At 40.5% G+C, this 144179-nt stretch overlaps 6 protein-coding genes and 3 non-coding genes across 11 annotated transcripts in view; 4 read left to right on the top strand and 5 right to left on the bottom strand.

The window, feature by feature from the left end:
• STX7 (syntaxin 7) overlaps positions 1–29744 on the bottom strand; it is a 31069-nt gene extending 1325 nt beyond the window's left edge. The window contains exons 1-10 of one of the 2 annotated variants that reach the window (XM_054280347.1): positions 29669–29744; positions 23206–23346; positions 9042–9111; positions 7410–7500; positions 5640–5777; positions 4939–4991; positions 4186–4276; positions 3505–3577; positions 2672–2754; positions 1–84 (exon numbers count right to left, since the gene is read on the bottom strand). The exon at positions 1–84 is cut by the window's left edge and continues 1325 nt beyond it. In XM_054280347.1, coding sequence (XP_054136322.1) covers positions 1–84; positions 2672–2754; positions 3505–3577; positions 4186–4276; positions 4939–4991; positions 5640–5777; positions 7410–7500; positions 9042–9111; positions 23206–23287 — 765 coding nt within the window. In that variant the 5' untranslated portion in view covers positions 23288–23346; positions 29669–29744. Of the gene's footprint in view, positions 85–2671; positions 2755–3504; positions 3578–4185; positions 4277–4938; positions 4992–5639; positions 5778–7409; positions 7501–9041; positions 9112–23205; positions 23347–29356; positions 29374–29668 lie in introns of those variants that run through there. The other variant, XM_054280348.1, reaches the window with a different exon arrangement.
• A 15581-nt stretch (positions 29745–45325) lies between these two features.
• On the bottom strand, positions 45326–46387 carry TAAR1 (trace amine associated receptor 1). The gene has a single exon (XM_054280480.1). It carries the CDS (start codon positions 46325–46327, stop codon positions 45326–45328), a length of 1002 nt encoding a protein of 333 aa, XP_054136455.1. The 5' UTR covers positions 46328–46387.
• Positions 46388–60593: 14206 nt separating this feature from the next.
• On the bottom strand, positions 60594–66411 carry LOC128939122 (pantetheinase-like). Its single transcript, XM_054279903.1, has 7 exons — positions 66199–66411; positions 65976–66106; positions 64724–64916; positions 63832–64123; positions 62291–62664; positions 61964–62134; positions 60594–60713 (listed from the first exon to the last, which is right to left on the bottom strand). Exons 1-7 carry the CDS (start codon positions 66409–66411, stop codon positions 60594–60596), a joined length of 1494 nt encoding a protein of 497 aa, XP_054135878.1.
• Positions 66412–75212: 8801 nt separating this feature from the next.
• Positions 75213–83965, bottom strand: LOC128939121 (pantetheinase-like). Its single transcript, XM_054279902.1, has 7 exons — positions 83876–83965; positions 83653–83783; positions 81731–81923; positions 80001–80292; positions 78464–78837; positions 75838–76008; positions 75213–75458 (listed from the first exon to the last, which is right to left on the bottom strand). Exons 1-7 carry the CDS (start codon positions 83927–83929, stop codon positions 75339–75341), a joined length of 1335 nt encoding a protein of 444 aa, XP_054135877.1. The 5' UTR covers positions 83930–83965; the 3' UTR covers positions 75213–75338.
• Positions 83966–89237: 5272 nt separating this feature from the next.
• SLC18B1 (solute carrier family 18 member B1) lies at positions 89238–106014 on the bottom strand. Its single transcript, XM_054279713.1, has 14 exons — positions 105943–106014; positions 105441–105580; positions 104286–104381; positions 102530–102603; positions 101626–101773; positions 98700–98856; positions 97077–97213; positions 95486–95587; positions 94491–94582; positions 93379–93474; positions 92740–92814; positions 90950–91043; positions 90806–90852; positions 89238–89993 (listed from the first exon to the last, which is right to left on the bottom strand). Exons 1-14 carry the CDS (start codon positions 105977–105979, stop codon positions 89921–89923), a joined length of 1368 nt encoding a protein of 455 aa, XP_054135688.1. The 5' UTR covers positions 105980–106014; the 3' UTR covers positions 89238–89920.
• A 6341-nt stretch (positions 106015–112355) lies between these two features.
• Positions 112356–116186, top strand: RPS12 (ribosomal protein S12). Of its 2 annotated transcripts, XM_054279611.1 has the most exons (6): positions 112376–112410; positions 112550–112601; positions 113018–113134; positions 114809–114911; positions 115373–115474; positions 116092–116186. In XM_054279611.1, exons 2-6 carry the CDS (start codon positions 112588–112590, stop codon positions 116152–116154), a joined length of 399 nt encoding a protein of 132 aa, XP_054135586.1. In that variant the 5' UTR covers positions 112376–112410; positions 112550–112587; the 3' UTR covers positions 116155–116186. The 2 variants fall into 2 exon arrangements, with proteins under 2 accessions (XP_054135587.1, XP_054135586.1); XM_054279612.1 differs by lacking the exon at positions 112550–112601 and having other exon boundaries at positions 112356–112410.
• Positions 113844–113918, top strand: LOC128939580 (small nucleolar RNA SNORD101). Its single transcript, XR_008483229.1, has one exon. It is a non-coding gene; the product is annotated as a small nucleolar RNA SNORD101 (small nucleolar RNA).
• LOC128939581 (small nucleolar RNA SNORD100) lies at positions 115220–115306 on the top strand. The gene has a single exon (XR_008483230.1). It is a non-coding gene; the product is annotated as a small nucleolar RNA SNORD100 (small nucleolar RNA).
• LOC128939585 (small nucleolar RNA SNORA33) lies at positions 115618–115752 on the top strand. Its single transcript, XR_008483234.1, has one exon. It is a non-coding gene; the product is annotated as a small nucleolar RNA SNORA33 (small nucleolar RNA).
• Positions 116187–144179: the final 27993 nt, after the last annotated feature.

The following is a 144179-nucleotide window of genomic DNA, read 5'->3' as shown; positions in this document are numbered from 1 at the left end:
AATTAACCATATGATGACTCCAAGAAGCAATGCTCCAATAGTAAGTATAATAATGAGTATGCACATCTTCTTTCGAGATCTTTGCTGACAAAAGAGAAACAACAAAGTTGATTGAAAACTGTACCACATCAGAAAACTATTCATGGTTTTTGGTCCTACTACTTTGGACCATGGCTTTTATGGTCCTACTACTTGTGCATTCTAACTAAATTGTGTCCTTACATATAAAGATGATCAAGACAGCTAAAGATGTTTAAGGAAAAAAAACCTATCTACATTACTTTATGGCTATATTATTCAACAGAATAATTTCAGTGGTATTTTCTGGTACACATAATAAATTAATTAAAGAAAACACAGTAATGTAATGAATGGATGTAATCAGAACTCCGGGGGAAGTAACATGAGGTGACAGCATAGAGAGGAAAATGGACAATCAGTTGCATAACAGAGAAAGCAGAAATGGTCTGCTAGAAAAAAAAAGACTATTCGTGTATATACAGAAGGGAACAACAGACTAAAATTTTGGGCTGCTGTGTATCCATTCACAGTTATTTTAAAGGTGTTTTTGCCAAGTTTCTTAGGTAGAACTTGCTCTTAAAGAAAACAAACAAACAAAAAAACACAAATGAAGGGGACATGACTAGAGAACCACTTAAATAGATGTCATTACAATAAAGTCCAAGCTATGAGCATGTTGAGAACTTTCACATTTTCCATACAGGTCTATAACTTGAGATACCAAAGCACTCAAGAGCAGTAGCAGTCTTTCATCCTTTACCTGAAGGGTATAGAATCTAAAGGTTTCCTTCAGAGGATGGAAGAAAATTACCAAACGGGTTTCTCAGGCTCTTGCTAGTAGCCAAGGAATAACAACTCTGATCTTGGGATTCTAGGCCATAGTCCCAGAAGTAAAGACAGTCTGTGCTGAATTTGGCAAAAGTTCTTCTGCCTGGGTGGTTTTGATGTTTTGGGTTTTTTTAATTTTTTCTCTCTGAAGAACAACATCTGTGTCAGTTCTTCATAGAAGCTGTCAGTTCTCTGACCAGTAACAGCCAGACCACCACATTTCATAACAATTCTCTTCTTCTAGTTTTATTGTCTCATTGCCACTTCTCCCACCATCAGGCTAAGATTTCTTCATTTCATTGTTTTATTTGCTACAACTCAATCAGGTTGCTGGAGTACCTTCCTCTTCTGTCCATTATCATCTCCTTACACTCACAATCCCTTCCTTCTGCATCCTGCTGACACCCCTCTTACCAAAAATTCAGTGAAGTCAAACATTTCCCCTGTAATACTACTTAGCAAGGCATGGCAAACTTAATTTCAACATACAACTGATCATCCTTCCCACAAGTGCTGAAGCAGCCTGGCTTTGCCCATATTGCTCTGCTGTGTGAATGCACTCCTCATGGCAGAAGAGTGATACAGAGCTCACCCAAGCACAAACAGGAGCTGTAGGAATATCAACAGCCTTGTCCCTCCCAGCATACCTGGGCCTCTAACACTTCCTTGAGAGGGTCAGGCCAGATACAGTAGTTGCTGAAATTTTTCAGCACCTTGGAACAAGGATAAGTTTTCAAGGAAAGGTAAGCAAATCCAAAGCAAACTATACAGTCCTTTCATCCAAACACAGAGCAACTCTGCAGTGTTTGGTGCCTTTTGCAAGACCCACTGAACAGAAGCTTATGAAGTCTTGATAACCTTCCTTTGAGATCAGAAGATCCTTTCCTCCTCAAAATAAATCATGAAGTTTTTCATTTTAAATTTCAACCAATATAAGTGGAAACTTACACCTTCCACTGAAAATTTTGGGTGCTATTATTTTTTTTCCTGAATTTTTAAAGTATCAAAATAGGAGTCATCAAACACACTTAATGTGACAATTAGTCCCACTGAGAATACAGTTCAAGGATGCACCCTCTCCTACTTCTGAAATCAGCAGGCAGTCTTTCAGACATTCTGTCACTCATTTACTGCCCTAGCTACTACTAACACACATAAGAGGATTTTTAAAAAAAAAAGTCTAAGGACTAACTCTAACTTAAAGGGGAAGATTAATTACTAATACGATTATTTCTAATAAGTTCCAAAAATGTTATAAAGAAATGGCATTTAAAGTTATTGAAGGTCTTTTCAAAGAAGTTTGACAGTTTAAAATATGTTTTTAGCATCAAAGTAGGAAATAAAAAAGCTGGATATATACAGCTTCAGGAAGATTTCAGACAGCAAAAATTGGAAATAACTGGCCACATTTTCAGAAAATTTTCCTGCCTATCTTCTCTACTCCTCCAGTGATCTCCAAAGGCTTGCTCTCCCATATACAGGAATCTTTAACTTTTTGAATTATAAAAGTAGGAGTCTGTTTGTGTAAGGCTTTTTTGTTGGTTTGGGGATTTTTGTTTGTTTGTTTTGAGTAAAGGTGTAACTCCCGGTACTCTCATAGAATCTCAGAAGATACTGAAACAGTCTGGCTGGAAGCAGCCTCACAGGAAGCCAAATGCTTTCAGAAGTCACAGACTTATTTCATATTGACCTAGAAATACCACTGTAGTCTAACAAACTTTTAAGTCTCCAAACTTAAGGCAAATTGCTAGGCAAAATCTGAAGTGCATAAGAAAGTGTAAGTCAGGACTACTGGAGGACAGTTTCACACAACTGGCATTACCTGGTAGTTTGCTGCTCTTGACAGCTGCTGGTTTGCTTGCTGCACATGTACATCTGCACTTTCCACATTGGCTTCTATGCTGTCTTTGTTTTGAAAAGAAAGATTGCAAATTTTGATAAGTCATAACCCAGACAAAGGTTTGGAATGCTGAAATACACTTGAGAGCATATAAACAGCTGCCCCAAAATGCTGTTGTCCTCATCAGTATTCATCAGTGTACCTTGTATTATGAAAGCTTGATCCATCCTACACTTATGCCTGAGCTCATTCCAGAACTGCCCAGGCAATAATTGGCTGAATTTATGTCAGGTAACAGCTCTCCTGTTCTGCATGCAAGGCTAAAACTTCGATACCAACCAAGGCAGAAGTTTTTCAGTACTTCTACTTTTTTTTTTTTTTTTCATTTTTAAATTACCTTTTACTTGTCCTCCAACTTGCTACTGACTACTCTCTGCTCAGATTAAAAGAAGTCCTAAGGTTTATGAAACAGAGGCAATGGACCAAACAATACCCAAGAGGCATGATTCTAGTTTGGTGTTCTATCATATTGACACAGAGTGTATTTTTTCCAATTTTATGTACCAACAGTTCTAAAAACTACTTTAGAGACATTTTATACACCAGAAAAATTACATGTTTTAAACTAGATTTTAAGCACTCTTACTGTATTCCCAGTCATCTCAGCCAGTCTACCCATTATTAGGTTCTATCTGATTTGCTTTAGCATTGATAGTGTCATTAAAGGAATTTTTCGAGCAAAGGGAAGTTCTACACTGCAGCTCACCAGAGAAAGTGAATAAAAAAATTTCAGGTAATATTTGAATTGGACTTACCTATTACATCACCTTGTTCATGAATCATCATTCCTAGATCTTTGAAAATTTCATTGATGTCCATAATATCAGCCTGCAAAATTAAATCATTAATGTACATCACACATTTAAGCATCTATGTGCATTATTTAGATAGAAATAGTGTTCTTTCTCCTCCAGGATGTGCATCCATGACTCCTTATACTACAGGATGAAAAAAAAAACCTTAATGTGCTTATTTTAAAAGCTTTTCTCGTACTTCAAGACTGAGTTTATGAAGCCCTTTCAAAAAAGTCCATTTAAAAATGAACATGATGAACAATACATTGAGAAGATGTGTGACAAGAGGTATAATTTTGCTACATTTATGTTCACTGTTTAAAATAGTTCTATATTATGACCATATTGGAAAAAAGATATATCGTATATATCTTTTCTTGCAATCACATAAGCATTCTTATTCCACAGCAGAACCACTGAAGTTAAACACAGTATATCAAAACATGGCTTTCATACAGTAGATTTCAAGTGTACATTTCACATCCTAAGGTAATATTTGCAGTTTTGAAGGAAAAAACCACACCCACAGACAAATCCAAATACTCAAGATTCATGCCACCAATCAATGCTCATGCTCCTTTAAAAATGCTATTTCTTTGCAACATCAAAAACATGTTCTGCTGTAAAACCACTTGTACTTACTTCAAGCTGCCTAATGGAAGATTCCCTCTCCTCAATAAGACGGAGGTCATCTTCTGTAATTTCTTCATCTTGCACTTGTGCTTGTGGCTGACTATCACACAAAAAAAACCAAAACCAAAACCCATGCAGAATTGAACAAACACAATGAGAAATTATTCAGAAGGATAAAACTACAGTTAAATACATAGCACATTTTACATTATCAGTCAATAAAATGTCTGGTTTTACCCTTGTCTGTGCCTGGCTAACAGAAATGGTATAACCATCACAGCTGTGGTGTAGCAGAGCTGCTGGAGCAGTGCTGCACAGAGCAGGGGACTGACTGGAAATTCTAAGTATGAATACAAGGTCAAAGTTCCTTCTGAATTATCAACTGCAGAGTTTACATCTATCTGAGCAACAAAAAAGAATCTGAGACTAAGAAACAGTTCTTGAAGAATATGAAAGTAATGGGAGTTCCCAGTAAACACTGGGGCCTTATCACAAAAGTTTTACTTTATTCAATTTGGAGTCTTGTTCCCTAAGTTTGGGTCCCAGAAAACCCAAATGCAGCTCAGGGGAGCTTAAGGACCTGTCTGCAGCTGAAGAATCAGGAAAAAGGAGGGACATTATGTGAACTGCTTTTTCTCCCCATGTATGCCATCAAAGTATCTTCTTTAGGCTAAACACCAAAAAAATCATGGCCAGCTTGCTTCCCTGCAGGCCATTCATTATTCTGAGCTAGGATAAGGCATATTAAGTGATTCAACCTACCTGTCCCAAGAGACAAGTGTTCCTTCTTTGTAGTTATCTTCTGGAGCCCCACCCTACATGATCAGTGTTTAAAAATATAAATAAAACATTATACCCCTGAAAAGAGCACTGGCAGCATTTCTATAAGGAGTCAATACTGGGAGGTTTCTGGTAAGTCAAACTGAAACATGATTCAACACGTTCTCTCTGATTTTGCTTTATGCATGCATAAGGCTGAAATATGAGCAAAAGCATTCAGCTCAGTAACTGCCTGCTACAAGTACAGAATGTGTATTGGCACAGAGTGAAAAGGCAAAATTGATATACTGACAAGGAAAATCTGAAGCTATTCAGCACTTCTCCACCTTAATACTCCGCTGAAATCTGGCAATTCATTCTTCCCCAAAGGAAAAAATCTGTTGATATGTACAGGTAGAGCAAAAGCATCACAAAATCTACTAGAAGCTTTTGCAAGATTACAGCATGAAACAGGGGCAGTTCATTCCTTTTTGTGACAAAGGAAAGGAAAAAGTAACAGTTGTCCAGGGAGGTTATTACAACTTAATGCATCCTTTATTATAAAATCATATAGCACATGTTCTGCAGCATGTAGACTCAGCTATAAGCTAAGTGGCACTGTGGAGGCAAATCTGTTCTGTGGAGACACAGAACACCACTAACATCAATGTAAAGAATATAGTGGCACATTTTCTGATACTTACAGACACCCTTGAGCTGGCTCTTACTCTGGCTACAAAGTCTTTTTCCTTCTCAGCAGCTTGCCTTTGGAGTCTTTGGAAATTTGTTAGTGCTGTGGTAAACTCTCCCACAAGACGGTCTTTCTGTATTTTTCTTTGACGCTGTAGGAGAAAAAGTTTTACCAAGTCAAATGAGCTCAGGCTTTTCAAGGCTTTACTATTTCCAGTCTGCTAAATACCAAGGCATATATATTCCTTTTTCTTCTGAATTGGTGTAAGGGAAGGCTGTCAACAAAACCATTTGCAATTTCATGGACAAGCCTTCTTTCCTTCTAGGATAACATAACCACACAAATTAAGGCATTTAAAGAAGAAATCAATGTATTTATTTTCATTTAACATCTGGAAATGAGCAGTGATAAGAAAGCTTCTACTTTCCTTATTATCCATTGATTGTAAAATGTTCTGCTTTGTTGTGAAATAATTTGACACCAGGAATGCTAAAATATGCAGAGGTGACTGAATATAGAGGGGAGGAAGGGTGCAGAAAAGTGCAGAGCACTTAATATGTATTTTACATAAATGCTGGAAATACATATTGAACTGAATCCAGCAGTGGGTTCACATACTCCCTTAAATCCTTTAAAACAGATCCAGAAATACTTGTTCTATCCTCTCAGGTTTGTTTTTTTTTTCAAGATGTAGTGAGGGGAAGGGGAATATTGGGCACTCAGGAGAGCCTCCACCGTATTTTCCTAAAAATATATGCATTCATCAACCCTTACAATTTTCTGAAAGGTTGTCATTTGCCATTCATGAATATGTTATTTATGCATTTCATTAAGAAATAGCTTTGATAAAAGGGTAAAATTAACCTGTAAAACATTTCACTGTGAACTTTTCAACTCCAGATAAGCAAACAGAAAAAAACCCAACAAACTAAAGATACTTTGGCTGAACTAGAGATTATATACCAAGATCAAGTTCTAACACTGCTGTTAGAAGTTTACAGCTTGACAGGATGAGCACACATGGATCATGGCCTGCCATTTGAACTCCATGTTTCAAGACCATTCACTTTTCCAAAGGCTCCTTACTAACTACCCGCAGACCAGGCTAGTTGTTTAAGTGACAATAACCTGAATCCATGTTTTCTAGGATCCTGTTGTTCTTCCCTTATTTAAGTGACAGATTTTGCTAGGATTAGAAACCACAGGAGGGCAGACAGGAGTATGCTAACCACAACAGCCACTTCACATGCTTCTGACTGAAAGATTTTACACACACTTCAGAAAGAAGATTGATTTAGTAACAGCTCCTGTCTAGTCCTCTTGAGAAAGGAAAAGCCTGTGACAAGACATAGCATATGCTGATCTGAATGATGCAGAACAGACATACTGTGATAATCAAATTATTCAGACAGTGAGTGAACAGTGTTTAGGCACACAATTCCTTGACTCTGGAAGCAGTCAGAGTGCTGGCAGAGTCAGATACAGCATCACTACAATGGATTACAAAGTGTCCAGCTACCTGAAAAATCAGAAAGGCACAAAACATTGCCTTGATTCCCACTACTTCTGTCACACTACTTCATTCCTGATACATAACAACAAGTTTGGGACAAGTCTGGACAGCAACAAAATATTCTTACATTTTAGTGTATTCCCGCATTGTGCAAATGTGTTGACTAAATAACTAAACAGTGCTTTGAAAATAGGAATAAAGAAATGAAGTGGCTCAAATACTTTACATGAGCCAACATAGTCAAACAAGCCATGCTTTTTGGTTTTATACCTGTTCACTCGTTGCAGGCAAAGATCCAAACTCTTTAATGTATTTGTCAGTTTCTTTGGCAAGTTGGTTGGTGTATTGCTGCTTCTGTTGCCTAAAACCAAATGCAAATTTTTGTTAGAGACCATCAGGTTACTTTGCTGAATTTCACTGATTCTCAAAAAAACCATCAGTACTAAAAGCTTCTCTGAAGCCCACAAGGCCATCTTTATTCTGTTGTTTGCTGTAAAGGCATGAAATCATGGATTCCAGGCAAGACAGGTGTTGAAGAAGGTGTATTCTGCAGTGTGACAACATAATTAATAATTACTCACTTTTTTTTTGCCCTTAGGTTTCCTCTATTTTATTCATGTGCAGTAATACAATTGTAGTCATTATGAATACATAAATATACTTCCGATTTTATCACACAATCCTTTACCAATATTCACTTTTATTTTGTTCTGAAGCAACTCAAATTCTTTACCTGCTTTGATATCTTCCCCATCCAGTCTATATAAAAAGGTTTTATCTGGAAAGCCATTATCAAGCCATCTGCATCAATATTTAAAATAATCAAATAACTCTTGGAAAGGCCAAATATTCAGACAAGTGAAAGACCAATAAAAACTCAAGCAAGTTTACATATATATATAAATTATTCCAATAAGGGTCTGAAGCACGTCCTTAACAACAGTTTCTGCGCTGTTTAGGTGTGAATTTATGCTTAGATCTTGTTGGGTTATTGCATCAACTGTGTATGTATGTTGCTCTTCACCTATTCTCAGTCTCCAGTAGAATATCCCCTGTGGATTGTACCTGGCTAATGTTATGGGCCCTAAACTTGGGCTGTTATGAAGAAATTTGGCCATTCACCAAAATGAACATCACAACTTCGGTCCAACACACACCTCCTCCTACTAGTCAATGGCCACAGCAAAGCATGAAACACACAAAAAATGCCAGGATGAGCACACGTTGCTTACATGCATTTGTGATGCTGAGATTAATGTTGTAAAGAAGTTTAATGAAAGCATCATACTGGTTCATTAGACCATGCAGAAAAGCAGAGAGCAGCTGCAGTCTCTCCTAGAGGCATGTTAGAGAAAGTCCACCTTTAGGTGACTGAACTCCAGCAGAGCATCTGCCTTGGAGTCTGATTTCACTTCTGCTATGTTACTATTTATGTTAGGTATTTATTCTATAATGTCACCCCTTACTGTAGCTTTCATCACTAAAAATGATATTCCCCTTCCTCTCCCAGTATTTCACCTCACAAAAAGCCCATCCCAATATATTCATTACATTGTGACACTTCTACAAGCAGATTGGAAGCATTGACTGGAGTGGAAGGGTGTGGTGGTATGTTTTTGAGCAGTGATACTGCTTTCTGTTTGTGCCACTTTGCTAACAAACAGCACAGGTTTTACAGATGCACTGATAATGCAGGCAATGTGCATGGGCAAATCAGCAGATTCGAGTTTACAGTCTACCCTACTTTATAAAAGCACATCTCAACATCTCAGTTTCAAATCTTTCTCTATGCTCACCTTTCTCAGGGAAATCAAGCACTGCCTAACAGAAACCCACCTCATCACCTAAGAGGAGATTGTTTACAATGCAATGAAATGAAGTGTTATGATGTGAAGTACTCACAGCTGTTGCCTCAAGTCAGGCGTGTCCTGTGGTGTTCCAAGCTGATGGAGGATTCTTTGTATTTCAGCAGCTGTTTGTGAAGAGGAAGAAAAATTTGAATGGGGCAGAAACAATTGCTATTCAGTTTAATGCATTTTTGCTTGACAATTCTAAAGCCATATAAATAAATAGACAGAAATGGATATGCAGGAGTTTTTCAACCTACTACAAAGATTCCATTTGTAAGTCCCAAAACAACTATTGAGTGATTTTTGCCATGTCAAAGACAAAACCTGAGGTTTCTTATGAAGGATAGGAATGTATTAAAATCTTTAGGTAGAAACAGGCAATTTAAAGATTAGTCAATGATTTCATTATAGTAAGTCTAAACAGGGGTTTTATTATATTTTTTAAAATAGCACCATTCTTATTCTGGTTTATTTTATATATGTCATTTTGGAAAACCATATGGAGGACTTCTATAACATCTTACACAAACATTTCAGAATCCATGCATCAATGAAGAGACGTCAATAAAGCATTCATAGGTTAACAGTACATTAAAAAGGAAAGAAAACTGGTGTGTCCAGGTTTAAATTGCAATTTTGAGAATCTTATGTTTTTAAGTCTGGGATACAAACTGCCAGTGATTTTAAACTGTATTTCATGAAACACATTAGTTTTGAATTGCAAGAAGTGACATATTGTCTGAGCCTTATTTTCAGCCTAATATATTTTACTGACTTATGAGAAAGCAAGGAGAAAAATGGACAGAAACTTAAAGGATAGGTAATTTTTCACACTGCAAAATTTAAAGTTTCCCTGTATTTCTGTGCCCCCCACCCCCAGCAGACTGGTTACCACACAGACAGATATGGTACAATATTATGTGGGATCCTCACTTCCTTAGCTCACTATTTTTTTTTCCCTAAGCACAGTTAAAAATGCAGTAAGTGACAACCCTACACAAGGAAGAAAAACATTAAAAAACAGACTACTTTTCTATGCATTATAGAAGTGATCTGTAGGAAACAGAACTACAGGTAAGAAAATAAGCTGAGTTATGTTAACCAGTTAGATAAAACTGCAATTCATTAAAGCATTTTTATTAATAATATTAATTGTATCTTTGCTTCATAACAAATCTCCAGTGAATGTTGTATAGCTGATACTGGATTATCTGAACTGTTTTACAAAACATCCCAATGCTGACAACTGCTATAGCAAATACTTTGTGTGCACACCCACATAATGAGTACATGAAAACAGTAAAGTTAGATTTACATGAGGTACAAAAAATCAAATACTTCAGGCAAGTGTTTTTGAGATAACTAAATGGCATAAACTACTAACAGAAAATTTCTGTGTGGAATAGCACTGTCAGATGGGTTTCATGCAGCTTGTATTTTAACTGAGCTGAAAAACAGCAAAACATGAGTTTGGCTACTAAGGAGCAGCCCTTCCCTGTCCCCTACCTGCTAGCCACGGCAGTGCCCGTCTGCCCGCACTTCTGGGCAGCTGCAGCTGCTCACAAACACTGATTAACACGAGCTCGGGGAAATTAAGCTTCTTTTTTATGGACAGTGCAATGCATTGTTTTAAAATAAGCAAAATGATAACTGGCTAGCGTTATCTTCAAGAATATGGAGTTTTAGTATCTATAAAACTGTACACTAATTATTCTGTATTTGTTCGAAGGCACTCTGCCTTCTGACTGCAGAGCCGAGGAGCTCGGTTACTCGTATGTACTTTGAAAATGGAAAGTAAAAAGAAAACCAAAACAGACAGAAATAAGTCTCGGTGTGTCCTAGCCCCACCTAGAGGTGCATTATTTAACTGCAAGTGAAGAAAATACAGGTTTGTGTTTTAAATAAGAATTCCCCGAAACATGGCCTATACTTAAAATATTTGCATTCCAAGCTAACTGCATATTTATCCGACTTCTAAAGCTGAGCAAAAGTAGATAATTGAGAGAAAATTAAAAGGTAGTACTGCAAAATTGGTCAGATGTACAATTCCAAAGGCAGAGTTCATGGCAGTTCAAGTCTTGTGATTCAAAAATTTAGCATAAAATTCAAACACATTTTATCATGAAGTCTGTAAGTATGCATAAAAATAGTAAATTTCTATTAGGACTTCAAATCACAAGGGGAAAAGTTTGAGAAAAAAAACCTGAAGGACTGAAATAATATCATTTCTAAGGACTGAAGTAATATCATTTTCTATGCTTCCTATAATTCAGTATTTTCCACCTTAACCTTTCCCAATAATGGGTATTACTGAAAAAAAATTATTGTTTATATGAAGTATAGCAAAAAATATTTACATAAGAAAATGAAAATGCTTATTTGAGCAAATAAATAGAAAAAAAGACAGAGCAGAAAAAGTAAATTTTGGCCAATAGCCTTCAGCAGCACTCTGGAAGATGCTTCATAAAAAAGCCAAAAACAAGTTAGTAGGGCCAGCATAACAAAGGAAGTGGAGAAGCTGACTTTCCTGAAATCTTGATTTACAGTGTATGCCTACAGGTTGATGAGTTAAAGAAATCCAGTCTTTGTACTCCTTTGTATTAATATAAATATGCTGGCATGTATACAGACTAAAAATACATTTTTATAGTCTTCTAACTCTTTTGGTTTGGCTTGTTTTTACTGATTTCTCACTGTAGCTACTTCTCATTCAAATATTTGATCTAATATTATAGATATAATCACAAAGCCACCTAAAATATAGACGTTAGGTTTATAGTGATAGTTTCATGAACAAAAATTTTCAACAGGATTAAAGATATTACCATGGGGATCACAGAGGGAAAGGGTCTACTTCCCTCACATGCACACACAGGTCTCACAGAATCTGATTAAAAACAAGACCTAGCTTTGCAACTCCTTAGATCACAGGACAATATCCCTTCCTTTCCTCAAGGGAAAAGCAGGTAGCCTTAGCATCTCCTACTAAAGGTTAGACTGCAGAAATACCTCTGCTTGCTCCTTCCATGGCTCCATGTGTGAAACAAGCAGGGAGAAGAACCAAGCAGGCAATTGAGAGCAAAACTGCTGAAAAACTGTGATTACTCTTTGGAAAACAGAAGTACCTAAATTCCTGATTTCACTGCTGATGGTTGTATTTATAAGGGTACTGCCTCCTTTCTTAATTTAGCCAGCATTTCAGGCCTGTGTAGGGAGTTCAGGCTGGCAGATCACAGCACACAGCATCTGCTCTGGTGCCCTCAGTCCATCAGTAACACTCAAGTGTCCCAGAGAGCCAAAGGCTTAGGCCTAGCTCACATAGCCATAGCACTGCACTGCAAACATACTGGTAACAGTCAGGGACCCAAGATCACAGCACAGCTTTGACAAGTTCCTAGGCTCGTTATGGTTTTCCCTTCCCCAGTTTCCCAATTCTTCAAACATCCCAACGAGTTCCAAAAGACAGGAATAACCTAAGGTCCCTCCTGTCCTGGACGTTACCAATCCTGCCACAGAGACTGACTGGATCTTGTGCATGATTTGAATTCATTTCAGTGCAAAGTCAGACACTGGCTCACGTGAGCACTTAGGCTCCTTGGCATGCATAGGTGGCTGCTGGACTTTGCTCAGGGCACACACCACGTGTGCATGCAGGCGTTCTTTACCAAAGTCACCGGCGCATGGCAACAGCCTGCAAACTCCTGCAGCCACTTCACACTGCACATCAGGGGAGATGTTTGCATAGAATGGAAATCAACAGCTCTGGCAGGGCTCACACTGCACTGGCAGGAACAGCACCTTGCCAGCTGTGGGCTGGCAAATAAGAAAGCAAGTCCACTTTGGAAACTGAGCAGAGCAGGAAGCACAGTATATGACAGCATGCAAGCAAAATGCATTTTTTCCCAAGAAACTGCTGTCTTGCATGCAAAGGAATCCCATTTTTTCACCTGAAAATTAGTCATGTCTTAGAAAGAAGCAGTACCATAACATTAAGAAGACTTTCCATTTGTCTTTGCAGTATTCCTGATCTAGATGTCACAATACACAACTATTAGCTGATAAAAGCTACTCAGCTTCTCTAAGGCTGATCACATGCTCAGAAACAGGTCAGACATGGTTAATGATGAGCCAGAGAAACAAGTAAGACCTAACCTGAATTCCTACAGAGAAAATTATTCAAGAGTCAGCTCATGTTTATTTTTACTAAGCCAAACAGTGGTTCAATTTCTAGTCAGTGGAAGGCTCTTCCTCTAGTTAAGGAGAACATAAAAAGGAAAGTAATAGTCTGATATAAAAGATCTCCTTTTCTCTACAAGAGTCATGGAAGTAGAGATAGTTGGAGTGGAAATATTTACAATGTTTAACAGGTAGGAGTACTTGAGAAACATGTTCCTGACTGATCTGTAATACATACATTTTTTTCATCAATAAAACCATGTTTCACATACTGGATCACACAACTACCCTTGCTTTAGGCTGGCAAGCAAAGAAGAAAACTTCCTTGTATCAGTAATCACTGTACAAGGTGTAACACCACAGCATTGCTGCAGTAGAAAAGGCAAAAAAAATCCCCACCCAAATCCTTCAGTAAAATCCTAATGTTTGAAAGGTAATGGATCAACTAAGAGAATGGAAATGAAGAACAGAGTGGAGGTCACCTACCTTCTCTGGCAGAGCTGAGAAGTGTCCAAGACTGTTACTGATGTTCAACTACAGCATTAGATAAAGGACACTGAGGATGGTCTTACTTTGCAATGTTTACCAGCAACTCCAGCTACAGGAGAGAAGCTTTCTCAAGCTACCCACAATCAGCTATCTTCCTACCTTAAACTCTGTTCTACTTTACATTTAGAAAACCAAACTTTAAAACCCCAAGTGACCATGACCAAGCTTGTTGCAGCTTTATAAATTGGAGAATGACATGTATCAACAACATAATCCTGAGAGTTCTAAAAAATATACCTCAATATAGAAGCACGAAACTGAGGGCAAATATGTTTAATTAGTGCTGCTTATTACCCCACTGCAGTAACTTCACTTCTTACTTGGATCACACAAAACTGCATTATAGCCATCCAGCAGCTGTTTTTTCCTTCAGCTTCCTTCAGCCAGATCCACCACACTGCCCAGTTTCATAAAGCTATGGTCTAATACTTCCACAGGAAAATGTGGCACTCACTGGGTGTGCATGGAAGAAATACCAACAGCAGCACAAGCAACAAACACTGAGGCACTGCAGAGGACAAGAACCAGACAAGCAGGAAGAACAAGAACAATGAAACCTGCCTTACAAAACAGCAAGGACTGGGACCTCACAGGAAGAAAAAGCAGAACAGCTCCTCCTGAATGTTAATTGTAATGGTCCCACCTATGTCACCATCCTATACTTAAAAAGTGACAGACAGGGTTTTAGTAACTGTCTGAGGTTCACAGGGCTAAAACAACAGATATTTAAAGACATTGCTTTTCACTCATTTTCCTTATTCCTAAGCCCAAGGAGAATAAACAGAATCAGCAAAGTGTTCCTTTGTGTACACCTAATGCAACATTTGATAATGTTGCATTTGCTCCATGTGAGCTTTATGCTCCAACTAAGTCTTCATAAGGCAAATAAGCAGTGACTGCAGCACCAGCACAGTCACCTTGCAGAAATGCCTTGTCAAATACCTCACACGCGCTGCGACCGGCTGGGTAACTATGAAGAAATCTCCTACTTCTTTCCAGCTGAGCAAGTGAGTCAACAAACAGCACATCCATTTACAGATTAATTTGTGTGGAATCTAATAAACTTCAGAGTCCCTTCAGAGCAGGTTGTTGGAACAAAAGAATTATTTGTTAAAATTACACCAGTTCAAACTGCTTTTGCCTGGGGACAGCAAACTTCCTCAATTTATTCAAATCCAACTTGAGGTGTTTTCTTTCTGCACTTCAGCTGAGGGTACTTGACTAAAGATGAAGAGATGCTGCAGAAAACATTCCTAGATCAAGGAAAATTGAGACACATTTTACAAGGGCACCTAGTGGTTGGACAAGGAAGATTGGCTTCAGTCTGAAAGAGAACAGGTTTAGGAAAAAAACTCTCTACTGTGAGGGTGATGAGGCACTGGAGGAGGTTGCCCAGAGAAGCTATGGATGCACCATCTCTGGAAACCTTCACAATCAGGCTGAATGGGGCTTTGAGCAATATGATATAGTGTGTAGCATCCCTGCACATGGCTGGGAGTTGAAACTAGATGATCTATAAGGTCCCTTCCAACACAAACCTTTATATGACTCAGTGATTCTGACTTAGGTGCAATATCTTCATGAGATGTAAGTGTTCTGTGTAAGACCCCCTTTAAAGCTATTAATCCAGTTCACTCCCTCAAATTTTACATAAATGCCACAGTGCTGTATTGCTAGCCCTACTTTAAACAAGAGTGACAGTTTCTCAAAGGAATCAAATCCAGGACACCAGTCAAAAGAGACCAGTATACACCAAAAAGCATCCCCAGGAATTCACCTAATTGAAATCAAATATCCAAAAACTTCAGTAATTTGGTTTAAGGTTTAATTTGCTTTATTCTGTCTAACTCAGTATGTAATACTGATTATTCTAAAACAAGAGAGTGCATCAGCACAGAAAAACAGTAAATGATGCATGTGTGGGAAGGAGAAAATAAAATGAGGATAGGCCTAAAGATTGTCCCCTGAGATCTAAGGACCAAAGACTTAGTAGGCTTGGACTAGTGGGAAAACATCCAGTCTTGTAACCTTTTCTTCATATTTTGTTACAACTTCTGGCATTTCTAAATAGAATCATGCCCCAGAGCAACCAGGAACACCAGCAACAATGCCTGAAGTTCAGGATCTGCCCTCATTTTTTTCAGTGCTGTTGTAATTATTTCATTCTAGTGTACTCCCATCTGTAATGGTCTTTCAAGGACAGACTGAAGCGGGGGGATTGAAGTATTGGCTGTTCTTCTAATGTGGGTGTAGAACACACTAAACACACATTGCTAAAGTGCACAATTACTGATCATGCAATCTATTACAGCTCAGCCGAGGTGAAGTCATTAAATCGATCCCTTTATATTCTTATCCTAAAGTATTCCTGGTAACTTCCTGAAACCCAGAAGTTTGAGCATTTCTCTAGAGAATACCAGTAGCTTATTAAATGCTGAAAATGAAGCATAGTTCCGCAGTAAACAGTAACTGCACAAACACCATAACCCAACCCACTTCCATGAAGGAAGTCTGGTTTTTAAGAGGCCAGGTCATTACTGCAGCCACCTCAGGAGCTGACATGGAAAGAGACACAATACACCACAGACCAGTCAACACAAGCAAGTGGCTGCTACTGCAGGGTCACTCACAATCAATCACTGACCTGGGTTTCTTCTAAGCCCTGACAGGTGTCCAGCCCAGCACAGTAGCTTTATAGCAGATTTGATACAGGGCTCTCTGTATCATCAAGCTGCTATGCATTCTCCTGTCCATAAGGAGATAAATCCAACAAAACTGAGCCGCAACAGACATTTTAAGTACCTTAGAGGGATCTGAAATACAATTCTCTAGAGACAGGAAGAAGCATGAGGACTCTGGCCACATCCCTTCTCCTCTGCTGCAAGTGCAGGCTGTTTTGAAAAAGTTATCTTGCCAAGGTGAGTCCATTTATACTTGTTCCATCAACAAAAGCAATAGTTGCAGTAAAATTGTGGATGTCTTCACTGTCCAGCTCGCTCCTTTATAATTGTAATGCAATACAGTGACAGTCAAGGAAAAACTCTCCCTTTTCTGCATATATTGACACAAACTGTGCTGGGGCATACATGGAAGACTCATTTTTTCAATCTATTCTGGTGCTAGCATAAATAAATCCCTGCCCCTCCTGTGTAATGTCAGCCAAGTAAGACAAAGACAAGACGGAACACAAAAATATTGAAAAAACTTCCCAGATTCAGAGACAAATCTGTGAGGCATGCTTTCATAAATGTATATGCTATTTTACATAGAAAAAAAACCTTTAAGAACTGCATGGAAATGATTCAGGTTGAAGATTTCTATTTTGAGAAATAATTTATTTCTACAAGAACTATGAGCTTCATAACTTCACCTCATTGCAAAGACAAGCATTTAGAAAGACTCAAATTAGCTAACTTTCTCCGCAATTCCTCAGCCTTGGAAGAAGTCCACAAAATGAAATGTGTAAGGATATAATGGTTCTTAAAATCCCTAAATAACCAGCCTTTTCCAGGTTTTATAGAAACTTCACTCTCTATCCAAGAAACCTTCTGGACAACAGCAACAATAATAATATAAAAATTGTTTCAGCTGGTATGTTCCCACAAAGTTTAATCTGGTTAACTGCAGCTAATTGGAAATTTCTGACAATACCACTTTTAGAAGCCTCAACAAGCTCTACTGGGAGGCTGTTTTCTTTAGAACCACACCTGTACAAAACCACACTTTTTATATATAGACAAAACAGAATTTTCTTTTCATACAGGCTGTGATTTCAACACCTCAGTGATCTCATTTACTTTTCATGTGCCCATCTGTGTTCTTCTATAGCCAAGAGTAATCACGCAAACCTGCTGGTGTTTCAGACATAGTGACAGATACAGATTTTCGTCAATGTTTTTAGCAGAACATTTTAACTACCTACTAGGCTTAAACCACAACATAAAGGCATCCATTGAAAGTGTTAATATTTTTCAGGGTTTAATCTACATTTATTATTTTCTACAGTCAGCTAAAGTTACAGGCGAAGTCATATGATTGATCAAATTTAACTCCCATCTTAACGACATTCAGTGAGAATAGTAGCTTATACAAAACTTGAGATGCAAGAGAAATTGAATCAAATTGTTGTCACAGGACAGGTATCACATGGCAGAGGGATCTCTGCTGGTTTAAGCTGACCTTCCAGGAATGTGCTCTATATGAATTGATACTTGTGCTGCAGCAAAGGACATCAGCAGAAAGCAGAAGTCCCTATGAGAAAGTATCTCTCAAAGTCAGCCAGACCGCCTCCAACCATATGTGGATTGCGGCTACTGAAATTTATTTGTTTTTATTTTATTTTTATTACCTTGCAGCATGCAGAGAATGTGTTTGTTGAGCTGGGCTGATCTCCAGTGTGAATGAACAAGTCAAATACTTTATTTGTGACCTACCATGCCAATACTGAGCAAGGCTAGATTATGCCATTCTTACTGGCATCTCAACCAATTCTGTACAAAATGCTGACACTACCTGGAGGAGTTGGGGAGTGAAGGAAGGGTTTGGTAGGGAAGGAGTATGAATCCATTACTACAGTTAATGTAGGTTCTTAGGTTCTCTAGCTTGATTAGTGTTTGCAAACAAAAAAAAAAAAAAAAAATAAGTACTTTAAAAGAAGTGTTTTAAAACCCAAAGATGGAGTATATTTTACCAATATCAGGCTTTGTTCTGTGTTTCCAAGCAAAAGACAGCATTCTAAACTGCTTATAAATGGGCAGCTCCAAAGCCCAGCTCAAGATGCCAGTGGAGACTTGATAGTTAGAAATCTAGCCTGCACCATTCTTGCTTTTCATCAGGGACTGCTCCAAGTAACATATTTGGTAGCTACAAATAAAATATTAACTACAAAGCAAAACAAAGGCATACTAGCCTGCTTCCTCAGTGCCCCACACATGGCAGAGTTACTGTATGTGGGGGGAGGAAAAAGCATGGCTGGCTACTTCTTGCAGCGTTCCCGTCAGAGACATGAGTCAAATCTTTCCAGCTGAGCAGAAGAGTCACCTACTCCTCCAACTCCTCTAACTGCATCCTTCCTACATTTATAACTGTGAACTTGTTCCTGTAGAGCAATGCAACTCCCATTTTTCTCTTTCTTGGGAACATCTTTTTAAGTAAAATGCTTTCCCTCTTTTAGCCACACGAAGAGAATCAGTTCTTTAAAACAGAAAATGGTCAGATTTCAAAGAACTGCTCCCCCTCATCTTCAGTTGTGAGAAGTCTGAAAATTGCATATTTTAAAGTCTTTAAATTAGGCTTTTTGTTTGTTTCACTTAATCTATCTTCATCTGTCAACTTGTTGGAAGATCAGATTTATACAATTGTATGCCCTTCCAAAAGAGAGGGAGGGGGAAAAAAAAGAAGAAAAAAAAAAGGAAAAAAACAATCACATGTGTTCATCCTCCCAGGCCTATCCCAGTAAGTTAAATGAACATGGCTAGAAATACAGTTTTGTAAGCAAGCAGAATTTGTTTTGTTACAGAGATATATGTTTTGATAGCTCATCTTGTATCTGTGCATCACACTCATTCCTTGTCTATCCAGTTGCTGTAGACAAGAGGAAATATTTCAAGGAAATATTGAAGGGAAGCATTTAGATTTGTCTCAAGTTTATAGCACTGCCATTAAGCTGACAAATAGGTGAGAGTGCTACCTGTGAAATCCCGTTCTAGAACAACTGCTCCTTCAGTAAACTGATTAAACCACCTTGATAACAGGTTCTCTGTCTGCAAAGGCCAGACAGGTTGGAGCTTTACATCCCACATATATTCTTCCACATATTCTCTCCTCCATATTCTTGTTCTTCATATTGAGAAAGCTAGGGACAAACCTCAACCACCTTTAAACTGCACTGGACTTTTAAAGCATGAAATATAGGTCACCTAGATTTTATAAACAGATATAATATAGGCCTGAAATGAGACTTATAGTTACTTTAGACTAGGATCCAGACAGACCATCAAACCTTAACTACCAGTTGTGTTCTAGTAAGACAGAAATTTAGCAGCTATCCAAGTCTAGCTCATTATACACTTGTTTGGCTTTATAATTTGAATCTGAAGTTCCCTTAGCTGTTTGCAGATCTGCTTCTCATCACTGTTAATACAGACCTGAAACCAAACCAGTGAGACATGGCTTGCAGGCATTGCTGCCCTCACCGAGGTTCAGCACACAACACTGCAGCTAATTTGAGCACATGTGATTCAGACTCCCCAGACTTCAGAGCACTGCTCAGAGTCACATGAAAACTCTAAAACTCCAGGAGTGGGTCTAAGAGCCTCTCTCTCCCCTGCCTGAGGCCCACCACTTTCTCTGGATGTCAAGAGCAGCCTTAAGTTTTGCAACTCCAGCTTCTCAGTGCAACAGTTGTGAAAAAAGTAATAGAGAAATACCCCTCTGACTAGTTCCCTAAATCTCAGCTCAGAGATGTCACTGATAAAACATGAGTTTCAGGCTGAGCAAAGCAACTGTTCTCTAGATGTTAAGTGATGTTATACACATTTATTTCTGCAGAAATGCTGGAAAAGTGAAACAAAGCACATCCTTCTCTACGGAACAGCTGAGGGAAGTTTCTCCACACAGAATGCTCTGGGGCTGGGGATCTCAAACACAGGCACGTGTAAGAGAACTCACAGTACACACAGCAGGATATGCTGCTTCCCATTAGCTAGCTCAATTTCAATCTTCAAGGTCCTCAGAAGTACTCACCAACACCCTCTCCTCCAAAGAAACTCAAAAAGTCCAGTACAGATAGCATTTACTGCAGTAGCTGAACAAAGGTTTGTACAAGGCAGAAGCAATTTATAGCTCTTAACACACCTTCAACAAAACAATCAACGGCATGATTGCATCAACAGATAAAAAAATCTGTTCTTTAAAGTTAAAAGGCTAACCAAGATGTTACCAAACACAAGTGTATGTCCTTCCATTAACTCAAACCAAAAGAATACTATCTTGCAACTGATACAATTACTGAAGCAGTGTGTTAAACCAGCATAGAAAGGAGCTTTCCTAGCCAATCAGTAACAGTGGGCTAGACGAACTAGGAAAGCAATGAGAGTATTAATACAACATAAGCATCCTGCCCATGCATTATGAGTGAGGTACTTAACATATGTATTTTATCTTGAAACAGATCAGTTTTATTACTTGGAAGGTGAAGATGTAGTAATTCAACCTTGAAGAAATGTTAAAGATTGTTGTTCTCACCCATGCTACTTCCTATAAACTCTGGTGTATTACAAAATCTTGGCTGCACAATGTTATCTAATATAGGAAGTTCTGTATTTCCCCAACAAATTAAAGGGCCAGCTTGTAGCTCTAAGGGCGAGTTTCTTTTCGACTAATCTGTATCTCATCTCCATCTCTATAGTAGTATTCCCACCTTGCTTGCAAGAAGTGTAAACTAGTTTTGAGGTACCTCCTGAAATAGCCTGGTGATCTGAAATGAAATTCATTTCCTCTATTAATCTCACACTGAAAACCAGAGTATCTACACATCTCCATCTTCTACACCAAGAAGAATTCAAATGTGTTCACGCCTCTCACAAATGCTTAGCATCTCCAGGCAGAATTGCAAAACCAAGGCAACTGTTTAGATGGAAACCCATGCATTTATGGTTGAGATTCTTGTCTCTCCCCCTTCCTTCCTAACCAAGATGAAAACTGCAGTCTAAGAGACATGTTCAGCATCTCACTAGCACTACAGGTGCCTAAGCTTGCAGGTTTCTTCCATCTGACCTGGAAGTTCCTGCAGCTCCCACACTCCAATAGAAAGCTGCACGGGTATTACACACAGTGGGAAAAAAAGCTAGAAGAGTCCATAAGTCTTTAGAGACCTCAGTTCAGGAAACACATAGGATCCAGACCCTCATAAAAATCTATGGACTGCAAGAGTAACTCAGTGGTTGCAATTCAGTCAGAGCTACACAAGAGCAAGGGATGGAATCCAGCTGTGTCCCTGCCAGGACTAGAAAAGTCTTTGGCTGCTGCTTTTCAGAGCAATGCTCCTGTTTCTGAAGCCATGCAGCAGTGGGGCTTAGAGACATTTGGACTTGGATCTTGGCATGGCAGCAGCACCTATCTATTGCTCAGACTTTAGTCATCTATATTTCAAGATACAAAAGACAGTAGGACTGCAGATAACTCTTCTGGCACATCTCCTATCTATGCATGGGCAGCTTGCTGTTAGCATGCCTTGGGGAAGAGACAGAAGACGGAAGAGAAGGGACGGAAGGGGAAAGATGAGATTAAGGAATCAGTGAGTCCAGCACAAGACAGTTAATTATGTTCAGCAACTTTCATAATACTCCAGTTTCAATCACTGACTTTATGTTTTCATCTGACAGAAAACCCTTTTTTTACATCTTGGAGCTTCAGTGTCTGTCACAGGTGGGCAGCTGCCTCTGGAAGACCAAGTTAGAAGCCATCAGACTGAATGAGTTCACTGCGCAGATTTTAGGAAATAAAGCATGAGGACTTTTACAGAGTTGGTTTGTTAACTTTAGGTTGTGGAAATACCACCCTGAAGTACAGAAACTTTTCAATAAGGCAAAATTGCAATTTTTGTTCTTGTCTGTTGAGATCTTAAGAAATTCTTTCTGAAAGAAAAGAGAAAATGTAACTGAAAAAACAGGAAAAAACCCAGTCTGTGCCACTAATCTCCACTACAAATACCAACTTCTAGAATTTGTCTTCAAAACAAAGATCAAAATTTTAATTAAAACTAACATACTGTCCAGAATTCATTTGAAGTTTTAACATTAAAATACTCATTTCTGCATGCACTCTGCATCCTGCACAACATAAAACACATGTACCAAAAGTAACCACATGTTGTTCATGACTATTTCCCTTCTCATGTACCATATACTTTACAGAGTTTGTCAATCAAGTTGTATTTGCTTTGTATACACACACATTTAAAAAAAATGGAAAATTGTGAAAAAGGGAAAAAGGATTGACAATCCCAGCAGCCTAATTAACCTCTGACTTGAATACCCCAATTAGGTGGCTAAAAAATACTAAGTAGCATGAAACTAAACACTGCTATTTTAAAACTTGCAGAATCTTATTTACATATCTAAGACATACAAGGAACAAGGGGAACTTGCAAGGCCACAACTTCTGTCCCTGCTAAAAAATTCAAGCTTCAGTGAATACTTGATGCAATCCTTGCTCAGCAAACACCTCAACCTACCATCTTAAAGTGTCCTTTAACTGCCAGGACAAAACTGGTGAATACAGTGTGATACTATCTGTACTTGCCATGGCAGATCACTACTAACAATATACATGAAGGAAGGAATGGTCACGCTGTGTGGGGTGCCACAAACCTACCAAATGAGTAGGCAGAGTCAGAGTTAATTCCCATGAATGAATCTGAGACACTCACCCCGAGTGGGGCCACCACCATTAATAAAATTTTACACAGAACATGCACAAATGTAACTTACAGCATTGTGTGATCTTCTGGATGTTAGAAGTTATACGTTGGGCTAGTTGATTAGGATCCCCCAAACCTGGTCCGTACGACATGGCTGAGTAGATCTGCTGTCACAATCATCCACAACAGGAAAATGACAGACAGCCTCTACCTACAGAAAACAATAGTTATGTTTTGGTCATTGGTTTATAAAGGTCTTCATCTTCTTAAACAATACATGGGAGAAGATTAAAGAAAACTCCATATCCTAATATTTACCCTCCCTGAACGCACTGTACTTCAAAGACAGAGTTTATCTTTTGTCAAACTACTTATATATTTTCCCCATTGTAATCAAAGAGTGTAATTTTCATTGTATTTACCATTCCAGTAAAAAAATGATTAATCTGAAACTGCCAAATCCTCTGAAGAATTACATCCCAAACCAATTACATCGTTATTTACACACCATATATCACCCACCCCAACAATAAAATCCAGCATAAGTAACCACCGGAAAAAAAAACTTCAGAAAAAAAGGCAGCAACCAGTTTCCTCCAAACACCAATCATTTGTATCAACTTCAGTTTTAGTTTAACCCAGTGCCACCTAAGTTCTATGAATGCTAATCAGCACTTTATCCTGTTTCAGCTGCTGTATTTGTCAATATGAATTCATTTTTCAACAACTTGGGTATTCAAACACATTTTTAGGGGTGTTTTTCCATCCATACAGATAAAATTTCAGCACAAGCTCATGGGCACATATCCTAAATCAAAATTAACAAGACATAAATTACAATACCTGTGCAAATCAAAATTGGTGGTTTATCTGTTCTGCAGTGAGAATGCAGAATAATCAAGTGCAATACATACAACACAAATCCACAATTTTATCCAGGCTGTGCTTTCCTGCACATCACCTTCACAGGTTGAACATTTTAGCTTCACCACTTCCCCGCATTTCCACTATTCAACCCAAACCATGTGCCTTCCAAACAATGTCCTCTCCTTCTGTCCCATGAGCTTCTGGTTAAGAGACACCACTAAAACTCCGTTTCAGGTATAGAGAAAAAGAAAGCAAATTTACTGTGTGAAAATAAGGAAATGAAAGGACCAACTGATTTGTCAAGTATGACAGCAGCTGTACTACAATTTGCAAACCCAAGTCCTTAAAACCTTTTTTTTAAATACAAACATTTAACAGTGCTTGTTGTCCAATATTTCCTTCTACCTTGGAAATGCCTGTATTAATACAGGCAGCAATACCCTGGCTGTTTTAAAACACAACTGGTTTCACATCTCTGTCATATAAAAGGATCTCTAGCGGAGCCAAGACATGTACTGGTCTTGACATTGTACAACTCACCAAAACTTCACCAGAGATGTAATACAGAGGTCAGGCCCATCCCTGCCATCCTGCAGGTGACATCACCTGTGCTCCATGAAAAAGCTGCTGCTACCATGAAGACAAACTCTGTTTAATTTCAAAATGGCTGCTTCACTATGATCAGGCCCTACTAATGAACAACCTGACTGCAGACGAGGCCACAGGGAGTGTACTTGCACTCTTCTTCTTGCTGCACCATTGCCAGTCATGATAACTGTCTGCAGTGTCGTTTCCTTTGTCTGTACCACATGCAGATTCAAGTTATTTTGACTAAAGTCTGGAGTCAGTCAGCCAGCCAGCCTAAATCCCACTTATCTGGGCCAAGGCTGGAATTACAACCTTTGATTTTTTTTGGAAATTCCAGGCAACATCACACTGAATTTGTATTGCAAGACCAAACCCACGCAATCTTTACAGCAAATAAATGGCTCTATACCTTAGTGTATTGACTAAGTAAGGAAATCTACCAATTCAGTGAAAAATACAATAACAGGCATAAAATCCAAAGAAACCACCTAAAAACTAAATTTGAAAAAGATTTCTCAGAACTGCTGACAGGTTTTTCTAAAAGTTATTATTATTTCTAGATACCGTGGTAGCGTGCTAACTACAATGCTACTGACTAAAAAACTTTTTAGTTAAATATTACAGTTAATGTTAAAAGTTGTTTAACTTTTATGTTTAATGGTAATGTTAAAATGCCATTGCTAAGGAGAAGAGATGGCAAAAGACCAAGCTACCTTGTGTAGAACTAACTGAAACAACATTTCATTATTGGTTTTTCTTCTTTATATTGGTATTCACCTATACCTTTACAATCAAGAGATACGCACTGAATATTTCATCCAAGTCTTGACAAAAGCAGCTACTGCTTTCTTTTGTTTTGTCTTGCAAATTTCTACAGCTAACTGTAAATATCTTTAAAGAAGTTACACTCCACTACACTGACAAGCATACAGATAGTTCAATACGTAAGACAAGAATTTTTCAACTCTCTACGACAGCCAAACACAATAGATAGCAAGATGTTCAGATGACAGAGTACAAAGTCCACAAGATATAGTTCAACTTTTCATCTGCACCTGTAGATCTCTCTAATTGTTGACACAATTCTTTTTATCAACTCTCATACTTAAGAATTGAGACTTATAGCAAATTTGTAGGGTAGCCATGTAAATTCACAGCTAGTTTACTCCAGGCACATTCTTCTGCTAACAGAGCTATTCCTGAGTATTTCAATAATACAGGTTGGTGACAGTAAGTGACTGTCTGGGGAACAGACAGAAGGAGAGGTAAGAGGACAGCCATCAGCTGTCATCACCTCCCAATCTTCACCACATTTTCTCCCTCTAGTTCTCACAGTAACATGGGCCTCTGAACCTGATGAACACCCTTCTTGCACTCCCAACCCCTTCACTTGTGAGTGCTGAGTTACTCAAGCTCCTTTGAAAGCAGAGATAAGCTAAGCCCTTGGAAAGTCAACTGCTGATGACCTAGACAAGGTCAGGGTTTCAACCACCAGGAAAAAATACAAGCATGCACCAAGCACTTCATTCCATCCAGGGTGATAGGAGCATTCATTACGACACTGCATTTCCACAGAAATTACTCCTTTTCCCTTCCACAGCATTTAAGTACTCTGTTGTGATGTATTTGGTATGACTGGCTGCACAACTTACAAAACAGGGAAGTTAAAGGCCTGCTGCAGTTGCAGGAAGTACACTTTGCCTTCAGACTGGAACCGAGCTGCACTTGTGGTAGCCTTCAGTTCCTCTAAAAGTTTCAGTCAGGTGCGAGTTTCTGATTGTACATTTTATTATCTTCTGCTCAACATCACTGCCTCTGAATGGGAGTACACTGAGTGCCAATTCAGCTTTTCAAGCTACTGTAGAAATTCCAAGGAACTGAGTTGACAGGCACAAATTAAATGAAAAATCAGAACATTTTGTTAACACTAACTGAAGCAGGATCTCACTGTACATTGAGGCTTAAAGAACTCAAAGGACTGAAGATATTTTCCATAATTTCTGCATTAACTAGTTCCTAAGTCATTTGGTCACTTCATACCAAAACAAAAAATGAACCTTAGTACCAACATATCTTCTAGACAGGTGTTTATCAGGCATAAGAAAAAATCCACTTTTCCATTGACTATGAATGTAGAGACCAGAAAGTCTCCACATCTAAGCAGCTCCCCAGTGTCATTCCTGAAGCTCCATCAGGACAAAAGGAAGTGATGTGACAAGCACTGCACATGTCAGATTTCACAGCAGTCACACAAATATTTTGCAGACTCCAGTAAGCTACAGTTAATAAGCACCTAATCTATTTTGTATTTTCTCATTTAGATATTCGACGAATTCTCCTTCTCCCAGAAATCTAGCCCAGATACATTAGGATAAGAACCCTTAAGCAACAGTTTGACTGTTTAAACAATACTATAGCATTAGGACCTAGAATGTTTACATGGACACTTAACTTTCAGAAAGCAAAGAGCACACAATGCATTCCATAGAACACTTGAAAATTTAAATCTGATCTGATTTTATGCCCTTAAGTATCCAGAAATAATTCATGGGGCTTTCCTTACAGCATATTCTTTTCCTAAATAAAGGTCACAGTAACAAAGCTTCTCCTAAACAATATGTGGCTTCCTTTATGAACTACCCCTCCCAAAAATAAAAAAGGTCAAAATTCTTCAAGCAGGGTGAAAACACAGCCAAAAGTGATGAACTGCTGAAAAACTTGGGCAAAAATTTCAGCAAGTCACAATGTTTGCTACAGAAAAGATAAGGACCTCCTGCTACAGCACCTGAGGGATTCTCATAACAGACTCTTAGCAACTGAATTAAGAAGATACAGGTGAGCATTAAATCTGTCATTATTTTGCTAAGGGATGAGGGAGGTTTAATTTTTTCCTGGACTGATGTCTCTTTTTCCTTTATACTTCAATATTTAGAGACTGATATTACATTTCCCACTCTCTGCTTTTGCAGCTCCTTGTGCTGAAATCCTGGTCGACAGGCAGGCTGTAGGCCCCCATAATACAAAACCTACCGTGGAGCATAACAAATAAGCAAACAAAGTAGCAGTAAAATTAAATTCTTCTTGCCTTCTTAAAAGAAAAGTTTCCAGATTATTTTTTTATCCTCTACTTTCAGGTAGAAGTCAAACTTAAATCCATGTACAGTAGGAAAAAGCAAAGTTTATTTAAAACTGCATCAACACTAACAGAAGAGATGTCAAAAGGTACTGCCTACCTACTCTGCACAATTCCCATGTTACTGATGCTGAAACCTACCAAAACCAAGCTCGCATCATCTAACAGCTCTGTGTTTGGGGTTTTTTGAAATAATTACTAGACTCTGCCACTGGTCAGTGTTTTTAGTCATTTTTTTCTAAAAATGATTCTGTTGAACAAGATGCAATTTAAAGCAGCGACATTTAAACTGCTCAGCATGAAAAGCTAAATTACAGAAGCCTGAAATTCTACTAGGCCTAACGCATCACCAACGCTAAGCATATATGGATAAAAATTACCACCCTTACAATTGTCTGATTCATCCACACTGATATTTATGATGAACTAGGTGAAGGAAGTGCATAGCTTTCACAAGCCTAAGAGAACATATTAGTGCTTGGCAAAATGCCTTAAGCAAGAGAATTATGTTTCCTAGGAGCACACAAGGCATTTAAAAGCCTCACGATGAAGCAAGGAAAAGGAACACTGGGGACTGGAACTATGGGGAAAGAGAGGGAATGAGAAGTCTGAAAATGGACCTGATGACCATTTCAAAGTGCCCAGTTTCTTGTGCAGCTGGTTGGCAAACAATATCTCACAGGAAAAACAAGATGGATGAGAAGCCCAATATATCTGGTGTGCTGTTTGTTCTTACCCAATTCTCTGTCATGGTAGCTTGTTCACTACCAAGTGAACAGATCAAGCACACCGAGGGAGAAGCTACCTTTGCACAAAATCTGATTGCAATGCATGCCAAGTCTCTCTGAGGCCTACCAGGGTGCCATGGTCTCTTTTCTTCTCCTCTCTCAAGAGTTTCACTTCAGTGTAAGCCACCAAGAAGAGTGCTACCTCATATTCTTCAAAAGACTACAAAAGGAATCATCATGAAGCAAACACAGACACAGTTATAACAATGCCAACACTGAGCACCACTTTCTTCTAATTTTGACATATTTTAACTCTTTTTTTTTTTTGGTCCCCTTTTCCTTCTTTTCCATTAAGAGCAATTGCACAATCCCCAGGCTCCAAGCAGAAGGGCTGCACTGCCGGCAAAGCACAAGGCTGTATAATGGCCCATCAGGAGGGCTCCAATCGCCCTCCTGGCACAGCCCTCTGCCTTTGAGCGGCTCGTGGAGGGGATCACAGCACAGGAGCACATTGCTTCTGACCAAGTACCCTGAGATTTTAACACCGGTCGTTTTCAACTAAGGTGTAGTGCCCTGCGGTGCATGCAAAGCGGAGTGAAACCTTCCACTGCCTTGCTGAGTTTGAAGAAGCCTGAGTTTCCCATGCAGCGCCGAGTGATTCACCAGGAAAACAGCGATAACGCCGGGCGCCAGGCCCGGGCTCACTATTTACACCGGCCACTTTTATAATGTCCCCTCCTCCCGCCGACATGCTCACCTCGGACCTGGACCAGCAAGGGGAGCATTTCCACAAGGAGGGGGTGCCCATCCCACCCCACAGTTCCACACCAGCTGCTATAAAACACCCGCTGTAGGCCCCGACCCCCCCCCCCCCGAGAGCATCGCCAAGCCCAAAGCCCTGGTACCGTGGGTGTCACAGGGAAGGGTGCGGGGAAAGGAGCTGCTGCTGACAGGACCGGCCGCGCTCCAACACCGCGCTCCCTTCGCAGCCCCGGCCCCGCCGGCCCCGCCGCCCCCGCCTCGCCCACAGCCGCCCCGCTCGCCCCACAGCCGGGCACGGGGGCGCGGCCCCGGCTCCAGGAGGCCCTTCCCACCGCCCTCCGACAGGCTCCCCGCGCCAGACAGCCCCTTCTCGGCGGGCCGGACACCGCCCGGATCCCCCCTGCCTGCAGCGGGCGGCACCCCCAGCGCCCCAGCGGAGCTCCCGCGGCTCTTACCCGGCCCCGGCGAACCCGCTCCCAGGGGTGCGGCTGGGGGCGGTGGCGGTGCAGGGCGTGGAGGGGCGGGCAGGCCCCGGCCCGGCCCGCCCCGCCGTGACGGGGGAGGCGGGAGGAGGCGCGGCCCCGCCCGGGCGGCTGCGAGCGGGGCCGGGCGGTCCCTGAGGGGCGGCCCCGCCCGGGCCTGCGGGGGGACCCTGCTGCTGACAGGCCCCGGGGGCTGCCCAGGGGAACAGGGCCACCCCGGCAGCCGCAGCCCTATGCGACTGGAAAAAGTGAGGGTGAAGGGTGGAGAGAGTGTCTTTCAGGGTGTTGCAAGGTTGCTGTTGTATCAGGAAGCAAGGCGAAAACATGGGCAAGGATACAATATTATAGTGAAAAATACGACGTTACTTTGTTAATAGCCTGCTTTGCCCGCCCTGCCTTCCGCTTCCGTCATTTCTTCTCTAAAGGGGAATGGACAGTTCAAAGAGAGTGCGTGGTAAATTGTAGATCTCTTTAAAGGTGCCTTTGAATGCAGAGGTACACAATATACAGTTGGGATCAGGGGCAAGCGATGCCAGGAGCGGGAAAAATGAAGGATGCATTCACACGGGCTGCCGGCACCGGGCTCGGGAGGACAAGGAGGATGCGATAGCCAAGCACCCGGGCTCCTCCCGGCCCAGCTACCTGAGAAGTGACAGGCTGCCTGCACAGCATTGGAGGCATTTCTGCATCCTCCCCACTCCGTCAAAGGCACAATGACAGGGCCAGACGCTCCCCAGAGCCCCGGGGCTGAGCTGCTTCGTCTGCAGGATAGCCCCGTGCTCATTAAACAGCACAGAGCAAACAGCCCGCAGACCCGATTGCTGGGAATGCCGCCTCCTCCACATAGCCCAGCCTCACCTGAGGAAGAGCTGCAGGAACTGGGAACTGCAAGCTTAATTCTGCTTCATCACAGATCTTGGTCGTTGCTAAGATTTAGAAATAGCTGAAGCAGTAAAAAAACATACTAGGCATCCTAACCCAATAATAACAGAGAAGTCTAATAAACTGCAAACACAATGGAGTGTTAAGTTAAAGGCCTGAAATAGGCAAGACTACCCTTTACCTTACATGGCTGGCTCTTGCTGGGTCTCAAAACATGCTGAGAGACAACATAGTCTGCGAGACTTGCATGCCCATATAGAGTTCTGACGTTAATAGATGGTTGGAAGTGTCATTTTATCCCTTTCATGAATTGAAGTTACTAAGGAGAAAAGCCATTCTGATATGTCTTTTTGCTGCAGGAATGCGATATACATAGGCAATCTATTTTTACCAGGCTATTTTATTAGTGATGATTTTAGCTTTGCCACATGTGCGGGTGTTTCCCCCAAAATCCCACTAGATGGTGCACTAATGAGAGTATAATGCACATTCCTTCCAAATTAAGGGCCTGCCTAGATTATTATTTCTGTCATATAAACTCCATTGATTGACCCAGTCACTCCTGCTTTATAAAACTTCAGCAGAGATCACTGTCAGTTTTCCTCCAGAAAACAGTACATCTTTTACTTTATGATTTCAAAAATGCATTTCCCCTTAAAATGTGGCCCTTCATCAGTGAGAATACTTTTCCTGCAGGTCACCATTCGGGTACTTTTTTTGTTTTAGGCTTAGAGGTAAGACCTAGTCATTGCTGATCAATGTTCGTTCTCATCCTACAGAAACAAGGTATCCAAATGCTTTCCTAGTGAAGCTGTGTACTTTATGAAGAAAATCCTGCTCCTCACCTACTGTTAGCTCACATCATAAGCATCCACATTTTACTGCTAAATATCTCAAAGTCATTATTATTTAAAGAACCAGTTGAAGAATAATATAAAAGCCTGAGAGGGAAAAAATGGATTATAAAATAAGCTTTTCAATGAAATGTCTGTATATAAAAATACCTAAATAGCCTTTGCAATAGAATCATAAAATAATTATGAATATACAGTACTAGACTATTGATCATATTTATTGATCAGAACTGCTAAGAGTATGGTATGCCCTCTGAATATTTTTGTTAACTCCTATAGAAAAGCCATTGACTGGGAGAACATGTCCTGTTTTACCCTTTTAAATAAAACAAAAAGATTCCCTCAGTTTCCTATTCTAGCAATGGTGCACAGACAGGGGCTGTAAAGAAGCCACACTTTAGTGTTATCAGAGATGCTGATGCATTTGTGCCCCTAAATGCATTTCATTGGCTTGTCTCTAGGGCTCTCACACCAGCATTTCCTGGGGATTGAATTAGGAATCATCATTCACCTACCTTTCCTGTTCTTGTGGAACATAATCAGATTTCAAATGACTGAATTAAATGGGGAAATGTTGAGCCCCTGCTATGCACAGTCACTGCATACCATGGAAGATGCTCTGGATATTTACTGACTGAAGGTCAGAGTGTTTGCTATTTATATTCTTGTCATGTGTGTAAAACGAAAATGCAAGCATGTCCTGTTTGGGGATCCATGCCCAGTATAATGTCTGAAAGAGATGAAAGTTAAGCCACACCACCATGGTGTGATTTGGAAAAAGCACACCTTCTTCCTAGCCCAGTATCCAACTCAGAACCCACCTTCCTGACTGTATTTCTGCCTCCCACCTCCTGCTCCTGCCCTGGCCCTAATGAGCAGGCACACAGGCCCGGCAGCGTGGGTGGCACCAGCTCCAGGGCCACCAGTGACGCAGAGATGAGGCACTCATTTCCATGCAGCTCCCAGGGCTGGCACAATGCATGGTGAAATGAAGGGGAGCAGCCCAGCCCTGGCCTCGTGTTCCTGATGAGTGTCCTCTTCCCAAGGTAGGACCAGTGCCTGAGCAGTGCGTAATTTACTGTACAGGCCAATTTCATTCTCTGCTATCACATCTCACTCGCACACCTCTAGATTTACACAGGAAGAGTAATGTTTTCAGTATTTGGCAAAGAGTCTGGCAGAGCTTCCCAGACAGTTATTACTGATGCATTCCACCATCAGCAAGAATTCCTGTTATTATCGTTGTCATCTCTGCTAATTTAATCAAAATATCCACTCCAGAACCTGAAATGAGATTAAGTTCCTATTATACCCAGGCCTATACATAACTACAATGGATGATGGTTTCCAGCTTGAACAGATTTATGGGTTAATTATACTGTAGAATGACCTGTAAAACCTCTTTATTGAAAAAAAAAAAAAAAAGAAAAGAAAAGCAATGACAATTTCATTCACCATTTGCGTGTTATTTAGGCTGGCACTTGCTCTCCAGCAACAGTAATTAACATAGTAGCATATGTTTTAAATAAACAGAGAATTCTATACCCAATATTGATCATGTTTTCTTTAAAAAAAGAAAAAAATCACTACCCACTTATTTTCAAATCTTTCTTTGCCTAACAGTTTAACTTTCAAAGACATGTTATACTTTCATCTGCAGTAGTGAAATGAGCTGACATTAATATTTCAAAGCCCAATGTTTAATTAAATAGTACCTGAAAATACACAATTTCTCTAACTTCAGACAGACCATTTTGAAAGAATTACCATTTATAAAAGGCATAAAATGAAACAGCATTGCTTTGTTCAGATAGAGAAATACAACCCTACAGAAGAAAAAATATTAAAAATTAAAGAATCTATGGACTGCAAGTTCAGCAACCATCTCTGATAGAATCTGATAGACCTTCATTTGGAAAATGAGGTCACTGTTAAGCAACCAATATTCATTATTTTACAGCTCGTCATCATCTTTGTCCTCCTCTTCATTTTCAATTCATAATTACCTTAATTGCTTTCAGGAACCATACGAAATAAAAAAAGAAACTCATACAAAGTAATCCTGACAGAACTTGGTAAACCAAACAGATATCAAAGGTAGGGCTACACATGGCAGAACTACAAAGGTTAGGAAAATGTTGTTTAATGATATTTCCAAAATGTAGTGTCAGAAAATCAGGAAATCTTGGCTAGAATTTGAGCAGTATTTCCTCCTCACTTACCTGCTGTGCCATTGCTACTGTACGCATCAGTACTCTGGGTCCTGCTTTTTCCCTTCTCCATCCATTCCATTCCAGCCTGCAGTTTAGCCAAAAAGGAGATCTAGCAACAATAACAAGATATTATGGCACAATTCTCACATAGCAGCATAGATGGTGGTCACCCACAAAGGGACTAAATCTTGTCCACTTCCACAGAAGAAAACTATAAAAGCAGATTATGCAAAGGGACTCAAAAAAAAAATAAAAATAGAGTGATTAATTGACTGCATTCACGGCATATACGCTCTATAATCTGTTGAGGACTGGTAGAAAATATCTCAAAAACTGATTAGCAACTTTGTGAACACTCCCTTTCTCTATAGCCTTGGCTGCAGTGAGTTCAAAGCAAAAGATGTCCATGTAAGTTATTAAAGGTGTCAATGTTGTTTAGTTGCCCACAGGACATGACTCAGTTTGAGGCTTGCAGATTTCTGCACAGCTAAATGTCAAAACTTCTGTTAAATGCCTTGCTTAAACCTGATGCCCCTCAGAAAAGCATCTTGTGCCATTTCAGATGCCCAGATGTGTCTCCCCTAGCTCTCAGCTACTGTGTAGGCATCTCAGGTTCCCTACTACACCTATGTGACATTTGGCAAATTATTCATAATTTCTGAATAGCCACTGACCACTAGAACTGGAATTTAAACAGCCATTCCAACTGTAGCTATAATCAGGACTTAGATACTTACCAGAATTATAAACACCTACTTATAAATTTAAGAGTCTTAGTCTCAAAACTCATCCCACAGTCTAGGTCTTCCAGTGTGTGCCACAGCTTTCCTATGTATTTCTGTGGCAATTTGGCACCAGAACTTTTACAAGAATTCTATTCTGCCCTTCACTCTTCAGCCTGATCCTGTGAGTTTGGTAACCTTATAGAAAATCTGCAACTACAGGCAGTATGGGACAGGTTTTTACGTTCTGCTACAGCATGAACAGACAGAGGAACAGTAGAAGCAGCTTTGGCTTCTGTTCCAAGAAACAATGAATCTTAATCTGGCAAAATGGGGGGACATCAGACAGTCGGAGAATGGAGTAAGATTGAATTACACTCCGACTCCAAGCACAAGGCCTCCTATAAGTCACAGTTTAAACCCACCAAAATTTTGTTATTACTCTCTATTCAGGAAATCCCAAAAATATCACATAGGCCCTCTTTCTCATCTCCTTCCTCCAGATATTTGCTCTAATTTCAGATGCTTTGAATACCAATATTTTTTATCTGACCAGAGTCCTAACCTTATGGACAATACCAAAAAGGATTTGAAATTAACAGATGTCAGAACAGATTACATCATTTCAAAGTTGTAACTAACGAAGAAAGCAAACTGTTCTTGACATTAAAAAAATAATAATGATTAGATAAAACAGAGGGAAAAAAGTTTTACCATTTATTTTATTGCACATATTAAAATATGTAGCAGCTACAACAATCACTGTATTGCACTGATGTCCTACAGAATATCTACAGTGCCGTTCCTTTTTCTAGTTCTTACATAAGTAGGACCTGCCTGATTCAATTGCCTGCTGCATGTTGTGAAAAATTTACCACTTTTCAACAGGCTGTCAGGCATCTGCTGGTCTCTTGCTGTTAGCTGCATGCTTCCTACAGTTGTTTTTTTCTTCTGGTGTTTGTACTTTCCCCCCTCTTTTCTCATCTGATCATGAAAAAAGAGACCAGGTCACAATTAAGAGAAGGGTCAAATAATGACAATTCACATCTTTATAATTTGGAACAAGTAGAGATTTTTATCACGTATTAACTTACAATGTTAAGAATACTATCACAAAATTTAAAAATGCCTATCATACTGTTCCTTCTCTTCCTTCTTCAGACAAAATTTCTGGGTTCTATCTCAAACTGAACTTTTGCTGAATGTGCTATGCAGCCCAGCTATCCACAGGATAACCCCAAAAAAATAGGATGAGTGAGTTATCTGATATGGTTCAATCTGCAGTGAAGTCATGCATAGACAATGTCCTTTTTCTTATTGAAACTGCTGCACATAACCTCTAAAATCTAAATACCTCCAAGAAACATCTGAATCTCAGTTTCTTAAAATAGAAGAAGACAATTTCAGAGGATTATTGATTTTCTAAAAGGGCCATCATCAGTGCCCCTTTGCTGTGAAAATTTTTCCTTACAGCTACCAAAAGAGCCAATCTGGGATCTTTAAATTGAATATAACAGTTTGAGAAAGCTATGGGCTTATTAAAATGACCTACACAGAGCTAGAACACTCATATATCAAATCATCCATCACATGTATTACAGTCCATAGTGCTGGCTTTTGCTCTCCCTTAGTGGTGAGTAGTGACTACCTCTGAAGAAGCTGGTTGAGTGTTTTATCATTAATGCAGAGTGGTGGGAATGTGTGTAGAGTAAATACTCCCTCAGTTCCTTTTAAGATCCTGCTAGGTGTAGCACACCCCATCCCCCAGACAGGGAGTCTCCATAGGATATGGTGTGTCATTTCATATTTCTTGTACAAATGTAAAGGTTTGACCTTAAGCTTTGCAGCTGGAAAATTCTAGTCTAAAGCACTTGCAATAAATTCTTCCCCTTGCTGCATCCTATTTCTATGTAACTTTTGCTTTTATGTTTTCCTGGTTTTAGTTATATTGATCTGTTTTCTATCTATTGGACTGCTCATGTAGGACACACCTATATGACCTTTAGAAGCAGTACCTCTGTAAGCAACTTAAACCATGTTAAAAGTGAATATGGAGAGAAAAGAAATCACTGCTTTCTCCAACTGTAATATCTTTGTCCAAATTAGTCAGCTGTAGAGAAGGATTTTTAAAAAGGACAATTTAGTTCAGAAAGTCAATAAAAAGAAGATATTTGTCTCTTATCTTTGAAATTAACAACTCGTATATAGAAAAGAACTGAATACTTGAATGTGACAGTCTTTGGGTCAATGCAGAAGACCTGCAGTTCCCTCAGAACAATTAATTAATAACAGATGTTAAAACTAATCCCTAAACTGCACAAGAGTTCTGCAGGTACAACCAACACAACCCTTCTCCAGAGTTTCCAATTCCCTTTGCTGTTGTTTGCAGCGAGCAAAGCACAAGTCATCTGGGAATAATCTAACCAAAACAACCAAGATGTTGCCAGGACTTGTTAATTCACATTTCAGAAGAAAAATTAGAAACTTCGGCTATTTTAAGCTGATAGAAAAGGAAGGGAGAGGGGTGGGTAAGGTGGTGTGCTTCGCAGCACAGGCAGAACAAAATAAATGAAGAATTAATGTACTGAAATACAAGTCACCGATTAGTCCAGCCTGTGGAAAGCACCAAATGGCCTTCAACCACCTGAATGTGGCCCATCTAAAGCTGCCTTTTCCCACTGAGCAATATATTAGTGGTAGAAAAAGGGATGAGGTGGCTGAACTGGCCTGGGCAAAGGGTAGGAGAGAGCCAGGCAGGTCAAAGCAGATCCCCACAACCCCCATATTCTGCTGGTTCCAGGCCCCGCTCTGACCTGCAGCCAGACTGCTGGTCCCAGGCTGTGCAGGTACCACTCACTACCTGCAATTTCCACCAAAGGAAGCAGAAACAGCCAATAGCATTGCCTGCAATCCCTTCCTTGCTTGTCCAGTGGTGAATCTGTGGGATTAGAGGTCATGTTCTGGTCCAGGACTTCTTCATAGACTTTAAACATAATTTTCAAACTCTGTAGAAACATATTTTCTTCCTTTCTGAGTGTGCATGTTGCACGGCTAGTCATGTTGCTTGAATGAAATACTGATTTCTGCTAAATTGTCACAGTGAGAAATAAAAATCACTGCCACTATTATTATGGGCTGATAAAAAAAATTATTGGCCCATAAAATTAGAAAAGGCAGATATACCAGAATGTTTTGCATCACCAAATAGTGTCATCTTCCATCTGTACTCACACACTAAAATAGCTGCATAGCAGCACCCAGCCATCCCTGTGTGTCCTATCTGTGGGAAAGGGGTGCAGTGCAGTGACCACAGGGGAGACATAGCTGAAGCTTTGCCCATGCAATCTTTGACAAATATTATATGGTTTTTATTTATATTTCATTTATTCCCTCACTGAAAAATCTAACCTTTAATTTCCCTGAGGGAATGTGTCTACCTTCCTAAATGATAATTTATTTTCATAAGGAATGCAGTGTAGCACATGGAAAGGCAGGCAGCTTTACCAAAAGTAGGCCATCATACTGTAAATCAACTCACATTTAAAATATTTTTCAGCTACAGAATGAAAATTATTTTTATAAAAGCAGGCTGAGATTGGTTTACCATGTCTGCAGTCCTGTGAGTAGGTAAGTTTCAGGTGGAAAAAGTTACAGCTCTGTTCTTATCCCCTAGCTCATTTGCAAAGATTGGTGTAACTAGGGTGGTAATTTTCAGACAATGATATCTAAATAACTACCTCCTGTGATTTAAGCATGAGTGCTTCCACTGATTCATGGATACAAAGGCTCTCCAGCATCTTGACTGTGTAACTTGTGACAGTGTACACACAGCAGAGAAGCTGGATAATGTATCCTGTACATGTTTCAGTGTGCTGGGTCATTTCCCAGAATCTGGCACAACATTTCTTAAGTTGTTGTATTGTCTTGCTGGATCTAAGTCCACTCATAAGTTATCTGTTACTATACGTGACAGTAAATGCAAATACTGAAAAGATAAAGAAATCTAGATAAATTTCTGAAAGGAATTCCAGGAGTTGCTAATTAATTTATAAAGAACAGGACAGGAAGGCAGTAGAGTACATGGAAAATAGTAGTCTGAGGATTGTAAGTGCAGTGACTATTTTCAAAGTGTTTTTTAACCAAATGATAAAGCATAAATTATAGACCAGCAGGCAAAGCTGAAATAATCCATCCAGAAGGTGTCATTGCACAAATCCTTAGGTGCTGAGAATTTAGTTTCAACTATTGAAAAAAATAATTCAACTATTGAAGAAAGGTAATTAAGAGCAATGACAAAAAACGACCATTGAACCAACAACAACAGCAAGAAAGCCAAACCAGAACTGTATAAACCAGCTAGTATTTAACCCTGAGAAAACCAAGCTGAAGGCTAACAAGAATAAAATTGAAAAGCTATCTAAGAAAATTACTTCTTTCACAGGGATGGTCATTTTGGTGATCTATGGAAATGGGTGGAAGATGGTATAATTAGAGTCAAGAGTGAGAAATCCAAGAGGAAAGTGAGGTGCTAACACACAACTGCATCACAACATGTGCAGCGTTTGTAGGAGGGAGCCCCAAGGTACTGGCATGATTTCATGGAGCTGGCTGTGCTGTGGGCCACAGTGTGACACTGGGGAAATGTCAGTTTTGGCCATGGAACAGACCAGAATTCACTCTCTTGCTGGGAGAGTGAATTTCTAGAGATGATGGATGGAAGCACTCACAGACATATTTCCCACTGTTTTGGACAGGATGGTTTCACATCTGTACATGCATGTAGCGCAGGGCAAAGCCCACTCTTTGCATTTCTAGGCCTGAAATCTTAACAAAGTCAGACCAATACTACACCAGCTGTGAGCTCCAGAGCCTGGATGAAGTCATGATTTGGCAACTTGAGGTATTCAACAAAGTATTGCAACGCAGTCAGTCCTGAGGAAAAAAAAAGATTAAAAACATACTTATACATTGAAGAAAAAGATCTATTGGGGAAAGTGTTCTAGGGAAAAAGATGTTCTTTAGTACACAATCCTTTCTTTAAGTCTTTTTTTCTCCATTCTGCATTTTGGTGGAAATGCATAATTAAAAATAAAAGTGAAAATATTCCTCCTTTCTTACAGGAAAAACTGGGAAGTTCTTGGTTTATATACAGCTAAAAAGATTCAAGACTGTCTTTTGGGAAACTGCACATCCTTTCTAATGCTGTAATGCTTCAGCTCTGTTGCTGCTGCAGCCATTAAGGCTGACACACAACTGATCCGGAAGAAAGACAATTTGATTAGGTTCTGTAAACAGAACAAGAAATAAATTACTGTAATATATTACTGTTATAGCTGTAATATATTACTCTTACAGCTGTATATGCCCATTTGTCAGGAATTTCTTGGAACAGTTACTCTCATTTACCCAATTTTCACTAAAGCTGATTAAAACGTTGCAGTTTTTTTTTTGTTAAAAACGTTGTAGCTGAAAAAGAGATGCTATTAAGCACTAATTTACCTGATCTTATCTGACTTCTTTGGCATATTTTAGTTTTGAGTAGAAAAATTAATGCCTGTAAACAAAAATTCTGATTTAAATTTTGAAGAATTAATTTTGAAACTTTATGCTAAAAGATCAACACAGAGCTTGCAAAAATAAAACCAATTTATTTCTCGAAGTTTTTAGATGGTGTTTTTGCAACTCAAGGATTTAGCTGGGCTTTTTTTGGTTGGTTTTTTTTTTTTTTTTTACCCCTGTTTTAATATAGTGTGTTGCTGACACTCTGTTAAAGCTGTTTTTGCGTGTGGACTCCACAAGAGGGTAGGAAATCCTTCCTCAATGTTTAGGCTGTGACAGAAAAGATTAAAAGAACAAAATGGAGTTTAACTATTCTGACCACAAGCAGGCACTGCAGAAATACCTGCAAGTTCCTGATCTGCAAATCATTTGAGGGTAAAAATATAGCACTTTTCTGAATAAAAATCACTGTCTTTGAAGAGAACTCTGAATGTTGCTGTTTGAGGCATTGTAACAGGGAGGCTGAGTGCAGATTTCCTGAGTTGGATACTCTTAACCACATCTGGCTGTCCTGTATGTTCAAACTTGGATGTACCAAAAAGGAAAAGGACCATGAAAGTGCTCCTAGACTGAGGCCCTTGCCTGGATGTGGAAGCTTGAACTTCCTCCTGAAACCAGAATTGTCCTTCCTCTGAGGGCAACGTCAACTCCTGCTGGAATCAAGACATCGTAACCATTCTGGCTGATTCCCTGAGGAATAAGAACACTGTCTGTATTTGATGTAGACCAGAATTCATGCTGAAACAGTCCACTGTGTAGTGTGGAAAAATAGATTATTGTATGATAATGTTTTTTAAGGAAAAAAACCCCCACACTCCCCTAAAAAACGCACTGAAACAAAACAAAAAAAAATGACACAGACGCTTTTGTTCCCCTGTGTACCAGCAAGTATGGTCCACAGGAAAAAAAAATCCCTTTTATTCTGATGCACTAGGTTTTGTGCCAAGCAGTGGGGTATTTTTTAGCAGCAAGTTTAGCACCAGCATTAAGCTTAACAGCAGGGAGAAAAACATGGCATGCCACAAAGTCACTCGAGAGCCAAATTACACCATCTGATAGATCTGTAAGAGCCCTTGGCCAGAAGAAGTACTAAAGACCTACTGACAGGTTGCAAGTTGTTTAGCAAAACTAGCTAATGCTCTTTAACATCCAAGGGCATACACAGAACACACAGAAGGACCTGACACACTGAAACCTCACAGACAGGTCAATATTATTCCCTGTAGATGTGCTGTCTAGGACAAAAGTTGTCACTGTAGGAAATGTAATGTACTGTGTTGACTCTGAATTATTAATGCTGTATGTTAATGAAGTAATTTTATCATTACTTAAATGTCTCCAATTGCATTGTGTGTCACCAGCTAGACATTTAATACTTACAAGAGCTTTCAGAAATACCTAAATGTTTCTTTAGAGGCTTAGACACCTAACATTTATGTCGCACATGCAACAAACAGAAGGGATAATAATTTTTTGATAATAACAACGGCTCTTTCTTTGTCAATCAGACCAGTCATTTCATCATAGAAGTTAATAAACTTTAGTCTTTGTCTAATGAAAACAGATTAGTCAAAAAGTGCTTGCAGGCAGACATAGTTTTTTTCTGAATTAAGTCTTCAAGTGCAATGTGTGGAAGTAGCATCACAGATAATGAAGATGATCAGAAAATCTGCAGAAATAGAATTTTATAGAATATTGTGTCTAATGTTTGACTGCATCCAGTATTTTTTCCCTTGTTGAATGGATATTAATGCATTGTAGAGGACAGAGAGTGCACAGTGTGCACTGCCTAGATGAGTTAATGATTTAAGAAAAACCATACACTTAGCAATATTTACACATTTTGACAGCTCATTTTTTCTGCTTGAAGACTGCACTAACATATTTTTTTATCTAGGAGTTTAAAATACTCCATTTTGGAGTGACTCTTTCCTTTCTGAGGTTTCTGTAAGGGTCCTGCTTGGACAGTTGGTGCTTCTCCTCTTTTTCCATCCTCTTTTCCCATCCTCCTGCCTCTATTATCTGAGGGACCATAAGACTTTGACACAGGAGGCACCACCATCCATGAGGTGCTACATCAAAACTTGAGGCACTAAGGCAGGATTCAGGCAGCAGTTCAGGACTCTGAAAGTTGCTGTCAGTTTTGTACAAAGCACGGAAAAAAGGTGACATTGCAAATGGTCCTCAATTGTCCTACTGGTGACAAAAGGAACAGATGAAAGCTTACTAGTGAAACAGAGCCTTTCTGGAATAATTGCTTTGCACAAGTTTTCGGGGAAGTTAAAATATTTGAAATCACCCACAGGGGAATAATTTGTTTTGCAAAAGGTAGCTATCTAGAAAGTGTTTAACAAGGTCACTAATTAAATGTGTTGATAGGGAATTTGACAATACCCTTTGCACTTCATTTGCATTATGATTCTTTGAGATTGCAGTAAGGTGTATTCTGCTTCACCAGACCTAACTCATAATCTGATTTGGACAACAGCATCAGGTATTTTTTGTATGCTTTCCTAATTTATTCATGTTTTCACTTCAAGTAGAGTCCCTGTGGCCTCATTAACACATCTAATTTGCACATCATCTCCCCGCTGGGAAATTCCTTGGGACCTCATTACAGTTACTGCGCCAGACAAGGCTCTCTGTAAATAGAATGCAAGGAGGCTCTTTGGGAAAGTGCCACCTTTAGGTAAGAGGACACCAGAGGAAAAAGGTATTTCTGAAATTTTCTGAGTTGGGCCATGCACAAAGCTGGCTTATATTTCAGTTTATTAAGAACAAAGAAGACACCCTTCTAGGGATAGGTGAAGCATACCAGCAATCTGTATGTGGAAACAACTTCTTCTGCAGAGAATAAATATTGGTGACACCTTGGCTAGACTGGCTTGCTCAGAGAGTTTTTCATCGGTACACTGAAAACTTCTTTTACTATTTCCCCTTACACTAAATAGATTATGGTGGTCTTACGCAGCCACAATGTTTTGATGCCCTCTTTACTGGTTTTGGCTGGGAAAGGGTTAATTTTCTTTTTAGTTGTTTGTGTGGTGTTGTGATGACAGCAGTTGTGATTTGTAATGAAAGCAGTGTTGATAATACATACACAATCCTCATTTAAGCTAAGACTGAGCAGTGCTTACGCAATATTAAAGCCTTCTCTTTGAGTAGCCTTGGGGTGCAAAACAGATTGGGAGGGGACATCTGAACCCAGCTGACCACAGAGATACTCCACACCATATGATGTGCTCAGCAACAAAAACCTTGGGGGAAGAAGGAGGAACTGGGGTGTTGGGAGTTACAGAGTTTTTTCCACAAATAACCATTACATGAAGTGGAGCCCTGCTTTCCTCGAAATGACTGAAGATCTGCTTTGTGGTCGGGAAGTAGTGATAAATTCCTGAATTTGCTTTACTTGCATGCATGGCTTTTTCTCTGCCTATTAGACTGGCTTTATCAGAAATTTTTCTCACTTCAGGAATGTGGCTCTAGTTTCTATGGGTTTATTAAGAAATAGCTTTGCAGTAGGGTCCAGGCACTGTCTGCAGGGACATGCTCTATTTGAGCTACAGTCTGTCCTGCAAGCAAGTTGAGATCCTACTCATTCATAAACTCCTCCTGCAACCAGAAAACAATGTCTGAGAGATACCACAACAAGTTACGAAAAGAAAATTACCAACTGTGAGCTCTGGTACAGCTGGCATTGTCTGGAAACACAGTAATATTTCCAGATTTTCAGGGAGATAGGGTTATAAGGAAGAAAGGGTAAGAAACAGCTTCATTAACTTCTTGAAGGGACTGCATTAACTTGTGTTGATCTTACTAAACATACTTTAAAATGCCTTAGATTGCATTTGTCATAGAGGATCTATCTTTCCTTCAATCTAAATTATGACCAGTCAAAAGGAGGTATCACCTAGCAGCACTTCTGAAATTGTTACTTCAAGAGAGATCAAAGTGTCCAAGTGATCACACATTTTATTTCAGAAAGTAACACTGTGAGGGTGAGAATGTTAACTACAACAGGGCCAGACTCTCTGGAGATGAAGAAAATAATTACCCATTATTTATCAGAAAGAGATTTTTAAAAATTTTATCTTGATTTATTTTTGTGAGATTAAGTATTAAAGTAGTCATATTGTCATTAGTAAGGATCCATAGTAGAAGTGCTGATGTGGTGTACATTTCATTGTTCTTTTTTACGTCATTTTTAGGAGGGCAAACTTTACAAGATGGCAATGAAACAGTAATATACACAATTTCAGATCCTTATACTTTGCTCTGCTGAAATGTATCATCAATCAACTTTTAATCTTTTCATCATAGAGTGCTTCAGTACTCCATAAAGCCCACAAAACAAAGACAAGATACAGATATGATGCACTTTTACAAGGAACACGAATGGAGGACATACTGCTGAGTATAGCTCTTACTTTAGTACAGTCATCAATTTCTCTCCATGGTCTCTTCTCAGATACTGATCATTTCCTGCCCACTCCCAGTGCTGTTCCTTCATGACTCAGCTGAGTTCAGCCACAGGACATCTTCACAATTCTCTATATGCTTTCCTCGAAAGCTCTTACAGCATTGGCACGAGACAAAATAACATGTCCAAGCTAAAAAAAAGGTCTTTAAGAGGCAACATAGCAAATAATGTTTTACATTTAAACAATCACTAGATAGACATCATTTTCTGGCATTCTTGGGTGCAATGGAACTTTTTTTGCAATTGCTTTTCACTTCAAACTTCATATTTTTTCTTGTCTTTGATCTTGTTAAACATGCTTTGATCTCATTAAGCAGCAAAGCCTTTAAGTGGCAAACTCATAAGTGACAAGTACTTTTTGAAATGGAAACAGAAAGAGCAGCACCTTTCTCTGTCTCACCTTCCCTCCATGGAGTGTGTGGGTATGGCTGGTTATTGACTTGTTTTGGGCTCTGCACACATATGGAAGGGGAAGGACAAAACTTAGGGAGCTTTGGGTTATTAGCCAAAGATGCCAAGAAATCCAAAGGAAAAGGTTTCTCTGCTCTTTCTAGAGAAGAACACAAATGAATGCAAATATTATAATATAAACATACCTTATTCAAGAAATTAATCTGTTGTGTCAGACAATTTTTTTAATTATGAATGTCAGGGATATAAACTGCTGTAAGTTTTTTTAAATGGAACTCTTGCTCTTCTGTGCATTGCAAATAAATAGATATAATCAAAACACCACCAAAAAAACCCAATCGGTAATGAAAGAATATGTAAAGCACAGTGGTTGCTTATCTGCTTGAACTATATTTGGTAAATAGGCAAACAAATTTTGGAAGGAATTTCCTTCCTTCACAGCTCTTACATCTGGGAGTTCAGCCTCCAGGCAAAAGTTCAAAGCCATGAATCCAACCATTTAAAACACATTAGTCTGAGAACAAATGAGTCCTGGAAGAGTCCTGTTGAAAAACTTTTCCTAACAGAATAATCTTCAATGCCCTGCGAAACCACAAGTAAAAAAATGCATAAACAACTGGGTTAAGTGTAGAATTTAAATAGCCAAACCAAACCAAAGCATCAATGAGAACAGGAGGAATCACATAATTCATAAATGGATTGGTAGCTGTAAAGAAGAAGAATGGAGTCCAGCAGATGAGAAACACTCCCATTATGATGCCTAAAGTCTTAGCAGCTTTCCTTTCTCTGCAGAATGAAATGTGGTGCTTCATTTCAAATCGCATTTTTTTTCTGCTAATTGCATTGATGGATCTTGCCTGCTTCTTGGCTACAGAGTATATTTTCCTATAGATGCACAGCATAACAAATCCAGGGATGTAAAAAGACACTATGGAGGCCACAATACCTGAAGTTTCACTAAAAAGGAGAAAGCATCCTCCTGCACAGTGGACATGATTATAAATCTTTTCTGCCCCTCTCAAGTTTAGGTCTAGAAAGATCATCCCAAAAGCAAAAGCAGCAGGGACCATCCAGCTTATACACACCATGACCACGATGACAAAAGTATTTATCTTTGATTTGTATCTTAAAGGGTCACACACAGCATAGTAACGGTCAATGGATATGAAGGAGAGATGGAATATAGAAGCTGTGCTCAGCATAATGTCCATGCTCGAGTGGATCTTGCAGAAGAACTCCCCAAAATACCAGCAGTGCTCAACAGAGCGCACCATGCTGCAAGGCATGACGAAGAATCCCAGCAGGAAGTCCACTGTAGCCATTGAAAGTATCAGGAAATTTGTAGGCGTGTGGAGCTGCTTGAAATGTGATATTGAGATGATAACTGTCAGATTCCCAACCACTGTGGCCAGAATAATGCAAACCATGAAGATGTACATGGAAATACGGATGCTGTTTGACCAGCTGCTCCTTATGCAAGAGCCATTTATGGATTCACAGCACAATTGCATCCTTACTGGGGTCTCAAATCCACGTAGCTATGTAGCACAGGTACTGTTTTTCCCAATTCTAAGGTACGTTTACAACAGATTTTCTACTTTCTAGATGGGAAGAGCTGCAGAGAGGGAAATAAAAAGGGCATTGTAAACATCTTCATTTGGTTGGATGTGTAGGAAATTCACATTTCATTAGTTATGAAGGATAAAATTATTTTCTAATTACATTTAGCACAATGACACTTTTATCATCTGGCTTCCCTGGAAATGGGAATCTCCTTAGATAAAATAAACTGCATAATGGCTTGTCCTCACACCAGGACAGCAGTGACTCTGAGGGGCCTGCACTGGGCAATGCCTTGTCCAGTGGGCAGATGAGAAGCCCTTTTCAATATTTCCTGTTTCTGTTTTCAGTCCTAGTCTGCTTCATCAATATCAGCTGGAGTACTGTATCTCCTCTTTGCTCTTGAAGATCAGTAATTTTAAATTCTGAAGCTCCCTCAACTTCTTTTTGGATATAGAAGTCTAAAACCTACAAGTCTAAAACAGAAGATGAGGAGTCCATGTGTGACCTCTCCTCCAGCCCTGCCCTGATAGTGATGACTGGACAGATTAAGTTTTACTGGAAAATCCTTGCAGGCTCTAGCTGTAAGTAGAGATGCAAGCAAAAGATCTCAGAAAAGAAAAAAGCTTTTCTGCCCTTTTGCTGACAAAATAAAATGGAAGAATCTGACTAATCTAAAACATTATCTGCTGTATAAGCAAATTTTTTTTCTGTTGAGCTCTAGTTTTTTTCAATGCTAGGAGTTTAGCACTACTATGATTATTGATTATATTAATCTGTTTTTTAGCTAAGGCACAAACATGGAGAGAAGCATTTTCAGAACACAGGTTTAGTTTGCATCCGTGGACACAAACACCACTGTCCTCTTGTGTAGGCAGTAGCATGTCCCTTTTGCAAATCACTCTTCTTGTGAAAACTTTTAATGAAAGTATTTAAGCACTTGGCAAGCAATATTTATTTTTGAAAAATCTGTATTTCTTTTAAATAATAGAAAGATAGCATTATTGTGAAAAATAGAGATCATTAGCCTATGTTGTTCAGTAGCACTATCATTACGGTATAAAATGGTTTTCAGAAAAATACTGACATCGCAATTCAGCCAGTACTGATTTTAACCACTTGCTTTGGGATTTAGTTGCTGCTGGTTATTCTGGATATCTCATAATAAAAAAAAAATTCTTTCCCATATTAAACCAAATGTTATTAAAAGCACACCATGGCACTGGAAATGGAATGAACATAGGCAAAAAACAATAGCTAGCAAGAACTTGACAGCTATAGCTAGCAAACAGCCTGTGTTATACAGAGGGATTTTGCAAGTAGGGCCAGGCAGTGGCACCCAAGTGCCAGGGATAAGGTTCACTCAAAGTCACTCTCAGGAGTGGGGAACATATGGAATGTGAGTGTATTTATGCACTGTTTGGGGTGGTTTTCATTTCCCTTTTTTTCTGCCTACTAATATTTAACATCATCTCTGCTCCTTTTCACCTCAATTTAATTATCACTTCATATACCTTTTCCTTCCATTTTTGTCAGTCTCTTCATGTTTCTTTTCCTGCCTGTCATTCCTTCTTTCAGCATGTTTACACCCAAGGCCAGATGAATATTTATTGACTCAAATTTTCAATTTTCACAGTAGAAAGAATTAAACACCAATTTAACTGTATCTACTGGGCATCATTGTAAAGGATTTAAGCCAAATAAGATTGTAAGTGTGTCACACAGATTTTGAACTTCCTTTGCTCTGTAGAAAAGTACAAATAAATTAAATTAAATTAACTGATTTCGGTAAAACATTCTATGAAGCCAATCAAAAATAATTAACATACTTTCTCTAGTTTGCCTTTAAGATTTACAAGATTGACAATTTCTCTGTGTTTCCTGATAGATAAACTTTTTAGCCTAAAGAAATATTATCTGCCCTGAAAACAAGTTTTCTTAAACCAAAAAAAAAAAAAAGAAAAAAACAAAAACCAAAACGGGGATTTTTTTAAAATTTATTTTTTAATAAAAGAAAGTAGAAACTCCAGCCAAAGGATGGAGAAAACTGAGGTCAAGTGTGTGGCTTTGCACTACACGGAAACTAATTAAATCAAAATACGTGTGGCAAACTGTTCAAGTGAGCTGAATTCTGAAGAAGTTTTCAAGAAGAAAGCAGAATTCTTTCCTTCCATGTATAGTCACAAAGGTTAAAATGTAATAAAACCGAAATACAAAGAAACATGCTCTTAAAAACCTCTTCTCTTACCTTTGTCACTTCATGCTGGGTAGAAGTCTGCTCTTGACACTCATTTGTTTTCTGCTGGTTGAGCAGCACTTCTTCCTTTTAAGGACCATCTCAGAAGGCAGCTGATCCTCTTCACCACCATTACAGTTCTGGGTAACACAAATTTTGAGAGAACAGGATTTTAACCCACAGCTGGAGGAGCCTGCAGAAACCCCTGTGTGTTTCTGGGGCGTGCTGGTGTGGTGAGCAGCGTTCTGGGCCGCTTGACTCAGTAGCAGCTGTTGATGTGAACAGTAGCTCAAACTGTTTATTTTGTCACCCACATAGAGAACAAAATTGTGGCTGTAGCTCTCATACTGGTTTAATGGGCCTTATTTATGGGTAAATGGAATTTATTTGAAGTATGTTTAGGTGTTTGATTAAATGTTACAGTCATATTGTGAGTGTACAGTATTATATAAGAAAAGAACAAAAGACACTATGTAGTCTACCTCCTGTAAGCTTTTAAAATATAGCAAAATACGTAAGTATAGATTGGTTACAGAAGCATGTAAGATTTCCTTGAAAAGGTATAATGTAGACAGAGTGACACGTTGTGTATCTACCAGCCCAGCTATGATTACTGAACAAACAGGTTTAATCTATCAGCTCACCAGCTAACAGCTATTTGCAAGAGACAACTATTGAAAATGTGTTTTAAGTAAACACCTTCTATTAGCTGTACCAGAGTCACGGATGAGAAGCATCAATTGTTTGCTCCACAAAGGACCATGCAGCCTTTTAAAACAGTGATACTGCTGAATGTAAAAACGTGTTATTGAGATGACCATCAGCTAAAGCCCAGCTAAGCTGGATGCCTCAAGGGCATATACTAGATGGGTTAAGATACTGCTCCTTGCAAATTCTTTTGATGACCTGGGTTAGCTACCTTATTATGTTATGTGCAGAAAATCAGAATGGGTACATACAACTCAGTTTTTTTGTTTGGTTTTTTTTTTTGAGGCTGCTCTCATACATAGACTGAGATTTTGCACTACAAGGTCCTCTTTGCTATAAAAAGAGAGTTTGACAACTAAAAACATGCAGAAACAATGATCAGGCTGAGAGAGAAATCACTGGAGAGTGTTGAGAGGATACATTGAGGAGAGGAGTCAGGTCCAATTCTTCAGATCTGGGTATGGTGCTTGTGAGGTCCCCAGGACACGGTGAGAGATGAGAATCTGACTCTAAGTTCTCAGAAGGCTGATTTATTATTTTATGATATTATATTATACTAAAGAATGCCATATTAAAACTATACTAAAGAAAGATAAAGGATACATCAGAAGGCTTCACAAGAATGATAAAGAAAAACCCGTGACTCTTCAGAGCCTCGACACAGCTGGACCATGATTGGTCATTAAGAAAAAACAATTCACATGGAACCAATCAAGCATTCACCTGTTGGTAAACAATATCCAAGCCACATTCCAAAGCAGCAAACACAGGAGCAGCAATCAGATAATTATTGTTTTCATTCCTCTCTGAGGCTTCTTAGCTTCCCAGGAAAAAATCCTGGGCAAAGAGGATTTTTCAGAAAATATCGTGGTGACAGCTGGGGAAAAGTAAAAAAGACATATTAGGCCCCAAATACTGGTCTGTGAAAAAGACCTTCATCCTCCTGAGATGCTCTGTGCTGCCTCAGAGCCAGGCACTTCTCTTAGAGGAGTGAAGACTTGGGCCTTGGTCACTACTGTCTTGCCACAAATGCATTTTATAGGAAGATAAAATTTAGAGGAACAAACCCATTTTACATGACTCTGTACAGCTCGTTATCCCAAAGAAGTCTGGCAGCCAGTTCATTATGGACACTCAGTCCAAGGCCATCCATGCATGCACACAGGGCTCTCCCACCACGCTCTGTGCCTTGAGTAACACAGGGACAAAACTCAAGGGCATTTTCTGGAATGGCAGCTCTGCTTCAAGTGTTTTTTCCAGAGGCAGCTCCCTGGCAGCAGCCTGCAAACCTCTCGGGGAACTCCTGGGGCTGGGGAGCCTTCCCCTGCCCTGAGCAGGAGTGCCCTGCTGCAGAGGGGCAGGCAGCAGCCAGCCATGGAGGGTTGTCACCATGACATTTTCTGAAAAATCCCTTTGCCAGGATTTTTCTCCTGAGAAGCTGAGAAGACTCAGAAAAGAAATGCAAACAATAATCACCTGATTTCTTGGAATGTGGTCTGGAGGTTGCATCTTTGATTGGTTCCATGTGAATTGTTTTTACTTAATGACCAGTCCTAGTCCAGCTGTGTCAGACTCTCTGCTCAGTCACGAGTTTTTATTATTCATTCTCGTCTAGCCTTCTGATGTCTCCTTTCTCTTTCTTTAGTATAGTTTTAGAATATAATATAATGTAATGTAATGTAATGTAATGTAATGTAATGTAATGTAATGTAATATAATATAATATAATATAATATATCAGCTTTCTGAGAACTTGGAGTCAATTCTGATCTCTCACCTCGTCCTGGGGACCCTCACAACATCATAACAATTGGTGACCCCAGGAGAGTGATACCCCAACAGAGGGTGGGTTTTGCTTTGCCTCCTCCTGTGCCCAGGCTGTGTGTCTGGTCAGGGAGCCCTTCCCTCCATCTCCTGGCTTGCAATAAAATTGCACTGCAAGACCCACACGCCTCGGAAAGGAGTGAACCACACATCTAGGGGGAGCTGTGAGCATGGGAACAGTGATATTTAATGGTGTGTTGGCTGAAATGAACGTAAAGCAGGAGGTTTTGGTATATCAAGATAATTAAGTAATTAAGCAGGCCAAATTGTCAACTAATTTAGAGTGAGAAGGAACACTGTAGTAACAAGCTTCCACTCTCTTGGTGCAGACGTTTCAAACAGGCATTTTCTTGTGCTTTAATGCTGATGTGGAAAAAATATTCCAAATATTCATGTCATGAAAAAATTCATGTCATGAAAATATTCTCAGACTTGCTCCTTAAAATATCAAAGAGAAACATGCCAAACTCTGTTTTTGTGAGAACTCAAAGCACTTACAAATTGCCAGTGTTTAGCAGTCTTTTGAATCTGTAGTGTAGTAAAGCAGCTATACATCTAAATTCAAAGTAAAAACTTGTCTACAAAATTGTTGCTGTGGCTATTTTTTTCTAAAGAAAAGTTATATTTCTGCAATAAGTAGCTTTCAGAATTATCGAAAGCCAAGAAAGAGAGATGTCACAATGTTTAGCATACTGTGGGTGATCTACTCTCCTTGTTTGTTTGTCTTTAAAACATAAAGTAATTAAAATGGAAAACAGCACAGAAGGTAATGGAAATAGCACTTTTTTCAGACATTAAAACTAAAATATTTGAAAAATGTGTTGAAAAGTTATCTTGCCCTTCTTAAATAAAACTGTGGAAGGAACACTGGAAGTCGGAAAGAACAGAAAAGGACTTGAAAATGAGAACTGTTACTGTGAAAAAAATGTCAGGAAAGCACTGGTTTCTACTGTGATTCATTTAGCTTTCATTTCTGTGATCAATCAGCAGAAAGTTTCTGATTTTCACACAGTTCATTTTAAAAACTGTTTCTCTGTCAGGTGAACCATGGAGGCTGTAAGATGACCCTATGGCTGAAGAGAAGTTTTGAAAGTGTATAACTCCACTCATCTTGTATGAATTTCTTAGGAAAAAAGAAAGAGCACAATAAAAGAAAAAAAATCTTCCTAAGTTTCCATTTTCATGCTTGAAATCTAGGAGGAAATGCTCAAATTCCCAATAAGCAAGTACAAAATAATTATTTCTTTCTAGGGGTTAAACAAGAAGATCTTGCAACTACTAATCTGAATGCTTCTTCTGCAAACCTGGTGCAGTTCCACTGAAGGCAGTCTGAAATTTGTACCAGAGGAATTTGGACAATAGACGAGATGATTGAGCTGTAAACATTTTCCCACGGTTCCTATTCCTAGCTTTCAGTAGAAAACATCATTTTTCCTTGTCAAGTAAAGCCAGCTGTTTATACAGAGTAAAGCAATGTTTGTGCTCTTTCTGCAAGTATAGTGCTTAGGCTAAGGACTATAAATCCAAACTCCAACATAAATGCAAATCTCTGAAATGCACGGAGGAGTAAGAGATTCCAAGAAAATAATGTTTTAATAGCAAAGCAAAACACATCCATCCAAATCCAAGAAACTATCTCTGCACAGGGTGAGGAGTTCTACATATTTGGTAGTCTCAGTAAGTAATGCCATAACGTGGTCCATTTTCCTCACTCTGCAGCAAAAGCTTCTCTCAGGGCTCCCGAGGGCAGGAGCAGCCCCTTGCCTCTCACTCCAGCAGGGCAAGTGAATCCTTGCAGCTGCTGCACAGGGCAAAGGCACAGTGGGGCAGGTCCCTTGTGCCTTGCCAGTGCTTCTCTGCACCCATCAATCCAAAAGGAACAAACTGCAGCTACCGACTGTAACTGCTTTGTTGGTATTTGCTGGCCTCTGAGCACCACCTCCAAAACGAAGGCAAACACAGAGGAGGGAGGCACTGAACAGCGAAAAGGTACAATCCCATTCTGCATCCTTATGTCTCTCTAATAACTTCACAGAAAGGAAAGAGCCTTGCTCTGAATTCATAGCTGTGTATGAAAAGAGCTTTGCCCCCAGCTATGTTTTTCTTTCAGCCATTGGGAATGAGTGGCTTTTTAAATCATACTTTAAATCATATTTACTGCTGTTTGTGCTATTGCTGCTTACTACAGAAAGAACTGTGCAGAATAATAACCATTATCTTCAGTGCTACCTGTAAGAGATTCATCTTTGAAAGAAAATTACATCCCAGACTAGCAAATCAGCAGCTCACCGTATTCCAGACTGCATGCCTCGGAGATGATACGGCACAGGAGTCACTTCCTCATCACCAACCAGCACAGGCTGCAGATACAGCCTGGAACTGACTCATCCCACACCAGTTCTCCCAACTAAGTGGCTGCATGCTTGGTCTGACTGGTTCACAGCCTGCTGGGAAAATCTCATCAACAGGATGACGTAAACCTTAAATGTCCAGAAAAGATAAACATGTAATAGTAGCTTGTGCCACTAGCATATGCAAAGATGAATCAATTTGAAGCAAGCTAAAGCCAGGCTTCTTTCATGAAAAGAAGCATGCAACATGAAGGAAATGTTTATTGTGGTCAAGGAACACACATGAGATGGAGCTAATAGCACTGAATGGTTTTTAAGATTGTTCAATATTTCACTTACTCCTTTCAGTTTTGTGTGATGTTGACAAACTTTAACACTTTCAGTTATCTTAAAACATTTGATTTGCCTATCCCAGAGTGCATAATTCCCAAAAGCTCCAAGCACAATACTTTGACAGTGTCTGACAACAAGACTGATTAAAAGATATTGTTTCCTTCTAATGAAAATTTTGCTAGCTGTTTATTTATGATGATCAGGTCTTTATAGGATATGCTTTGTAGCAGGGACTTAAGAGCTGCTGCTTTCCTATTTACATACTTTTACCATACCAGAGAACTATACCTGCAGCTCCATGACAGCATCCCCCATCCTCAAACAATAATTTTAGTGTTGCTGTGGAACCCAAGAAGGAACATCCTTCCAGGAAAAAAAGTAACCCCAGAGAAAAGAACTGACTCACCTTGGGGCAGTTTGTGCGTGTCGTTTGGTGGGCTGCATTGGTGGAGAGCCAGGTCTTTCAGCTCCTGCTCCCCAGAGGTTTCTCTGAGCCTGTAGCAGGACCTGTGGGGCTCAGGCTGTAACTTTTCCCTTGGATATTTAGAGTTGGGATAAGCTTGGGACTTAGGAAAGTATGGCACTGGCAAGGGGGCACAAAGCATGTAAGGCTGAACAAGAAGGACAACTGACGGTGAAAGTCTTGAAATGTCATATTCTGGTCTGGAAGTGTGTCTACTCTACTGGAAGCCACTGAGAGCTAAAATTGCTAATAAAGACTTAGATGTCAATAAATTATGTCCTCTAGCTTGCCTTCTCATGGACTGTTCTCTGTTTTTTTCACAAATGCTGGACTTGACTACAGTAGAGACATGCTATTTTCCCAGAAATATTGAATCTGTTTCTAGTAGTCCATTTGCAAGCCCAACAGGCTGCAGATGCCAGTGCTAATGCACTATGGGCCATTTTTAAGGGGGCAACATTCCAGGGCCGTTTCTGCAGCCATTTCCTGCTGCAGGAAGCAGTGATGCTGCGCACGAACATCAGTGGTATAATGGCACTGCAGAAACAGCAACCCAACTGGTGCAGAAATTGCCAGTGCCAGAGGCTGTACCCTTTCTTGCTGAACCTTTGCTCAGGAAGACATGCCTGAGCAGCGCATTTTTTTCACCAGAAAAGCTTTATTTATTTTGTGCTTTGTTTATAGTAGGTGCTGTATATCAGTTGAATACCAGGTCACTGAAGGGTGCACTGAAGTCAATTTGAACTTGATTTATGAGTTGCCAATGAGTTTTTACTGACTAGCTAGCTCCTGCCAATACACAAGACACTTAGAGGCAACAGATGGCAACAGGAGGTTCAACTGTTTAAACATTCCTCAATCATCTTGAGAATGTCCTTGTTCATGCAGGTGAGGACTGGTGAAGAGAAAGCATCTCTCTCTTCTCCTCCCTTCCTTTTTCACCCCATGTAGTCCATTTTGTTCTTATCTGCAATTTTCCCTTCTACTTGCAAATGTTTGTAAGTCATGAAGATCTAATGATGAGCCTTGGTAAATCAAGGAGTAATACAGGTCACATCCTTCATGACAGAAGGGACAACAATCTATAAGAAAAGGCTCAGCAGAAAACAACTGGCATTGTAAGACTCCCTTGGCAAAATACAGGAGTGGTTACATTAGGTGTTACACGACCCTTAAGTGCAAGAGGTTTCTGTTTTTGATTAGTCTAATGCTGAGCTTGGAAAAACTCCTGCAAACAGAGGTTAATGTTAACATGAATAAACAACTGAAAGGCCTAGTGTAACACTAAAGATAGTCTCATAAACTCTTCAACAAAATAAATGTTTAAGTCTGTTTCTAGGTAATGATGATGGATTAAACTTAAGCTTTTATATATACACAATCCTCATACATACAGCCATCTGATACTCTTAAGGTCCAGCTAATTTACACTAGTTATGAAAAGACCACACATATTTTTTTACTCACACCTGCCAAAAGTTTTCTGTCTTTCAGCCTAGCTACCAGGAAGTACCCCATGATTTATTAATGGCCATGTTTTTACAGTTTGCTCTTCCGTCCTGTAAATCAGTGTCACATATATTTGATTTCTTCTTAGACAAGAATAATTCTTTTTAAAAAAATGTTCCCATGAATGAATTACAATGTATTTTCACCATTTGTTTATGGTAGTTGTTGCAGCCAACTTGGCATAAGAACACCTCTGAAAAAATTGGAGAAGACAACCACTTAACAAGAAGGGGATGGGAAGAAAATAAAGGTTTGTACATTTTTTTTTTTTGATCCATTTTTGTACACTTTGTAAGCTGGGTGATAAACTAAGGTACTGGGAATGTCACAGGATCAGTGCACCTAACTTTTGTCAGGATGGGAGCTATATCAGTCACTGTCTTTGAACTCTTTGGGGCAATGTTGATGACTTCCGACCACAACAAAACCCAGTCAAGTTCTGTGAGACCCTCCACACAGAGGGAACTGAAAAAACCACAGATTTTGGCTGAGTTCAAAGCTAAATGTAGAATAGCTCTGTTTCTGCAGATGCACAATCAGTAGATGCAAACTGAATGTAACCACCACTGATTTTAGTGATAGTATAGCAATCTCACTGCCCCCATTTGACTTTATTGGACCTCAATGAAAAGAGCATTAAGTCAAGATTTCTGGCTCCTAGTGGAGACAAAATGAAAGGAAAGGAGAGCTTTAGGTGTTATATAGCAGCACTTAGCTAGCACAAGAATAAATGCTATATGGAAAACTTAGAAAGGTCTTTAAAAAGCATGGGAGAGTGTATCCTAAAAAGTCTGTAAGTAACATGGCAATGGCATTGGCCTAGAGTTCACTGTTCTTTGTTTGTTCAACTTAATGGCACCTGTCTGTCAGTACTATATTTTGTCTAGGAATTTCATAAATGTTGCAGAATAAAGGTTAGATTTTTCCAAACTCATCCATAAGTTTGACAAGAAAGTCTTGCCTGAACTGCCTCTCTCTCCCCCCAACAAAGATTTTTCCTCAGAGACCCCTAAAGCTAGAACTGAATAGACCTTTTTCAGTTTACAAAAATCAATCTCAGATGGCTGAAAAACACATCAAGGTGAATTGCAAAATAGGAAAAAAATCTTAAAAAAAACTGACCTTAATGTTTCCATGTATTTGACTTTGGTAAGTTCAAGTGTGTCTCATACTCCTGCGCTCATTTAGAAGTAAATGTTCAAAATTGCTGTTACAAAAGTTATCACTTATCTTGAAGACTATCTCAAAGGTATTCAAACTATATTTTTTAGTTTTATGTTATTATGTTTTGCAGTACATAAGCTGGGTGACCAACTGTAATCAAATATTTATTCTCCCACTTTTCTGAAAGGGGATTTCCTAAAGATTGACTGTATGTTTCACATTGAAATCTATCCCTGCTTTGTATACTCCTTGTTAATCTTGCATCCTGACACCATCACAGCTCTCAGACTGAGGTTATCAATCAACTTTAACATTAGAAGCAGCAAATGAAGATGGATAGACAAAGTTGAAATAATGCAGTTACAATGCATTTCCTATATTGTACATATTTGCAGTAGAAATTCCCTGCTGCCATGAGAATATCTGAACAGAAAATGGATTCTTTCCCTTAAAGCTTTATAGTAATGAGTGGCTACAATAAATATTTTAATACTTTCACAGCTACTAATTTTTTTTTCCAGACTGAAAGAGAAAATAACAGTGTTGTCAGTATGCAAAGTTTCCCTTTCACCAATCAGCTGTGTCTGATTCACAGATAAACAATACTTGGCAATGTTGCCATGTTCATCTGTGGCTTCAGTAGGAGGTGGTGTTTGTCTACAGTGTTAAAAGGTTAATTTTTGGAAGGTGTACTATAATTATTTCTCTGTTGGGGCTCCATGACACTTCATGGTCCATCAGAAGCCACAGAGAAGCATTCCTGTACTAGCAGTGGTAAACGTTATAATAACTGCTGTTCTCTTTATTGACCTACGCAAGTGATTTCTCTTTCTCACCTTTGTGGCCCTGATGGTGGACATTGGCATTGCAAACACCATCTGGAGAAAGTGGGGTTATAATTCCATTGTTGGTTAATTAGAAATTCTGCAGTTCAAATTCAGGTCATTGTCATTCTGTCTGTCACTCACTATAACTGCACTAATTCAATGTACACAAGAATGGTGTCTCATACTGTCAGTAACTCACCCATGATAATATAAGTTGTTCCGAAACACTTAGCTTTGAATTACTTGGTCTAAAAGTCGCACAAGCTCTGATTGTACCTCAGTATACCATATTATTGAATGCATAACTTGAGGTTATGATGACTTAAATATATGTTTAAGGACATGGCTCTCTTTAAAACTCCAGATTATTAAGAATTTGTTTCCCTATTTTTTCCCAAGGCCTCCTTACTTTAATTCAATATGCAAAATAAAGTACATTAGATTTTACTCAAAGTTTCCCCAAAATTGTTACTAGTTTTACTTAAGGTAGCTGCAAGGTTGGGATCATATTTGTTTAAATGGAGTATTTTTCTACCTTCATCTGAAGCCTTGCATCAATAAAATCTATCATGAACTTGTTTTTCTTTCTGTGTGGTTAGAAAAACTGTGGACAGGTGGGTCTTGTTTGCTCTGGCCAGCATCAAGGTGTAAGGAAGAAATATTGATATATGAAGAGCATGCTTTTCCAGCTCAGAGAGGGATAGGTCTCATTAAGATACCATCTGTAGTAGCTTTTGGGTGGGGTCATTGACGTGAATTACTTATAAATTAATTTGACTTTTCTACTCTGGCAGATCTGTCCCAGAGTCAGTAAATGCTGCTGCTGTTAAAGATAAATGTCATTTGTTGCATCAGGCACTCATTACCTCTCTGCTTCTCTATTCTGAATGTTTCTGTAATTTGCATCATTTGAAATTTCCTTTTATTACAAAACCTCATCTTTTGTTATCTGAACTTTGTCTAGACACTTGTGACCACCAGTCACTGAGGTGAAGATCTGGTTGGCTTTTGCAACCCCTTCAGGGAATCCTCCCCCTAAAGCAGGGTTCATTGCTCTTGTGTATTGAAATGGTGGAGCTATTCTGAGGCTGCTGCAACAGTCCATGCAATTTCATCCTCTGCTTGTCCAAGTTCTTGCTTTGTCATCAGAAATGGAAAAGAGCTTAATAAACTCCTCAGTGGTTTATTGTGTGGCACCCTTGGAACCCTCTCAGGGAGAGGAAAGTTGTGCAGCACATCTCAAAAACTGCAGGTAAGCTGCTCTTCAAATTTGCTTTTAGTGTAATTTTCAAGGAATCCTGGACTTCTGTATTCTGCTAATGGATGAGATATAAGAATCCTTTCCTGATATCCTGGATCAGGAATAGCAGTATTTATTGTATCCTAACTGTGACAAGCTCTGACAACCCAAGACAGTCAGCTCTGCAGGTACCTGGGAAGTACCCAGAACTTGAGAAATGCCAGCAAGCAATATGTGGGAGGTTTTTCCGTTCACTTGTGAGATGCTGAACAAGGAACCAGCAAGCACAACTTAGAGTCCTTGCCTGTTTTGAGTAACTGCTCCCGAGTGGTACAGTTCCCCCATTGAGTGAAAGTTCAAGTGTTTTATTTCCAGGGTGAAAACACTCCCAGAAAGAGCTCCTAAAATTGCACGCTGGGAAGCTGCAGCATGGGTAAAATCAGAAATCATGTGATTTCAACAACTTCTGGATAACATACATAGGTATGCTTGGGGTGGGAAGTCACAGTGTGTTTCCTACATGCCGCATTTAGCACAGCTCAGTGCTAACCTTGGTGCAGGCTCTAAGAATGGCGGTAGATGCAAAGTGCTACAGGATAAGTGTGGAGGCAGGGACCACTCCAAGATATATTGGATGCAAACAAATCTCATTTGCTCCATAACACAATAGGCAGAAATGAGGCCCAGGGCTGCCAAGTTTGAGATCACATTCCTAGAAATCCAAAATAAGGCCCATTTCTTACACTAAAGGGTGAAATGTGTTTCAGGTGCTAAAAGATTGCCTATTTCATATATCTTAACAGTTTTGAAGAAATTATCCATATACCCAGGAGAAGGTGTTGGAGTACTGTGCTGTGTATGATAAGTTGGATGTGAAGTGCCCTGGACGCAACACTCACCTGCCATGTACAAATAGGTGCAAGATCAGTGCGACTGCAGAATTGGATGTGCTTTATCTTATCTTTAGCCAGACCTACCACCTGGATGGGTTGTGGAGGACCACTTTCTCTAAAATTGCACCTAAGATAATTTCAAATCTGGTTTGCTCTTTATTGTACAATGCCTAGGTCAGAATGGGGCCAAGGCTCATTAAGTGTTAAGCAGGCCCTCTTGATTGGGCTGTAAGGCTGAAAAATGCAGAAACTTAATGCTTATACAACCTGAAAAACAGGAAGGGCCAAAAGGGACAGAAAGACTTTCTTGGAGAGAATTTATTCTCCAATAAAATGACAAACAACATTTCATAGATTTTGTTACCAGTCTTCTTTCTACTGCAATTCTATCAATGAATATGAAATCTTGGGTGAAACAAAATTTATGATTAAAAGATTTATGTGGCAGATCCTGCATACTAAAAAATAATTGCACTGGCTCAAGCCCTGTTAAAAAGGCACGCACAGCAAGGTGAACACATCACTTTCTCCCAAATAAGCCCAACTGCCACAGGTGCTGAGCACAAGTGCAATATATTGCAGAACAGGAATCATACAAGGTAACTGCTATGGCTCAGGAGGAAACTCCCCTCCTGTCTCTGGTGAGTGTGTAACCCCTAAGGAGACACTTTACAGGGAAATTCGCAGAGGATGTGGCTGGTCCTTCTCATAAAGCCTTCCAAAAAGTGTCGCTGTTACCAGCGGTTTCGACGTGCCATGCTTGCTTTGCAAACGCCCATCGCGTAGCACCTGGTGGAAAAGGGAAAGAATGGCACTAATGGTCAGCTAACAGAGTAGCAATACTGCATTGTACAGAAAGAATAGGTCTTAGATGCTAAATATTTTGATGCAACACTTCTAAAAACAGTCATGGTAGTAAAAGAAAACAGAATTCTCTCTGGGTCCGCCACAGCCTTGCCATTATAGCCTTCCTACACTTCCTTGGGTCCAGAAATCCTTAAACTTTCCTCTGTCTTTGGAAATAAAGACCATTTTCTCTACCTCATAAGAAGGTGAGAGTGAGAATAACTAATTTGTTAGATTCTCTTTAGTTACTCATACAAGGCAAAAAAGGTTATATGCACATCTAGGACATACTTGAAACATTTTTTGATTTGTAGACCCCAGAACAATTTTCAGATGGAAATTGAGAATGTCAAGCTATTGCCGTACATAGTTTTTCTTATTTCCATTTTATATATCAATTTGAAATCACTGTTCACCAACTGTGAACACCTGTAACAACTTTTTTTGCCCCTGTGACAAAAGCTAAGCATGTATTTAAGAAAATACATCCTATTGTTTTAAAATCAGACCATGATCATATTTTTAGGATACCAATAAATTCTTTGATGTGCCTATTTTTACAGAAGTCTCCTTCAAAAACAAGTATGAAGGGTGAACAATGCTTTTCAATTTCCTATTTTGTAAAAAAATCACCTTTGTTTCCCCTAAAATTTTTCAGGTCTTTCTTGCTGTCTTCATTGTCTCTTGTAAACTGTTAAATACTTCTTCCAAATCAATGAGGATTTCATCTAGCCTATTGCATAAAACTAACCTAAGGTTTATGAATGAAAACATCTTCTAGCAAAAATAAAATGTGAACCGCCAAAAAAAAAATAAACCCCACAAACCCCTAAAAAATCACTTTTAACATTCTTAATCGCATAGAATCTCTGCTCTTAAACATGATACTGCTAAGTAATTTTTCTTGTTTGGACAATTTCTCGGAGTATTTTATTTCTTTTTCTCCTAAAATAACCATTATGAGAAGCCTGTAGAAAACAGCTCACTGAAAGCTGTGGTTTCTTCATTTATGATCTGAAGTGGGAAGGCAGATTTGCTGGATTGATTCAATCCTCCATTTAAACCTGTCCCCTTGGGTGCCAGTCAGAAAAACCAAAGAAAGCAGTTCTTGGATGGGGCTTTGCTGCCAGATCAATTTTCAGCCCCACAGCCTGAGAAACCTTGCCACAAGCAGCTCCAGGGTGTCCCATTACCTTGAACTCCCCAGGGGCCAGCTGCACCCCGCTGTACAGCACTTCTGGGAAGATGTAGCTGGTGCCAAACGTGCCACTGAGGGAGAACATGTCAAACTTGGTCTGAGCCGTCTCCATGGGCTGCCCACATGTGCTCAGGTTTGTGCTGGGGCACTTGAGCAGAGTGCAGATCTGTGGGGAGGAGGAGACAGAAAGGCAAAACATCACTGAGCTTTCAGCAACCACGAGCTGGATTTCGTAGCAAGCAAAGTTCCCAGGATGCAGTAATGGACAAATGTTTTTAGGTGGTTGTTACATGGCCACACTCACCTCTAAACATGCAATTACCTGCCAATGGTATTTTATGAGAGAACCGTGAAGCCCATCAAATGCACCCAGGACATAAACTTCATCTCTTCTCTTGTCTGACATCTGGTAGACCAGATGACAGCAAAGATCTCCTTGGCAAACAGTGTAATTTCCATCCTTGTGCCTGAGTTCTCTGAAAGTGAATATATCCTTCCGGACAGCTCCCGAGAAAGTGTCGTTTTCTTCAGGAAACTTCTCGATGCTCGTGGCATGCAAGCTCCAGTTGACGGCAGGGGGGTAGGTGGGGGAAAGACGGGGGTGTGCACTCAACTCTGCTAGCAGGAGATGTCCCTCCTCGGTGGCACTGTCGTAGTGGTAGGCAGCAGGTCCCTCTGGTGTGAACAGCCCACTGCCTGCCAAGGACACCACCAGCCCCTCGTTAGCCAGCACCACACAGCACAGCTTGGCAGGGGTGCCAGTCACCCTCCACACCACACTGGCATTGCTTTTCAGTGATACTCTGTTCATTCAATACATTACTGAAAGGTTTTGGAATAATTTTAAAGCACCAAAAAGCCGAAATACCCACCCTAGTGTTAAAACTTAGGTTTATTGAAAAATAAATCATAGCTCTCAGAGTGGCATATTTGACAAAGGAGGCAATCATGGGGGTAGCTATGTTTCACTAAAGGACACACAGGGCTGTGGCCTAAACTCAGTCTATTTAGGGCAGGCAAAAATGCTCCTTTTTAGTTTTCACTTTGATTCAGGGAAGAGATGCAGCTATATCCTTTTCTTAGTAAAGAGAAAAAAAAAAGACAGTATGTTGTCATCTTATTGCAAAAGTTCCATAACTTCTTGGTAATTTCTCATGGTCAACTCCTCACAGCACTGACTCCTTCTTTTTCACAGCACAACCAACAAACTCCAACTCCCTTCTCAACCAGCTAACCCTTGTGTAGCACTCGTCTTCTTATTGGACACAGCTGTGGCCTGTTAAGGGCAGGCCTGTTCCTAATCTTTGGTGATTAGCACAGCTGCAACTCCTCAGGGGTGAGATTGCCTTCTGCACTTATTCTCTTACATTCTACCCCCCCACAGCAGTAAATCTATTTTCACAGCAAAGTAAAACATAATATCTCTAAGTCTTCAGCAGCCACAAGAAAAAAGAGTGGAATTCTTCTTTTGGTTTTACACCAATAGGTTCTCTTTTTTTCTCCATTTAACTGTTGATTGAATTTTAAACAGGAAATTCTGCCTCTAGATGAGAGATTGAAAATTTAAGTAAAACTTTTTGCTATTTTCTGAAATAAAATTTCATTTTTTAAGTTATCAAAACTTAATTTCTATTTTTCTACTTTTAGAAATGTCTAATGTGTTAATGTCTGTTTTTTCTATTTTTACCTTTTTCAGAACATTCAACATCCTTTTCCTTGAAGTTGTTTGTTGCATTCAGTACCAAATCACAAAGATCTTTAGTCCAATTGAAACACTGTTTTTCAGAGACTTCACTATGTCTAAAACATTTCTGCCTGCTTCTGAATCTGGGAACAATTTCCCTGTTCCTGAATGCAACTCACCTGTCATTGCCATGGTTGTGTTGTGAGTATTTGCAGAAAGTAAATTAACACCCATGCCCATAGCCCAGGCAGAGTGAAACTCAATTGCAGTCAGAAAGGGCAGGACATTCATCCAAGCTGTTGGGAAGAGCACGGTGTCCACCTGCATCTTGCTCACCAGGACCACAGCAGGCTCATAGAAAAGGATGTCAAAGCAAGTGAAAATGCCAAACTTCCCAAAAGGAGTCTCAAAGGTGACAGCTTCTGGCTCTTTTGGATAATCAAACTGAGTTTCACTTCTAAACAGATTGTACTGCAGGTGAAGAAAATGGCATATTAGAAACTGAAAATAAGGCAAGATTATGAACAGCTTTTGCATCTGAGACAGGCGTTAATGCAGAACTGGGAGTGGAGGTACCTGAGCTGGCTAGCACAGCTGGTTTGTATCCAATCAACTGACCCTCCTGCCCAAAAAATGGGGTGGCTGTGCCCCATCTACCTCCTGACAGCAATGCCCATCCAGTATTAGCTATACTCCAAGACCAAGGGCCAAGATGTCCCCTGAGAAAGCACTGTCTAGGTTGGCCACGAATGTATCAAGGAAAAGCTAATGTTTATTGAGTATGGAAAATTCTGTCACTGTTTTCTTACCATTTACTGTCATAAATGTAGCCTTTAAGTGTTTGGCAGCTGGCATGCACTCTGCAGCTGCAGTGCTCCTGGGAATAATTTGACTGACTGGTCAAGCAATTACTTATTTTTTCTTCGGGCCATAAGATCAACAAATCATCCTGGACTGGTTGTCACTTTATAGTAATGTAAAATTACTGTATAAACTATCTGAAATTGGTGCCAGAGAGCTGAAAAATTCATTGATAATGAATTAGAGGTTGATGCTGAAGCCTTTCCTTACCTTATGGTAGCGAGCCACCAGTTTCCCCTGTGCATCAAAGACAACATCCGTGTTGTAGTGGTACCGACTGTCCCTGGGGCAGCTGGGATGACTGGAGTCACACGGCTTCTTGTCCCCAATATTTGCAACCACATAGATGGAGTTATTTCTGGCCATGCAGCTGAGTCGTTCCTGCACTGGTGCTGGACCAAATCTATTGCATTTTTAGTGAAGGAAAAAAAAAGTCTTATAGAATTTTAAGGGCCCCATGTAAAAGTAATGCATTCAGAATTACTGCACCATTAACTGCACATCCCCAGATGCTGAAAAAGCAATAGATCAAAACATAGGTTTTGTTCATTTTCTTCTCTGTTCATAGCATCATTTTAAAATGCCAGTCTCTTTTATCTTTAAAAAATGGTCTCCCCTGTGTTCTTCTTTCCTGTATCCTTTACAATGTTATTTTCTGTGTGGATAGAATTCCCAGCTAACATGCATACAAAGATGTGAAGAGCTTCACAAAGCAAAGACAAGAATAAATCAGAACAGAGACATAAATCTTAAATTGCCGAAAAAGCAAATTATCAAGCAGCTCTAAGCCGTGATTCAGAAGAAAATTTTAGCCTTTTTTAATAATTGTTGTCTGTATGCCTTTAGTAAAAAGTGGGCACAACATTTACAGAGCTGAGGACTCCTGAAATCTGGCTTCATAAATCCTCAAAAGAGAACATAAAACGTTAGCTTCGGCATGAACTGAGTCTTTTCAGTGTCCCAAGCTGACACACATTGGGACCACCTCTATGTGTAACACAGCAGATGTGCAGGTGGCTGGATTTCCAAAAGATATTTCTTTCAGATCTAGATTAATATTTTGTGCAATTTGGTCTAGAAATCACTCAGCCACCTGAACTGAGGACTGAACCAGCTTGTCTGATCTATGCAGCTACATGATAATAAAATAGCTTCCACTTACAGAAGGTTTTCACAAGTGATCTGAATCGATAAATTTGTACATGTTTTTAAAATAATTATTTTGCCTAAAACATCCTCATTTTTGTCGTTTTGCAAGTAAAACTGTCTCAGTGCTTTTACCTGACATATTCCCACTACCATTTAATTAAGAACTCTTTTTGATGCATCTCATCTCTACAGTACTTGTGAATTTTTATAGATTAAAGAATTATCAGTTCTTAGTAATTTAGTGTCTGCTGCTCAAGACTCCATGAGACAGATAAAAGGTTGAAATCACCTAAACCACTGCAGAAGGAATCACCTTGAGGGGTCAGTGCAGGGAATCCAATCCACCGCTGGATCAGGGATATCCTCCAGGTAGGGGTAGATGGATTCCCTTGTGAATCGCCAGCCATAGATGCCGTCCTCAGGAGTCACAATGATGTGGGCACCCTGTCACAACAGGCTCCGTTTAAAGGGCACCCATCAACAGACAGCCAGGAGGGTCAGCAGGAGCAGGAAACACTGATGGACAGCCCTCGTACCTGCTGGGCAGCTTCCTTGATGGCCCCTTCCAAGACATCCATGTTTCTGTTCATCAGGGCCAAAGCATCGCTGGCAGGGACGGGCTCCTGGGTGTCATGTGGCAGGATGACGGCGTGCTCGTAGACGGCTGCCAGGAAGGTGTCGGAGGCGAGGGCCCGAAGGGCTGCGAGTGCAAACAGCACAGCGGGCAGGAGAGCCTGGGAAGGGAGCATGGCTGCAGCTTCCCAGCTCCTGGGTCAGCATGGGCAATATAAACTGGAGAGAAAGAGGAGGAGTAAAGACTAATAGGTTTGCTTTGGCAATAATCTTCCAGTTTACTCTAATCAGTTGAGTAATCTGAGAGATTTCTGCCAAAAAGTCAAAGAAGCTTTTCTCGGAATCTGATCTTGTTTCCAATATGAAAGATTTTAAACAAAATTAGAACAAAAGGCTAAGAGAGCTTGTCAGAAGCCATGTTAATCTACAAGGGGTTCATTGGAAGGAGCACTTGCACATTTCCTTTGCACATCCCTCTCCACGCTTTTGAACCCATCTCAGGGAAAGCCCAGACTCCCCTGGTTAGGATCCACTACTCCATATCACCTTACTGTATATAGCTGCCATCAGTGGAAACTTCAGCCACAACTGAGGACAGACCACCTGCATGGGGTGCAGTCTTGCTCCAGAGTGCAGACAATTCAGCAATATTTATGAGACATGGTCCTGCCATACCTCCTGCTTTTGTCCAATGGCTTATTACAGTTCAAGTGCGTGCCTTGAGAGCATCCTCCCCACTGGGCTCACACTGCAGTACAAACTATCCCTTGAATTGTGCTGACCTCTCTGCCTAGAGCTAACAGACTTGCTTGTTTTGTGAGAAAGAATTTGACAACACAATTTTTTCTTTACTATGGTCCTTTCAAAAGGAAGGTTTTGTACAATAAGCAACTTGAAATTACTCATGGAAAGCACCATTTTTTCTCATGGAAATAAATTTTTAGCACAGTATTTTGTAAATAGAATATTCCTACTGCAGTTTTAGATGATACCTAGAAAAACCTTAGTTAGGACCTGTAGTACTTTAGTGAGGGTAAAGGAGTATAACCTGACTTGTCATTTACCACTTAGAAGAAATTTTACAAAAACCCCTTCTTCCTCCTTGAAAAATCTTCCTATTCCCTATGTAGTGTCACCCATAAGAATGATCCTTCTCCATCAACACCAAGGCATCTTCAGGAGAAGCCAACACTTCATCAAGTCTATGATTCTAAAATGTCATTGTGCTCACAGATGGCTGCAACATCTGTGTTCAGGGCACAGGGCTCCAGAGCAGATAGCACCAAAAGCACAGCAGAGACACAAGTTTTAGGAAGCCCCATGTCTGGAGCCTGGAAGTCACCCAAGAGGATGTGGCAGGCAGGCAAAGACAGTGGGCTTTAAAAAGAGGAAGTCTTGCACAAAAGCTGGGAATTCCCCAGGGTAGCTACAAGATGACACCTATGTAATCACCCTGTCGGGAAAGACTCAGCATCAAAGACAAGGGAGCTGCCAGCATTGAGCAATTCTGCCTCACAGCAAAACAGGGAAGTGACTGAGAAGCCACCACTGTGCTGCAGCTGAAAAAACGTTACTTACCAGACAGACAAAAAAATCAGGCATAGTATTGCTGTAGTAACACAGTTCAAGCAAGCCTGGGCCCCGAAGGAAAACAGCTTTGGGAAATCTCAGCAGAGATCAGCGTGGACACATTCCTGCCCAAGCTCAAGGGCATGAGGCGCTGGGAGAGGTAGGCCCCAGCATGGGCAATACCTGTGCCACCCCAGCTCAGCACAGCACAGGCTGGAGTAGCAGAGACTTTGAGGGCTGCTATATATCCTAGGGGAAGCTGCTGGGAAGGCTGGTTGTCTGAGCAGAACCATCAGCATACCCACCACTCAATAACAAACCCCAAAGATCTCTGGTCCCCAAAGATCTCTGGTCCCCAAAGATCTCTGTAGGAAGACCGTCGTGAATAGGACACACAATTTCTAGATTTTGCCTATTGCAATGTGCTTTCTTATATCCACAGATCACTCCGGCAGAAATCTTGAAGCTAAAGCTGCATGTGCACAAAAATCACTTGTATCTGGCACCCAAGTTTCTTACCTTCCTTGGTTCTGACTCAGCAGTGAGGTAACGAAAGGGTTTTTTCTGCACTACCCTCGAAGAAGTGTTTATTGTTATTGGTGGTTACACGCAGCCTTGTTTTATACAGAGGGAGTTGGTATGTGGGTGATGGGTGGACTTGCACAGGATTACTTTCTGTATGCTTGACTCACTTCTCACAATAACAGATTTCACAATGATAAGTGTTATGCAATCTCTGTAGCAAAAAGAATTCAGTGTCATTATGGCTTCTGCTAGTCTTCTGTAGGAGAACACTCAACATACCTTAACCAAACCACAATGGCTTGAACAAAATCCTGGATTCAAGATACTCACCACATTCAGGGTTGGGATCCTACACCACCTGCACACATATTTCATTATCCAGAGGACTGGAGTCAGCAGTAAACAAACCTGAAGAAGCCACCTCTCAGTTTTGAGACTGGCCACACACTCCCGCTGACTCCTTTCTGCAAGATGAGACCTTCCCAGGTGCCATAACTTCCCTTAAATCCAGATCCTTTCCCTGGGAGAGAGTTGTGGTATCACCCACCAGGTTCCCTGGGGACAAGTACAGTGTCTGCACTGCGTTTGTATCCATGGGAAGATACCACACTGGATAAACCCTTGCTGGACTGAGATCAGTCTGTGGTCACACAGTAACTGACTCAAACAGTGAACAATGTTTTAAGACAGTGTGGCTTTAGCAGCAATAATGTTGAGCTTCCATGAGTCAGAGCACATTGTCTGGGGCTTTTGATAAACATGTCATTATGTGAGACATGTCACTGTTATGTCACATGTGACTATCTATTTACATTTGGAAACAAAATGGTCATATGGCGCACAGCAGAGGTAATCGGTGCTGGAGTTTGGAGAATATTTGCGCTCCCAGTGTCTCACCAGCTCCAGAACCAGGGATTGAGGACCTTGAGAGCATCATGGCAAAAATCTCGGATGGGTAAAAAAATGGCTAGATGGCACTAAGTTGGGTGGAAGTGTTGATCTGTGTGAGGGTAGGAAGGGTCTACAGAGAGAGCTGGACAGACTTGACCAATGGATAAGGACAATTGCAGGAGGTTCAAGAAGGGGAAGTGCCAGATCCTACACTTGGGTCACAGCAACCCCAAGCAGAGCTACAGGCTGGGAGAGGAGTGGCTCGAGAGCTGTTTGGCAGAAATGGACTTGGGAGTGCTGGCTGACAGCTGGCTCAGTAGGAGCCAGCAGTGTGCCCAGGTGGCCAAGAAGATCAATGCATCTGGGCCTGTATCAATAACAGTGCGGCCAGCAGGAGCAGGGAAGTGATCATCCACTGTATTTAGCACTGGTGAGGCTGCACTTTGGCACTGTGTTTCATTCTGGAACTCTAACAAGGGCATTGAAGTGACGGAGCCTGTCCAGAGAAGGGCAACAAGGCTCCTGAAAGGTCTAGAAAACATGCATTATGAGGACCAGCTGAGTGAGCTGGATTTGTTTAGTCCAGAGAAGAGGAAGCTCACAGGAGACCTCATCACTCTCTACAACTCCCTGAAAGGAGTTTGCTGTGAGGTGAGGGCCAGTCTCTCCTGCTGTGCCTGCAATGAGAGGACTAGAGGTAATGGCCTTAAACTGGGACAGAGGAGATTCAGGTTAGATATTAGAAAAAATTTTTTCACTGTACACGTGGTGAGGCATTGGAATAGGTTGGGCAGGGAGGTGGTTGAGCCCCAGAGATGTTTAAGAGGGGTCTGGATATGGCACTGCATGATGGCTTAATGGTTAAGGAGCTACTGTGGCAATGCCAAGTTTACAGCTGGACTGGATGATCTCAAAGGTCTCTTCCAACCCTGAAAATTCTATGATTCTATGGTGAGACCAGCAATGGTAGCAATGTGGGGAAAAGGAAGGAGAAATTACACAAACAGAGGTCTGACCACTCTTAAGGACACAGCCACAGAACATGCACATCTTTATACACTGATGAGCTGAAAGAAGGTCACTAAGGTCCAGCAGCATCAACAAAACACAGGTCACCGGGGAGAAGAGAAAGCAAAAATGTGAACAGCGCCCTTTCACTGGGACTAGATGGTCTGAAACAGAACTATAAATCCTCAAATTCCTGTAGAAAATTCTTTTGCAGGGCAGCACTACCCATTATTAGCAAGAAGGAGCAAAGGGAAAAGCTTATTTCACAAACATTGGTGTTACATGACCAGAAAGAAACAGAGAAGATGGGAGGCAGGAGCTGCTATGAAATACCAGGTCACTCACTCAGTGATTTGTTTACTGGTTGCAGTAAAAATTCTGTCACTGAATAGCATCCAGCGCAGTCAGGAGGTGTCATCAAGCTGTTTTTCAGAATTGACAACTAGAATAATTTGAGGTTTCAATTCCAAGTTTTATTTCAACAGAGGTTTCATACGAATAATGATTCAAATAATGTTCTGACCAAAAACTGGTGGCACGTTTTGTTTCAGGAGGAGCTCTTTGACTGCAGTCCTCATTCAGCTTCCATGATGCTCTCTGTTGCCCTTTCCTACATGATAGGCACCAATGGCATAAAGGATATAAAACGAAAGCAACAGAAATAGGGGGAAAAAAGGTCTAATAGTGATAAAAGAGCAGACTGGCTAACACAGCACAAGCCATATTCCAGAGACAAAGAAGTATGGAGCATGTGTATAGACCTGCCAGAAATCACATATTTCACTGCTTTATTTACTGGTCCTATAATAATCTGCAATGAAAAAATATGCAATGCTGTTTTAATAAGAATGTATAGTTTGGACTACAATTCAGTCTTTCTGAGGATTAGAAAAATAAAATTCCAACAAACAGAGAAAAACAACTGCTGTTTTGACCAATAAAATATTAGCAATCTTGACATAGAAATAGATTCTTCTCTATACATGGTAGTAATAATAACAACACAATATTTCCACATTGTTGCTAAACAAAACACATTGATGAGTTTTTGCAACTGGAAATGAGAAACATAATTGGGATGGTGGTTGTAGATGATGCTGTATCCCATTTGAATATATATTTGATGTAAGAATAACAGTATACCGTTTCAGTTATGGAAATATCATGGGGAGCCATGTTGGTTGTAGGTCTTGTTTCAGATGATCCCCTTTCGTACAACAAAAAGCATCACAGTAATGACTGATTTAGTTGTTTTTTTTCTTACTTATCAAGCATTCAAGACATGATTGAAAAACATGAAACAAGGAGTTTATTAGAGGAGTATCCATACGAACACATTAAGAGCTCAGAAAAACATGACAAAACAGGAAGAAGGTACATCACAACAAATCTCTCACAGAAACTAATGATTTCATTAAAATGTGTTTAATAGGTCTGACTAATCACTATGAGCAGGTTCACTCTGGCTGCTTTGAGACAGTTTATTCCATTGCTGTCCTGCAGAGGACTTAGCAGGACACAAATCCAGGCTGTCATAAAAACTTCTTCATTCTAGTATCTTCATATTTCTCAATTTCTGTACTATGTCTCAGTACGTGCAGCTTGCTTCTGAGTTTCTCTAGACCACAGAAATTGCATTAGTATCTCAGTGTCATGCATCCCTTGAGTTTATCCCAGTGTCTCTCCCAGTCACTTCTGTTTAGCTGGGCATCACTTTCCAACAGCATTCCAACAGAAAATACGAATCTGGATAGAATTTTTCATCTGAAATAAGGCATGTGAGTAACTCATTGCCTGTCTCTCGCTAGCCTGAAGCAAAAGAGCAGGCTAGTTCACCAAGTACAGTAGCATGCCTGCCTCTCTGCACACCTTTCTGCCCCCATGAACATGCTGTGTATTGAAAGGCCTTCACTTTTAATCTTCAACTCGCTTCAAATCCATTTGTTCCTATGACATTTTCCAGTTCTTGACTTTCTAGTATTTGCACTATTCTCATTTGAAAAAAGCAATCTGAGCAGAGGGAATCAGAGCAGGCTGTGTTCAGCTACAGCAGACTGTCACTGTAGAGCTGGTTCAGAAAATACAGACAGGCTGATGAATGCAAATACCACAGAGTCCTCTCACAGAGTAGTGCTGACCGAGGGTTTCAATCACTAGGAACTTTGATTTTTATCTGGTGATTTTCATCCCTAAGTACTTCTCTACACACATTCCTAGATCCAGCATGCTCATTCAGGAGCCTATAATACAAGCCTTTTAAAGGCTGCAGGAGAGACCTCGGTGATACTTGAACTAATGTAGCTTGGAAGCCTCCCTTTCCTCTCTGCCTCACCTTTTTACCAAACGAAATACAGGCTGAGTCACATGAAGCACAATCAGACATCAGTGTGAAGGAGGAAGTAGCAAATGCTCCCTCGTTTAGCAATAGCGAACACATCAGCCAGAAAGGTGACTGCCCTGCCAGGGCTGAGCAGAAATATTTACAAGTGCAGGGCCAGGGGAATGTCCCGCAGAACTCCAGTCCCACCCACAAGGTGCAGTGGAGTTATCCCTGTTTGCCTCGCTACCAGCAGGCACCGCTCCCTGTGTCCTGCAGGGCTGGGAGCTCGCCCAGGAGCAAGGGACTGACACCAGGTAAACAAACAAATGCACCGAATAAACTGAACAAAACTGCAGTGACCCGGGCTCTCCGTGCCTGTGGACAATGGAAGGGGGCACTTATCTACAGGATCCGCCTATTTTCCACACCTCTCTCCTCCCAGGGAACCCTTCCCACCCCTGTACAGCACCCGTCCCCATCGCTGCCGCCGCCTTATGGTGGGGGTTGTTATAAATGATCAAATCTGTAGTCAAATTTATGAAAAATTTAAAAAAATTTATTAGATCGATAACAAAAAATAGAAATTTCGAAACAAAAAAAGCCCAACCACAGCCAAGACAGCGTCTGCCCCGGGTACAGAAGCTGGGTGACCTAGGGTTCCGGCTGACAGAGAGACTGCGATTCCCTCAGAGGTTCACCCTGAGTGTTTTCAGCAGCCAGCTTATATACAGTTTATTCTGCCTGAGGTAGAGATGACCACATATTTCTCTGTGTCCCTTTGCATGTAAAGTTGGATCCATACATGTTTAGAAACAGACAAAGACGAAGTCCAAACCCAGACGAATGTCGGAGTGCCCCGGCAGAAGGTGCATTCATATGTAGTAGGTGATGCCAACACCTGAGTACCGTAGATTTAATCATATCCAGATGGCAGGTCTTGTGAGCTTTCCTCAGGACATTCCATTCCAGGAAGGTCCAGATGATATCTTCTAAGTTCGTGGTGACACAGGAAACCTCTGATGGCCCAAGCCAGTCCCATTCATACGGTAACCGATCTGGTATTGTCCCAGCGCTGTCCGGGGAGTGGCTATGATGTGCATAACTCTGTCCTTCAGGGCGACTGCAGGCTTAGCTCACGGCCCAGGCCTCCCCTATTCATATGACAACAGGTTTGATATTATTTTTCTCCTTGACCAGGAACTGGTTATAATTTGAATAGAAGGCAGTCCCCGGCCAGAGTAGTTACAAGCATAGGTTTTGGTCCCTCCTAATATTTTATACATGTATATATCTGTTTCTACAGCATGAATTATCTCTACTACATATAACAGGGCTACCTGAGGATTTACTTTGTGAAGCAGGACGCAATGTGATGCTAAATCAGCTTAGCTGTAGAGGGAGTCTGTCGTCAGACGGTGCTCCGGCTTCTTCTCTTGTGCTTAGCGAGAGGAGAGCGTGAGGAAGACAAGCGCGCATTCCGAGGGTTAACGCTGCCTGGAGGAGGCTGTGAAAGGGCGCTCGGCAGCCACGCAATCCCTGCCGAGCGCTGAGCACACGTGAGCAGGAGTCGGGAAGTCAGAAGGCGCTCACTTCTGCCAACAGCACCGAGTCATGTTCCTTGCGCCCTAACAGGACAGCTTTTCCTAGGGCGCGGGGAGGAATTTAAAGATACAGTGCTTTTCCTCCCCAAACAGCAGAGTGTTTCCCATTACTTCCACTACATGGATTGTGGAGGGATCCGGTTTGATACTTGCACAGAATACAATCTTATTTTTAAGACATTCCCTTGTCAAAAAACACCAATGTATTTTGCCTCCTACAAGTCTGTATTTTTTCAATGATGTTGGTCAGATTAAGTATAAACAATGTTTGTACTTCCAAGCAAACCTGCAGAACAAACTACAGAACTGGGCACACATGGAAATCTTAGCTGGGAAACACAAAGTAATCCAGCCCACTTGCCTAAAGCACATTCTGCAGGGCCCACATCCTCACACGTGCCAGCCTGGCCCACCGGCTCCAGCTGTTCCCTCCCCTTACCCAACTCCTGCTGGCACAGTCCCGGCTCTCCCTTGCACCAGTAGGAGCAACCATTCCATGGGAACACAGACATGCCTCTGAGAAATTGCTTCTTTTGAGCCTTTGTGACACAAACACTTGTCAACAATTCTGTGCTAGGGAGGTTTTCCCCATCCTAAAAATGTGGCCAGAAAGATTAGAGTCCTCCAACTGTGAGTTAGGCCATGGTATGATAACACACTGCAGTGTGCTGAGCTGAATAACTGTTTTTTGAAGGAACATATTTTGAGACTATTTTTCATTTTCCAAGGAAGCAACAATTTTCAAAGTTTCTGGTAATCTCTTGTTTACAAAAGTGGCTGTTCAGAAATGGGGTGGGAACAGTGCTGTGGAAATGGCTTTGAATACTCCAACAAAAATTTCAAATAATTAAAAACTGTTTTTTATTGGGGTACAACGCACTTAATCCTACACCAGTAAAGTCAGAGGAATTTATTTTCTGTTGTTCCCAGTGTTTCTATTGTTCACAGGCCAAACCTATGCCAACCAAATCTACCATATAAAAATTCATGCACAACATTCAGCAGAGTATTGATTTTTGCTGCAAAATCAAGTCAATAAATCAAAGTGCAGTAACTATGCCATTAGATAAGGCAACTAGAAAAATAGAATGCCATTTTAATTATGAATATCACTATTAATTACCATTATTTGTGTTTAATTAGTGTTACAGAAAAGAGCAGATGAAAGCTTGAATGATCTGCAGTGAAATCATGCTGAAGCTTGATCCATGGATGGAAGGTCCTTTTCATACCACCTCCCAAAGAGTGTTACACTCAAAACTGGCTTTGACGTCGTATTCCGATTTATCAGACGTCCATCAGCCAGCACCTGGTTATGAAAAAGCAAAATAAGCAGGAGCATCATCAAAGCACTACTACTGTATTGATGACAAAACACAAAATCATATATTCAGTAATGTTGATCTAGTCAAAAGATCTCCAATCTCCTCTCTTGGAGCTGTCAGGAAGGCTGAGAAAAACTACATTTCTGTCTTGAGGGAGATCTGGTTCTAGAGGATTCGGGGGAACAGGGCAGAAGAGAATTGGCAAGGTGGATTAACTATTTGAATACAACCAAGAAAATCAGGGAGAAATAAAGCTGCCTTGAACTGAAGGCAGAGTACAGAGGACTCTGGTAACAGCTAAGTTGCTCTTGTAGTGGCTTTTTGACCACTGATGTCTGACAAATCACAAGGGTGTCCCATTACCTCGAACTCCCCAGGGGCCAGCTGCACCCCGCTGTACAGCACTTCTGGGAAGATGTAGCTGGTGCCAAACGTGCCACTGAGGGAGAACATGTCAAACTTGGTCTGAGCCGTCTCCACGGGCTGCCCACATGTACTCAGGTTTGTGCTGGGGCACTTGAGCAGAGTGCAGATCTGTCGGGAGGAGGAGACAACAAGGTATTTAGCAAGATGGTGCCTTGTGTCATCAAAGCTAATGTGCGTCAGAGCAGGTGATAGTCACAGGATCTTCTTCATAACTCTTGGGTGACTTCTTTTCAGTTGTAGCTTATTTTTTTACCACTTGTTCTGACTGGGTGTATTCCAGAACTTAGTCTCATAATTTTATAAATAAACTTAGTCTTATCATTTTTGAAATAAATTGGTTTTGACATAAGTGCAGCCAGAGCACCTTATTTCATTTCTGAAGCCTGATCCTGTTCCTCCCACAATTCTTTAAATTGCCAATTGTCTTATTTGAAGGTTTTTTCCCCGCAGGTCTTAGTAAGATGAGTTTGTGAATGGAAATTTTAGGCAAACAAAACAAAGTCTTCCACATGGGTACAATGTACAAGTGCACATCCAGGTCCTCTTACTGCTAATTATGTATGTTGCTAATGATACTTCATTAGATGGCCTGGTAGTCCATGGAAGTCTGAATTTGATGTTCCCTGTCCAGATCCTAGTTAATATAGGCCAAGGAGATGAAGTTAGCATCTTTGGTTACAGTTTTGTGTTAGTAGTTGCAGCACATAGAGTAAAGTAGGAATCACAATGTTGTTTCCCTTTGTCATGAGAGTTAATTATCCAGCTGATAAGTGTTTATGGTCTTCATGAGGAAATATGAACTAGGACTAGCATTCCTCTGATTCAGGAATGATTTGAAGGATGTTGTCTGGTTTTGCTGATAGGTGATGGAGTTTTTCTACATGTCTGGTATTGGGGGATAGAAGCATATTTGCAAAAATTCAGAAGTATTATTCATCAGTAAATATGGTTTTGTGTTGAAATGCAAATAAGCAGAGAAATAAGGTGTAAGTTCCGAGGAAATGAAAAAAAAATTGAGGTAAAAAGGAAGAGTAGAAATTCCTGTCTTCTCTAGAACTTTTAATTCTGGCAGAGACTACCTGGCTCACCAAGAACTGCATTTATTCAAGTTACCTTCCTAGTATTAGATGAGCTGTTTGCTGGATAACACCTCCCCTCATATCCCAGAGTCTGTACCAGCTGGTACAAAATAGTGATGCTGACAGATAGAAGTAACTAAAAAAAAAAGTATAATCTGCTTAATCATGACGGCAAAGGATGTTTTTAAATATGGCTTTAAGGAAATTCAACCAGGATGTAGCTCACTGTCTTTCCAAATATTTGATTAAAAGAGAGGAAGAGAGAATATTTCCACTAAAAGTCATAAGCCATTTAAGTGAGCTTCATTGCTATGATTTGGATAATGACAAAAAATTAACATCTCTCTGACCCTAACTTATCAGAGCATCTCATATAGATAGCTATGATCAACTGATTTTTAACAGCATCTCTTTGATGAAAATACAGTGAGACCACATCTGGAGTACTGTGCCCAGGCTCCTCTTCCTTCCAGCACAAGAAAGAAAAGGAGCTACTGGACAGTGTCCGGCTGAGGCCACAAAGATGATTAGGAATGAGGAGCTTCTCTCTTATGAGGAGAGACTGTGAGAGCTGGGCCTGTTAAGTCTAGAGAAGACTGAGAAGTGTCTCATAAATACATACAAATATCTCAAAGGTGTGTGCCAAGAAGATGGTGCCAGGCTCTTTTCAGTGATACCCAGCAACAGGATGAGGAGCAATGGCCATAAAAACACAAGAAGTTTCACCTCAACATAAGGAAGAAGAACTTTTTCACATTTAGGGTGGCAGAGCATCAGGTCAGGCAGCCCAGGGAGTGGGTGGAGATAGAATGTAAGAATCACCAAAGATTAGGAACAGGCCTGCCCTTAACAGGCCACAGCTGTGTCCAATAAGAAGACGAGTGCTACAAAAGGGTGGGTTAGCTGGGTGAAGAGAGAGTTGGAGTGTGTTGGTTGTGCTGTGAAGAAGAAGGAGTCAGTGCTGTGAGGAGATGACTGTGAGAAATCACCCAGAAGGTATGGGACTTCTGCACTACGATAACAAGGAAGGTCTTGGATGCTCCCCTTCTGGAGGCATTCAAAAGCCACCCAGATGTGTTTCTGTGGAATCTGCTTTAGGTGACTTTGCCTTGGTAGAGGAATTGGACTATGTGATCTTCAGATGTCCCTTTCAATCCTAACTATTCTGTGATACAGAGGAGATTCAGAAGACTTACTGCAGATATTCACAGAAGAGAATGTAAATTTAGCCAATATTGCACACCCCCAAAATAGTGAGTGCACTCTGGGCATTTAGAGGAGGTTTAGAGACCTCTCTACTGCATTTGTTGGATTTGAAGGCAAATAGACTTGGAAGTTTTAGCAACTTCTTTCCATTACTAACAAAAGGTGCCGTAGGATCCAGCACAGAAGACAGGCATTGTCTTCCCTTTTTCCACCACAGAGCTGAAGGCTTCTCCCTGTAAATAAGCTTCCTAAAGGAATAGCCCCCTCCAGAGAATTACCTGCAGATAGTACTGTCCTTCAAAAACATGAAGGCCATCAAAAGCACCCAGCACATAAACTTCATCATCTCTTTTCTCTGCCATCTTGTAGCTCAAGTGACAGCAGAGGTCTTTTTGGCAGACAGTGACATTCCCCCCAGGCTTAGTGAGCTCTGTGAAAGTAAAGGGATCTTCAAAGATGATTCCTGTGAATTCATGGCCATTCTGTGAGACTCTTTCAACACTCAAAGCATATGAGTTCCAGCTGACAGCAGGTGGGGAGGCAGGAGAAAGACGAGGGTGTGCATCTAATTCAGCAATGAGGAGGTGACCATCTTCAGTTTTCATGTTGTAGGTGTATGTTCTGGCTCCAGTTGGTGCATAAATTCCACTCCCTGAGGAGAGCACAACAGTCAGTCCAAGAGGAATTTAAAAAATCATGTTGTCCTTCTAGTTGTCTCTACTGATTGCTTATCCACAATTCTACACAGATTACAGTAATTCTAGTCTCATGAAAGATGACAGTTAGCAACTCAGTACACAGAGCTCATGCTTTGGCGAAGAATATAATTTATTCCCTTAGAGAAGGTCTGCTCAATGTAGCCAGAGGATGTTTGGGTCTTTATGTTATGATTATATTTATGGCTTCCTCAGTTCTCTTTTCCCCTGTGTGCAATAGAGTTGATAATTCCTTTTTTCTTGGCTGATTGATGTGAAAGGACCAGCTACTGATTGAGACAATCCAAAACACAACACAGGCAAGTATCACAGGCCTGTCCATGAACAGAAGGAGACAGTAACTGTCCAGCCCCCTTTACACTGGCTGAGAACTCCTCCCCTCATGAGTGATTCACAGCTGACCAGCACCAAGCAACAGAGGGAAATCAAAGGTCTGTCATACCCATCACTGCAGAAGCCTGTCAGGCATTTCAAATGAACAGTCCCAAAACCAGACTGTGGTTACGCAGGTCAGTGAAGATACTGGTCTAATTGAAATATACTATTCCATAACCTGAGCTGTAAAAAAAATCAATGCTACATTCTAAAATGAAAACGTGGACATCTTAGCAGTGTTACTACAACAGGCCTGAACATCCTGAACATGTGTTTTTAATGGTTTTCTGTAATAGTGTTAAATACAGCTATAAAAATAAATATTTCATTTCACAGAATAAATGTAGCCACATATATGGTTTATATTTACAGTTTGAGTATATTTACAGTTTGGAATTCAACCACAGACTTATAAATGGAGATGAAAAGAGCCTTAAAAACCATGAAAATTTCTGTTCAGGCATAAGGGCAGTGACCTACTACTTATTTAGAGCCATTAAAAGGAAAGATAATCCTAAGAAGCTAGGGAAAATAAAACACTACAAGTTTTGGTGTGTCTTTATGAAACCAATAGGAACAGGATTCATCAGCTTTAATATTTGGTGACTAGACTCTTCACCTTCCAGAGAAATACATTATATTCCTCTGCAAAATCACTTCATAGAACGGGGAATAAGAGATTCATGGTTATAAAGATCCTTGCACAGAGTGAAAATGAAGTTACCTGTCATTTCCATGCTGGTGTTGTGAGTATTGGCAGCTAAGACATTGACACCCATGCCCATAGCCCAGGCAGAGTGAAACTCAATTGCAGTCAGAAAGGGCAGGACATTCATCCAAGCTGTTGGGAAGAGCACGGTGTCCACCTGCATCTTGCTCACCAGGACCACAGCAGGCTCATAGAAAAGGATGTCAAAGCAAGTGAAAATGCCAAACTTCCCAAAAGCAGTCTCAAAGGTGACAGCTTCTGGCTCTTTTGGATAATTAAACTGATTTTCTCCTAGAAAGAGATTATACTGTAGGGGAAGGAAAATAGAGAAACCAGTTAGAGGCACACTAACCATGTGTCTTGGATTCATTCCCTAAAGCTGCTCACAATGACTAGAGATAAATTTTGATCTCTGTTGGAAGCCCTCACAGGTAGCAAATCAGGCTAAAATTATATGATCATCATACCCAAAATATGGAATGCATATTGCATACTGCCCTGGTATCTAGCTAGGAAAGCAGCCAGCTGCCTTCAGGTCTGTTGGTGTCACCTGCATAACAATAATCTCTCCACTCTCCCCACCTAGTTTATATTTCTGACAACCCAAATGCAACCAGAGGAGAAATAATAATGTAAAAGAAGTATGGGGGATCTGGTGCCAAGAGACAAAATTGGTGACTTTGGTGTGGAGATGCCCAGAAGCACTGAAGTACAGAGCACCAGCAAGAACCACAAGACAGTATTTGGGATGCTGCAGAGTGAAAAACAAAGGCTGTGCTGATGGGAGAAAGGCAGATGATCTCAGCCAACAGAAAAACTGAAGTTTTTGACATCCTCAGCTTTCCAACATTTACCTTCTTCCTTCACATACATATTTATTAAGAGTCTTTGATAAATGTCCAGGTGGTCTGAAAGTAAATATGGATACCAAGCCAGAAAAGAAGTTAAAGTTTACTTAACTTGTAATTCAGCACCTGGGCCATAGCAGGCTGAGGGACAGACTTGCTTTATCAGTGTTTCATTCACCCAGTTTGCTCACAAATAGATATCTTGGCATCTTTTCTCTAAACAGCCAGATGAAATATTGGGCCCAAAGTGCATTAAATAAACTGACTTCACTCTACCCACACTGCCAGGATATCTAGCACATAATTCATAAACAGCTTTGATGGAACTGGCAGGTAGGCACATAATACTGAAAGAGGAATTTCCATTTGGTGCAAATGACCAATATCCTTATCTCTTTTTACACCCATCTGGCATTTTCACTTGCTTTGCTATGTCGAAACAATTCCCATTGTGCAAAAACTGTGCCAAAACAGCATCAGAAATAAAGGTCCTGCCTCTCTGAAGTCAGACTGCTCACCTACGATGAAATGGACGTGAACACTGAAATCCTGGAACATGAAGTGGTAGTCTGCTGAAAAGCTGGCACTGAAAACTGAAGCTGCTCAAGCAGCAGAATTTACAGTAGTAGCGAGCTAATGAACTGAGGAAGTCAGCCAAAACCATATGCCACTAAATTGCACCAGAACAATCATTTTTCATTCCAGTCTGTTTTGAGAAACATGACAGCAAATGCAAATTTGGCATTGACACTTCATAGCAAGAGAGATATTCTTTTAAATTATAAAGAAAAACAAAACTCTGACAGTGGACAATGACTGGCATCTAATTCTCTTCCCAAACCTAGATATTTTGGAAGTAGGGGAAAATTAATTTCTGTCTCTCCAAGACCACTTTACCTTATGGTAGCGAGCCACCAGTTTCCCCTGTGCATCAAAGACAACATCCGTGTTGTAGTGGTACCGACCGTCCCTGGGGCAGCTGGGATCACTGGAGTCACACGGCTTCTTGTCCCCAATATTTGCAACCACATAGATGGAGTTATTTCTGGCCATGCAGCTGAGTCGTTCCTGCACTGGTGCTGGACCAAATCTAACGTATTTTCAGGAAGGAAAAAACCAAAATTAACAAAACCTGTGCTGTCAGTGGTGTCCATTTCCACAGTACCTGAGGGCACACCAGCAGCATCTCCAACCCTGCAGCCATGGCAGGGTAGGCAGATACACAGAGATGCTGCAGTGCTTCCTCAGATTGCTTCCTGCACCTTGCGGTAGGCCCTGGAGACCTCCCTTTGGCCTCTGCAGGGACATGCCTGCCAGTCTCCTTCAGCACCTGGAACATGCTCTGCAGTAAACAGATAATCCTTGGGCTGGAAAAGGGCAGGAGAGCAATCTCTGGGCAGAGGAAGACACTAGCTTGGTGTCACACAAGCAAATATTTTAGCATCAGGCATGCTGACACCTGAGGGCTGCAGCTCTGGGCCTTTAGCACACTAAGCAGGGTTGAGCTGTGGGATAATGCAGATGATATGGTCAAGGCAATACAGCATTCATTTCCTCCCATAGACAGGCGCACACAAACCTGTAACCATGACATGAAGAGCAGTGGGCTGTTAATTTCAAGACATGACAGTGTCCATGTGCCAGAAACTGGCAGCACCTCTGAAGCATCCATACCAGGCCATAAAGAGAGCAGCCATTCATTCCCCTTTATAGTGTGGCAATGCCTATGGCTTTGCAAGGTGTGCATGGGCCACACAAGGACGACCTCCATGCAAGATACACACACAGCACTAGGAGTAAGGCAAGCCAGACACTGATGGCAAGTGTTATATTCCCAAAAGCTGCTAGTGAAACCTTTGATTTGGAACAGTGAGGAGGCATTCAGATCACCTCTGCTAAGCCTGTATGATGCACCAGAATAAAGACCTGCTTAGACACATTGCCACCCCACACTCCACCTTCAATGAAAGACTGTATACTTTAGCTACTTATATCTCAGCAAAAAGTTGCACATCCCTGCACTGAGTTACTATATCCCCACTGATACATTAACCTGCTCTCATCAAGGAAGTGCAGAAAGCCATGATGAAAAGGGCAGACCACGGCTGTAATTCCATAGCTGAACACGTATTACATGCTGCAGGAGTCTAAAGTCCAGTCCTCAGCTATAGCTTAGTTTGTCACTGCTGAAACATGCTGCTTGAATGACAGATCATGTTCTACAGCACAGAGACTCTAGCAATTTTGACTTTATCTAACCTTAACTGTGGAAAACCAAGATTAAAAATTCCTGGGATTTTATCATTTAGAAGTTTGGACTTTAATTACTGACTTCATCATCTCTTATTATCTGCTCAGAGACTACTTCATGGCTGTCCACAAAAATGATTTGTGTGCTTTTGTTTCAACATGTCATTTGTAAAAGACAAACAAACCAAAAAATCAAAGAAATACTACTGTTAATAATTTACAGTCAGTTCTATTCAAAATAGTGTGGAAAAATTGAAAGCAGAAGAAGAAGCAGGATATATTCTGGCATCAAAAAAAGAGATTTCCTCAACTTTTAGTAACCCAAAATCTGTATATTGTTTGAATTTCTCCTTAAAGTTTCTAATTAAAAAAAAAAATCTTAATGTTTCCCGCATTGAATAGTCATGGACATGGTATATATTTAACCATTTAACTACCTCCATACTCAGTTTTAATTAAAACTTATGTCAGAGTCACTAGCAGTTCTTAGTCATTCAATGTGAGCTGCTTAAGACTCCATGAGACAGATAAAAGGTTGAAATCACCTAAACCACTGCAGAAGGAATCACCTTGAGGGGTCAGTGCAGGGAATCCAGTCCACCGCTGGATCAGGGATATCCTCCAGGTAGGGGTAGATGGATTCCCTTGTGAATCGCCAGCCATAGATGCCGTCCTCAGGAGTCACAATGATGTGGGCACCCTGTCACAACAGGCTCCGTTTAAAGGGCACCCATCAACAGACAGCCAGGAGGGTCAGCAGGAGCAGGAAACACTGATGGACAGCCCTTGTACCTGCTGGGCAGCTTCCTTGATGGCCCCTTCCAAGACATCCATGTTTCTGTTCATCAGGGCCAAAGCATCGCTGGCAGGGACGGGCTCCTGGGTGTCATGTGGCAGGATGACGGCGTGCTCGTAGACAGCTGCCAGGAAGGTGTCGGAGGCGAGGGCCCGAAGGGCTGCGAGTGCAAACAGCACAGCGGGCAGGAGAGCCTGGGAAGGGAGCATGGCTGCAGCTTCCCAGCTCCTGGAGTGCTCTGGACAAACAGTGCAAAAGCAACATGCACAGAAAAGAGAAGGGGGACAAAGTTTACTTTGAAAGGGGGAGGAGCGAACTGCAGGTCTGTTAAAGCATTACCTTGGAACCAAGTGTGAGATATAAGACAGTATTGCAGTACACAGTAAGGATGACACAACTGAACAAACTAAAAATGCTGGGCAATGCCAAGACTAATAGGGCCAGTTAAAAAATAAGTCATTAAAATCATATCTAGAAAGTACAGACCCATTTTTGTTGTTATACTCTTCTCTATCACTGATTACAGCAAGACTTTTTCTGTGTGGACTGAGCTGATACCCAGCTGGATATTGCCACCAGTGGAGCTAGCCTTCTGTGAATTTTGAGTGACAAAACTCAGGGTAAAAAAACTTCTTTATTCTAGTATCTTGGTATTCCTCAATTCCTATGCTATGTCTCAGTATGTACAGGTGGCTTCTGAGTTTCTCTAGACCACAGAAATTACATTAGCATCTCGCTGTTCTTAGATGTCATGCACCCAACAGGCCAGCAACAGAACTGTCCCTTGAGTTTATCCCAGTGTCTCTCCCAGTCACTTCTGTTTAGCTGAACATCACTTTCCAAGAGTATTCCAACAGAAAATACGAATCTGGATAGCATTTTTCATCTGAAATAAGGCATGTGAGTAACTCATTGCCTGTCTCTCGCTAGCCTGAAGCAAAAGAGCAGGCTAGTTCACCAAGTACAGTAGCATGCCTGCCTCTCTGCACACCTTTCTGCCCCCATGAACATGCTGTGTATTGAGAGGCCTTCACTTTTAATCTTCAACTCGCTTCAAATCCATTTGTTCCTATGACATTTTCCAGTTCTTGACTTTCTAGTATTTGCACTATTCTCATTTGAAAAAAGCTATCTGAGCAGAGGGAATCAGAGCAGGCTGTGTTCAGCTACAGCAGACTGTCACTGTAGAGCTGGTTCAGAAAATACAGACAGGCTGATGAATGCAAATACCACAGAGTCCTCTCACAGAGTAGTGCTGACCGAGGGTTTCAATCACTAGGAACTTTGATTTTTATCTGGTGATTTTCATCCCTAAGTACTTCTCTACACACATTCCTAGATCCAGCATGCTCATTCAGGAGCCTATAATACAAGCCTTTTAAAGGCTGCAGGAGAGATCTCAGTGATACTTGAACTAATGTAACTTGGAAGCCTCCCTTTCCTCTCTGCCTCACCTTTTTACCAAACGAAATACAGGCTGAGTCACATGAAGCACAATCAGACATCAGTGTGAAGGAGGAAGTAGCAAATGCTCCCTCGTTTAGCAATAGCGAACACATCAGCCAGAAAGGTGACTGCCCTGCCAGGGCTGAGCAGAAATATTTACAAGTGCAGGGCCAGGGGAATGTCCCGCAGAACTCCAGTCCCACCCACAAGGTGCAGTGGAGTTATCCCTGTTTGCCTCGCTACCAGCAGGCACCGCTCCCTGTGTCCTGCAGGGCTGGGAGCTCGCCCAGGAGCAAGGGACTGACACCAGGTAAACAAACAAATGCACCGAATAAACTGAACAAAACTGCAGTGACCCGGGCTCTCCGTGCCTGTGGACAATGGAAGGGGGCACTTATCTACAGGATCCGCCTATTTTCCACATCTCTCTCCTCCCAGGGCACTCTTCCCACCCCTGTACGGCACCCGTCCCCATCGCTGCCACCGCCTGGTGGTGGGGGCTACCTGAGGATTTACTTTGTGAAGCAGGACGCAATGTGATGCTAAATCAGCTTAGCTGTAGAGGGAGTCTGTCGTCAGACGGTGCTCCGGCTTCTTCTCTTGTGCTTAGCGAGAGGAGAGCGTGAGGAAGACAAGCGCGCATTCCGAGGGTTAACGCTGCCTGGAGGAGGCTGTGAAAGGGCGCTCGGCAGCCACGCAATCCCTGCCGAGCGCTGAGCACACGTGAGCAGGAGTCGGGAAGTCAGAAGGCGCTCACTTCTGCCAACAGCACCGAGTCATGTTCCTTGCGACCCAACAGGACAGCTTTTCCTAGGGCGCGGGGAGGAATTTAAAGATACAGTGCTTTTCCTCCCCAAACAGCAGAGTGTTTCCCATTACTTCCACTACATGGATTGTGGAGGGATCCGGTTTGATACTTGCACAGAATACAATCTTATTTTTAAGACATTCCCTTGTCAAAAAACACCAATGTATTTTGCCTCCTACAAGTCTGTATTTTTTCAATGATGTTGGTCAGATTAAGTATAAACAATGTTTGTACTTCCAAGCAAACCTGCAGAACAAACTACAGAACTGGGCACACATGGAAATCTTAGCTGGGAAACACAAAGTAATCCAGCCCACTTGCCTAAAGCACATTCTGCAGGGCCCACATCCTCACACGTGCCAGCCTGGCCCACCGGCTCCAGCTGTTCCCTCCCCTTACCCAACTCCTGCTGGCACAGTCCCGGCTCTCCCTTGCACCAGTAGGAGCAACCATTCCATGGGAACACAGACATGCCTCTGAGAAATTGCTTCTTTTGAGCCTTTGTGACACAAACACTTGTCAACAATTCTGTGCTAGGGAGGTTTTCCCCATCCTAAAAATGTGGCCAGAAAGATTAGAGTCCTCCAACTGTGAGTTAGGCCATGGTATGATAACACACTGCAGTGTGCTGAGCCGAATAACTGGTTTTTTTGAAGGAACATATTTTTGAGACTACTTTTCCAAGGAAGTTAAAATTTTCAAAGTTTCTGGTAATCTCTTGTTTACAAAAGTGGCTGTTCAAAAATGGGGTGGGAACAGTGCTGTGGAAATGCCGTTGTATACTCCAACAAAAATTTCAAATAATTAAAAACTGTTTTTTATTGGGGTACAACGCACTTAATCCTACACCAGTAAAGTCAGAGGAATTTATTTTCTGTTGTTCCCAGTGTTTCTATTGTTCACAGGCCAAGCCTATGCCAACCAAATTTACCATACAAAAATTCATACACAACATTCCAGCAGAGTATTGATTTTTGCTGCAAAATCAAGTCAATAAATCAACGTGCAGTAACTATGCCATTAGATAAGGCAACTAGAAAAACAGAATGCCATTTTAATTATGAATATCACTATTAATTACCATTATTTATGACTAATTAGTATGACAGAAACGAGCAGATGAAAGCTTGAATGATCTGCAGTGAAATCACGCTGAAGCTTGATCCATGAATGGAGGGTCATTTTCACACCATCTCTTAGGATGTTACACTCAAAACTGGCTTTGATGTCGTATTCCGATTTATCAGACGTCCATCAGCCAGCACCTGGTTATGAAAAAGCAAAATAAGCAGGAGCATCATCAAAGCACTACTACTGTATTGATGACAAAACACAAAATATATTCCGTAATGTTGATCTAGTCAAAAGATCTCCAATCTCAATTGGAACTGTCAGGAAGGCTGAGAAAAACTACATTTCTGTCTTGAGGGAGATCTGGTTCTAGAGGATTTGGGGGAACAGGGCAGAAGAGAATTGGTAAGGTGGACTTACTGTTTGAATACGACCAAGAAAATCACGCAGAAATAAAGCTGCCTTGAACTGAAGATAGAGTACAGAGGTAACAACTGCTAATTCTGGTAACAGCTAAGTTGCTCTTGTAGTGGCTTTTTGACCACTGATGTCTGACAAATCACAAGAATGTCCCATTACCTCGAACTCTCAATTCTGCAATCACACGCACACAAAATCGGTGCTTGACGTCTAGCATCTGCTCAGCAAAAATATACAGTGAAAACAAAGCCTGCAAAGAAAATGTAACACTCTAAGTCTCCAGCCCAGAACTACTATTTGCAGAACTCTCAAGAACATTTCTCAGAGTTAGGGCTCCATCTAGTGGAAAAAATGAAGTTTTACATGGCCAAAATACCAATAAAACACCAGGGTCACAAGATGAAAATAACACTCATAAATTCCCAGTTCTGATTATTTAACAAAGACTAGAGGTGTTGTAGTCAACTTAAGAATTTCCAAATTCTTATATAGCACATTTTTATTTGCTTTTTATCAAGAACTTTGTAAGTTGTCATGCCCTAGGGCTGTTGACATGAATATGCAATGCTTAAAGCTGATGGGAATTTCTGCTCAGGTCAGCTGCACTACAGATACAAATGTTGCCCATGAGAAGGGGGATTAGTTAGAGCACTGTCACATCACCTGTCATATCTAAAGTGGAGTTGTGTGTATTTGCTGAAAGGAAGTTGAGCACCATTCCCAAGGCCCACGCTGAGTGAAACTGGACAGCTGACAACAGTGGAAGGGGTTCACCCAAGCAGGTAGGGACAGAATGGCGTCAATCTGAAATCTGCTCGCCAAGACCACAGCTGGGTCATGGCAGAGTAACTCTTCACAAGTGAAAATACCAAAGTAGCCAAAGGATGTATTGAAAGTCACAAATCCAGGATCCTTGGGTTAATTAAATGGTTTCTCTGTCACAAAAAGGTTGCACTGCTCATGGAAAAGAAAAAAAAAATGAAAAAAGTAAAATATTAGAAAATATCTTGCATCCACCTCCAGTCCCCTCAAGCTCCTTCTCACCTGGCTTATCATCAGCACTGGCATGGTCAGCATTTCCCAGTAAACTGAGGTGTACATTCCTGGTTTCAGTATAGTCTAATGTCTGATACGAAATGGAAAGGAAGCTATTAACAAGATGTTCCATGGGGAAGCCTGCCCTTTAGTACCCTGAAGTTTCACAGCTCATTTGGCTACCACAGCAGTTGTTCTTTCTAGGCCAAAAGAGCTCTGACAGAGAAAGATGTATTTCTTATGTAAAATCCAGGAACTATTCACAGAAGAAACCGACTGGAAGTTGCTAGGACAGACCACTTTTCTTATTTATGGTAAAAAAGTCATGACAGAGAAGCTCTTCTAGAAGCCAGTTATGGGCTCCATGACAAATTAAAAGACTTTTGCCACAACCAAGGTCAAGAAGTCTAGTGTGAGTTTGTCAGGAGCGTCCTTGTCTCAGTTCCCCTTGAATATCTTTAGCTGAGCATCTGGAAGAGGTGAGGAAATGTTGAGTTTTCTTCTCCACAGTATCCCTAGAGTCCTTAGAGATTTGCTGTTGCAGAAGCAATAAGTACAAATATTCTAGCTAGCATTTATTAGCAAAATAAATCTCACAATCACCAAGTGAGTCTTCATATATAATACAAACATGCATTTATCTTTTGTGTATGTATATAAATGTATACACCAGATGCCAAGTCTCCCCCAGGACTGAAGACCAGTTTTTGTTGTGTAGATATGGCAAATTTTCATTATTTTTGCATCTCATTTTCAGGCACTCACAAGATAACACAAGTGCTGGTAGACAAGAAGTATCTTACACTCTTCTTGTCCAAGAGAATGTACAAAACATAGGGAAAAAGTTGCTTTATTGAAAACAATATTGTGCTTGGTCCTTTATAATTTCAAATTCTGTTTTTACAAGATAAAGAATTTCCTTTAAAAAAGTACAGAAAATCATGGTAGCAAATACAGCACGCACAAGAGTGGAAACCAGACATTTGAGAACACATTTTTTCACATACAGTGGTGCACTGTACATGGAACACAATTAAATAGGCTGACAGCTGAGTGTTACTCATCATTTAGAAGAACTTCCAAAAGAAAGGCAGTCAGTGTTTAGTGTTTCAAAACAGTAATGCCTCTACAATTAAACCACAACTGGTTGTTCACTAAGGGATCATGTCCCAGCTCCAGAATAATGAAGCACAGTTAAGGCCAGTCACCTCAATACTAGGTTAAACCACAACAGCAAACAGAGAATTGAAAGTATGCCTGTCTATATTTCATTGCCCATTAGACGAGTCCTTTCTTCATTATCACCAGGAGGATTTTGCAGGCTGGAACTGGAACTGTTCGCATAAGGAAAAGAAAAGAAGAGATAACACAGCTTTTATATTCTCTAGATACTTCTATGTGATATCAACATAATATGCAAAGAAGCACATAACATGCAAAGAACTACATGGATCACTGGGTTCCCTACTACTGCACAGAACCATGCACTGTTCATTCCCATGATCATACAGTGGATCAGACTGAAAGGGACCTTTAAAGGTTAGCTAGTCCAGATACCCTGCCATGGGTAGCAACATCTTAAACTAGACCAGGTTGCTCAGAGCCATGTCCACCCTGGGCCTGAATGTTTCCATGGATGAGGCATCCACTACCTCTCTGGGCAACCTGGTCCAGTGATTCACTACCCTCATTGTAAATTTTTTTTTCTCATATCTAGTCTGAATCTACCTTCTTTTAGTTGTTGGTGAGGACACTAAACAGTACTGGTCCCAAGGCAGACCCCTGAGGGACACGGCTCGTCACTAGTCTGTATCTGGACATTGAGCCATTGACCACTGCTCTCTGCATGTGACCATACAAACAATTCCAGCTCACAGACACCTTCCTGATGGAGGAGCCATCAGAGGGTTTGCTCATTAATGCCATGGTCTTGCTGCTTGTATAGAATAGACATTGCCTGGTTTAGCTGTCCATTTAGGTCAGTAGAGATTTGGAAACCATACAGACAAATTATTTAAGCAATGTTTTTATTGCTCATCTTATCATTCATTATTAGGTTGGTAGTGAGGAAAAAATGCAAGCACAGATTTCAAAGGTTTGCTTTATATGATTGCAAGCAAAATAAAGAATAAATATCTCAGCATACCTTTTCCTTGTTGCCTCAATGATATAAAATATTCCAGTTGCAAGACCCTTTGAGGAAACAGCCAGTTATAATTGTAGTAATTATAACAAACTTATACAATAGCTCATAACTGCAACAGATATTAAAAAATGTGTAATTACTTACACTTAACAGTGGCCATCCTCCTTGGATGGCTGCAGCCCATTCAAAACCTAGTTCTTCATTTAGAAATCCTCCCAGAATTGGACCTACAAATGCCCTGCATCAAATCAAAATCAGGTACTGGCATCCCAAACATAAAGAATAACATACCATATTCTCAGAGAACTGTTTTATTGGGGTTTGTGGCCTTCCTTCAAAGACTCTTACCTTTGACAACAAAGAGATTTTCTTCCACAGACCTAACTTTCCTAAAATGCACAATAAGTATGAATTTGTTGTTGGCCAAGGCCCCAGTAAATCTAATTACCTCCTCATCTGGAAACAGGATCCACATCCAGAAAGCTGAATGCAGTCTTTTTCACTAGAGAGACCCAACTAAGGAACATGCTCTAAGAAAACATCTATGCTGATCAATTCTATCATAAGAGAAATTCAAAGTCGCATCCCTCAAAACAAAAAGTTTCTAAACTTCAAGACAAAGGTGTGATAAATATAAGCAGGTGGGGAGGCACCATGTGACAGACATGCTCACTGAAAGGTTCAGCTGTGTTTAACTGCCCTGCACCTTTATGCCTGTCTAAAAATGCAGGTTATAAAGATTATGCAGCTGCTGTCTCTTTAGAAAGGTCTTACATTATATGGTCTCTCACGACTGAAACTAGAGAGTGTGTAAAACTAGAGAGACTTCCTGGAAGCAAGTTACATTATAACACCAGGCTTGATAGCAGAATAAACCTGTGTCTGTACTAAACCCTATACCAAATAAACAGGACTGCTAGACAGCTAGATCTTGGGGAAAAATGGTGCAAATTTGTGCCACTGAAACATACCTGCAGCCACAGAGGATTACAAGGACAGATAATATCCTGCAAGTGACTACCAATAGGGTCATTCTGTCACTTCCCATTGAGTGACAGCTCTGAAGGGCCACTCAGCCAGTAGCATGTTTCACTTATTTCTGGGATGATGACCCTGACTATATAGAGTTACAGACACATTCTGCTAAGCTATACAAGCATAAAGAATTTCTGTGGCTTAAAAAGAAGATTCTACTTTAGGCTATCTCAGGAAAATGGAAAAAGGAAAACAGAATTAGTCAGAAGCAGACATCTAACTCACTCCACCTGGGTGGTCTTAGTTTTGTAAAAAATTAAAGTCCACATCTCTCTGTATTGAGCATTAGATATTTTAGTGAAAGGAAAAATGACCACAAAAAAGTGCAAGTAAACATCCACTTTAATCACTGCAGTTTTTTGATATGCAGAGCAACATGTTTCAAGAAAGACAAGTTCAGAGGATTGTCAAAACAGAAGTTTTACCTTTTTGGGGGTAAAAAGCTGTAACATGCCTACCATACACCGGTCATGCAAGAAACTTTTGAACCAAGATCAACACAGCGACAGCCAGGTTTCCATGTGGCAGTATGTAGGGGGATAGAATATAAGAAAATAAAGATAGTGTAGAAAGTAATCTTACCCCTAAGGAGTTGCAGCTGGGCCAGTTATCAAAGATTAGGAACAGGCCTGACTTTAAGAGGCCACAGCTGTTACCAATGAGAAGAAGAGTGCTATAAAAGAGTGGGGTGGCTGGTTGAGAAGGGAACTGGAGTCAGTTGGCTATTTTGGGAAGAAGAAAGAGTCAGTGCTTGGAGGAGCTGCCCACGAGAAACACCAAGAAGGTGTGAAACTTTTGTGATAAGGAGACAACAATATGGAACCCCTGCAATAAGATGACAACAGCAGTAGTATGGAACAGCTGAACTCTCGCAGCTTACAAAAAAGGGGTACACTTACCCAAGGGACCACATGGCATTGAAGAGCCCAGACACCAGTCCCAGAAGACTCAGACCTTCTTCAAATCCATTCTCACTGCAGAAAGACAGACCAGTTGGAATAGTACAATACATACTGTGTCTCAGTTTGTAGACTGAAGACACAAACAGACTCCCTATAGACTTTTCCCCCTCCTTTCAATTTGCACACCACATAAATAGTCAACAAGCAGAAGTGTACAGTAGAATTTGTTTACCCAGTACTTTCTTCTTTACTGTCCCTCTGAAGGATTGGAGTCCCATTCTTCATCTGTTTTCTCCCAAGTGAAGATCACACCATCACACCAATTCCCCACGTTTCATATGGCAAGTGTGAAATTGTGACAGGTGGCTTTTTAGAAGCAAAGACTTGTTCCAAAAGGAACATACTAATAAGAGTAAATCAAGGCCCTTCTAGGTCATTACTGAAGTTTGCATTCACAATGACTGGATGCTCAGTCAGAAAAAACTAAGACAATAGAGTAGTGGAAACATTTAAGTGTTACTATCTGCCTTTGCCTCAAAAAGGGGGAAAAAGCCACACTTCATATTCACCCCTGAAAGACAGTTGCATATTCCTAGTGTCAGTAACATGAAAGAAGTGTTGGACTGATTTACTTACTATGCACATTGCAGGATCTCTGGAAACACTGGGATAGCACTCATGCCAAGGGAAAAGCCAATCAAAACCAACACTAGCACAAACATCCACAGCTGACTGAAAGAGAGGCATTTACAAGAAGTTAGCTGCTGAAGAGTCTTTTCAGTAAGGACTCCATTTCACTGAAGGCTGTTGTATCAGCTCTCTCTGACTGATGAGTAAACTATGTGTCTTGAAGTCAATACTAATACTTGAAAAATCCAGTTCTATACTTTAGAAAAAAGACTTTGTAAAAGAATATGAAAAGCTTGTGCTCAAATTATATATTTTCTTATCAAATGCAGTTCATTTTATGACATGCATATAGGGAAGAGTTATACAGATGAGGTTAACTGAGCAATGCCTGTGTGCAAGCACCAGATTTGGTTTGTTGCAGAAGTGAAGGATTCTGAAAATTTTTGATATTTAAAAATTAGCAACCTAGGAGGAGTTCTACGCATTAACAAGCCTATTACTTTAACACAGCATCTAACCTAGGACAAAAGGATTGTGTAGTTGTTTTGTTAATGTAGCAGTGTTTTGCTGTGAATTAACTTGAGAGATATGACATTACAGCATTCTGGTACAACAAACATTGTCTTTGCTACTGAAAACAAAGCTAAAACCTGTCACTTTTCTCAGTAGGATATATACAGAGAGAAGTAAAATCAGTACTGCTGCACAGCCATGCAAATAAACCCTATGGTTTAAAAACATTGATGGAACAGAAAAATCTGGAAAATAAGACAAAATGAGAACTTTGTTTTGCTGAACAGGAAATGCCACAAAACTGTGAGGGAAGGAAAATAAAAAGCAACATTCTTCCTACCATACACATTACGATGAACAAAGTAACACTAAAAAGCAAAAGAAAAGGATCTATTTTATGAAGCTGTAATATCTCCGTTTTCAGATGATTTCACAGCTTCAGTCTCATGCTACAACATCAAAAAACAACCATGTTTCATGGTCAAAAGTGGAAGTTAAAAACCAAATCTGTTTCATGGTCAGAGCTGCTAATTACAGACCTATGGACATACATGACTATGGTTGAAAACATCACATAATGAGACAGGCTCAGGTAGAGGCAGTACCTTTCAATGTGCAGTACAGGAGCAGGTCCCAGCATGAAAAGGCACGCTGCTGTCATTAAGTCTCCAAATATCAGCAGCCACTTCCTGATGTACTGTGTAAGAAAAGGAAAAGCTATGCAATTTTAAATTGGGAATTTGTCATGTACATCAAAAAACAACAAATTCTTGTTTCCTCACTCCAGATGCAATCACTGGCAGCAGTGGCTTAGTACAGAGATTTCAGGATACTGAGCAATGATCCTTCTTGGTTAGCAAAGTATTTTAGGTCTTAGTCTTCTTTAATATAAGAAACACCCTGTATCATTTTACGATGATCTGTAAGTTCCTTCCAACCCAGGCCATTCTAGGATTCTGTGTAATTCTCATGTACAAAGGGCATTACTAGTTTGTGTCAGGAAAAAAGCATCAGAAAACTGTCACTGTCCTTCAGGCATAGTATTCAAAGTGTAGGTTTCCTTGATCAATTAGCACTGGCTGTCAAAAAGGCAGTTTTAGGTGCACCACTGAAAAAGTCTCTTTCTATGGTGCTGTTAAGAGCTAAAGGACGAGCTAAAGAATAGGCAGCCCACTGTGCTGATCTAATTTGAATATTACACTTTTTATGAAATAAAGTCAATACAGCTAACCAGAACATCTTTACTCCTTTTCTCAAAAGTTAATAGAATTAGATGTGGTTAAAAGCATCTGGGAAAACTGGGATATATTTTCCTACTCTCTATTCCTTGAAAAAGATTGTGCTTAGTCCACTAGAAAAGCTCAGCACACTTCAGCTCCTTGTCTAATTTCCTTTACTGACTTGGACATTCTTAAATTACCCTATATCTTGCAAAAGAGACCTCCAACGTGGCAGTAATGGGTGCACGTGCAAGGTCTTGAAAGGCAGATCCCTTTACAAGACCAGGCCCAGATCCTTTGTTTCATCCACTGCTTCCCACCTCTAAGCAAACGCACGGAGTGCTTTAGTCACGCTGCACACACGGCAGGGTAGGACTCACCGGCAGTTTGTCGCTTACGAGTCCAAGGAGAGGAGAAGACAGGGAGTACGAGAGTGCCAAACCAAGGAACACCAAGCCCACATAACCAGCTGGGAGTGTGAACTATGGCAAGGAAGATCAATAAAACAAAAACCAAGACAAACCATATATGCTACATTCACATTCATTAAGGACAATCTAAGAATTATATATAAAGTCAAAATACTGAAATGTGCAATTTAAGTATTTTACTGATACCCTACAGAGGTTTTTCATGTATTTGAAATCATCCACAGAGCTTCAGTTTCATTGCTTTCACCAATACTTTTTAAGCATGGTGGAGTGGTAGAGACACCTGACACAACTGTACTCATATAAAGCCTAAATAATGTCAGGAGGAAACATTATGCTATGTCCCCTACACCAGCACACTGGATTCCAACATTACAATCTGACACACTTGAAAGAAGACACTTCAGATACTGCAATTTCAATGGATTTAGTCTCTACCTCTCAAATCTTTAGCTTTATTTGCATAAGAAAAAATAAGTACTCTATTCATCCATTGTTAATCAGCACATCTTAGAAGTAAGCAGTGCCATAAAACTCAGTTCCAACTTTTCAACCAAAGGATGATTTTTATGGGAAAGAATAAGAGGTTTTTGCTGACACCGAGGCCCACGTTTTCCTAATCCAGACACATATTTCTGCATTGAAACAAAATATGAAATTAATCAAAAGCACCTTAGTTTCTCAAATAAGTGCCTTAACTAAGAGTTAGAAGGTATTCCAAGATGTTTCATATGGTATAGAATCTATAAATATTCACTATTTCCTTGTCATATGCAAATACATGATAATAACTCTAATTTAGTGGTTAGAATACCTGCCAAGAGGGCCACAGCCCTTTCACAGCAAGTATCTGTGAGCATAGAGCAGAGGGAAAGCCGAAGAGCCATAGAAACACACAGAATCTACAGTGGGATAATTTCAAATCCCTCCTGGGAGATGGAATATGTACATTCACATCTCCACCGACCAAAGAACTTAGCATCAAGTCCCCACCACCCTGAACAAGTACTCCAAGTACAGATTAGGCAGACAAAAAGTAGCACAGCCATCTGTGAAACATTACCCCTTGGAAAAACAATTCATAAATAAAGCACTCAAAGACCATTGCTTAATTTTATCTAGGAACAGAATCTTAAAGGGGTTCACATCAAGAGATGTAACACTGCCAGTGGTTGCAGCAGCTCTCAAGAATTTGATTTCAGGAAGGAAGAAAAAATACATCTTTTACAAAAGTAGTTTCTATGCTCTATTCAGAGACAGTACTTTGCAGCTGAAAGACATTTAAGTGGAGAAAGCCCATTTTAAAAGACCTTACACTTCTCATTCTCAAAGTTACCAAGACACAGCAGGAAGAGATGGTGCAATAGATATTGACTTATCAGTACTGTGTAAATCAAGTTATTTGGAATTCATACAACTAACAGTTAACTAAAGCAGTGTTAATTGGATGAAGCTCAATTTTGTTTACGATATTTACATTTAGAGCCAGTTACTCAATATTTATTAACTCAAGACTTCAATGCATGTTAGCAGGACTTACCTTCTTTAAGATAAATAGAGATATTGTGGGATCAAAAAAACCCAAGCATGCACTTAGAGAAAATATAGTGAGACAGAGTATTAGGACTTTTGGCAGAAGAATGAGCTTCCAAAATGATTCCTTCCTAGGAGTTGAATCTGTTTCAATAGAAGAGGGGGGGAAACTGCATTAATTTCAGTGGCATAAGCTCATGATTGATGTTCTTGTTTTAGAAAAGAAATAGTATTTCCCTTTTTTTAGTCTTCTTACTCCTATTGCACAACAGATGAAAGTCAATAGTTGATTATTACGTACTATAGCATTTTTATAGTAAAAACTAAAATTCAATAGATGAAGAAGAAAAGCATACAATTTAGATTCCAGCACTGCAAATCCCCAACTTGAAAAGAACTAAAGCATGTATTACTCCAATTTTGTGAAAAAAGTATTTGCTCCTCTGCTAGCAGTTATACAATGAAATCTTCATGGATATGTCTCAGCTTGATACTTGAATACATATATTAACAATTCATGTCTAATAAAAGAAACATGCTTTGAGAGTAAGATTGCTATTTATCAGTTGAGATCTATCCAAGTTTTTAAACAACTAATTGAACTCCACCATGTTCAATTTGTAGTCCGGGAAACTTTTTTCAGATGTCATGGTTATGTGGGAATTTTAAGTCAGGCCCTATTCCTGATGGTGTTTCTCCTATAATACCTGAATGTGGTCTCAAAGTATACAAAGAACTGAAAGTTCAAGCATTAGCATCCATCAGCTCAGAGCTAACATTTATGTAACATACGTCCAAACTGGCAGTGATATCATGACAATTTCAGAGCTTGGGGAGGTCAGGGGGAAAAGTCAGCTGTAGCAACACATGGTTAATCATTTTAAATTTCTTCTAAAAGCCAATATACTTGAAGTTATTTTCCATGGTTTTCATATTAAAGGATAAAAAAATCAAAATTAAAGAAGCATTTCAAAGTTACTAGCATTTTTTTCTCTAGAAAAGAATATCAGAATTGTGACCTTACAATTATAGTCTTGCATGAGGACTTATCTTGAAGCTAGTTTTCTGTCCAAGCAGGATCATCTAAAATTTAATAAATTTATATGACCTCCAGCACTTCATTAAACCCCTCCTTTATTAACTTTAACATTCTTTCATGTTTATCAGATCCTGCACAAATAAATCCAGATCCAGTACAAATAAACACTTTTTTTTCTCCCTATAATTAGTTTTCCTCTCCACTGTTAACTCCTCAAACATGTTGAGTTCTCCTGTTTTAGGCAAAATCTGTCTCCAGCTTTTCTTTAACTAGCTGCAATGACAAACCTATAGGAAGCAGACAGAGCTGATCCTTTATAAGCCCTAAATCTAAGACAAAAGAAAACAAAAATATATCAGTTCACTTCCACACAAAGTTCCTACTGTTTGCAGAAATTAGCATGAGAATTTGTGTTAATTCCAGGCCATCTCATGAATTTAGGTTATCATTAAACATGAGCCTTATCAAGATGATAAGCTAATTCAAGTGGAGTTTTGCCCTCTGACTTGGATCAGACTCCAGAAGCCAAGAAGACACTTAAGTACATGAGAAGTTAAGGCGAGTGAAGGAAGCAGGCAGAAGGATGCTTACCATATCTTGGCAATATGCACATATTCACAGGCACCAGAGCCAGCACTATGCATCCCAGCGCAATGAAAGGGACCTCGTAACCAAATGATTGATACAAAAAGCCACCCAAAGGTGGGCCCAGCACCAGTCCAAGTCCTGAAAAAATCTCAAGGCTGCCCTAAAGCATGAAAAAGCAAGCAGAAATGAAGTCAGTAAGTTGCGAAAATACAATGCAACAATACAAAGCAAGCTATGTGTCTGAGGAGCAGTACAACATATCCAGGGTAGTGAAAAACAAGACAATGCATTGCCAGGACAAGAGCTAGTAGTGATGTTCACAGGGTGGGATAGCAAAAGGAATTCCACAGTTATGTACCTGGCAGCCATGACCTCTTTTGCTTCTCTACAGGGAACCTGTAGTGGTTCCTGTACAGCATTCACAACTCTGCTGTCACCTAACAGATATCAGTCTTGATGTAAGGCAAATGCTCCAGTAGCAGAAAGCATTCACAGGACACCTCAGGCTGAAGGGATCACCTCTCCCACCTGCCATTACACTCCAGCCTGAGGGAAAGGATCTAAACACACCTACTCAGATGGGTCATTATCTCATGGCATGAAGTATATGTGCAAAGTTAAAGCTTTCTCTCCATAAACAACTGTTTGGACTCACTCCCTAGGGATGGGAAAAAAATAATGAAACTGCAATGGGGACTACTCAGATTGTTTTGGATATAATTTATTAATCTGGTATGTTTTATAAGATACTAATTTGTAAAAGGACAGTAATACAGATACATCTTGTGCTACAATGTCATAGTCACCACTGTCAACAATTGATTAATCAATGCTTAGATCACCAGGAAGAGCTGGTGGTAATAACTGCTTACAGATAAAAGTTTTGACAACTTCCAGAACCCAGAAAGATAACTCCAGGGAAAAATTCTCATCTTTAGTTTTACTGATACAAGTCAGAGTAGTCAAATGTCCTGAAAAGAGTCAGAGTCAGCAAAAGCCAAGTTCTTTATCCTAGGTTAGTCTAAGGTTGTAACCTTTTTCTTTCCTAGCAAAGAAAATAACTAGGTATGGCCATTAACATCACTGTATCTAGATGATGCTTTCACTTTTGTTGCTTACCAGCCATAAAAAACACTTGATTTGTGAGACTTTGGTTCAAATAATTTACATGATTTGGGGCTGTACATCATTTAGCCCTTCTAAGTTAATGAAATGGGGAGGGCATGGGGAAGAAGCTGAGACATTGCAGTAGGACAGATCAGAGGATAAGATAAACCTGATACTGTAAGAGAAGTGAGATTCCTTATGTTCTGAAGTCCACACCTCCTCCCTCCACAGAGGGATCAAGTTGACAAATGCTTAACTTCCCACTCCAACAAGGCTAGTGTGCCTATACTTAATAACTTCCCCATATACCCTCTAGGGTACCCAACAAGTAAAAGGAAGGCTGAAAACTTGTACCAAAATGGGAAGGAGGTGAAAACTGATTTTCACGATCTAGCACTATCAAGGACAACAGAGAGCAAGGCTAAAAAAGCCTCATCCCCTCCTTCAGGCCTCAATTTTACCCTAGGATGCACCTTGCTTAAACAATCAGCTCTTTCTTCTGCCTCCTGCCTCAGAGCTCACAGTAACAAGAGCTCTCCATCATGACCTAAATCTAAATGAATAAATATGAAGAGGTTTTATTCTCAAGCAGAACAGGACACTGGAATTCACAATATGGTAAAGACAAACATTTAGAAGTCATCTGTCTTTTTATAGTACCCTTTCTAGATTTTAAACAAAAGTAGGTACCAAGCTACAGCTGTGTAGCATTTCTGATTTTGGTCTTGAGATGACCTTCACCACCACATATCATTTTCAGCTGCGCATTATGGTTACTGTGCTCTCATAACAGAATTTCTTTTCTTTTTAATTCTGATTATAAAATGGGTAACTAAGTCCCTTTAAGTCAACATTACTTTACTTACCTTTTTAAATTATGTTTTAAAATTTGCAAACAGGAAACCTTAACCTTATTGACTGAACAAATCCAAAACATGATTAAAATATATAAATTGCTCCAATGAAAAGGTCAGCTAATCACTGCTGATATAACTTAGTAGGTTTCTTTCAAGTTATAAGACATATTCGTATAAATATATATTTATAGACGTAATTAAACTGCTTAACAAAAATATTAATAAAAGCAGAAACTTATTTTATTTAATATTCTTAAATAAGTTGTCAACATTTGCTCACTCATTAATATTTAACCCAGTTATTTCTGACAAAATATTTTAGAATTGAAAACCAGAATGTACTGAAGAATAGACACAGAAAACAGTATTTATTAAACACAAAACTTTTCTTTAACACTTTAAAACCCCAACTGAAAAAGGGTAATATCTCTGTTTGAAATGAATTGCTGATGATCAGAAATACTGCCCTCCAGTTTCAAGAAATTCTAGCTCTTATCTTTTCATACATAACTTTTATCAACAGATTAGAAAAATTAAGCCAAAATTGTTTCAGTTTTGCATCTTTCAGTCATTTAAATCAACACCATTTGAATTAATTTATCATTTTTAATCAATTCACGTGGATCCTTACTATCCAGGTAGAAGTAGTCACTAAAAGCTGTACTAGTATGTCATTAGTATTTTGTCTTGATTTTCACTGAAGAGATAACTACTGCCACTAATGGTCATACTTGTGTCTTCAAAGCACAAGTAACTAATATATACTCCTCAATTTATATCTAACCAGAGTTATGCTAAGGTCTGAACTTGTTATAGGATTGATTCTAGATTACAAACAAAACATTACATGATGATTTCAAATAAGACTGCATAGGAGACAACAAATTTTCTCCTGATTTTAGGCTGCCCACTGGCAATTTGTCTTATTGCTGGAACTCAGCTCTAACACTGCTTTCTGAACTTACCAGGACAGTAGCTATATTAGTGGGAAATGCCTTTGCAAGGATTGAGAACGATGCTGTAATTGCTGCTGCAAAGCTTATTGCATCCATTGCTCTTACTAAAAAGCAGAAACCGATGAACATTGGTCCACTTGGCACCTTGTCAAGTATTCTGGAAAAGAAAAATCCCAACAATAAACTGGATCTCTCTCAGGATGGAAGAAGCCATCTACTAAAGGCCGTAGAGCATCATTTCTTGCTCATTAAAAGACACAGTTACAAGACACACAATGCTTTCTATTACCACTTATCTTTGAACCACATCAGTGAAATTATTCAAACTCCACCAAATTATTTCTGGCAGCTTTCTCCTTTTCCCCTTTACTTGGCAGTGAATAGAGCATGAAAACTGTAATCTGTGAAAAACTCAAATGCCACCTTTGTTGCATTCCATAGCTTTTCCAAGCACCTGTGCAAGAAGTCTGATGCAATGTGTTAGAATTAACTAATAAGAGATTCTTTAATTGATAATAAAACATTTATTTTGCTAAAATTAGTGACTTAGCATCTCCACATGACAGGCAAAGCTTCCCATTTAAGCCCAATATTTTTAAGTTAATAATAATTAAAACATTATGCAGAAATAGTTTTCTTATTGCTGCACCTTTGACAGGCTTCTCGCTGTCTGTGAACTATTACTTAAATAGACAGAACCTAGGTCCTCTAATTTCAAAGTAGTAAACAGACTGAAACCTAGTGAAAGGGAGAAGTGCTCATTCTGCTTTACAAGAGGTAATAAAAATTAAAGATGCAAGAAGTTAGATGACCTAAGATGCCCAAGAGTTTCTAATTTTGTGTCCATCTTTTCATATGGATGAAAATGATCAGAAGGTAAATGCAATAAAAACAAGCAACACAAATTACTTACCCAAACAGAATGGTCACACATCCTGAAACAAACATCCCTGACACAAACATGAATTTTGCTCCAATTTGTGAAAGCTGTAAATTAAATACCATTTTTACATGTTAGTATTTCAAGGAAAGATCAAAAATTTCCAATACAAGTTACTGTTAAGAAATCAAAAAATTATGGGAACTTTATAGCCCCTGTAACTAAAAGATTGGGAAACACTGCTTCTGCTGGTGTGCCTTCATTCAATAATGAACCTAAAAATACTCTGAACAGTTAAGTGACTTAACCCAGTTTTAGAAAGGTAAGACAATGCTGCAGTTAACTATCTCACAGCAGCATGCTGCAGCTTCTGCAGAGCAGCAGATTACAGCAGCATTCCTCATTATAAACAAACAGAAAGTTTGTTTCCAAAACCCCCCTGCAGCACTATCACTGACTGAGGCAAGGCCAGCAATACCCATGATGTATGTGGCTAGTGAGAGTCAACGCAAGCTGATTTTTAAGCAAATTTAAGACAACCCTTAACAGCACAAAGCTTGGGCATGGGAAGTATGGTACTTTCAGGCCTCCCCATTAATTACCAGGGAAGGACCCCACCTTTCTTCATTTCAGACTCTCTCACCAGAGTGAAGGGTGACAGGAGGCATCCATAAAGCAAACTCCATCCCGCAACAAAGTACAGCAGAGCTTCTAATTCCACACTGCAACTTCCCCTAAGGACAGTAGGTGTTTCAAGCCCTTCTTTTGTTCAGGCCTGAACAAAGTCCCTGCCTTTCAGCCATTATTACTAAAGCCCATGTTTTGCTGAGTCTCACCCAAACCCTGAGGATCTCTGATTGCTGCACTGTCCAGGTCTGCTGATGCTCACTTCAGCTGTCTGCAGTGAGGACAGCACATTCACTCTCTCCCCTGTAAAGTACCTGGTGAGGCTTGTGCCATAGCTGAATACCACTACAGGCACCAAGACTTGGACTTAGTAATGGCACTTATGTGACACTTTATGAGCCACCTCAGCACCAGACAAAAGCACTCACCACAGGGTCAACAAAGAGGCTGCCCAGTCAAAGACAGAGAGGATTGTGAACTGCTGCTCTGCAGCAGCCCCAGTTTAGGGAATGATCCTGAGCGGCCCTAGCAAACACTGCATAGACAGCAGTGCTGCAGCACATAAACAAACATTTATATAACTTATTTGTGATTTCTTCAACATGAGAAAAATCCTGAATCTGTGGGAAAGCTCAAGTTACAAGAACTGGAGACATTTCTCTCATATTAATATAGAATGAAGTTTAAACTGAGTTAAGCAGCGGAAAATCATAACAGGAGCAAAATGTCAAAAAAAAAAAAAAAGACAACATACCAGAAAAGAAGAAGAGGTGCAGCTAACTAAAGAAAGAAACAAAACAAAATACCTTTAATGTCGCCAAAGGCAAACCGAATATATAAGTGCCACAAATAAAATGGGGGGTAGGAGAAACGAGGTCATAGGAAGCAGAATTGATCTGATTACTCTAAAGCAAACAGAAAAGTTAACTAGAGAAACAAAACAGTTACATGTCTGTTGCCCTATGCTACTCTCAGGAACGACAGAAAAGTACTGACAAGACTTAGATCACACTCAGACTGACTGGTCAGACTCCAGTTACTGCAGACACAAAACTGCAGTAGCACTACTGAAAAGACGTCTCTTTTCTCAGCCTTGCAGAACTGCCTTCATGTACCAACCTGTGTCACCACAGAAAAAAGTTACAGCTTCAATTATACTTACATAATTTCCCAATATTAAAGAAGTCAAGAAATTGACCAAAGCAAAACATCCAAAAATCAGGCCAACAACTGTGTTACTGGCACCTTTTTTTTCTGCCTGCAAAAAAGATCACAACAATGTACAGACTCAGTCAAATTCTTGAGGTGAACAACATTCATGCCTTGCATATTTAAATCTATTTAATTGTCTATTAATGCAGTTAGAAAGCAATTTCTTTTCTCAAAGGCAGTAGGGACTCATAAGGTAACAACACAATTAAAAGACATGTTGCACTTCTAATATGTCATCGAGGGAAAAGCAATGTTAATTTGTCAGTGAATGAACAGGCAGTCAGACTATATAAAGGTGGCTTCAATTGGTGTGCAAGGGCACTAGCTACAGAACTTTGATCCCTTGCATAGTGAGAGGGCAGTAAATGGAGAGATCTGTTATCTTCACTGTGATATGCCACCCCATAACAAGCACCAGACAGTTTTTTACTTATTTAGCTGGCCAAATACACTCACTTGGGCACCAGCAGTACACAGGCATACTTAGAGAAAAATAATATTTCTTTGTAAATACTGGAGACAAAAAGAATATTTCTTTATAAATACTTGGTAACAATTTAGTCATTAGAGAAATGGACTTCTGCTGCAAAGGCACCATGACCATCTTTTTCTTTGTGGTATTCATTCAACATAAGCAGAGATTTTATTTTTTTCCCCTTCCTAGGTCAGGAAGTTAGCACAGTTAATGATGGCCCAGAATGAGTTAACAGAGGAAGCTATAAATAAAAAGTCATTGAGAAGCTAGGACACAGAAATGTAAGTCAGGACATTGGCAGAGTTTAATCTCAGCTCTACAAAACTACTATGCAACACTGAGCAAAAAATTATTTCACTTCTCCAAGAATCCACTTTGACTTCTATCTCATTTCATTAGTTTGCTGTCTCCTCCGCAGTCGTAGGGAAGATTAATCCATGGACAAGATCCAGCTCACCATTTTATGCACTGCAGCTACAGCAGCATCTTGCTATCACTGACTTCCCACAACTCAAAAGTCTTAACTCAGAGCTCACAGCCAGCCATAAATGTTCCAAGGAGGTCAAGATATTTCTAGAAGTTTCAACATGCAAAAAAGTAATGTAGAGAGTAGCTAAATTGTGTGTTTACCTCTGAAGGGAAAAAGGGTCCCAGGATTGAGTAGCACATCATTGAACTGAAATTTATAGAAGCTGCTGCAACTAGTGTATAAAGCTGTTCTCTGGTAAGCCGTCTTGATTCCTCACGAACTGCTTCTGACAGGCCATCATCTAAAAATACCAAATAAAAATTATAACAAATTATTATAAGCTGACAGAGAGGAACAATTTACGAACCAGGTTGGAAAATTAAAACCCACACTAAACTTGTACCCTCCCCGCTCTCAGATCGGAGTCGAGCCGCGCTGCCTTTTACCCCGTGCAGAGCGCAGACCTGGCCGCGGTGCGGGTGCCGGCAGCCGCCCCTCAGGCCGGCCTGGAGGCGCTGGGCTGCGGCCGGAGCTCCCGTCGCGCTCCCGGCCCGGCCCCGCCGAGAGACCCGGCCCGCTCCCCGCTCCCGGCCCGGCCGCAGCCCGCGGGGGAGCCGCTACCCCGGCCCGAGCGGAGGAACGCGGGGAGACCCCGCCTCGCACCTGGGGGCTGCTCGCCGCCCGCCGCCCGGCTGCCCATGGGGCCGCAGCGGCGCCTCCGCCGCACGTGTGGCAGCGCCCGCGGGCTCCGCGAGCACCGGGGCCAGCGCCAGCCCGGCCGCCGGCACTGAGCATGCCCGGCCCGAGGAGCGGCCGCGCCCGGAGCCGCCGCCGGGACTGCCCGCACGGGCCGGGAGAGCGCCGCGCTCGCCGCGGTGCCATGGCAACCTGCCGGCCGCGGGGTGCGCCGCACACCCGACCCGCGGCATGCACACCCGGCCTGCGGCATGCACACCCGACCCGGGGCATGCACACCCGGCCCGGGGCAAGCATACCTGGCCGGGGCATACACACCTGGCCCGGGGCATGCACTCCTGGCCCGGGCATGCACACCCGACCCGGGGCATGCACACCTGGCCCGGGGCACCCACGGTACATTGCTAAGATTGGTAGACCGAGCAAGATCGCCGATTATTACACAGCCTGGCATGTTGCAGGATTTGTTATACAAGGGCTTAACGACAGCGTTGGCGCAAGAATTACTAGCTGTAAACTGGCCAGGAGTAAATTCAAGCTGGAGATGAGGAAGAGGTGGTAGAATCACTGCATTTAGCACAAGGTCCTATCCACAGGGTGAGAAAGTGAGGAAGGAGATGAGGTGTGAGGATAAGTTCCAAACATAGTAAGAGACAGTTGTTCACCTGTTACTTGGGAGAGGAAAACCAGTAATCACATCTTAAAAGAACTATTTTAACTATTTTAAGCTATCAGTATTTCATCTAGTCACCAGTTACAATATTAACATGCTTAGAAAGGACATTTCAGAACAAACTTTGCCATGTACCTAACTTTAGAATCTCACAGTCCACATGACAGGAAAAAGCAGAACTTCTTTCTTACCACAAGATTAGAAAACTTAAAAGCTATTTAGCAGCCACAAAGAAAAGCAGCTACATGTTCCTTTGCTGGAACCTAGTCTGAGAATATATTTTGTGTGGCATGTATTATGGCTGTTGAAAAGTCCCTAGGAATACCTTGAACTTTCCCTGTCTGCTTCCAGAAAAAGACATAACGATAAATCCTTTCCATAGATATTGCCTCTTCAGCAGCTTTACTCCCCTCCATGAAAAAAAAAAGAAAGAAAAAAAAAAAAAAGGAAGAGCACTTGCAAGCCATGATGAGTTCACAAAAGCATAATAACAAAAACATGATATACTCAAAGTATGGCACACACGTAGAGTGAATAAGAGAAACTTATAGAGAAAAAAAAATTGTGGCAAGAGAATAAAACATTCATTTTTGTGGCTGGAGATGCAGTCAATTATCTTCAGGAGATGAAACAATTCTTACTCCAACTACTTGCTCTTTCGAGCCTAGACTCTTTAACTCCACAGCTTCCAACTATTTTCAAACCCCAATCATCCTTACATTACTAATTACACAGGAGTAACCCAACAAAGCCTATAGAGTCAGTTTTCCACAAAGTCAGTGTGCACAGAAGGTTACAGTGTGAGAAGTAGCTGTGATACATGACTCCAATAGTGAAACATGGCTACGAAGGTCCTTGCTTATGCACTGCTCATTATTGCCAAAAGAAACTTGTTAATACAACATGTTGGTTAATTCCTCACATATTCTTAGTAAGCTTTCATTGTGGTTTAACACCAGCCAGCAACTCAGCCCCACACAAACTCTCATTTACTCCCTCCCAGTGGGATCAGGCAAAGAATCAGAAGAGCAGAAGTTAGAAACCCTATGCATTGAGATAAAGACAGTTGAACTGGTGAAGGAAGAGCCATGCATGCAAGCAAAGCAAAACAAGGAATTTCTTCACCAATTCCCATGGGCAGTCAGGTGTTCAGCAATCTCAAGGAAAGCAGGCTCCATCACAGGCAACCATTACTTGGGAAGACAAATACCATCACTCCAAATGTTCCTTACTTTCTTCTTCTTTTCCCAGTTCTGCATATGGTGAGCATGACATCATACAGCATGGGATATCTCTGTGGTAGTTGGGGTCAGCTGTCCTGGCTGAATCCCCTCCCAGCTCCTTGTGTGCATCCCCTGCTTCCTCACTGTTGTAGTGGGCTGAGAAGCAGAAAAGGCCTTGGCTCTGTGCAAGCACTGCTCAGCAGAAACTAAAACATCCCAGCGTTATCAACACTGTTTACAGCACAAATCCAAAACACAGCCCCATGCTAGCTACTCTGATGACAAATAACACTACCCCAGCCAAAACCAGAAGAGCTACAAATACTTGCTAACCTTTGAACTAGGACCTGTTACCAACCTATTAAAACAGTTTATCAAGTCTAACAAATATGTATATATTTTTTCAAAGCATATAAGCCTTTCTTGCTTATGTCACATCTGCAACAACTTTAATGACATGTAGTTTTCCTTTCAGATCCCAAATTGGATGTAGAATTCAAGGCTAAGAGCACTAGTTCTCTATAAATACTAGTCATAGAGTAAAATTCCTGGCCGATGTCCACAAGGTAAAAACAAATGAAGGACAATTGCATTAAGAGGAGCTTCCTTCACAGATGTCCAGGATATTATGAAATGCTCAGCACATGTGGAAATACATATTCCTTATTATTGCTCTGTATAGTTGTGGAGATCTTAGAAAGACTTGCATTGCAATCAAGAAAGTCCTTAGTACATATTTACATCATATTAATATTTTTTTTTGTCAGCAACCGCACAATGCTGTTGGGAAATAGTTTAAAATTACTCTAATGTGACCACATGATAACCACATCCTTTTAGCATTTCATGCAAAATCTGTAGAAGGCAACAGAAACTAGCAAACTGTTTTGTTCAGTTATCATGATCAAGGCCTTAGTTAATTTCAAATTGGTATTGAAATACCATAGCTTGTCCTCTCTCTGAAACTCCAGAATGACCTCTTCTTAATTTCTCCAAGTACTTGAAACTTGACACAGAGATCTCTTGCATGTGGGTGGCTGCTCTTTTCTACATCTGGAGAAATACACATTTCTCCCTCAGGGCTGGTGAGCAGAACTTCTGTGGATATAAAACAAGAAGGCTTCCAGCTTGATTTTCCATAGGTGTGAGAAATAATTTCTGTTTTGCAAGAAAAATGAGATAATTCTATCCTATGATATTTATTTATTGCACATGGCCATGTTTTGTATTTCTGGAGACAGATGTGAGATGAAAGTTCAGAACTGAAATTCACAATTTATTGTTCAGAGTTCAGCAGTGTCATGGACTTCTCTTGGGAGTCTGCAATACCTGATACTTTCATCTGCCTATGTGGCTGCCTCACCACACTGTGCCACTGTCTAAACTGCTCATTACTCAGTTCCTGAGTCTCCAGTTTACAATATGGCACTTAAACCATCCCTGTAGTCTGACATTTTGAAGAAGACAGGTTGTGGTTGCCAGGGTGGGTATAAGGGGAAGATAAATGTTACCAGAGCAAGAGACAAGGAGAGAAAATGGGGAAAAGGAGCAGGAAGAGGATGGCTGAGAGAAGAGTGAGCCATTAAAGTCTCACTGCAGTACTGCTATTCTGAAAAAGTCCCCAGGTTCAGTTCCCTTTTTGATCAGAGTGGAAAAAGAAAGGAAGGCTGCCAGCCTGGAAAGGGAGACAGTCAGGGAGAGTCAAGGAACTGAATGGCAAGTGCAAAGGGTAGTAGCTATAACCAGAGGGTTTTTAAATACATGCAGCAAGATGGTGAGTCCAAATGGATCACTCAGAACAGCAGGCTGGAGAGAATAAAAATTCTTGAATGCCATGTGACAGCAGCTCATCTTCTTCTCCCCAAATCCGAGTTTATAAGCAGCACATTATGCTGTTTGTAATATAACTAAATTTTGAGAGGACCAAGTTCCTCTGCTGGGGCTGGCTGCTCAGCAAAGCTGCAGGTCAGCATCTGCACTGACACCACCTCAGCCCTTTAGAACACTGCATCTGGCAGCTCCTCATTTTCTAGCATTCTCATTACACCACTCACCCAGCCTCAAGTGCACTGGAAGTACTTTTCGCACAGGACTGCAATCCTTGGTTTAAACAGGTCATTCCCCATGGCTGTGTGCCAGCATTTGAACTGCAGGGTGCTCAATGAACATAACTCCAAGGGAAATTGCAGAGCTTAAGAAATTAGCTACTGCTTCTAGGAATATAGACAGAAAGGTGGAGCAGGTGGAATAGTACCAACAGCATGCAGAACACCCACATGAATGCTGAACTCACACTGTGCAATGGAAGCAGACCTTCCAACAGGATCACATGCTTTCATTAGTTATTAGACAAAAATAACAGACTCCCACTAGGCTATACCAACATTTCCACACAGAGTTCAGTGCCAATGAAAACTTCCTCTCTACAAATATGTAACTTTTATCTCAGCACAGTTTTGTTTTCTTGCAACTGTTCTAGGAAAACTGCTTTTTAGTGGTGGGCTGCTAGAATATTAGACTATACTTTGACTGTTATTATCGTTTTTGCTGTAGTACAAAGCTTTCAGATGTGCATGCTTCCATCTCCTGGGCTGAATGTATATAGCACTTCCTGCAGATACTGATGTGTCGTAGGCTGCATACAGACTTCTTATCCTTTCAAGACCTTTAGGGCAGATAATGGTATGTTGTTCCACTCACTACCAAAACTGCCCTGTAGATTAGGTGCCTTTGAGGCTTTTCAAGGGCACCAGTGATGGATGGATATAGGGAAAAACATTCTCCCCTGAAGAGGTGGGAAAAAAGTGAGCAGTATTATTTGTGTGTGCTCTGCTTGCATGCTTTCTGAGCGGTGCAAAGGAAATTACATGTTCCTACTTCTTGTGGAGGAAGAGCTCCTGTCTCACAGGAGCTGCTAAATTAGAATATCTACGTTAGGACTGCAGTAGTTGCAACACATTGGGGTATTGCAGCAGGAGTTGCAGTTCAGAGTTTCAAGCAATATATGACAGCATTGGAGGTGCCAAATGCATCTCAGAGGCTGCCGTGTTAGCAGTGGTCAGGGTTGTTCCTACCCACTTTGTCCTTGGTAGCTCAGTTTGCAGTGAGAGGACAGCCCTCATACTGTGCTTCTCTCTCCATGACTTGCTCAGAGATTGGCTTCTGTCCTTTATAGATCTCTGTAGTGCAAATGTAGGTGACTGCCTCAGAGTTGGCATGAGCTGTGTCTCACAGCTGGAGCCTGGAAGTGCTGCAGCCTCCAGCCAGGTGTTTCCCTGGGCAGGCTCTGAAAAACTGTGCAGGCTGAGCTGGGCAGCTCCAAGACAACCGAGCAGGTTCCACTTTTCCTCTCTGTCTTCCTCTGCCCTGACCAGCTGCAGTGAATTGCTTTGTGCACAGTGTCCCTTCCCTAGCTGTATTTACCCTACATACTGCTTGGCAACACCAGGAAGACCAAGGAAGAACATATTGTGGAAAGAGTGGCTAACAACGCTGGTGACAAATGTGTTTGATTGCACTAGTCACAAACCATGGCTATCAATATTTGTGGCCTACTTTTATTTTATCACTATGGTCTTTTTACAAAGATAGTGACATGGAGAATACCAAACAGTCAAGTCATCCATCAGAAGCAGCTGGGATGGACAAAGCCCCGTGTCAGACTAACAGCACCCAAGCGAGGAACACGTGTCAGTGCGGTGGCCGTGCTGCACTCGCCATCAGCCGAACCACCCGTGCGTGTGTGACAGGAACAGGGCTGAGCAGTCGCACTTATGAGGCTTCCGATCTACAGCTCAGCGCTGTGACCTGCTGGCAGAGAGGGGCATTAGGGTGTTTTCTCCATGTTCCCCATTTCTTGGCTGCCAGGGCAGAGGGACGGTGCCAGTGAGGCCAGCCGGCTTTGGCAGCACCGAGTGCTCGTCCTGCCCGAGGGAAGCAGCCCGGGTGAGCCCTGGCTTGTGACCCAGCCCGAGATGAGCCCTGCCCGGCTGCCACAGCTGGGGATCCCCCCCAGAGGCTGCTCCTCCAAATCAAATGGATACTATAGGCACTTAAAAGTTATTTCTCTATTAAAAGAACAACGTTCCTTTTTATGGAACGTCTTGGGTGTTAAGTTTTCCTTCGGAGACCTAATTGGCACCGTTCCTTCCCTAAAGGAAAGTAGCAAACCGATTTCTTGTGAGGCTTTATTTAATCTTCCTTGAGGAAGGGCCTCTGCTGTGACTGCTGGGGTCAGCAATTGGTAAGAGCAGAGGTATCTCCCATAGAGTATTTGTTTGACAAAGCCACCTTGCAGTTGTTGCTTACAGCTACTCAGTTTCACCCTTTAATTTCTGTTTCAAACCACGTCCTAGCTCTTGGTTTCAAACCGGCACAAATCTCACCGCGGACACGGTGTAGGCAGGCCCAAAATCAGGCACCGCAGCGGGCAGCCCCGGCCCGCGCACGCGCGCACCCAGGCCGGGGTCCTGTGGCGCTATAAGAGCGCGCGGCAGCGGCGCCGCCCCCTCTCTGTGCAGCGGCGCGCGGCGGTGCCGGGTGAGTGTCCGCGATGGCGCCGGGGCCCGGCCGGGCGGGATCCCCCCGGCCCTCGGGGCATCGCGGCGGGAGCGGGCCGGGCGGGGGCCCCGGGACGGCCGGCGCCGCTCACCGGGGCGGCCTGTGTCTGTATTTGCAGTAGGAACCCAGGCGGGGACCGCACCCACCGAGAGCGCCATGGCCGAGGAAGGGTGAGCAGGGCCGGGGCCGTCGGGGGGCGGCGGGCGGAGGGGCCGGGTCGCTCCGTGGCGCGTCCGGCTCGGGAGCTCTGGCTGTGCCGCGTGTGCAGGCCCCGGCGCGGTGCTGCTGCGTGCTTCCTGCAGGCCGGGAGACGGGCGCGGGGTCCGCCTGGCAGGGCCGCTGTGCGCATGGCGTCCTCTCCCCAAAGGAGCATGGAGGCAGCATGGCCCGGTGGCTCGCCAGGAGGATTTAGTGCCTTCGCTTCTTTCGAGTTCGTCCTTCGTCTGGTTTTCCTTTGGCATAGTGCTTTAACTTGCTTTTTTTTCTGTCCTTTTTTAATGGCCGGATGCTTGCAGGTGAACGGGCAGCTTTTGCTTATAGCTGAAAGTTGTTGGCACGCTGAGAACATTGTGTGTCTTTTCTTTAGCATTACTGCTGGAGGTGTAATGGATGTTAACACCGCTCTGCAAGAAGTGTTGAAGACCGCACTTATCCACGATGGCCTTGCTCGCGGTATCCGTGAAGCAGCCAAAGCCTTGGACAAGTAAGTGTGGTGTCACCAGTTTCTCTGCTGTGAGTAGTAAAACTGGGTGAGACCTTGTGATGAGGTGTATTGAACACCTGCAGTGGCCATTTTGTTCAGGTGTTCAGTTTAAACTCACACAAGATTATAGCTTTCTGTCAGTAATTGTCGTCTTTTGGGGCCTTTAAGAGGAACATTAAAATATAAAAGCTAAACTCAATAATTGAAGAACAGCAGAATCTGGTGTATTAATTTCTGTCATTTTGTGGCCCCAGTGCCACTGAGTGTTCATATGGATGTATGGGTTTTGTGAGGAAAATTTAATCGTGCCTGCTATATATGGCTATGAAAATCTAGGTTTCAAGAACTTTATATTTTAAGAAGTAATAAAGTATTTTCAAAACTTTACATTATTTTAATCAGGTTAATATGTATTTCAGACTTTTCCTGGAAAAGTTAATTTCCTTTTTATGAAAAAGCCTTAAATTCATAGATTTCTTAAACTTTTTTTTTGCTGTCTGTTTTTGTATATTGCAAGAGTAAGTAAATTGTCAAGGTGCAATATTGAAACAATGTTTGACCTCTGTGCCAGTTATTGGGTAATCAGTTATGGTATTTTCTAGGGCAAAATACATATGTATCTACAGGTATGCATACACACCAGTGTGTGTTTATTTGTAAATCCATACTTGCCTTGCAAGAAAAATCTGCTTAGTTGTAAAGCTACAGTGTTTGGGTGATGACTTCTCAGTTAGTCGGATACCCCTTCACTCGTCCTGTGAGTGATAACTGCTGTCTGACAAACCTGTATGCAGAAACCTCTGGGACAAGGCACTAAACAAGGGCAGAGAAATACAGCTTAGGTAGCTCACAGCTGCTTTGTGTGAGTTCTCTGAGTTCAGCTCCTGCTTTATAAGCAGTGTTTTAAGATAATGTGTGTGTGAGGCTTCTACACATTTGTGTGCAATGGTTCTTGCTTGGAAACATTTCTGGCATTCTGGTGACACTCCTGATAAAGGTCTTTTTAGAGAAAAGTGACCTTGTTTGCAGAGGTCACATTTCATTAGGTTAAGCATAGAAGACCTACTCAGCTCTCTCTGTTGTCAGGTATCCCTTTGGTATCTTAACATTGTACCACAGTATACAAAGATCCTAATTAGAATTGGGGCCCTGTCATTACAGCTTCTCTGAACGTAAGTAGAAAAGATTGTTCTGAAGAACTTGAAAACACTTTAGCCTGGAAATTCAAACTTTTAATAACTAAAATTCTAATGTTAAATTACTGTAATCTGTGGTAAATATGAAAAAGTCACTTGTAACTTGGTTGCTTTGTAACAATGACAGTTCTGTAGGGGACCTGGTGTTTATCCAGGCATCAGACTTTTTTTCCAATGACTGAGAATTTAATTTAGTAGTATTTTTAGAAGGTTTCAAAACAGGAGTAAAAGCTGAGGATAAAGCAAACAATATATGAATAGCCTGTAATGTATATATAAAAAACATTAAAAGTGACAAACCAAATCAAAAGTATATTTAGTATTTTAAAAGCTTATGGTGTCTGATAACCAAAAGTTGAAGCATAGGAAGTGGTTCTCTAGAAATGCATGTGCTGAATGCAATTATTTTTGGTTTTGATTATCAAGAAATTTTAATTGGTGCCTGAAGTAACATCTATCAGTTCTCTCTTTTTTTCAGACGCCAAGCCCATCTCTGTGTTCTGGCTTCAAACTGTGATGAACCCACATATGTAAAGTTAGTTGAAGCGCTCTGTGCAGAACATCAGATCAACTTAATAAAGGTGAGTGAACTTGAGACAAAAGTTTGGAACAGCTATGCTGCTTGTTTCAGCACGTAGAGAGCTGAACCTTTAGAACACTACTGTAATTCCGTGTTTGGCTTGCCTAGGCAGAACTTAGCAGCAGATTGTTCTAGTTCTATGTGATTGCCATTTTTCCACAGTGCAAAACCTGTGGGTGTAGATGGCAAGAGATGTGGATTGGTTATTTTGCACAGTTTAAGTGAGTTCTGGAGTCCTGTTTAATAAGTGAAATTACTGCTGGGAGTGGAGGGCGGGAGGAACATTCCTGTGGCTCCAGGGAGGCTCAAGCTGTACGATGATGATACTTTGGCTCCCTCTGCTGATGCCTGTGAGGAAAGCAGCCATCCGTTACCCAATGCTTCTGACAGTACAGCAGCCTCTGGGCTGAGCCAGCTGTGCTGGGAATGGCAAGCTCTAATGTGGTGTGGTGCTCTGCACAGGTTGATGACAACAAGAAGCTGGGCGAATGGGTGGGTCTCTGCAAGATCGACAGAGAAGGCAAACCTCGCAAAGTGGTGGGCTGCAGTTGTGTGGTTGTCAAAGTAAGATTACTAATTGTTTTATTTCTTGACTTCTGAAAATGAGTAGTAAACCAAAGGTTGCTTTAGATAAGGAACTGTTAAATACAGCTCCTAATTTTTTTTTGTTTATAGTGAATAGACAGGAAGCTTTGCTTTAGACAGAAAAGCCAGTTCAGTGTGTCTGCTCAACTTGAAAATGTTTTGCAGAGCTTGTTTCACAACAACACTGGCAAAGTAAAGCCACAGTACGAGCCTTGAAGACTTTGTGGTCTCTGAGGTCCCAAGAGATGGCTACATCTTCACAATAACACTAGGGCCTTCTGCATGGCTGTTCATAGTTATGCTACTTTTTCACGTGCTTTGAGTTTCTTTAAGCAGAAAAGATTTTGTTCGCATTCCTGTCAGTGGGTGTCAATGTCAAATTTCATTCATTCATTTGCATGAAATAGAGCTGTGCTTTAGAATAGTCTTGTTAAAGAGCAGGGGAAAAACTGGCAAATTGCTTGAGCTTACTTGTATGGGATTTTGGAATTTCTTGTGATAAAGTGTCAGAATCCCATTTGTCCTTAAGAAAAACAAATTGTGAAATTTAGAATGGGTCTGTCTTTATGTTAACAATATGTTGTTTTGTGTTACAGGACTATGGCAAGGAATCTCAGGCCAAAGATGTCATCGAAGAGTACTTCAAGTGCAAGAAATGAATGGCAAATAAATTTTGAACCAGTCTAGTGTATGTGTGATTAATGGTTTGGTGTCTGTGGAACAGTTCTTTTGAATTGCAAAGTGTAGCATCAGAAGATGCAAAAAACTTTTTATTTGTTGGTGTGGTTTATTAGTATTTTAACTGAGTCAGTTTGCTAAAAAGATCCTGGGGATCCCTGCCACTATTCCTGGTTTTGGGTACTTTTGTTTTCTCTTCTACCCCAGAAGTTACTAGCTAGAACATGGCACAGATTCAGGTTGCAATAATGCAGATGGTTAAATACTGTCTTTGCTTGGTGGTGCTTTGGTCTGTATTTCTAGGATTCTGAGTAACTTATCTAAAGTATTGGTGCCTCTGTGATAATAATTTGGGTCCCTCTGCCAAGGCAAATGAGAAGAACAGCCTTAACTGTTTCCCAATTCTTCTGAGATAATGTAGGATTTCTGTAAATGCTTGCTTAAATTCATCAAGGGAAGTTAATGGACACAATATGTGTTTTACTTGTTCTTCTGCCTCAAATTGTGGGTGGTAGCATCTTCTAACTCGTATTGTCATGCACTTGGAGATCTGATTCTGTAGTTCTCAGTAGGTAAGGTAGCCAAGTAATTGAATTCTCACTTGCTCACATTAGGCAGTATTAAACTCCTAACTTCCCCAGTGTTTTGGATTCTGTAGTTCAGAACTTGTGTTTTTGTCTGTTTTTTGGAAGCAAGGGGTTCAGACTGCTGTGATTTGTTATCTTCCTGCAAGTTGTTTCATGTGTCTTAAATTTTCTACCAAGTAGCTCATAAGTGGAGTGGGTCATAAGGAGTTCCTGATTATGCTGATGTGTAAGATATGAATGTGAATATTTGGGACTGAGCACCTATGGCTGAGGAGATGGGAATGTTTATCTGTTTTCAGGCTCTTCAGCTTAGATTTTTACTATGGTTTGTAACCCCTCTTGATACCCCTAGTTTTAAGTGTGAGAGCAAAGGCAGGTATCTTCTCCAGCTGGGCTCAGATGCACTTCTCATACAGCTCTTTAGGCTCTTGAAGGGTCTTATTGGTTTTGGCCCTGTCTACTACTTCGTAGTAGCTAGATGTGGGTGACTTCGTTGTTAAGAAGGTTTCTATAGTAACCTTTTCAGGTGTACTCAATACGGTCACCTGCTCAAGTAAGTGAGGTATGTATCCTTCTGCTAAACTAATGCATGTTCTCAGAAACCAGACATTAAGGTACTTTAGTTTGTTCAAAGGAGGCTGCCAAATATTGTGAAGGGTCTGGGGCCAGTTAGGAAGCCAGTTATTAAACCTGGAGGAGGCTTGGGGGACACCATGCCACTCTACAGCCCTCAGAAAGGTTGTAATGAGGTGACGGTCTCGTCTCTGAAGTAGCAAGTTACAGGTTAGGAGAAAATGGCCTGGTGAGGTGTTAGGAAATACAGTCAGGCATTGGAAAATGCCAGGGAAATGGTGGAATCAGCAGTCCTGGAGGCAGTTAAAAGACCTGTAGATGTGACGCTTAAGAACGTGGTTTTGACAGTGTTTGGTTTGCAGTTGGACTCAATGATTGCTTCCAATATAGTTTGTTCCATTACTTAATTCATATTTGTTGAGCCTGCAACCAAGTTGAGAAAAGTCCAGCTCACACAAACCATTTGGGTTTGCAAAATACCCATTTAATGTGTTTTAACTTGATGTGAAAAAAATAACATGAAAATGTTTTTTGTGCTTGATTTATACCAGTGTAATGGCAACATTAGCAGTAGCTGAAATATTGCATTTCCTCTTAATTGCTGTGAAGGGGTTCAAGTAAGGGGAGCTGTAGTTTACAAGCAAATTTGTTGGGCAGTGTTTCTTTCACTGCAGTGGAATGATACCTCAGTAAACACTCAGGAGTGTTATTTTTTTAGTGTTACCATACCATTTCACATAGCAATGAATGTGAATACCAGGGAATGGCATAGTTTCATGCTAAGTTTTTTTTTTCATTGGAATAGCATCAACACTTTCTAAATTTTTTTTTAAAGAATGGTTTAGATTGAAATTAAATTTTTTTATCAAAATGCTTAGGTTTCAAATTAGGACTCCAGGAAATGAAGCTTTACAAGTGACCTTGGAGCTTATGCAGAGTAAGCATTGGAGAACTGATTGTTTGCTTCATGCTTTTTACTTCAAATTATCCCTAGGGTTTGGTTTATTATCAGAAATTTCCTGAGATCGAAACTCTACCCAAGGCTTTTGATTCACCTTGATATTTTGTAAAGGTTTATTTTATTTTTCCAAACTGGCTGAGGCAAAGAAGGGATTACTACTCCTTATACTGCATCACTTAGTAAATGCTTCTCTGAGGCCTCTGCTTTGTAGACTAGAGAGCCAATATCTTCGTGCTTTCTTGATAAACGGTATTTTTTGTTCAACTGTAGATGTACTGATTTTTGTATGTCCTGCAGGATTTCAGATAAGATTTTGGAGGAGTAGGCTTTTTTTTTTCAGTAGGGATTCTACTTGAGGTTGCAGCCTCCCTGCCCAAAGGGATACATTACTAGTCGCAAGAATGTGTATGGTTGGACAGCACTAAATATGGGAACGGAAAATTAAGACTTCAGAGTTGGGGTTCCAGGACTGACCCTGACTTTTCCTCATGTTTGATGTCACTTCCATGTTTTCCTTTTCAAGCTAGAATAACACAGAATGGTTTGCTCAATGATGTATGTTTTGTAGCTTTACATTGGCAAAATGTTGAGAATTATTTTTTTCTGAACTGTAGTAGCGGGATTGGATGGTTTTGTATGGAAGGGTAGGTGTTTACAGGCCTAAAATAAGTTTCACCATGAAGTAGGAAGCTAATGAAGTCTGAAGCAATTCTGGGAAGTCATTTTGAAGGTGTCAAGAACAGACTCCCAGAGAGCATTGGAGAACATCCTATATGAAAATAAAAATCTTGAAACCAGTTAAGCTAGTTTTCTTTTAGAACCACCTGTGTGTCATCTGGACCACTGCTGTTTTCTGTCTGTGTGTTTTGCTGTAGGTCACAAAAGCTCGAGTATCTGCACAGCAGCAGCACCATATTTGCACAGTTCCTGCTTTGATGGAGTCATGGGCCTGACTGCAGCTCCTGTGGGAGAATTGTTTGTACCTGACCTCTGTTTCCCATGACAGTGCATATTTCACTGTTGCAGCCCCTTGGAGTTTGGGACAGTGGTACAGCTACTCTGCTGCTTCTGGTTAAAAGGGGCTGTGTGTGCTTCTGGTGCGTGAGCCTGAGAGCTCATTTGAATGTAATTTTGGTTTAGGGCAGCTTATTCACAATGAGCTGGTGTGCTTTGCAGTAGCACAAGTGTTGGGGCATCAGGGCTTGTCAGCAGCAAATCTGCTGCTGCTCAAGCACTTGTGGGCTTCAGCCATTAATTTGGAGAGCATTGTTTACTTTGCCTAGAGAAGATATGTTCCTGTCTTATTTAATGAATTAAGTACTTTATGAAGGGTGAGAATTAATCCCACATATAGAAAAAATATATTTCATAATATGCCACAAAATATCCTTTAAAAATTAAGCCCCAATATTTTCTGTTTAATAACATTTCTGGCTAAGAATTGCCTCTTTCTGGTTTTGTTCCTTTTTTGCTTTGAAAGAGCTGCAAGCCAGTGTTCCTCGGGTGTCTGTGTTCCTGAATCTGGTGCAAGCATTGTCCCTGAAACCTGCTCCCTTTCCTGAAGACTTTACAAAGGTCTCGCATCCAAGGATGTGAAGGAATTCTGAACATTTATCTATTTGTCAGCCTTGAAGATCCCTTTGAGATTATATGTTTGGAATGTGAAGCCTTAGTAATATTTGTAATTTGTGTTAGACTGTTGCCTGGAAAATAGAACAGTGTTCCCTAATGTTAGAGTGGTAACATAGAAGCAAACCTTTACTTGAAAGCTTTCAAGTACACAATATGGCAAAAACTGAACATGGCACAGTAATTCTATAATTTTTATAAGGTTAATTGATTAGTATACCTATCACACATTGTCCAGTTAAAATGTTGGTTGGTTAGGTAATAATTCCTAGGGTACTGTCCCACTGGATGCAGCCCAGGACTTCTTTGCCCCAATTCTGTTATCTCTAGTCCAGATTCTGGTTGTATAACAGAACATCCTTGTAGTTAGTCCTCTTCTTGGAATAAGACTTAAGTATTTTAGGAACATGTTTAGGTGGTTAGCTTATTGTTCCTAAATGTAGGGAAAGAGGACAGGAAAATTGCTAGGAGCTACAGCCATGCATTAGCAATCTACAAAGATACAAATATATGAAAAATACAAACAGCTAAAAGTCTTAGGCATCAAGACCATTGAACCAGATAGCAGATGCTGGGTGAAATCAGATGTGGTTTGTATTTTTCAGCCTTAAGGAAAGCAGAAGTAATGACATTATTTTTTCAATGGTTCTAGACATTTAAGTAAATACACAGAAATGTTTTCAGCCATTGGTCAGCAAACAAATGTTTGTTTTGAGATTCTCTTTAATAAATTGAGCAGATGGAGTGGTTAGTATGTGCTGTATGTAATGATCCCACATGCATTCATAATTTCTTGGTGCACTGGCATTTTTGCATGAAAGTCCACCACAAAAACCATGGGCATCAACTGCTTCATGTGCCTGTTCTACTCTAAATTATGATACAATCTTTTACAGAAGTAAATCACTACAGATATCTAAACTTTCAGCCATTTGTTACCAGGCTTCTTCCTTTCCATTCTGAAAGCATCCAAGTCATATTGTATGGACTAATGGAAACTAATCTGAAAATCACTTTGTCTTAAGGAGCTTTTCCCCTCCTCTCCAATTCAAAAACAGGAGGGATTTTTTTTATAGTTTGTAAGTAAAAATATTTAAAGTATTTTCAGAGACCTCTGAATAACACAATATTACATTAATGGGGATACTTAGAGTAACAGGTATGCTTTTAAAAAATTTAATTAAAAAAAATTATAAACCAAACACAATTTGGATTGTACCTGATGGGTTTGTTTAAAAAAATTCTTTTATTGATACCTAGTATTTCCTATTCCTGAAAGATTAAGAGGCACAAAACAGAATTATATAAAAATATATCTACAAGGGAGTAAATATTTGGGTACAAATCAACCTAGCTTGTCCTTTAGCTCAGTCAGTGTCAGGAATCTGTTCATCTTTGCTGTAGTCTGACTAAGGTCTAAGGTAAGGTAAGTTTTACACTTTGAAGCAGAACAATAGAGTTAGTATGTTGATATTCTAAAATACACTAATGTGTAAGCAGACAGATACTATTTTCCAAATGTGATGAAAAAGGTATTTGTGTCAGTTCCTGGCATGCCAGGTTCCTGCCCTTTAAAATTTATGATAAAGTTTTGAAACTTAAAAAAATGTATTTTATGTGGATGTGCAGAAAAATGTTTATTAAATTACCCATTTTTATATTTAAAAAAAATCGGACTTCCAGTATGCTTTATTTTTCCTTCTCACCTGAGTGGTTTTAAAACATTTTCTGCAGTGAAAGCAGTCAGATCCCTGTTAAAATAAGCTTTGTATTTTGAGGGCAGAAAAAAATCCATGACCCCTAAGTAACCTTTTGTATTGATTGTATTGTTAGCAGCCAGTGTGTTGGATAACAAAATACAGATGCTTAGGACAGGTTTAGGAAGGCAAATGGGAGAAAAAACCAAAAGACTTCTAGTTTTAAGACTATGTGTTTAAGGAATTGAGGTCATGTTTTGTAGAACCCCTCCACAAAAAAAATGAAACACCCTTGGATATCCATGTATATAAAAGTGTTCATATGTCAATAGAGCTATGGTATATATTCCTTTTCATCCATATATTTGAATGGACAAAAGTCAAGTAAGAACATTCAGCTATGCTGTTTTCAGAGCAGCAAAATAGAATGTTTGTCAGCACATGTACAAGAAGTACCTTTACAAGCATAGAACTTAGCAAGCTACTGTACTTGAAAAAGCCATGTAAATTCAAATCCTGTTTCTGCAGAGGCTGACTTCCATCCCTCCCTCCAAATAAAAATCTCAGCTGGTTCTGACTCTTCCCTCATGGTTATCTACCTTTTGTTTTTCAGCACGACAGCTTATAAAATTTCTTTTAAAACCAGTATATCCTGATCCTTTTTTGATCATTGTGAACAGCATCATCATTCTGTCTGACCCTCAAGAACATATTCATGTCCTTTTCAGATGAAAGTTATTGGAAATATATGTGCCTCTTCTATTTGTAATTGTGTGAAAACACCCCTAAAGGTACTGTTTGGACATATATTTTGAGTAATTTTTCGTATATTAAGAAGAGAAGAGGTAGACTGATCAACATGGTTAGTAGTAGGTGGAGGCAGAGGAACAAGTGCAAGAGGTTAAGTCAATGAGACAATCTGGCTGTGAGCCTCGAGGTGACCCTCTCTCTCCCACCTTTGATTTCTTGCCCATAAAAATCCATAAAATGAATGGCAAAGCATAGGGAGAACAACTGTCAAGGGACAGAAGAGTGGAAGAGCAAACATGCATGCATGCAGACACATGAGTGTGCTGTTTTAAAAGTAGATTACAAGGCTCAAGATGGTATTAGGTGGGAAAGAAAGGCAGTGTGTGCCATCCTAGTAAAGTCTCTTGGCATGTATGTGTTATTTAAATATGCAGTTATATGCTATTTTTTCTACAGTTATGTCAGGAAGTTTGAAGGCAAACTAGCAGACCCTATGAATGATCCAAGGTTCTATTGGGATGAAATCTGCGGTGTATAAAAATAAACCAAGAAACAAAACTAAAAATACCACCAAAAAACCAATCCCCTGCTCAAAACCAGGCTCAACAAACCCAAATGAAGACTGTGGTTTTTATGGTTAAAAACGGTGATGAATATTTGTGCCACCAAGCTCCCGTGTGGGGGCTGGTAAGCCATTTGGAAATGTTCATTGACTGTGTGTTTTCATTCCTTGGATGCACTAACTTTGCCTTTTTTGCTTTGTTCTTTAGGAATGAATAATGCTCACACATATGGACATTTTCTATTTTTCACTTCTTTCCATGTTTTAAGTACAGAAAGCTACCAAGAGTGCTTCATTCCTGAAAAACAGAATTTAGAAGACTCTCAGACCGGGAGGTCTGCGTGGACGGGTGCTTGTAGCTTATGAGTTGTAACTTCCCAAAGTGTAGAATGGGGAAGCGGGCCCGTTTGGGAGGCCGGGGACCCCAGACCCCGTTCTGCCTGTCCCGGGTGCCGTGCTGGGGCCGGCTGGGGTCGGGCACGTCGGCGGGGCCCGGCGGCGCTTCCCGGGCCGGGCAGGAGGTGGCAGCCGAGCCCCGGCTGGAGGGGGCCCGGGCCGGCGGGAGCAGGTGCAGGCTGCGCTCATCCCGGCGGGCTCGCCGCGCAGCCAGCCAATGTGGAATGTGGCTCTTTAATGCCTTTGAACGCTGCCGGCTTCCATGCCTCCTTTCCAGCGTTGCAGCCTTGTAAAACCCCAGCACGTCAGGTGTTGGAGCTTTTACGGTGTGTGGAAATGTGTTTGCTAAACCCGAGGTCTTTGTTGTACAGCTGCGACACCTTTAATCCGTTTTTCTGGGAGCTGTACCACACAGGGCAAGTACTCTCGTCTGCTTTCCTTCCCAGAGATACTTGATGAACAAGCCAGCAGGTCTGGGGGATGTGGTCAAGGATCCAGTTGTTTGGAAGTTCACTTCATACCTTGTAAGTAGCGCCATCCATCAGACCAAGAACACCACTGTCAAACACATAAAGGAGCAGCACAGACTTGAGATAAGAGCCAAGATAGGTGAAGGCTTTTTTTTCTTTTCCCTCCCTGACTCAAGTGTCTGATGTATTACAGTGTTCAAAGCGTTTCAGTATGCTTATATTGTATTCACACATATGCAATGTATTTGAAACATTCCTACCAAGGAGATTGTGGTAAAAACTGTAATGTGCAGCTTGCTGGGTTTCATTGTAAAGTAATATAATATCCACATGTGCGAAGGCCAACGCAATATTTTATTTTTTGCTTACCCCAGGGAATATGATATTAAATTTATCAGCTGAAGTATTTGAATGAGAACTCATAAATATTTTCTGAGGTGCATCAGTGGCATGCATAGGGAGGGAGAAGACATGCAGCACTGGGTGAAGAGGAAGTTGTTCATACTTTCCATCCTCCGCTATCACATAACAGCTATGCCTTGCCCTTCAGATGGGATACTGGTAAAGTTTCTTGGTGACTGAAAACAAGTCTTAAATTGTGGAGAATTTGCTAGTCTGTGATTTTTTTCTTATAATTATTAACACTGTTGTATATGGACTGCAGATGTTGTTCACACTAGATACAAAGCTTGGGGAGGGAGGAGAAGGCTCCCAAAAAGAGAGGTACTGTTCTGAAGACATTTCAAATGCATAGGAGGGCTGTTGGCCTGCCTGCTTTACCTGATGTGCTGTGACTGTAGGCATCCTAGATAGACATGCTGCTACCAAATCTAGGAGGAGTTTGCAACTGCCCTTGTGTAGCTGTAAATCTTCCAGGGCTTAAGTAAGCACCTCTGCGTGGCATTATCCTGTCTGGCTTTGTGATCTAACCTCTTGTTTGGAGTTAACTTAAGCGTCTCCAAAACAATTCTGTGGTGCTTTAGAACAGTCGAAGCCATGCTGAGTTAGCGGTTCTCTGTCAGCATTGTCTCAGTGTGTACCTGCAGCTAAAATTGCCCATGTCAGGAATGGTACTGAGAACAAGACCAAAGAGTACATTTTGCCAATGTGGAAAATCTTTGTGCCTCCACACCTTGAGTATCACCTACAATTTGTCTCTACATTCTGCAAGAAGGCAGTGCAGAAGATGAGTGCTAAACTTGTTTACCAAATCCTACAGTACTGGATCGGGGAACATGTATTGAAACTGATCGGATGTAATTTAAAACAGGTTTTTAAAAGTGCCTTTTTTCAAAGCCTGTAATAAACTCCTAAAACTGGCTGCTGCAAGAAAGTGTGAAGTCAGAACACATCAAGATTTTCAAAATAGATTAGACAAATTAATGGATAAAAGGTGCAAACCAGATCCTATTGGGAAGGCAGTGATATTCCCTCTAACACCTGAAATCTAACAGCAGGATGCAGAAGGAGCATGAGGGTTAGATTTCAGATAGTGGCTTTTTTCATGTGCTCTCCTTAAGCCACCTCTGCAACAGCCACTGTGGGAGACAGAAGCCTGGGTGATGGACATGGGTCTCACCACATGGGGCATTTCTGATAGAAAAAGATCAGATGGGCATGCCCTTGGAGTGCTAAAAGAGCTCAAATGGCTGCCTAGAACTTCTGGTTTCAAAGCCACAGCCTTAAAAAGGTACAAAATAAATCAGTACTTGCAGAGAAAGCAAGTCAAGAGGAGGTAGCTGCTACAATCATTTGGAAGTCAGGAAGCAAGACTTTTTAGGAATCTGTTTGATTAGCAGACAGCTCAAAGGTGCAGTCTAGCAGACTGAGGGTGGCTCGGAAGTGAAAGAAGTAAAAAACCTTTTTTGTTAACATTTGAATTGAAAATATGAGAACCATTAATATACCTATGCAGTTATCTTTCTATCTTTACTTGTGGGAAATTGTATTAAAATGTCCTTGAGCTTCTTTCTTCCTGAGCTTGCTCTGATTTTGCAGTGGATGCACCTTCTGTGACAATGTCATCCTGGGAATTACATTGCTCTTGGATCTACTTATCTTCTCCTGGCTGAAGTTGATCCAGGGCTGAAGCTGGTGTGTGCTCTCTTTTGCCAAGTATATCACCTTTGTGCACCAGGATGGGCTATCTCCAAAAGGAGTTGAAAGTTGTATTTGTCCAGCCCATAATGTCTTTTGTCACCCAGCTCTGCCCTTATTAGATACATTCTCTCTCCATAATATTTAATTCATCTGAAAAGATGAACTGGCACGTTTATTTGGTGTAATAGCAAGGAAGCTCTTGGCACTTCAGAAGGCATTTCTCCCTTTGATCTAAAATAGCCTGTGTGCACTGACTTCTCTGGCACATTGCAATGTTCACCAGTTCTCTTAAGTTTTCCTGAGAGGAACAGGATTGTGAAGGTGGTGAAAGGGTGAACAGGGCAAGAATTTATTTGGTTTTTTTCTTTTAGCTGTTGTTGGCCTGACATCTGAGGAATGAAGCTAAATTTGTAAGGACTATATTTTAAAATATTTGCCAGTTGTTCCAGATAATAAAATAGGGATTTTTGTCCAGAGGAGAAGAAATGAAAATAAATAAACGTGGATCTTTTTCACCTAATTTATGACCTGCAAAGAGGGTTGCTCCTCAACCTGCATGATTAAATCTCTCCAGTCAAAAGGGATCATTTTGATTACGTCTTCTATCAATAAAAAGTCATGAAAACTTTTTTTTCTAATAAGAGAAAAGAAATCCAACAATATCGGGTGGCTGTGGTTTAGATTGTTTGGCCATTTCTACCAGGAATTTGACCGTGTTACAGGCAATATATAAATTATAGTCCCTCACCTTTAACATTGCTGTCAAATTTAGTTTAATGGACATTGCCTTTACTCATACCAATTTTACACATGGTAGAGATGGAAAGTTTTTTTGTATAGGTGTGATATTCTTTGTTCTTATGGATGCTGGTTATGGTACAGCTTTGGTTTTTGACTTTGTACATGTGTCAAGGGGGATTAGAAAGTTTTGTTCAAAATGTTGCATTTGATTAACATTTTTGAAGCCCAGTCTTCTTTTAGAAATACTTTGTGGCATAAGTGCTTTTGGAGGACAGTTGATTCCCAAAGGAAAAGCAGTTCTGTGTTAAGATCACTGTTCAAACTTATTATCCCAGCCTCAGAAATGTGTTTTCACTAACCTAAGAGTGTGATAAGCTGAAGGAGAAGGTGCACAGCTTAGGCATTTGGCAGTGCTTCCACTGGAGCTGCTGTGCAGGGGTAGTGATGGAGGATCATGAAGTGAGGTGTTCTTTCAGGTCTTATCATGTCTCAGCTACTTTACAGTCTCTGGAGGGTCCCAGGCAGAGTTTCTGCAAGCTGCGCCTTAGTGTTCACCAAATTGTACATGTGCTGCAGATGTCCCGGGTTATCACCTGAAGTTTGTGATAACTACAGCACATGCTGTTTTGGATGATCTCAACAGGGCATCTAGTATCTTATTTCTGAGGCATTTTTGCTGCTAGAAGCAATAAATTCAATTCTGTCATCATTAGGCAGGTGTTTATAAGTACTGCAAGGCTTTAATCTCTCTCCAGGGAGAAAAATACTTCAGGGGCCCATTCTACAACTTGGCATTTGCTTTGCATCTCTGGCATGTTCCTGTTTCTTTCCATGTCAGGAGAGCAAGCATGGTTTTTTATGGCTAGGACACAAGTCTTGAATCGTTTCCCAGCTTTGCCAGTGGCTGCTACAAAGTATAGAGCAAATCAGTCCTTCAAATCTCCAAAGAGTCAGGGTAGTGTGGCTTTTTATTTCTGTGGTGTGTTTCTTCTACATACCTTTAGGACACAGACTATGTTGTGTTAGATCTATGTATCATGGATCAAAAATTTGTACACAAAGTCACCATCTACTGCTAATAATAGAGCAGAAGTTTAATTTAATTTAATCAGAATATTTGATAAATTGACCTCCAGACAACTTTGCCATCATCCTTTACTTTGATAGTCATATGATGTGCCAGCAAGAGAGTCGCGATTGTGATGTGACGACTACAGTGTCTGGGTTTGGGAGAGTGTCAGTGTGCGCCAACTCTGGTTTCCTTAAACAGGTTTACGTGGATAGTGAGCTAATTTATAAGTGGATTACGAATTAATTTTCTTCAGACCTACAAAAGTTTATCCAAGCAATGTCTCCCTGGTCCCTGTAGGAAGCCCTGTGGTCTCTCACAGCCTCCATCTCCAAGGAGACAGTTTTTTCTGGCTGCAATGGTTCCTGGATCTGAAGGCAGTTTGTACCATCTGAAAGGCCTGGAAAACCTAAAGTCCACTCACTGATAGTTGTTGAGCAGTCACTAGTGAAATTGTGCTGAAACATTTTGAAAATTATTTGGACAGCTAAGAGAAAACTCATAAAACAAAGAACACAGGGAAAGAAAATGCCTTGAAGAAGTTTTGAGTAGATTGTATAGAAGGCCAGTAGCTTTCATTGCTCTCATTTCTTACCTCAAGGAAGAAAAGAACATAATTTTTAAAGTTTTGGGCCCTGGGAGAAAAGTCATAAAGAAATTCAACAGGTTCTCTCAAGAAAATTTTGATGTGCCACACTGACCTTGGAACAGCCCACCCATAAAGGCAATGTTAAAACAATTATCTCAAGAAATTGTGGTGAACTGAAAAAAAAAATAAACGTTTCCAAGTAAACTTCCCATATTTAGAAGAATATGGTAGAATAACATTAAGGCAATCAGGAAGACTATGAGAAACACAAACAAATCCTCAAAGCTTTAAATATGAGCTAATTTGATGTATGCATAAAGTCATGGCAACTGCTGCCATTTGCCTCAAGCAGTTAATATTTGCTTTTAGCTGTAGTTTAATTTTTTTCCAATTAATTAAGATAATATTCTTTGTTTTACTCATGGCAATATTTACAAATTCATCGTATTTTAAACTATAGTTAGCCTTTAGAAATCTGTGCTGATACAAAGAAGAAATTTCTTCATTGTTATTTTACAGCTTCTAATTTGCTTTTTTCAAGAAAAATACATCAAAATCTATTTTTATTTTTTTCTAGTGAGCCTAGAAAAATTAAATTGTTTCCTTTCCTAACTCCCCCACTGCATGTTTTGCACACATATAAGTGCAGATGTGCATACACGTTTCCCTTGCACAAGAAGGTAATGTACTTGCAAACATTCATGTTATCTCTACCTGCTTCTTTCTTGGCTTTAATAAAATGATGTCAGAGTTTCACGCTCTCTTGTGCTTAAAAATATGAGATCCTTAAGTACTTTAAAATGTGTGGTACATTATCTTAATTTGGTATCTTTTTATTCCAGTAAATAAATATTAATTCTTTTATTATTTTCCTGTGTTAGAAAGTTTCTGCAAGCAATTTTACCTGCTTTATCTTCTGAATGAATCCAGCCTTTTCTATCCATCTGTGTAGGTTGTGTCTCTGCAGTCCTGCTGAAGCTGGACCTGTGCAGTGTAAATGTTGAAATCTTGAAGCAAGAAGGAGGAGTGGCCCAGAGATCTGTAGTTTAGTGCATACAATGCTGGACTGGGAATGGGGAGAAAGAAGTTTGGTCCTTTATATTACAGTAATTTCTTGAGTCTTTGTCTGCATTTATTTTTAAATAACTCTCTAAAATAAAATGCAGAAGCAGTCCATGGGACAGAATACCAGGAAGGCTATTGAGTTTCCTCTGGTAAGGTTCCTCATCTCTCCCTTGGTGTCTCTCTTCAAAACTGGTTTACTGTACCTATGTATCTATAAGGTACAGTAAGCACTCTCCTTATGGCAAATGGAAAACACAAATGAGGTCACTTTATCTCATCTTAAAGCAGATATTTAAATGATGAGTGAAATGAAGCATTTACTCCTCCAGAACTGCAAGGGGAGCTTTTGAAGACTGGTCCAGGTGCCTCTGGTGCGTGGACCCTCATAGTACTATGAACAAAGACACCTCAGGCCAGTGCTAAGTCAGAGTGCCCCAGTTAAGTAGGCCTGGCTTAATATTTTACAGGAAAAGCCTGAGTTGAACAACCTTTTGTTTCTTTGTTCCGTGGTTTTGTCTGCTGAAATCTGAGTAGCAGCCACTAGTATTTATCTGTTCTCCAAATTTGGTAAGAATAGGGAGAATCTCCCTTCCAAAAAAACTCCAAAAAACCCAACAAACCAACAACAAAACCTCAGGAACCACCACATAGAAAGAAGTGGATTGTGCTTGTTTAGTGAGCTGTATGTGGAGGAAGGCATTGGAAGGAAATCAAAGGCAAGGCCAGTGCTGTGTGTACACAGTACCAAATGGCTGCTTTACCCTTAGCACAGCCACCTAAAAACTGTCCAAAGCTGCTCAGTTCTGCTCTCAGTGTGCAACCTGAATATATCCCAAAGCTCAAATTACAGTCCATGAGACTGCAAAATCCATGTGGCCAGTTGTTAATGCTGAAAGTCAGTTTGATGTCTGCAAATGTGAACACACTGAGGCTGCCCCTACTTTTAAAGGAAGAGTTAGCAAATACATATTTGGGCCCTTTGTTGTTATTGGCTTCAGTGGAAGGTGATGTGGAAACTGTTAGATCAGGTCTAGAGATTATGAAGTCCTAGGAATACTTTTATTTGGAGAAGAAACATCTAACACAAGAGAAGATCCTTTCCATCTTCTCCATAGCACGTCTATTCAGAATAGTACATTTTAAAAAGTCATTGTTAAGGTGTTTCCTTCCCTCTAAATGAGTCTGAAAGACATAGAGACGCATATTTCTTCCCTCCTTCATAATAAAGAATCAGAATCACATACCTATACTTTGTACAAACCAGCTGCTGGCACTTGGCATTGTATTAGCCATAGCAATATATAACATGGGCAAAGCCACAAATGTGTCCAACCCTAAGAAAAATGCAAAATTTTGATTTCACAAAATGTCAGAAACAAAGTGACTCTACAAAATGTGAAACAGATAAACTCTAAACTCTTTTCCCTCCAGATCAGTGCCAAGGTCAGCGCAGTATGGGGAAGATGCAGCTCTGATCATGAAGGACAGAAGGAGGAAGGAGCTGAAGGGGGTTTGCTGAATGGCTATACCCCTTCCACGCAACATCACTTCTAGTTGTTCTTGGCAGCTCCAGCTGCAAATTGCCTAAAAATTCTGATAGATGTGCTATGCCTGCCCTAGAATCTGAGTTACTCAGTCTTAGCTTTCTGCTTCCTGGATAATTTTTTCTGGATTATTTAATTTGTGACTCCTGAAGTACAGAAGTTATTAGTAGCTGCATTATCCATAGTGTTGTGACCAATAATGTCTGGCACATTCCTGGTTCAGCTATTGTAAAAATGCTTAGGGTTCCTCATCCTAGGATAAAACTAAGCTTCGAAAACAAATACCAGAAATCTTGCCTATGGCCTTTTCTCCAAACCCAGTGCAATTAACTGCAGGGCCATGTTCCCCCTTAGAGCAGGAAATCACTCAGCTGAAAGTATTATAAACCATTAAATAGTTATCAAGTGTTTTTCCAGGAATTTTTCAGTACTCATCAGAAAATAGCATCATAACTTATATACGCTAATTTTGACTCTTTTACATGTGTATGTAGTGTAACTTCCATTAATGTGTGTCGTGGTTTAACTCCAGCTGCCCCACAGCTGCTCCCTGACATGGAGTGAGCACTGCACAGCACCAACTCAAACATCGGAGTGTTACCAACATTGTTCTCATCCTGAAACCAAGACACAGCACTCTTCCAGCTACTGAGGAGAAAATTAACTCCATCCTATGCTAACCTAAAGCAAAGTGCCTTTACATTTACAAAAGGGGTACTGTAAAAATGACCTCGTGGTCTCCCACATTTTTCTTTCAATGGTTTCAGATCAAATTTGCCTACTTTAAATATTATTTTAAAAAACTGATGGTGTCATTCACTGATTCCACTTTGAATCACATTTTGTTTTTTCTCGGTTGCATTTATAATGTGGATGGCTTCATTATTTCACTGACAGTGTTATTAATGATGTGCAAGAGGGGATGGAGACTGGCCCTTCAAGCCTTCCTCCCTTTCTATCTTGTCCTCATAGGAATTGTTGTAATTGTAGACTGTTAACAGAGGAAAAATCTGTATTGTTTGGCCAAATGTGGGGATAGATCTGGATGAGAAAGACAGAGCTTGGTGAGAAGGAACCATACACTAATCTTTTCTGATCATTGTTGTATTTTAAGACTAATGAGAATTTAGTACACATGTTGAGTGAAAGGATTTAGGCATCTTAAATCACTGCAAAACTAGATTCATTGGTGGTTGCCTTCTGTTTCCTTCCAACTTATCTCCAGAGAATTTCTGTAGGAGAAACCTGCAACCTTAAATCCCACCCCAGAGATTTGTGTGTTGCTGTTGGGTGTTGCCCAGGATCCAGGAGAAGGCTGCTTCACCACATGTCACAGCTCTATTGCTTCAGCCCCCTCCACTCTCCCATCAATGCTGGAACTGTTTCCTGGCCATTGTGTGGCTTCCCCAGAAGAAGTAGATCTGTCTGCATTCAAACATTTTGCATATACGGCCTTGTCAGCTAAGAGTATCAGAAGAGAAGAAAGGAAACATGCCACTAATTAAACCATCAGTTCTGGTCTATGTTCTTATAGAAGCAAAAGGCTCTGTTGAGAGGTTTAACTTCTGTCATGTGGGTAGCTGGTTTAAACACAGCTAGAAAACATCTCTTGCCAGTATGCACCACATCTCCACAGATTTTGTTGTGGAAGCTATGTTTGCAAAGATTTTGAACTATGGAGAAGGTTCTAGTCACAGGGTGGAAGTGCCATTATGTTGAAAGTGAAACTTCAGTTTTCCTAGTCTGTAATAGAGTCTGAAACTGCATGAAATGGGGATAAACAGGCAAATGTACCCCAGTATCTCCTAACACTTGAAATGGAAGCTTGCCTTTGGAGCAGATGCTTTGTAAATACTTCCTCTGCCTGGAAGCTTCTCATCACCTGCAGAGCCTCCAGACAATAACCCAATGCAGGCTTCAGCAGAGTAATTTCCTCTGGCTCTTGGGGCAGTTTATCCCCTAGTCTCTTTCCCCAGTTTTGCTGACTGGATATGGTTTGTGTGTATCCACTCTCTTGCAGTGTTCAAGAGTTCCTGTGGGTGAACAGGGTGGATGTCTGGGAGCAGCAGCAAGGCACCTGAGACTGATGCATGGGTCCTGAGTGAGCAGCAGCACAGTAAAGCCAGCAGTAGGAAGGGGAAGAATTATAGAATAGTTTGTGTTGGAAGGGACTTTTAGAGCTCATCTAGTCCAATAAATGCAGCTGCTTTCTGTCCCATGTGCCCTGTGCCTGTGGGCTACTGTGACCCATCCCTGAGATTTTCCTGCTGGTGGTGTTTTGTGCAAAAAGTGAAATCTGAAAATCTAGTGCAGGGGGTATTACAGATAGTAACCTTTCCACAGAGAACAATGGACAGAAGCAGCAGGACATCAGATGTGACAGTCATCTGTCAGGCAGTGTTGGCCATTGCAGTGGTTTGTATAAGAATTCATATCAGAAATATTTCCCTTCCATCCAGCCTAGAACATCTGGGCTTTGCTGAAGTCATTAAGTGCAGTTATTTCATTGTGAACTAAATGCCAATTAGCAGAGTGAAGCCATGCTAGAAACGGGCTACATGACTAAAATTTTTAAAACCCATGGTGATCCAAACAAACTGGAAGTAAAGTGCAGAAGAATGAAAGCTCCTTTTCACACAGGTTTTATGCATTTACTTGAGGACAAGAGGGAAACGTGTCTTAACATAAGCTTCATTTTCAAGGGAATGCATGCATGGATTGGCTGATCTATTAATTACAATAGAATTAAGGAAAATGTTACTTTTCACAGGGTTTTTAAACCACCCTTAGCACTGCCACTGCTATCACTGCTAGTGACTGGGAATTACAGGAAAAAATTGTAAACCTGTATCTGTATGACTTGGTTTAGACTATGAAATTACTAGACTTGTCTGGTTCACTTTTCTTCATGGGCAATGCACTGTTCTGGCTTTCATATCCTATAAAAGTAGTGATGCCACAAAATTGCAAGGGAAATGCTTTGGTCCCACAGCATAGATATAATTAAATCCAACTAGAGTATTTTCATTGCGTGACATGAGGAATCTTAAAAAAATAAACTAGACCAGCAACTCAGGTAAACATAAATATAATTTTAATACTGTATTATCAGACTGTTGATGAGAATTTTCAATTTAATTTTTAAATACTTTCTTTAATGAAACATACAATCATTATCATATGGTATAATGCCTATAACCAGCTATACCTCACAGGATTGTAATCCTGTTGAGCTGCTGTAATGGCATGAACCACAAAAGCAAAACCCAAGCGGTTTATCAATGTCAACAAACTCCCAGATGGAATTACAGTCTTATACGCACCATTTAGCTGTATGCTATTCATTACAACATATGACAAAAATTATGCTTCTATTAAAAATGCACAGATGAGAATATGTGTTGTTGAAGAGGGATTGTTTAAAGAGCAGAAGGCATCTTTTGCTGCAATGCAGTCTCGTTTTCCGTGCAATGCCTTTTCAGGCGTATTTGCAGAAGGATGGGGAATTAGGTTCAAGTCCTGAAAGAAATGCTGTGACTTAGGCTCAGTAGAATATTTCTGGTTTTTTCTTTTCATATGAACTTTCCTTGTGCTGTCCATGTGTGGTGAAATCTGGCCACCCTCAGTGAAAGCATGAACTGGAGCATGGCAGTGAGAATCTTTGAGAAATAAACCACGAGGTGCTGGCCTTGGAAGTCGTCTGGAACCCACTGGGACTTTGTAACAGAGTGGAGACAGCCCTTGGATGTTGTAAGGATCATTATTTTATAAAATTTCAAAACTTGTCAAACAGTATGGATTCCAAAGTTCAATGTGCGGTTTGTGCAGACATTTTTGTAGAAAAGTCCCAGTGTAAAAAAAAAATAAATTTCCCAGTTCAAAATGAACTTGCAGTGGAAAGCAGTGCCATGAGACCAACTTGAAGCTAAATTGTACCTAGTAAAAGTGTTTTCTGGCTTGGAGCTATGTTGGGAACCCCCAAAGCATTTGAAGAGATCCTCAGTGCTTCGAGCAGCACTCACCTATTATTTAAGTAGATGGACTCTCCAGTATTTACCACTATGATGGCTGCATGAGCAAAGAGGAGAGGTGAAAGCAGAAAAGGTTGAATGGGGGAAGTGGTTTGCTATGCCCTAGGACCCTCCAGAGAGATGTCAATTCTCTGGATGACCAGTCCACCAAGAGGGATGGCAGCTCTGGGTCTCACCGGGAGAGTTCAGCAGGTCACTCCAGGGAGGCAGTAAGGCAGGCTCTGTGAGAACAGTGTGCTCCTGTAGATTTAACTCCTTGCTGCAATATCAGAAATAGGGTGATAGCACTGTAGGATAGTGCTTTCAGTAGCTCTGAGTTATTTAATTCCCCTGTCCTAGGGAACTGAGACATGCCTGCCTGGAGCTGGCTTCTCCAGGTGTGCTTTATGCAGGAACAACAATGGTGGGCACAAAGAGGATTCATGTGCAGGATGAAGAAGGAAATCACTCCTTTAAATTCCATGCCTCAGCCAGCAGATGCTTGGTGCAGATTTCTGCAGCATGCTCAGTGTGGAAGACATGTCTGGGGACATAAATCCTGTCCCCATGGCCCATGTGACATATGCATATTGTGGTTTAAACCCAGATGACAACTAGACATCGCTCAGCTGCTCACTCAGTCCCCCACCAGCAGAATGGGGGAGAGTAACAGTGAGAAAACTTGTGGGTTGAGATTAAGACAGTTTAATAAGAGAAAAAAAGGAAGAAAATAATAAAAATAATAAAAAAAATATAAAAAGCAAGTGATGCACAGTGCAGTTTCTTACTGCTCACCAATAGATGCCCAGCCAGGCCCTGAGCAGCAGCCCCTACCCAGCTTTCCTCTCAGTTTATGTACCAAGCACGAGGTCATATGGTATGGGATACCACTTTGGATAGTTGGGATTAACTGTCCTGTCTTGTGCCACCTCTTGTGCCATCTTCTTGTGCCTCTCCAGCATTTTTACTGATGGAGCATAGGAAGCTAGAAAGTCCTTGACTTAGTAGAAACAGTACTTAGAAACAAATAAAAGTATAAGTGTATTATCAACATTATTCTCATGCTAAGTCCACCACATATCACTGTACCAGCTACAAAAAATTAAATCTAAAAAACTTAATTTTTAATTTTAAAAGCTAACTCTATCCCAGCCAAAACTAGGATAATGCACATCCCCAGCTGGCCACAAATGTATGTCCACAAATGCAGGGTGCTGCCATCATTGGCTGGGCAGCTTGTCTGAACTGTTGACAGAGCATCAGTCTCATAATTTACTTTTCTTCTGAGCTGGGCATACCTGGAGATTTCTTTCAAACATATTGAACCTAGCTTAGCAGAGAGAAAGCAGAGAATGCCTTGGGTTGTCACTGATGAGTGACAGTAGCTGGGCAGCATCAATCTCATGAAGGACAAGCTCCAGTTGCCTATAAATGGACAGGATGGAAATTAAGTTAATTTACAAGATAGCAAGAGATTTTAAGGGCAAAGACTAGGAAATTAGATTGAACTGGGCAGACATATTTTCTTTAGGTTAATCTTGGGTTTTCATTGTTTCAGTAAAGCAGATTTCATCCCAGTGTCTTCTCAGGCCTAGACACCTCTATCTTTCATGTTTTCCTCACGTACCAATCCAAATTCAAAGCTTTGTTTTTAGAAAAAAGAATTAGAAATGAGAAAGTTTTCCTGTAAGGTTTATGTTTTGTATTTCTCACTGTTGTTTGTATTCTGTAATTCCATGAGATGTCAGTAGTAACATGTTTCAAGATACTAGAAATACCACCATAACATGCAATTGTTGGAATATTTCACACTCTGTTTTATAATAGAAAGACCCTGGTTTTTTACAGGAACAAGCATGAAGATATAAAACCACAAATGAAATTTAAAATGTCTCAATTTTCTGAACAACATTACTTCTTTTTCAAGACAAATGCCAGAAAAGCAGAGCATTTTTACAAAATCATTGTTATTAAATTCAGAGACCAATTGGTTGAAAAAGGAGAACCTTAAAATCTTTGTGCAAACTTCATTTTGCTGTCCTCAACAACTTTCACAAGGAGACTAAAAGCAAGAAAAACCAGGCATGACATTACCCCCTGGCCCCTTCCCATATCTCTTGGTGCTGTTTCTCTCTGTCTGAAATTGGTTGGTGGAGATTCCTGAGTGAGCTAGAAGTAGCAGGTGAGAGGGTTAAATAAGCTCCTTAAACTATTTCCATCCTGCCTATGCTCTGTCTTAAAATCCCTGAATTACTCACCCAGCACAACTGTTTATTTCATTATTAAAATTAGGCTACAGGGCTCTCCCTTCTCCCACCCACGCATGATGATCACGGAAGGAGAACTGCTCCCACACGATTACAAGGTCTACTATTAAGTGTGAACTTCATACTTAATTGTAATTGCTAGAAAAATATAATTTAACAGCAAAGTATGCTGAATTTGTAACAAAGTACCCCTTTTATTTGAGCAGGAGTATGGATGCTGCCCAAATGTGTCCGCATGGTTCCAATTAAGTTGAGGAATGTTTAATGTAAAACTCAACTTGATGAAAATAACTAAAGTTTCTGACAAACCAATAAATTTGAGTCTAGAAAGCTCTGCATATACAGTACAGTCAGGGAGGGGCAACACCCACTGGGTCATCAATTTTGGTGCAGCCTTCCTGTTCGTTTATGCTAAAATAATACTATGTAGTTAATTCAATTTCTTCCCAACTGTAAACATAGAGAGGAATGCTGGATGCAGATCTAGCTGAGGATGGAGGGGGGCCTGGGCTGATTCATTAGCCTCTGTGCAATTTCCAGGCTGAAATGCTAAGAAATTTAAACCCAGCATTGTTTTCCTTCTTTTCCTGCTTTTTCCTTCTTCTTCTTCTTCTTCTTCTTCATCTTCTTCTTCTTCTTCATCTTCTTCTTCTTCTTCTTCTTCTCCTTCTCCTTCTCCTTCTCCTTCTTCTCCTTCTCCTTCTCCTTCTCCTTCTCCTTCTCCTTCTCCTTCTCCTTCTCCTTCTCCTTCTCCTTCTTCTCCTTCTTCTCCTTCTTCTCCTTCTTCTTCTTTCTTTTCCTCTTCTTCTTCTTCTTCTTTTTATTGTTGGTGGCTAGCACACCAAGAGGTCAGAAAATGGGAGTGTTTGTTGATGGAGACCTAAACACATGGTTGTCTGTAGGGGCTACCAAGGATGCTGTTGATGCTGCAGGGAGATTTTCAGCAGATCTCTCAGTGAGTTCTACTCTTCTCAGCCCTCTTGTTACTGGCAGGTCCCACCTCAAGATTTTGTTGAAGCTCATGGTAATGTTGGGATCACAGTCTGGACACACCTATGTAAAACCAGCTGAGTCCAAAGTGTGACCTTCTATTTAATATAGGTTTTGGGCTGGGTTGGTGTTTTGGTTTTTTTTCAGTAGAATTTCTGAATTATAAAAATAAAGCTATTGTGGTTAATGAGCTTGCTTACACGCAGGAGGAAATTGATGGTGGACTGTTTTATCAATGCTGATGTTGTGAATAAAAAAGACAGTTCCTGGGAGAGCTGCCTTCTGAAAGGGGAAAGCCCCAGGGCTGTAAAAATCCCCAGAGAACTAGTGCCCAGGGATGCTGGTTATAACCTTGCAATGAGAGCTGCTGCGTGTGATAAACAAAATAATAATCAGTTTTTTATAAAACTTCCTCAAGAACCAGGGAAGATAATTTCGCTGGGGTGAGTTCAAAAAGAAGGCAATAGGTAAGAAATGTTTAGCTTTTCACTGCTGCTGTTACCAGGCTGTACCTCACTTTTCTCCACAGGTGCATGTGCAGACAGCCCAGGCTGAGGTTTTCAGAGGTGGCTGCATGCCCAAGGGGTTTCACCAGTGACTAGAACAGGGTCTGTAGAAGGGACCAGACTGGGCTGCCCTGGATGACCCCACTGTGCCCAAACAGTGCAAGGAGACAACTGGTGCTGGGAAACCACCTGTGTTGGTGGGGGATTCCTCATCATCCTCTGAACCACCAATCTCTGTTCTACCTAATGTTTTATTTCTCTTTGCAAAATACATCTTATATTCTCATTTCTCTCCTCACATGCTGAAACTCTGACCTCCTCAGCAATGGTTTCCATGCCTACCAGGATAATGCCTGTTCCATATTTTAGGCCAGGCCATGACATGCTCCTCTGAAATGCATTAAAAATTATCTCAGTTAGCACGAATTGCTGTCTAATTCTGTTCAGTGTTTGTGCACAGACTACATCTCTGAATTCATCTGGCATCTTTTCTTATTCAGGTATATTCCTAAAGGATCTTATGCAAGGGGAGTTTTGTTTCTCCAGACCTTTCCTCCTCCCTGCCAACATTATAAGACAAAAGAAAAGCTGACTAATTAATTTTCAGTTTCCTCTCTACCTACTGAGAGATCTGTTTACACTTTGAATGGGACAGGCCAAGTTGCTCTTGCCCTCCCAAGGCCAAAATAAGAACAGACTTTAAAAGAAGACTTTCTAAGTACCTGTGTTTGCTAGAAATATTTAGCTTCTGAATCTTGTGACCAAAGCAAATTGTTCATTTGAGCAGAATACAAAGGACTTTTATTTCCCATTATGGGAAACTCAATCTCTGAGATCCTGAGAGCATCATTTGGTAGCTGAGGCTTGAGGGTCAGTTCAAAGTTATTGCTAGCTGTCTCCTGCTCCTGCTTTCCCTTTTCTGTCTGGTCTCCTGATGAGAGACTGCTTCAATCAGCATTTAAGTAACCTTCTAAAGGCTAAGAAAGTTATTTTTGCCAATTTTTCTCCTAACTTCACAAATTCAGAATGCTCCCTCTAAGGTAATTTTCAAATACAGTAACAGAAATATGGGCTAAATAATCAGAAGAGACTCAGAGGATCTAATATGTATTTAAAACTATCAAGATATATTGTTCTATTTTCCCAGAAGTGTAATAATGAATAACCATAAACCTGGCATGCTTATATTAATCTCTATAGGATATTGCAGTTTGCACTCAAGACCTGAAGTATTTTTTCTGTGACAGCATGAGTTGGTTTGCATCCTATCCATTATTTCTATGCTAGACAGGTCTATGCATAAGCCATGTGCTATTTTCTTATTGTACAAATAAGATGATAATGCAGAGGGAGAAAAAACCACATTTTTATTTTCTACTTTTCAAATACTATCAACAAATTTGATTTGTATAAGATATTTCTACACTTTGGAAGATAATTTTGTTGATATGGCAGAACTTTAAATTGGTACTTAACAAATAGCTTGATATTTTTGTCTGTCTTTATCTCAGAATAGAAACTTGCTCACGACACTGGGCAAAGAGGAGTTTGATAACCAGGAGCAACTTCACACTTCAACATCTGCTTAGACACACCTACAAAGATACTGAAGGGGAATGGGTGTGTTTGGGACTTGTGGGTCTTTAACTTGTGGGACAGGGACTTTAACTCCCTGTAGGTGTTCTTCATTGTGGGTATCTGATCCAGGGTATGACATTATCGCTGATGTGTCTGCAACAAGCAGGCTGTGTTTTGTTCTCTCCAGGCTTTCCAAATGTCTGAAATACTGGAGAAGGAGAAACCATATCTTTCTAGAGCTTATTTTTATGGAATGTATTATGAAAAGGGATACTTAGGAAATGGCAAGTCACCAGTATGCTTATTAAAATGACCTTAAGGTCAGATTCTGCCACTGTTAATCAGAAGAGTTGTACCTTACTCCTTGAGGTTTCCTATTGGATTCTGTGGGATTACTTAAGGAATTCAGGTAGTACCTGATGGGACCGAAGTGGCAGGGAGTCTGGCTCCTAATAAGCAAGCAGCTGTAGTGCAGCATGTCTTCATTTTTACCTTCTATTTTAGCTAGGTAAAAAATATTTCAAATGCAAGTTATTTTCTTTTGAAAATCCCTACTTCACAGAGATGAAATTTTATGTATATATGTATATATATATTTTGATCAATATTTTAATAGATTTATTTTTGTAATGTGGAGTAATCTTTGTTGAAAATGTACTTCTAGATTAGAAGCTCTCCAGCTTTTTATTTTCAAAAAATCTGCAATAGAAAGAAAATAATTTTCTTGTGATGTCTCCTTGAAATCCTGCAAGTTTCACATAAGATATTTTCCAGGGTTTGTTTGTGTTTCTTTTTTATTTTAAATTTATCAGGCCAAATAGTTTGATTTTAGAAGAACTGAGTAGTGCTTCATGGTCTTTCTGAACTGCCAATGAGTGAACAGTGACCTGATTCAACATTGCAATATTGTAATAGCTGCATGAAACAGAATGAAGCCATGTTGTGGTTTGGGAATGGTACTCCCAGCTTAGTGCTCCCACTGATTGTCCCCAAACCATGTGCCCTTCCTTCCCCTGCAGCAGGATAGAGAGAAGAATTGGAGTTACAAAACTTGAAGATCACTGGCTGAGATAAGAACAATTTACTGGAAATGGCAGTGAGATAAGAAAAGGACCAGTAACAACTAATACTGACAGAGGGCACATGAAAGAGAAGAATGATTCACACAGGAAACTTCCGACAATACCTGGCTGCTCCCTCCACCGTGCTATGCCAGCTCTGAAGAGAGCCCTTCCCACACCCCCCAAAAATGGCACGAAGTAGTAAAAAAGAACTTCTGAGTCCCAGACATGTCCCCTCCTGCCTACTGCTTGAAATTACCCCTGTTCTGGTTTCTATACAATTCTGAACATAAATGGGAAATTCGCCTATGAAAAATTATTTGTACCTCTGCAAAATAAAGAGATGAGAACTTATTTGCACACTTTTATACACTGGGAAAAAGGAATGCCAGAATTAATTTTTTCTTGTCCTTGCTGGAGAAGAAAACAAATCTGGCTAAGGTTTCACTCTAATAAATAGGTTCTTTTCAGCCAGACACAAACCTCTTCTTTGGGCATTTGCAAGAACATTCTTTGCTTTGAGTGTTAGTTCAGGTTGTTGGACTTGAACTCAAGGACTTGAGCACTACAAGAAGGTATTTTACTAGTAAAAGCTTTCATTTTTTCAAAGTAATAAAGGGTTGTTTGTGGGGCTTTGGGGGGGGTTTGTTGTGTTTTTTTGTTATTCTCTTTTTAATAAGCCAGCAAATTTAAAAATGCTCAGATACAAGGAAATTCTGAGATACACAGCTTGCAGTGCAGATGCGTAGCCCTTTCAGAGTGTTTCAGAGCCTAGAAAGGATTTATGCCCTGTGCCGGTCCTGTGCTCACAGGCAAGCTTAACGCTGTCTAGTCTAATGGGGAAATTTTTCACGCAAAACAACAAAACTAGATTTTAAAAAGAGCTTAATAATGACTTAACTGCTTTGAGCTGTGCACTATGCAAATGTAATTCAGAGGAATCAAAAATCAGTGTTCAAGTCAGAAAACACACGATTCAATGTATTTTCCTGTGCCCTGCTTTCTGTGATCTGTTGTGACTGCAGTTATTGAGATGTCTCCTTTTAACTTCTCTGTGATGAAAGCAATCCTGATTATAGAAAATAGAACTTAAAATAAATGTATGTCTGAATGGTATTCTAAGAAAAGACAGGCCTTTTGCTCCTTTCCTTGGGCCAAACTGTGCCTTAAGAGTATGAATGCAAATGTTAGTGATTTTTCCTGGATATAATGATAAAACATCTGGTGTACTGTTTAGGTAAGCAAAAATAATTATTTCTTAAAAAAGAATAAATATATATTTTTTTTAACTAAATGCAAAATATTTCCCTCAAATAGAAGTAGAGACAAAAAAATTTCTTTTTTCATAATCAATGTGAGTGATTACAATGGCAACTTAAATGCTGAAAATATATCTGGACTCTTTAGACAATATTTCTGAATAATTAGTACATACAAAGGAGGGTGAGGTTCATATCATGTTATATATAAAAGGAAAAATATGTAGTTGTTTATATTTAAGAAATCCTGAGGAGGAAAATTCTGCATCATCTATTTTTTTTTTTTTGACAGTACAAAATTTTTTGTTGATGTGTGTGTAGAAATAATTTTGTCCAACAAAAGTTGAGCACAGTACTGAAGACAATATTTTTTCCATAGAAAATAATTTTTACAGTAATATCTCAACCTCTTGAGGTGTAGATTTTCTCCAATTTTAACTCTTGGTGTTTCACTTTCTGATCCACTGGTATAATGCTGTGTATCTTTAATGTAATTTCTTTCTATTGCAGGCCTGGCAGATCTTTTAAATTCTTATAATTTATGTTTTCTTTTCCTCTGAAATAGCCAGTATTTGAGTTATACTGATTTTGTTCTTTATGTTCCTTGCCTAAACATGGTGATAACAATGCTACACCTGCAGAATTTACTTTCCAATCTTAAGACAGCATCTGGAGACCGTGGTCACAGGTTGTGCTCCTGAAGCGCCAGTGCGATGCCAGCATAAATCAAGGTCTGTGGAGACTTTGCAGACAGAGTACAAAATGATGAGACAGATGCTAATGGAGGGAATATCACAAGAGCAGGAGAAATACTGGTCAGCTCTCATGGCTTGAAAACTGAGGGCTTTGGAAAGGCCCTCCTGGGTCAAGCTTTGAGGAGCAGTTTTCTGGGTTGTGTGCAGGGGTGCTTTCCTTCACTTGGTCATCTGTGATGGGCTTCTGAACAAGGGTCCAAAGAATGATTGCTTTGAACCAACAGCAAAAAGCTTTTCCTGGTGTAAGGGGTTAAGCCTCAAGATAATCCCCAGAATGGAGAAATCCCTTACCTTCTATTTTGTCTAAGTGTTTATAACCTCTTTTTCCTCAGGCAGACTGTCCCTGAGTTTCTCTTTTCATAGTTTGTGTTGGCTGGAAGCAGGAGGAGTCTGTTATGTTTAAATTTGTTTATGTTATATTCATGACTATTATATTTCTTAATTTTTAAAATTGTCATAAACATTTTAAAATGTCATAAACATTTCCAGTGCTGAGGGCACATGAGCACCTAAGCCCACACAGGCCTATTGTCCTGGTGAGACATGGTCACAGTTTGGGACTGTCTTCTGCTCCTTATTCCTTTGTAGCTCTTGCCTTGGTGGCTCACTAACACTCTCATTTGCTTTTTCAATTGCCATCATAGTGCTTCACCCCCTTATTCACCCCTTTTGCTATAAAATCAGCCTGAACTCTCATGCTATGTCTCCAAGGGCCTCTCAGAGTTGTGTTCAGACTTACAATTGCATTGGAAAGAATAACATCTTTTTAAAATACGGAAGAAAATTATTTATTTTGCTTTTGTGCTTATTATGATTTTTTTGTGGGTTTTTTTTGTTTTGTTTTGGT

This window comes from Melozone crissalis, unplaced genomic scaffold (assembly GCF_028551555.1).
Source record: "Melozone crissalis strain CALT ecotype California unplaced genomic scaffold, PUWL_Pcris_2 ptg000027l_1, whole genome shotgun sequence".
Lineage (NCBI taxonomy): Eukaryota > Metazoa > Chordata > Aves > Passeriformes > Passerellidae > Melozone > Melozone crissalis.
Note: the sequence above shows the minus strand (reverse complement) of the source record. Positions and strands in the feature narration are given on the sequence as shown.

Bases quoted from the DNA above. Each gene is read 5' to 3' on its own strand.
- TAAR1 (XM_054280480.1), bottom strand. From the start codon at position 46,327: ATGCAATTGTGCTGTGAATCCATAAATGGCTCTTGCATAAGGAGCAGC.
- LOC128939122 (XM_054279903.1), bottom strand. From the start codon at position 66,411: ATGCTCCCTTCCCAGGCTCTCCTGCCCGCTGTGCTGTTTGCACTCGCA. The intron at 66,107-66,198 runs GTACGAGGGCTG...CTGTTGTGACAG, and splicing joins TCAAGGAAGCTGCCCAGCAG to GGTGCCCACATCATTGTGAC. The intron at 62,135-62,290 runs GTAATTGCATGT...TCCTCCCCACAG, and splicing joins TCATAAAATACCATTGGCAG to ATCTGCACTCTGCTCAAGTG.
- LOC128939121 (XM_054279902.1), bottom strand. From the start codon at position 83,929: ATGAACAGAAACATGGATGTCTTGGAAGGGGCCATCAAGGAAGCTGCC. The intron at 78,838-80,000 runs GTAACTTCATTT...TGCTCTCCTCAG, and splicing joins CACCAGCATGGAAATGACAG to GGAGTGGAATTTATGCACCA. The intron at 76,009-78,463 runs GTAATTCTCTGG...TCCTCCCGACAG, and splicing joins AAGGACAGTACTATCTGCAG to ATCTGCACTCTGCTCAAGTG.
- SLC18B1 (XM_054279713.1), bottom strand. From the start codon at position 105,979: ATGGGCAGCCGGGCGGCGGGCGGCGAGCAGCCCCCAG. The intron at 93,475-94,490 runs GTACTGCCTCTA...CCTCTCTTTCAG, and splicing joins CCTGTACTGCACATTGAAAG to TCAGCTGTGGATGTTTGTGC. The intron at 89,994-90,805 runs GTATGCTGAGAT...TTATGCGAACAG, and splicing joins ATTGAGGCAACAAGGAAAAG to TTCCAGTTCCAGCCTGCAAA.
- RPS12 (XM_054279611.1), top strand. The intron at 114,912-115,372 runs GTGAGTGAACTT...TGCTCTGCACAG, and splicing joins ATCAGATCAACTTAATAAAG to GTTGATGACAACAAGAAGCT. The intron at 115,475-116,091 runs GTAAGATTACTA...TTTGTGTTACAG, and splicing joins GCAGTTGTGTGGTTGTCAAA to GACTATGGCAAGGAATCTCA.